The sequence below is a fragment of the Colias croceus genome, chromosome 19, assembly GCF_905220415.1.
Source record: "Colias croceus chromosome 19, ilColCroc2.1".
Classification (NCBI taxonomy): Eukaryota; Metazoa; Arthropoda; class Insecta; order Lepidoptera; family Pieridae; genus Colias; species Colias croceus.
Window position 1 is genome coordinate 2,795,396 of NC_059555.1, and position 121,896 is coordinate 2,917,291.

The 121,896-nt window shown below is 33.7% G+C and overlaps 9 protein-coding genes across 13 annotated transcripts in view; 4 read left to right on the forward strand and 5 right to left on the reverse strand.

Moving 5' to 3' along the window:
- LOC123700352 (solute carrier family 35 member G1) overlaps positions 1-3,385 on the reverse strand; it is a 3,514-nt gene extending 129 nt beyond the window's left edge. The window contains exons 1-2 of one of the 2 annotated variants that reach the window (XM_045647544.1): positions 3,245-3,385; positions 1-3,172 (exon numbers count right to left, since the gene is read on the reverse strand). The exon at positions 1-3,172 is cut by the window's left edge and continues 129 nt beyond it. In XM_045647544.1, the coding sequence (XP_045503500.1) occupies positions 2,124-3,161 (1,038 nt within the window). In that variant the 5' untranslated portion in view covers positions 3,162-3,172; positions 3,245-3,385 and the 3' untranslated portion in view covers positions 1-2,123. Of the gene's footprint in view, positions 3,179-3,244 lie in introns of both variants that reach the window. The other variant, XM_045647543.1, reaches the window with a different exon arrangement.
- Positions 3,386-5,958: 2,573 nt separating this feature from the next.
- Positions 5,959-16,658, forward strand: LOC123700312 (zinc finger protein 271-like). Its single transcript, XM_045647493.1, has 14 exons — positions 5,959-6,343; positions 7,542-7,694; positions 7,879-8,058; positions 8,483-8,737; positions 9,421-9,696; positions 11,239-11,428; positions 11,758-11,935; positions 12,661-12,854; positions 13,255-13,559; positions 14,033-14,257; positions 14,611-14,688; positions 15,551-15,616; positions 15,902-15,985; positions 16,511-16,658. Exons 1-14 carry the CDS (start codon positions 6,209-6,211, stop codon positions 16,628-16,630), a joined length of 2,439 nt encoding a protein of 812 aa, XP_045503449.1. The 5' UTR covers positions 5,959-6,208; the 3' UTR covers positions 16,631-16,658.
- A 3,160-nt stretch (positions 16,659-19,818) lies between these two features.
- LOC123700354 (cyclin-dependent kinase 1-like) lies at positions 19,819-24,878 on the reverse strand. 2 transcript variants are annotated; one of them, XM_045647546.1, is made up of 8 exons: positions 24,759-24,878; positions 24,471-24,670; positions 24,064-24,208; positions 23,466-23,600; positions 23,004-23,113; positions 22,500-22,613; positions 21,985-22,087; positions 19,819-21,402 (listed from the first exon to the last, which is right to left on the reverse strand). In XM_045647546.1, the coding sequence occupies exons 2-8, from the start codon at positions 24,617-24,619 to the stop codon at positions 21,214-21,216; spliced, it is 945 nt and encodes a 314-aa protein (XP_045503502.1). In that variant the 5' UTR covers positions 24,620-24,670; positions 24,759-24,878; the 3' UTR covers positions 19,819-21,213. The 2 variants fall into 2 exon arrangements, with proteins under 2 accessions (XP_045503502.1, XP_045503503.1); XM_045647547.1 differs by having other exon boundaries at positions 24,808-24,858.
- Positions 24,879-25,418: 540 nt separating this feature from the next.
- Positions 25,419-32,827, forward strand: LOC123700335 (asparagine--tRNA ligase, cytoplasmic). The gene is made up of 10 exons (XM_045647519.1): positions 25,419-25,577; positions 25,663-26,010; positions 26,331-26,551; positions 27,014-27,132; positions 27,757-27,930; positions 28,799-28,927; positions 29,352-29,496; positions 29,910-30,014; positions 30,629-30,839; positions 32,121-32,827. Exons 1-10 carry the CDS (start codon positions 25,550-25,552, stop codon positions 32,303-32,305), a joined length of 1,665 nt encoding a protein of 554 aa, XP_045503475.1. The 5' UTR covers positions 25,419-25,549; the 3' UTR covers positions 32,306-32,827.
- Positions 32,828-33,586: 759 nt separating this feature from the next.
- Positions 33,587-46,655, forward strand: LOC123700504 (nose resistant to fluoxetine protein 6-like). 2 transcript variants are annotated; one of them, XM_045647738.1, is made up of 13 exons: positions 33,587-33,638; positions 38,290-38,429; positions 39,714-40,038; positions 40,131-40,242; positions 41,036-41,120; positions 41,820-41,986; positions 42,393-42,471; positions 42,559-42,662; positions 43,269-43,439; positions 43,734-43,884; positions 45,336-45,522; positions 45,830-45,969; positions 46,076-46,655. In XM_045647738.1, exons 2-13 carry the CDS (start codon positions 38,307-38,309, stop codon positions 46,256-46,258), a joined length of 1,827 nt encoding a protein of 608 aa, XP_045503694.1. In that variant the 5' UTR covers positions 33,587-33,638; positions 38,290-38,306; the 3' UTR covers positions 46,259-46,655. The 2 variants fall into 2 exon arrangements, with proteins under 2 accessions (XP_045503694.1, XP_045503693.1); XM_045647737.1 differs by lacking the exon at positions 33,587-33,638 and adding an exon at positions 36,912-37,041.
- A 2,364-nt stretch (positions 46,656-49,019) lies between these two features.
- On the forward strand, positions 49,020-84,860 carry LOC123700058 (fatty acid synthase-like). Of its 2 annotated transcripts, XM_045647170.1 has the most exons (41): positions 49,020-49,071; positions 52,681-52,835; positions 53,130-53,322; positions 53,779-53,899; positions 54,280-54,483; positions 54,956-55,072; positions 56,185-56,363; positions 56,619-56,761; positions 57,123-57,326; positions 57,922-58,108; positions 58,701-58,863; positions 59,275-59,444; positions 60,196-60,347; positions 60,654-60,837; positions 62,127-62,275; positions 62,872-62,955; positions 63,286-63,386; positions 64,326-64,445; positions 65,311-65,420; positions 67,178-67,368; positions 69,789-69,934; positions 70,295-70,540; positions 70,997-71,111; positions 71,433-71,675; positions 71,932-72,363; positions 72,742-72,891; positions 73,542-73,651; positions 76,145-76,295; positions 76,796-76,967; positions 77,359-77,471; positions 77,770-77,928; positions 78,902-79,074; positions 79,410-79,556; positions 80,168-80,377; positions 80,594-80,690; positions 81,110-81,251; positions 81,473-81,623; positions 82,002-82,149; positions 82,466-82,636; positions 83,479-83,581; positions 84,188-84,860. In XM_045647170.1, exons 2-41 carry the CDS (start codon positions 52,689-52,691, stop codon positions 84,748-84,750), a joined length of 6,861 nt encoding a protein of 2,286 aa, XP_045503126.1. In that variant the 5' UTR covers positions 49,020-49,071; positions 52,681-52,688; the 3' UTR covers positions 84,751-84,860. The 2 variants fall into 2 exon arrangements, with proteins under 2 accessions (XP_045503126.1, XP_045503125.1); XM_045647169.1 differs by lacking the exon at positions 63,286-63,386 and having other exon boundaries at positions 62,872-63,056.
- A 127-nt stretch (positions 84,861-84,987) lies between these two features.
- Positions 84,988-90,763, reverse strand: LOC123700059 (apolipoprotein D-like). The gene is made up of 6 exons (XM_045647171.1): positions 90,596-90,763; positions 87,733-87,887; positions 87,177-87,244; positions 86,596-86,747; positions 85,459-85,636; positions 84,988-85,310 (listed from the first exon to the last, which is right to left on the reverse strand). Exons 1-6 carry the CDS (start codon positions 90,710-90,712, stop codon positions 85,177-85,179), a joined length of 804 nt encoding a protein of 267 aa, XP_045503127.1. The 5' UTR covers positions 90,713-90,763; the 3' UTR covers positions 84,988-85,176.
- A 2,657-nt stretch (positions 90,764-93,420) lies between these two features.
- On the reverse strand, positions 93,421-102,088 carry LOC123700522 (lysosomal acid glucosylceramidase-like). Its single transcript, XM_045647759.1, has 12 exons — positions 101,896-102,088; positions 100,842-100,972; positions 98,767-98,926; positions 98,395-98,542; positions 97,916-98,072; positions 97,448-97,608; positions 96,656-96,779; positions 96,124-96,237; positions 95,469-95,616; positions 94,719-94,795; positions 94,038-94,327; positions 93,421-93,618 (listed from the first exon to the last, which is right to left on the reverse strand). Exons 1-12 carry the CDS (start codon positions 101,957-101,959, stop codon positions 93,465-93,467), a joined length of 1,728 nt encoding a protein of 575 aa, XP_045503715.1. The 5' UTR covers positions 101,960-102,088; the 3' UTR covers positions 93,421-93,464.
- An 11,773-nt stretch (positions 102,089-113,861) lies between these two features.
- On the reverse strand, positions 113,862-121,128 carry LOC123700399 (luciferin 4-monooxygenase-like). Its single transcript, XM_045647609.1, has 10 exons — positions 121,042-121,128; positions 120,027-120,234; positions 119,725-119,917; positions 118,414-118,564; positions 117,891-118,025; positions 117,284-117,418; positions 115,482-115,562; positions 115,055-115,201; positions 114,213-114,378; positions 113,862-113,989 (listed from the first exon to the last, which is right to left on the reverse strand). Exons 1-10 carry the CDS (start codon positions 121,126-121,128, stop codon positions 113,862-113,864), a joined length of 1,431 nt encoding a protein of 476 aa, XP_045503565.1.
- Positions 121,129-121,896: the final 768 nt, after the last annotated feature.

The following is a 121,896-nucleotide window of genomic DNA, read 5'->3' on the forward strand; positions in this document are numbered from 1 at the left end:
TGCAAAACATAGTGAAGAAAACAATGTGTATGTAACAGAATTATAAATTTTGTATATAAAATCATACATAATACATAAGTAGGTACGGTCTACTATTATTTGCAAATTATTACTTACTTAGTGTGGTAGTAATAAAATGAATTATTACAGAAAGATGAAAATGAATAGCAGCAATACATTACAATTTAGGATTACATTGATGTTTTAGATAGGTAAATATATTTTTTTTTGTAATAAAAAAACACATATTTACTATTAATAATGCAGTTTAAAATCTTAATTATTATTTGTGTTTGGTTTCTAGAACAAGAAGCATTATGTTCATATAAATGAAAATATAATAAATAGTTATTTGGTAGCTATTGCTATTTTTGCACTTAATATATCCTTATGTATGCAAAAGTAATAATTCAATGATTTTATTAATACATAAGTAGGTAAAATGACTAGAATTAAATATTATAACAACAGCAGACCCGAAATTAAAAAATACATTAAATCAGATCGAAACATAATACAATACACATCACATAGATGTATCAAGTATGTACATACAATAGTGATAAAGAGCTAAGGAGAATAATTATCTACTCATTTCTAAACTTGATAATCATACAGACAAAATAATGTCAACACCGAAGGTAGAACTAATATTAGGTAGTTTCCAATTCAAATATTCATACCTAATTTCTTATTAAATGAAAATGAAAACAAGACCCTATATTATACAATGCTTAATTTTGTGAATAACTATTGGCAACCAATAACATTTTAAATTTTTTAACATGATTAAATACAATTTTATCTTATACTAATGACAAGCAAAACCTACTGTTTATTATTGCAATCACATTAATAAACCTCTGAGGTCTGTAAGGAACACAAAATGGCAAATATCGACAATAATTATTCAAAATTATCGATACTATGTGCTGTGCTACTCAAACATTCATAAAATTAGGCGAACTGGATAAAACATCATTTTGAAGTGAAACTTCTTTAGGTGCGTTGAGAGTAAAATTAAAGTCATGGCAATACCGTCATGTCATGGAGGAAGGCGACGATTTTGGTATCTTTCAATCTTGCCAAAGAAGTTTCATTTCTGACACTTGTGCTCAGCACAAACGCAGTTTTTTTCATAGAACATATGCTAGACCAAGTACATACCTACAATTATTGTAATATAAAATTATTGCTTTTCTTCACAAGCTGATTCAATTAAATATTGCTGATAGCACTTTACCTAATACAATAATATTTTAATATAATAATAAATATATCTCAAGTTTCTTTGGATATCTCATTTGTATTGAAATAAATAGAACTAAATTATTATAATATCTAAAAATTAAAATAAATATTTCTTATATACATTATAATGTAAAATTTGTGACTAGTTAAATTAGGATAAAGTACACAACACAATTTCGACCTTCAGTACAGTCTTTTAGTTATTAACATAGGGTTTTGGTATTTGAAATAGCTAAGATATTAAATAATATGTCACATGTTCATCTTGAAAGCACTCAAAATGTAATGCTAAAAAATATGGAATAGGTACTATAACAAGTCAAACTGCATTTTAATTGTGCAAATTTCCCCTTTGATTTCTGCTAGTCTTATTTAAGAAATTTAAATAAACTTTTTTAATATTTAGTTTAAATTAGCTTATGTTTGTGTTGAATGAACAAAAACATCACACAGACAAATGATTGAATATTTCTTTAACCCATTGAGCCCCAAGCCGCCCGATCGGTCCACAACACAATAGATTTTCTATTGTTTCTGTGATTCCGGGGCCTGAGTTACTAACTGTAATATTTTACAGAAATAGCTAAGTTATGCTAAGCTGAGTACAATATAATCTTTATTAAACATCTTTTATCTGATGTGCTTCAATATAAGAAAGCATGATTATATGTTCAATACTCAGTCTTTATATTTATTTACAAAGGATTAAATGATCTAAATGTTATCAAATATCAATTATAATAATACTGATTGGTGAGTACTAAAATTTTATTGTATTTTCTTCTTCATGACTGAGAGTGATTCCCCTACCTAAGTTACAACAAGCTTATTGCTACATATTTTCTGTGTATGAAAAATAGCTTATATTCTATTTATTGTGCAAAAACACCTAACATTTTTCTTAAATTTGATTCGGCTGGGAGTGCAAGAGCCCATTTACGTATGCCCACTAATAAAACCGAACTTAATACTAACACAGCCCCACATACAGAGTACTTGCTTGGAATTTCATCAAAGAACATCACTTGCCAGAGGAAAGCAAAAACTATATCAGCCGATCGAGCAATAGCCACAGGACCTGCCTGTTCCATTTGCAGTGACATAGTGAGCAGAATTTGTCCTAAATAACTAAATAAAGCTAGACATACAACCAAAAATCTCTCTGTTCCACAATTTGGCATACAAAGGATGCCAAAAATAAATGTATAAAATAAAGTCTGAAGTATTGCTATAGCACCAAAATTTGTCATTATTACAGAAAAATGTAAACCTTTAAGTACCCTTAATAGTACATAAGCATTAGCTCCAAATATTGTTGAAACAAATGCAGCCACAGCACCTCTCAAACTATTATAATTTGGGTTTGTTTCTACTTGGTCACTTCCAAACAGGAAGGGTGGATGAGTAATCAATATAACACCCAACAAAGTAAGAATTATGGAAATAGTATTCCATATACCACATGGCTCTTTTAGGAATACTCTAGCAAATAGTGCTACAAACACAGGTACAGAGAATACAATCACTGAGGCATCAGCCAGTGGCATATTTCGAAATGCGTAGAAACTTAACATTAGTCCCACTGTGCCAACAACTGATCGAAGTATAAGGAGAATTCTCTTACCTTCAGGAAATATAGGTTGTTCTGTATAAATTACTATTGGTATTGTCGGGAGTAAGACGCCAATAAATCGAAACATTGCGAGCTGCATTGGGTCGATGTTAACTAGACTTTTCACAATAACAGAACACAGCGAAAAGAATAGCGATGATAAGGTAGCAAGCAATAATCCCAGATACGGGCATCTTTTGATCAGCGGTCTTTTGTTTTCCAATAGATTGGGCAGAGTTTCATCACCACTTCCCGTCGATAGGTCCACGAGATGTTGCAGTTCCACATGCTCGGTCATAATTGCGATACCTGAAGCTGAGAGGATATAACATTTACATTCTTATTAAAATATATAATTCATCGTAGAGGACCGATACGTACAGTTATAATATTTTTTTATACCAGAAATATACTATTTCATATCTTCGTCATGATATTCTTATGTTATCGAACAGTACAAATTGAAATTGACTAAAAGTAAAAATACAATTCTAATTGCTTTTTGCAATATATTGATATTCACAACAGTGAACTGGACCATAGATAATAACTGGACCACCTGGCACTTGGCAGTCGGGACCACCGACCAGTGTGGACACTGGACACTCCACAGCTTAGGTATAATCTAAGCTCCACAGAATAGACAGCCGAGTGCCGACAGACAACCAATTACCAATAGAGAATTCGCCACTTATCAAGTCCCACGGCAAAACTAAGAACTAAATTTTACAGATAAAAAAAATATAATTGTTAGTAAAAAAGATCACGAGTTGCCACGCATGCAATATGATTTGAACCCTGCATAAAAAACATTATGTTCTCATCCTTGAATATAATTATTAATGTGTGTATGTCTACATGCACACACGTAAATTACCAATTGTATGTAATAATGGGCGCACTTTACTTATAAAGTAACTGATAAGAAACCATTATAGATAATAATAATATCGTAATTACCTATTGATCTCCATCTCATCATCCATCCATCATCTACGATACCCTTGCGTAAAATTAAGAAATAAGTATTCATACTGATACCATCTGATACCCAGCACGAACAATTAAGCAGAGTTTTCCGTATGTAACTTTTTTCACATCTATTTCCCGAACTCTGGGGACATTGAAAATAAATAATATTGGTAACATTATTTTGAGCGCCAGCAGCGCCCCGTCTTAAGGGACTCCTTTTGTGGCGCGTTTTTAGCATAGTTCCATAGAATACACGACATTTTAAAATAATCGTTGTTTTATTTCTTTGTGATGATGAAACAATAGAAACTTGTGCAAAAGCTATACACGTCGACATAGATATTACATCCAAGACCTATTTAAAAACTTCGAGTGCCTTGTAAGACTCGAGAACAGCTGAGCTGTTTGTAATGATTTTGGTCTTGTCATGATTGTCGTAGTCGGAAGCTTTAAATTGTAAGAAACTTATCTTAACCCACAACTTATAAGATAAGTAACGGGGGACACTTTCACCGGGTCGTCCAGTAACAAATAATAAAAAAAAATGAGGTAAAGCAACGGTTGGAATGGTCAAAAATTGGATGACCTTTTTTTTTGCAGTTGCTTTCTAGGAGTCCACCGATTTTAGTACTATTTTTTGTTTTTATTTTTTACTGGACAAAACTTTCATTTCTCACAGCCCTTAGGGAAGGAGCCGTGGGTACCTGCACTTACCTATTCATAATATCTATTATAATTTCTAAAACAGGCAGGCAGGCAGATACTTATATTATATTTTAAAGAAATAATGTAGCGCAACCTGACCTAGAAATGAATGTTTCTTTACCTATTGAATAAAAATCTTAGATAAAAAAGAAGGAAATTCATATTATAATAAATGAAGTCGGTTAATTAAAGTAGTAGAATAACATTTTACATGTCTGAAATTAAAGACTAGATACCTATAGGTACTATAACAATAATTATTATTGTTGGGCTTTTTCTTTAAAAGGTTTTTAGCTAAGGTTTTTAGATTCAAAAGAAGAAACAGCGTAAAATAATTCGAAATACAAAGAGGTTAAATGGGTTAAAAAGATTAATATATATAAATATTAAATACACACCTTGATCCTAATTATTAACAGGTATTACAAACGCGAAAGTTTGTGACGATAGGTACCTAGTTGGATGTTTGTTATTCTTTTACGTAAAACCTAGGTACTGAACCGATTACAATGAAATTTAGTAGTAGGTAGCTGAAGACCCAGAATAAGATATACTTAGGCTACTTTTTACCCGGAAATCCTAGAGGATCAGTATGTAGACTAGGCTAGGTATGCGGGTTTTTCTTTGAAAACGCAGACGAAGCCGCGGGCGGAAATCTAGTCTAGTCTAGAATAGTGCCTAAATCTAATATACAACTACAAGTTAAGTAAGTAGTTACCTACCTACCTACCTAACTAGATTAGGTTTCATGTTGTGCGTAGTTCTTGCATGAAAATAAATTGGCTTTTTTTTATCCATACTAAACTAAATGGTAACGATGAAACATACTTACCTTGAAAAAAATATAATTCTAAAAAATACTTGGATTAAGGATTGGAGACCAATCCTTAATCTAAGCTTGGGATACTTATGTTAACTCGGATAGCAAAGTATAAAAAAATAAAGATGAAAAATTAAAAATTGTACCTAACTATCATTTTCTACGGCCTATGTAGGTATTGCGTCTGGAAACTATTTTATTTATTGAAAGAATAAAATGTTTAAAACTTGTATTTATTTATTCAGACGAAATAATATAAATTACATAATAAATTATTTGCTACTATTTACATGAACATTAATAATTATTTCGAATCTTTTTATCACCGTTCTAACTAAAATAAGAACGTATGTTTATCTCTCTTGCACATTGTGTTAAAAATATTCGATCATTCAAAATGTTTATAAATATATATTTTTACGTTTATTTACGGTCTTTTTCATTTAATAAATTTTATATATTTAAATAACATATTATTTTGGCTATAAATATATAAATTCAATTTATAATTGCGTAATCCCACCGTAATCCATATAAAGAGAACAAGACGAATATAGGACGATAGCGATATACCGGTCTCTTTCACGCCAAGGTATTGATGCACAAATTGCTCAGTTCCCTACTCGTTTAGAATGCTTCGTACATGTCTATGTCTGTCTTTCTTGCGTACGTATAATTTTCGGAATATTCAGTAATATGTGAAAGTGATAATTACTTTACTCATTTTACTGTGGATGTGAAAAAGCAAACAATCAAATTGTGAAAGTAGTGAAGTTGTGTTTACTAGTGATATTTTTATAAAGACCTTGATAAAATAAGGACAATCGCAGTTGGTACAATCGCGCAATATGGCTGCCGAGAAGAAAGTGCAGAAATATAATTTCGATAAAATATGTCGCGCTTGTTTACAAGTGAAAAAGGATATGAGACCATTATTTGAACAGCTGACTGCAACGATGCTGATGGGGATATCAAAAGTGCAGGTGAGATGACGAATTGATAGGCATTTTGGGGCATATTGTTGTCTCTTTCGTACTCGTTGAAAAGTGTATCTTGCGCGACTGTATCACGCGTCGAGTCATCTTTGTTTAGAAATCATGGATAGCGTCATTTCAAGTTTCCCCAGTCCCCTTTGTGCATAATGTTCTAGGAATTCGATTGAGAAATATGCGTCTGTCCTTGTCTGATAAACGATATTGCGTAAGGCTTGAGTGAGATGCACAAAAAGGATTTTTATTATGTAGTCGACAGGTAGCAATGATGGGCGTTGTTAAAAGTCTGAAAATTCTAAATAAAAGTTTTAAAACCTAGGCACTAGAGTAAAGTTAACTTTCTCGTAGGTAGTTAGGTATTTTTTATTTATTAAAATGATTGATAAGTTTTTTGTGGTTTTTTTATATTAGGTATTATAATAGTAACTATTTACCTACGAAACAATGAATATTATTAAAAATGCATAATTAATTAATTATTATGTAATTTCACGTTATTTCTTAATTATTGAATACACGGTTTAACACGATTGACCAAGTTAAAATAAACTTAGTTACACTTATCAAAAAAAATTACTATACTTACAAGTAAACAAACTCAAGCAGAGTTTGTGAATATGGATGGATGTATGCATGTATGTTTGTTACTCTATCACGCGAAAATCGCTGAACGGATTGTAGGTATTGATACAACTTGCCAGTGATAAAGCATAGGTATGTACCTTATACCAGAATAACATAATATATGAGGAATATAAATTTTAGGTAGGTACTTACATGCATTTGCCATCGGATTCTTGAAACCACGCGGCGTAAACTCAAACTGAAACTAGGTAATTGTAGAATCCAAACTATAAACAATATATTATTTTGCAATAATATTCTTCATTGCCTACTTATGGTAAAAATACGTAAGTAAATAGGAACCTTGTTACCACTGCTCGAACGATGAAGGAAAACATCACGAGGAAACCGACATGTCGAAGTACCTATCAAAAAGTTCGACGCCATGTGACATCCGCCAACCCGCACTTGGCCAGCGTGGTGGATTATGGATTATGGCTTGTACCCAGGAGGCCCGTGTCCCAGCAGCGGGAACGTGTATGGGCCGATGATGATGATGATGATGAAGTAGGAACCTTATATACTTTTTGTTAAAATTACAATATAATTTAATCGTTAACATCAGGTTGCCATTGGAGACGGTCTACCTCACCAGCTATGCTTGCAATGCGTGCACCAAATATCAAGATGCCATGCCTTCAAGGAGCTGGTGGAAAGAAATGATGGGATACTGCGCGAACAGAAGCTGAAGGATGATGAGGAGCTGCAGAAGAATGAGGTTTGATGCTTGGAATTTTTTCTGGTAATGTAGAGCATTTGCTAAATTAGCACCAACAGTAGTCAATGTAACTTAAGATAATGCATAATTCAGGTACAGGTATAAAAAATAAAAATTTACAGATTGATTTTTTAATAATATAGCCAAGGGTTCAATACCTAAGGAAGCTTTGATGTGATTGCAGGCAGAGAAATCCCTAACAATATCCTGTTCAGAAACGGCGCCATACATCGAGTTTATTGAAGTCCAAAATCTGAATAGCAATCAGATACTAGAGGGCTTCTTTTCGGACACGTCGAGTCAAAACACTGTAGCTAACGTTACCCAAGAGATACTGCCGAAAGAAGACTTTGATATCGATAAGGTAATGTGGATTAAAAATTATAAAAATATTATGTTCCCGTAATTAGTGTCTGGCCATGATATTTAAAAGTTCCTTATATTTCTATAATCATATACTTACTGTTATTATTATTCACTAGACTTTTCATTTAATATTTTTCCGATATAGCGGGTTTTCATCCTAACTTACCGTACCTATCATGCTAATTTTATCACGCAGGATGCGGAAAATTGTTTTTGTTGTTATCCAGAATTTTGCCTCGCGTCCATCCGTGTGCCTTAAATAACAACGTATTACAATAAATACTAGCATTAAAAGGGCTCTGGCCAATAATTCGATATTTGTTTCGAAATCCGTAGAATATTTAAAACACCCTTAAGTAACTTCCACTGGTATGTTATCACATTTCGAATTATAAAACCCTATATTTTCCAACAAATTCTAGCTTCAACCACCGGCTCCAGTACCAACCGATACAAAAGAAGACAAAGGCTTCAATTCCGACGAAGAGAACTACCTCCAAATGGTGGTATTCCAAACCACGTGTGCGGTTGGTCCAGGGAGACATGTGTGCAACCTTTGTCACAAGGAGTTCAAACATGCGAGATGGTGGAAGCAGCATATGAGATCGCATACTAATTGGATTAAAGCGAATTGCAAGAAGCCGCCCAGTTGCCCGATTTGTGAGAGGACTTTTAAGGTTAGTTGGGAATTGGGATGTGCGATGAATTGATTCATTATATGAATGACTAGCTGCGCTCCGCGGTTTCACCCGCGTGGCTCCGCTTCTGTTGGTCTTAGCGTGATGATATATAGCCTATAGCCTTCCTCGATAAATGGGCTATCTGACACCGAAAGAATTTTTCAAATCGGACCAGTATAGTTTCTGAGATTAGCGTGTTCAAACAAACAAACAAACAATCAAACAAACTCTTCAGCTTTATAAAATTAGTATAGATTTATGGATAATAATAGAAATGAATACTGGAACTATTAATGAAATTGAATATCTTTTGATTGTACTTAAAGTTTTTTTAAGAATGTGTATGGAAAGTATAAGTTAACTTGGGTACAAAAATGCTTCATTTTGTTATTTATTTATTAGAAAACCAAATTTTGCGATGGGAAACCTTACGAGGTTTGTAGCAACGCTCACAGTCGCTTATACACCGTTTGTTATTCGCAAAGAGTTGTTGTTAGAGTCGACCTCTAAAAGCTCACTCGTGAAATAATTAGATCATTCGTAGTTTTACTATGCTACAGCAATGCTTAGTTACTGTCGTTATCTGATAGGAAGTAGTTTCAAATACCCACTCATCTCCTACATTCCTTTCTTATGAAATATTAATGATAGAACTCTACAATTTTATCGATAATTTACAGGGCCCAGGCATGTTAAAGATGCACATGCGCACCCACGAGCAACGACCGCCCAAACAGCCCACGTGTTCCGTCTGCCAACGGACCTTCCCCACCAAAACACTCCTCTATCGACACAGACAGACACACTTCGAGCAGAAAACCCACCAGTGTACGGTGTGCGAGAAACGCTTCTTTAGTGGCTACGCTTTAAGGTCGCATATGGCCCGGCACAGGGGAGAGAGACCGTATATATGCGCCGTGTGCTCGAAGACGTTCTATAATCCGACGGATTTGAAGGTAAGTTTGCGTAATGCCTTGCCATTTACTAAATTTGTCCTATTATTTTCCCACATTTTATATAGTAATTATTTATGGTGAAGTTATGATAACAGAGACTTAAGAAATCCGTGGGTAGAATTTAAATATATTCATTTAATGCACAATACAAATTACAAACGCTAATAAATAGAAGAAGTGGACAGTGTACCACATTTTAATTTACTAAACCGTTTGTCTTCTTCGTCTTTAATCCTGAAAGCTTCTTCGAATGCCTTTTTCGTCCGTTTCGATAAATAATCTGGAAACTCGATCTGAAAACGGATAATTAAATTCCCCTTTGCCTTATTCGGACACACGGGAACAGGTAGACCTTCATCTTCAATAATTTTCTCATAAGTGGGAGTTATAACATCTGTTATTTTGATGCGAAGTGTTCTATCATCCAATGTTTTGACTGTGATCATCAATCCACATAAAGCTTCTTGTAATGTGACTTTACGGATCATCAAAAGATCACTTAAACCTGATCTGACGAAATTTTCATGAGGTCTGTCTTCTGTTATAAATATAACGTCAGCTGGAATCCTAGTTGGGCCTTGATCGCCTTCCTCCTTGAAGCGAACTTCTGTATTTGGATATATTCCAGGTTTTATTGGAATCGACAATACCTTCTCTCTCAATTTTAACTCTGAACATGTTTCATCAGTGAAAACCAGTCTCTGTATCTTCATCTTTTTTAAACCACCTCTATAAATTTCTTCTAAAGACAATGCCAAAGGTCGAACTATGGTAGGGTCTTTCTCTTTGTAACCTTTACCAAGAGGGGAATCAAACATAGGTGGTGGGTCTTCATAGTAATCTAACAAGTTTGCGTAAGGATTGGTTGTTCCAAAGAACTCTTCGAATGTTCGTATCGGTTCTCCGTGATACGAATAAGGCTGTATATATTCATCAGGCCCAGGGACACCTTTTTTCAAACCTTCTTCTCCATACTGATCATATACCGCTCGATGTCTGTGATTAACCAGTACTTCGTATGCTTCAGCGATTAATGCGAAGATTCGTCTCATGTTTTCATCATTGTCGTATCTCTCTGGGTTATATTTTAACGCTAGTCGGCGATACGCCTTTTTGATTTCTAATTGATTGCAAGATCTCTTCACTCCAAGAATGCCATAGTAATCGAAGCCCATTTTGTGTATATTTTTCTGTAACAAAAATAAAACGTTTAATAAAATATCAGTCAATTTTTATTTGATTTTGACTTAAATTCGATTAATATGTCATGTGGGCATTACATTTCAAAAATTATTAATAATTACGTAAATAGGTTTCGTTTACCGATTAAAAACTTCTTGGGTTGTATTATAATCTTTAATATTTCTACTAAAAATATTTTTCGATTCACTTCTGTAGTTCGATCTTTCTTTGTTTCATTATTTCACTCTCACGTATAGGTACGCCTTATTACCAAAGTAAATTCTTATTGCTCATGCCTCTTGGTCAAAGGGTCATAACTTTCATATTACTATCATTATGTACATCATTATCATATTTCAGGTACATTTCCGTCTGCACACTGGTGAGAAACCATTAAAATGCTCAGAATGTAACAAAGCCTTCCGAAGACATTCAACACTGTGCCAACATATGAAGAAGCACAAAGGTATACGGAACCACGTGTGCAATATTTGCAATAAGGCTTTCTATGAAGTGTCGAAGCTGAACGCTCACATGCGGGTGCATACAGGTGAATATTGCTAAACTAGTGTCAATGCTAATTATTTTATTAGATTTAGTGTCGTAATTAGGATGAATATAATTTTTTTGGTAAAAATGGCCTACGTTCTGATGTTATATTATTGAAAGTTTGTTGAAAATTAGTTTTGTAGTTTTTGAGTTGTGCACTTTCGTGATAATGGTGTTCCGGTAAAATAATTTACTGAGTGAACTGAGTATCTATATATTTTCTATGTCATAAAATACAGCTTTAAAAAAAAAATCGTTCCATTGCCCGCTCAAGTAAAAATTGTTTATCGAGTAAAAATTGCCACTCAAGTAATTTTTTTTAAACCCTAGGCGAACGTCCCTTCGAATGTCAGTTCTGCGAGCGTCGTTTCGCTCAACAATCAGCGCTCATCTACCACAGACGCACGCATACAGGCGAGAAGCCGTACAATTGCAAGCTGTGCTCTGCCAAGTTTACAACTTCCTCGGCAAGGAATAACCACCTAATGACGCATACGGGGTTGAAGAAGTAAGTTATTTTTTCTTTTTTAGCTTTTGCATAGCTTCTATCGCGGGCCTTGAGCGCGGGGACCGAATCGAGACATTCCGTAACGAAGAAACCTCACACTCCCCACTCCGACGGGCGGAGGTGTGGCTTGAAGGCATAGCATGCAATAGCTTTACCGCGGCAGTCCCCGAGTGACACATGTCGTTTTTTTTGGGTATTGGCAATTTTTCTTAGGTGCCAGGATAATTGTGTCACTAATACCATAGAGCAAGTAATATAGTACTAATACTTAAGTGAGTCGTGGTCGCACGCACGACGGCCGTACAGCTTCTTTTGCATTGTTTTTTTTTTTTGGAAATTGAAAGGTCATTTTAGTCGGCATTAAATTTTTAGTCTGTAACTAATTTATTGAAGTGAAACTTCTTTATCGGGGTGGGAAAAAAAATAATGTAACATTTTTTCGTTACGCGTGACATTTTTCCGTCGTTACGCGCCATTTTTTCTTATACCTACCACGCGTGATTCGACGTATTTCTGTAAAGTTGCTTAAAGAAAATTATTTTTTGAAAAATAAGGTCATAAAGAAGTTTCACTTCTTACGTGTGTATACTAGTACACGCACACATTTTTTATTTATGTTTATTTATCTGTCCTGTTTTATTAATCTTACCTGTTTCAAACCACGAGTTAAGATATTCTTAATTAAGTTTTCTCAAAAAATAACATTTTTCGTATCTTTGTCACAGATTCGTGTGCCCAGTATGTCTCAAAGGCTGCTCTTCCCGTACGGAACTACGGGTACACTCAAGCAAGCACACGGGCGAGAAGCTGTTCGGCTGCGGGATCTGTTCGCAGCGGTTCAGCTCAGCGTCCTACCTCGCTGTGCACAAGCGGTACCATACCGCTGAGAAGAAGTACCAGTGCAATGTTTGCGGGAAAGGTAGGAAAAAGGCGGTTTTTTAACTCGGAATTAAAGGTCGAACAACCTATATATTTTTAATAGATTGATTGAAACTAAAATCGTGAAATCGTAAGGAGATAAATCGTGAACATAAAAGATTAACGAGAATGGATTGATGTAAGTCAGAATAAAAAATCAAAGTATTTTGTTGAACATAAGCAAAAAGATGGCAACATTCTACAGACCTACAGGCTATACTCCAAAATATATTATTAGAAATTTTGCCATAATAATGAAACAGTTTTATCCTTTCAAATACACTTGACGAATAACTTTACGAAATTATAAAAAAAAATCTCACACTCAAGCTCCTTTTTGCGGAGCACGCGTATAAAACCACAAGCTATATTCAAAACTAAATTAACATTATTGTCCACAGCATACATGGAGTCCAGTTCCTACAAAAAACACTTAAAAACGCACGAAACGGTGAAACAAGACGCGGAGAGTTCCACAGACAGTACACCCGTAGAGAAAAAAGAGGAGGATGAAGAAGAACAAAAACCACAAGAAACGGAACAGACTCAAGAAGTCACGGTGACTGAGAATGGCCAGAAGCGATATAAGTGTGGGTTGTGTGTGAAGAGCTATATGTATCTGCACAGCTTGAGGAAACACATGCTAACTCATGTGCAAATGTGCGTGTTCAACCCGGACGGCTCGGAGAAACTGTATGCTTTTAGGGTGAGTTTTTTTCGCCCAAAAATCATGAACTAATTTTATTGCGAGAGAGGTGCCAGAATAATTAATAAGTCCCAATGATGCATAGACAGAAATGTTTTCTGAATATTATTTATACCTACTCTTAAGCTTAATTAGTTGATTTTTAACGTGACAACGTCTTATAATTCGATAAAGCCGGCTGCACGCACGAAAAAACATGACTCATGCGGCGTTACCTCACTCTGACTCATCTGAGGCGTTCCATGTAAGGCTTGAAGTGCGAGCGAGAGCGCAGAACGAGCGACAAAGAAGCACAATCGGACGTTGTCACGTTCAACTATCGTCAGTAAACCGACTTTACAGACAACCAATGTTTTTTATTTCTACCAGCTCTATTGCATAATTTTTTATCGGTATCATGTGTTTATACAGTTCTCTCAAGTCTCATATATTGTGAATGAGTTAATCATATAAATCTTATAATTCTCATCCAGAATCAACAGCAGCAAATTGTCCAAAACGTCCAAGACCAACAACAACAGCAGCAACAGCAACAACAACAGCAGCAACAACAGCAACAACAGCAGCAGCAACAGCAACAACACCACCAACTACAAGTGCAGTTACAGCCGCAGCAACAAGTGCAACAGTTGCAGCAACAAGTTGTACAAGTGGGCAGTGTGCAACAACTCGCCGTGCCTATACATCAACATGTGCAGGTAATTAACAACAACCGCAACACAACCAGTTAAAATAAGTGCAGTTACAGCCGCAGCAACAAGTGCAACAGTTGCAGCAACAAGTTGTACAAGTGGGCAACGTGCAACAACTCACTGTGTGCAAGTAATTATGAATGTGTTAAATATTTTAGTAGGGAATAAGATTTTATTGGTTAAAAGCAATGTAGTCCAAATTACTATTGATTTTAAAAAGCGATGACTATGGAATAAATATTTGGTAATTGTTATTATATACTTAAACATTTAATTATGTCTTAAAATTTATGAGTTAATAATGTCTATTATTTATTCCAATAAAAATTCTAATTACTTACTTATATTTTTAATTGCAGAACGTCCAACAACAATATCCTGTGATATCTTCAGTACAATCTTTACAATTACAACAAACACATCAACATATTAACTCTGTAAGTATATTATGTTATGAAACATATTATATTTTATAATTTACTAGCTGTTCCCGCGGTTTCACCCGCATTTCTCAGCTCCCGTTGGTCTTAGCGTGATGATATATAGCCTATAAGCCTTCCTCGATAAATGGGCTATCTAACACCGAAAGAATTTTTCAAATCTTACTGGTCAGGTTCCCGAGATTAGCGCGTTCAAACTAACTCTTCAGCTTTAAAATATTAGTATAGACATGTATAGATAAGGAACATAGAATGTGTAGTGTTTAATACTTTGTGTTCTTATGCTTGTATAAAAAAAAGACGTGTTGCACTCGGGGACTGCCGCGGTAAAGCTATTGCATGCTATGCCTTCAAGCCACACCTCCGTCCGTCGGAGTGGGGAGCGTGAGGTTTTTTCGTTACGGAATTTCTCGATTCGGTCCCCGCGCTCAAGGCCCGCGATGCTATATGCAAGAGCTATGCAATAGCTTAAAAATACTTGCTGACAATTTGTATGAATAATGTCAATGACCTATTATACTAGTAGACGCGGCATACGCCAACATCATTGCACTAAAAAACAGCGTAATTAATACATACCTACTTACTAACGCATTATCACCAATACAGTTTTTCTCTCTTTCACTCTCACGCACGAGACATAATACATGTCTCACTCATGTACTTCGTAATAACAACTGCCGATTAAAATACAAAAAGAACGTCCAGCCACGACGCTGAATGGTGCGTGACTAAGTGAAACTCGGGCACTTAGCTGAGTTTTTTCTTGCCAAAATAGAGAGCGGGTAACGTATCTAGCTCTTTTATATAATATCATAGAATAATGTATGATTTTTTGTAAATATATCTTTTGTTACAGCAGCCCCAACAACTTCAAGTACAAACAATACAAATACATCCGCAGCAACAGCCTATACAAATCCATGTAAGTATATTTTGTATTCATAATTTATTTTATAAAATATGTATTGTATTCTGTATTTTTATATGTGTGTATTAAAGAAAATAACAATAAAGTCTAACTTGCAATCTATTTAAACCGGTTCATAGACCTATAGTTTTATAGTCTTACTTAATGAATAGACATTTGCCGAATACTATTTTATTTCTAATAATTTTGCATTTCATATTAAGGCTCAGTCAACTGTTTTTTTAAACTACAACATAAATAATTAAAGAGGTATTTTTAATTCTTTCTTTTTTATTTCAGGCTGTTGGTGTACAACAGGTGCAACAAGAACAATTACATGTTGCTACTTCTACTTGCCAGACCATGTTGCCCAATATCTTACAGGTAAATAAAAATATGTAGAAATAATTTAACCACATACAAAGTTAAGTATTTCTTTGTCTAGTACTTATTATTTAAACAAAAAATGTAGCAAGTAATCTATACTAATATTATAAAGCTGAAGAGTTTGGTTGTTCGTTTGTTTGTTTGAACGCGCTAATTTTGGGAACTACTGGTCCGATTTGAAAAAATTTTTCGGTGTTAGATAGCCCATTTATCAAGGAAGGCTATATAGCATCACGCTAAGACCATCAGGAGCGGAGCAATGCGGGTGAAACCGCGGGGAACAACTATTTTTAAATAAAAGAATAGACTTTTTTTGTTACCAATTTCTTGAAATCTAAATAACGTTAAATTCTGATTATGAAATTATGATTTAAACTTTACTAGAATTACGAATCTATACCATTAATTATTATTCTATACATTTTTCCTTTACTTCGTCCTCCCTTACAAAATGCAATTTTAATTTTAACACAAGCTCCGAGAAATCTTTCTTTACTATTATTAATTATTCAATTATTTTAGCTCCAGCCAGCAACAGTAGTATCAGGTTTGGGTCAACAAGACCTGTCTAGCGTGGCTCATAGAATTATACTGCAACAACCTACAGGAACACATCCAGCCGTTTATACCATACATCACTAATGCCTTTTAATAAATTTGTATTCTAGTATCTTGGTGTTTTATTAAATCCTCTGCTTTGAAAAATGGTCACAGTACCTACAGTCATACAGTGTTACAAAGTTACAGGCAAGGTTACGGCAAAAATAGGTTGGAAACCCGCCTTTAGATTTTTTCTATATTAAAAATTAAATAGGTATTTTAATGCTATAAATATGTAAACACTATCAGTGCTATCAAATTACTTTACTATACATAAAATGTTCATTAAGTCTTATGTGATACTAGCTTCCGCCCGCGACTCCGTCCGCGCGGATGTCGGTCTTCGCGTGGATGGTTTATTTTTCCATTTTGAGTAACTCTGACAATGACATCTTATAAATATCTATTGGACCCAATACGGCTAGGCCTATAATAATACGCAACGTGTGTTCGCGGTTCTACAGAACAACGTCTATGGATCCGAAACATGAAGATTATTTTTTTTCTACGTATTTTTCCAGGATAAAAAGTATCCTATTTTACGCCCAGGATAAAAAGGTATAATTATTATACCAAGTTTCATCGAAATCGAACTGTTAGTTTTCACGTGATGTCTTCACATACAGACAGACAGACAGACAAAAATTTTTTTAATCACATATTTGGGTTTGGTATCGATCCAGTAACACCCCCTGCTATTTATTTTTTTAATATTTTCAATGTACAGAATTGGGTCTACAGATTTATTATATGTATAGATTTTAATCTCTATCACCTATGAAGGATAAGTACCTATCAATAATTTAGTTTCATCAAATGACATTCAGTAGATTTTGCGATAGAGTAACCTTCCATCACTACAAACTTTCGCAATGATAAAAATAGGAAGCAAGATTAGGCTGTGTACAAGTCATACTACATACTTGACCATGCCTACATAATTATGAAATAATATAAATGTATATGATATGAACACTAATTAGATGATAGTACATAACTTTGTTACATATAACATAATATACCTACTCGGTAGGTAATAGGTATACATTCAAACTCAAACTCAAACATTCATTTATTCAATTAGACTACTATTTAGTAGCACTTTCGAATCGTCATTACATAGGTAAGTATTTTTAACATTTACCACCGATTCGGAAAGCAGTATCTATGGAGAAGAATCGGCAAGAAACTCCATAGTTGCTCTTTTAACATCATGTAAATATTACAATATATGAAACTTATATCTAACTACATAATATATCATAATATGCCAATGAACTGTCTTGTGGTTTTTACGCGACAACCCTCCATGGGTTTTTATAGTCCATAATATACCTATTCCTGAATACTGTAGTACGCTCTCTGAACTAATACATTTTTTATATAAGTTTTAAATTTAGAACTAAGTACTAAACTCTTTAATATTGTGAGGAATTCTATTGTAAAAGCGTATACCTTGACCCATAAATGAATTTTTAACTTTAGCTAATCGGAAAAATGGCATTTCAATTCTATTCCTGTTCCTTGTGCCATATTAATCGTGTCTATCTCCTACTCTTGTGTGTAAGTCGGAGCTTTTGTGTACATGCAAAATATTATTAAATATATACTGTGATGGTACAGTAAGGATACCAGTATTCTTAAAATGATCTCTTAGTGAATCCCGAGCACGTAAATTATATATAGAGCGAATGGCTCTTTTCTGTAAGATAAATATAGTTTCTATATCTGCAGCCCTGCCCCACAGTAGAATTCCATAGGACATAATGCTATGAAAGTAGCTGAAATAAACCAATCTAGCCGTATCTTCATCGGTGAGTTGCCTTATTTTTCGGACTGCATATGCAGCTGAACTGAGCTTACCTGCAGCGGTGTTGACATGGGCTCCCCACTGTAGTTTCTCGTCCAATGTTAACCCTAGAAATACAGTAGACTCAGTAGGATGCAATACCTCCCCGTTCAAGGTAATATCTCTGTTCAACTTTTTTACGTTAGGAAGTAAAAATTCAACACAAGTGGTTTTTTTGGCATTTAATAATAAATTATTGGCAGTAAACCATTCAGATATGTGTAAAAGAGCACTGTTCACTTCGTCAACATTTGGGTCATGCCTATCCACATTAAAAATTCGAAATATTTTTGCACATAGAAGCTTAGATTTCAAAATAGGTAAGTGGAAGAAGTCAGTAGCCGCGAGGCATCCGCGACTTCGAATGTTATAATCAGTTCAAGAAAATCAATTTTTAAAAATGTAAATAAATGACCGATTAATATATCCCATTAAATAAACGTTTTTTTAGTGCCTAACTTTGCATATTTTTAAATTATTTTAAGATCATTGAATAAATGGTTTATAATTTATATTATGCTTAAACTTCATGCAAAGTTCATCGCAGTAGTTTAGAGGCTACATCCTACCTACTAATATTATAAATGTAAAAGTTTGTGAGGATGTGTGTGTGTTTGTTACTCTTTCACGTAAATACTACTCAACCAATTGCAATGAAATTTAGTACACATATAGATGGTAACTTGTATTAACACGTAGGATAGGTTTCATCCAGGAAATCCCACCGGAACGGGAACTATGCGGGTTTTTCTTTTAAAACGCAGGCGAAGCTGGGGGCGGAAAACTAGTGTATTATAATAGCGAAGCGCAGCAATATCCCCTTATCGCCGCCTAGCGAACGCACTGCAACTTTAAATGCACTTAAAAATAAATTTAAAGTATGCGGATTCAAAGTTTATTACATTATTCAGTCATTAATTTATTTAAAAATTGCTTTCTTAATTACATTTGAAATTGCAGATGCCTCGCACTTACTGACATCTTCAAAGACCTGTATTATGAAAACTAAGCTTCTAAATGCAAAAATATTTCGTATAGGTACATACCGAGGATATGTACAAGTGTAACATACTATATATAACCGAAATCTGAAACCTGACCCGGAAATCTGTGTCCGCTTCGCGTGATTACCCACAGTCATACCTACACAACTTTTTATGGTTGCTTGTGTGTGTAAGGCATTTCCCTGATCAACAGATTTTACGAGTACTCTATCTACCTCAAACTCTACTTAACTGAGATTTATGTTTATCTGGGATAATAAGTCACGAGAACTAAGTAACATTGTTATCCCATCTAAATGCTTACTTCCCTCTTGTTATAATATTATAACCATGTATTTAGGTAATGTGGTGCGGAAAAGGAAATAAAACACAGTAGGTAGGCACTTAAAATTTAATTTATTTACTATTATTAAGTGTCAATAATTAAAACACAATTGTTGTTTTTGTGCCCTTACCTTAATCTTAAAAACACCTACATTGGCACTATTATCATTGTAAAATTAAAATTATCAATTATCTCCATACCAAATCAAATAAAAATAGTGGTCCAGCACATAAACAATTAAATATTTTTTATATAAAGTATCAAAAAAATAATCAGTTGAATTAATTGGAAATTCATACAAGATTCAAGAATTCAAGTTTTTTTATGTATAAATTAATAAGTTTAATGTTGTATCTTATAACTTTTTGTTTATAAAAGCACAAGTACAAACCCTTTTATAATGCAGCACGTCAAATGTATTTAATAACAATATATATTTTGTTGAGAGCTTATGTGTTGTCGCAGAGAAACCAGAATAATACTTATAATATTTACGAGACAAACCAAATTTAATATGTAGTATTTTAAGAGCCCATTTTAAAAACCAACATCACAATTCACTTGATTAACCAAAACTATTATTTTAAAATATCATCATAATTTGTGAGATACTCAATCGGAAATTATAAAATGCAAAGGCACCACAGTGTTTTGATAAACTACATAATATTAACTATAAATACATAATAAAACATTGTATTAATCTTATTTTAAGGTAATCATCAGATAATTACATTTTGTTGGTTATTATAAATGAGCAGTTACCTTTTGAAGCAAACTGTAAAAACCCTTGTCCATAATTTATTTGTCTCATAAAAAATATAAATAACAATCCAGTGAGATTATACATGAAAATATATTGACAAAATTGTTTCAGTGTCATAATAAATGGAGATTTTTAGTTGCATCTCTTATGAAGTTAGAAATCCCATCAAAAAAGCTATAAAACTCCTCAAACAATGACACTAGTTCAGACAGACATAATTACGACAATATCCAGACAAATAATTAAATTTGCCAATGTCATAAACAAGTCCTATCAAATTAAGATACTTCAACTAACTATGATACCTAGTCCAATTTCAATTAACCATATGCATTCACAATCACTCACGATACATTATCGCATTCCCCGTTTCACTATTCCACTAAAATAAGTTTGCAAACTGAAAAGAATTTCCTACATTACCAGTCTAACCTATCCTTGCGGAGATAATTTAGGTCATTTGAACTTAACCTAGACTTTACTGTCGCTTGCTTGTTGACATGTATTGCATATAAATGATATTATATACCATATTTATGTAAGCCTGAGCGTCAAGGATAGTTTAAACCAGACTGACCATATTTTTACACAGGAGCAACAGAGATAGTTACACCAGATTAACATAAAAAATTCTTCACAGTCACACTTCACACAGGCACTACACTTCACTTTAACACTACATCACACAGTGGCAACTGGTTCAGCGCCCGCTTGCTTCACATAAGCCTCGGTCACTGTGAGGCCGGGGGGCAGAGTCACGTCTCTGAAGTAGCGGTGTCGCTTCGCGTCTCGCGCTGTGATGCGCCTGCACGGGTCGTAGACGAGCATCTTTTGGAGCAGATCCATGCCCACTTCGTCGAGGTTTTGTACCTGAAAGAGGAGAATAAGAATTAGTAATCTATACTCATATTATGAAGCTGAAGCTGTTATTTGTTTGTTTGAACACACTAATCTAAGGAACTACTGGTCCGATTTGAAAATTCTTTCAGTGTTGGATAGCCCATTTATTTAGGAAGGTTGTAAGGCTATATCATCACGCTAAGACCAACAGGAGCGGAGCAATTTGGGTGAAACCGCGGGGCACAGCTAGTAATAACATAAATGCAAACGTTTGCTAGGATGGATGGATGTTTGTTACTCCTACATGAAAAAACTGCATTTCAACAAAATTTTACACTACACATGAGTCATAGAAATACTTCAGGTGAACCGCAGGGCACTTGTGATTAATAAATACTACCTCTTGCTATTATGATAATAAGTTAAAGATTTCATTTCTCAGTTAAAAACTTTTGTTCCCAATCAAATCATATCTATGTCCTTAGCTCCTACAAACATCAGTAATTGAAAACATTCCATTTTCAGAGACACCCTGTGCTACATACACACCTAGTAAATAATAACCACTACTGCTAAAAGTAGAATATATTTTATAAAATAAATGAAACATACATGATTATGAAGATTGAATGTTGTCCAGTTGGGGAAAGTGGGCTTGTAATCAGGCAGAGATGAAACTCCCGGCCAAATTTCTTCTGTCGGAGTCCTTAGCATTCTGTTATAAGAAATAATAAACACTTTAGAACCTTTCACTGAAATAAATATAAAATTATACCATTAAAATAAAAAAAGTGTGCGTGTACACACATAAGAAGTGAAACTTCTTTGACCTTATTTTTCAAAAAATAATTTACTATATGCAACTTTACAGAAATACGTCGAATCACGCGTGGTAGGAATAAGAAAAAGATGGCGCGCAACGGAAGAATGTCACGCGTAACGAAAAAATGTTACACAACATTTTTTTCCAACCCCGATAAAGAAGTTTCACTTCATTAAAATTTGTACCCTTTAATTTTTCATGTTAATCTTAAATTAGAGCTATCTATTGAATTATATAGACTACCATCACGTACGTCGTTACGTCAGATGTCGTGTTAAAGAAGTTACATTTCAATCGATTTAACCTGAAAATACGGAAGAGTTGATCAATCTCCGAGTCACCCTGGAACAGTGGTTTCTTGGAGGACATCTCTGAGAAGATACACCCAATGGACCACATGTCAATGGGACAGGAATATCTGAAAGTGAATAAAAATATATACTTACATTATTTATTTGGTAGTAAAACAAACAAAAATCAATGTCTTGTGTTTTTGTTTATCCATACTTAATATGTATAATAAATGCGAAAGTAACTCTGTCTGTATGTCTGTTACTCAATCACGCCTTAACTACAGAACCAATTTTCATGAAATTTGTTATGGAGTTATTTTGATACCCGAGAAAGAACATAGGCTACTTTGTATCCCGGGAAAATGACGCGATTCCGGAAATCTTTAATGTAACAAGAACAATTATTATTAGTTTTAAAAGTTTAAAAAATCATATTACAACTTGGGATAAATACTTACATCCTCAACAGCTGTTGGTTACTTTTATCAAGATCTACACTACAAATTAATAATTACCTCTGTCCCCCGAGCAGCACTTCGGGAGCTCTGTACCACAGCGTGACTACTTCGTGCGTGTACACTCGCACCGGCACGCCGAATGTACGCCCCAGACCAAAGTCCGCTACCTGAAATAGTAAAAAATGAAATTATATTAAACTAGCACCCCTGCTTCGCCAGCGTTATCATATAAAAACCCGCATAGTTCCCGTTCCCGTGGGATTTCCGGGATAAAACCTATCCTATGTGTTAATCCAAGTTACCCTCTATTAATGTGTGTGCTAAATTTCATTGTAATTGGTTCAGTAGTATTTGCGTTTTGTTATGTAAAAGTAAGTAATATACACAAAATAAGGAAAATCAAATACATTTTAGTGATTTTACTTTACATTATTTTTTGGATACCGTACAGCCGTGTGTAAGCGAGAGGGAATGATAAGCGCCGCCATTTAAGATTATACAAATAGAATTCTATTTTACCTTAATAATACCAGTCTTGTCAATGAGCAAGTTTTGTGGCTTGAGATCACGATGCAGGATGCGACGTTGATGGCAGTACAGGATAGCACTGTTTATCTGGTATAAGTAGCTCTTCACGGTCAATGGGTCCATGAACTGGATAACATTATAAATATAATTGTTTTTATCAAGCTATTCCTCTGTATGTGTCATGACTTTGACTAAAGATGTTGGAAATTTTATTTAAATTATGCAGTACTACAGTTAACCTTATAGCTTTAAAATCTATATGTCAAAAGAAACACACTTTGACTTGTAGACACCATTGCAGGGGTAACAGTTAAACTAAACAAAAAAGGCTTACTAGCCTAATAATTTATAATGTACTCATCATAAATTATTAAAATAGAAGTGACATGAATTTTCCCCAAAGTAATAGAAGATTTAACTTTATCAATTATTTTAAACCTAGCACCAAATATGTGTGGTGGGCGGTGGCTTAAATATAACAACCACATTGCACTCATATTACAATAGTAAGATGACATAAGAAGCAGAAGCAATTATACAATACACTTTTTGTTTATAATATGTAAAATACCTACTAAAATGTTCATACTTTGCCTGATCCCAATGAATCCATGTATTTTTTGAGATCCATGGAAAGAAACTCAAAAATTAAATACAGCTTATTCTCTTCCATGAGAACATCTTCTAATTTCACAATATTTGGGTGGTTCAATTCTTTGAGCAAAGAAATTTCTCTGTAAAAGAGGTTATGTATCAAACATAAAAGGGAAAATAAATAATTAAATAAGCACTAACTATAATTCTAAATTAAATTTATGATAGATTCATTTAACACAATATATAAATCATTCAATTAATTTATGGTAGGTAGTTGCAAGTTCAAAACTTTCAATCAATTTCATTATGTATATTAATCAATTTATCATTAGATTATTTAAAAAGAAAGTAAATTATTTCTATACAATTTAACAATTCTACAAAACCTATTAAATTTACCTTATAGCTGTAGAAGGTACACCTTCGTCTTCCGATTCCAATCGTATTTTCTTCATAGCCACATACTGTCCTGTTATTTTGTTTTTACCTTTGTACACAACACCGTAAGTACCTTCACCGATCTTTTCTATTTTCATGAAATCATCCATTTTAATGTTTGAATTTTGTTACAATCTCAAATAACAATGTGAAGGCAATTTCTGCAAAAGACGACAGCGTGTTAGTCAATTCATTGAGCGTGTTTGTTTGTGAATTCATTTGATTCGGCTTATTATTACGTTTACTTACACTAATAATGAGGTTATTTGAGAAAAACTAGAGAAAAAACATCAATTACCAGTGTTTTGTAATTAAAAAAAAAATGAAAGTAAGGTACGCGTTTACGGTTTGTTTCTAACGAATAACGAATTTTAAACGTTAAGTTTTCAAAATTCTGACATATTTGATGACAACAGTTTTTTTTTTAATAATTTATTCATAACCATGGATACAAGTCCTTCAGTCGCAATCTTAAAGTAATATACCTGATGACAACAGTCAATTTTTAATATTGCCATGATTCTACATTTGATAGGTAATTGAAAAATTTTGGCACAATTTTAATCTAATTAAAACAAATTATTCAAAAAAGATGATATTTATAGGAAACATATTTTTGTATTAGTCACTTAAAAAGCTTTATATTGTACATAGCTGTGATCGGTCACGTCCATTTGAATTATTACGTCAGTTTTTCTTAAACAAACAAGCAAACAAACTAAATAATTATGTGAAAGTCTTTTAGAATTTTCCACACTCGCATAAATTCACCCAAAATCACCTCATGATTCACGATTATTGTTGTAAAAAAAGAAAAAATAATAATAATTTATTCTCTGTGCACAACAATAAAAAAATGTCATGTGTCATAATTTGACATGTTATGTCAATTGTCAAAAAATTGTCATATGTGGAGGTGCGGCGATATGCTACGTTGAACTGTGTGGCGATCATATTCATTGAATATATTTTAATTTTTGTTAATAAGAACAAAGTATAATTAGGCTTGTGTTTAAATTGTTCTTGTTAACAATTTCATAATGCCGGATTTAGAAAAATTGTCTCTAGGCAAGTAAATTTTATTTCACGTTAACCTATTTTTGCAAATTTAACCATACTGCGGTATATTATATGCATTCTATTGAATTTTTAGAGGCCATATACACATCGGAGAAAAGGGGAAACGACGAGACTGGCGATGGATCTGAAGAAAGTCCATATAAAACAATATTGCAGGCAATGCGCCACGCCGGAAAAGAGCCTTTTCCTACGATTTATGTAGATTCAAAAGATGAAGGTAAAACGTATGACGTTGCTGCTAAGTCACAATTAAAGAAGGTACAGAAAATTTGGGTGAGAGAGAACTACAAAGCAGCTGATAAAGCAAAGGCTGAAGAGGAAAGCAGTGACAAAAGGCAACAAAACCTTGATGAAGCTAAAAAAATTGTCATTCAACAAGATCCAAGCCTTCCTGAAGCTGTTTCAGTTAGAATAAATACAAGTTAGTATATTTATTTCATCAATTTTAACATCTGTCTAAAAAAAATTAAACTATATGAAAATAGCATCTCAAATAAATCTATTAGTGATGTCATAGCTTTAATTCTTGCATCATTATCAATGTCAACAAATTGCACTATTGCAGTTATTGTTATCAATACATAATAGTTATAGCTATAATGTATTCAATACTATTTTGAAGTGTAATTGGGTAAATCTTAAGTAACTTTAAATAAACGAAAGGCTACTGCTCTAATTAAAAAAAAAACATACCACACTTTCTAGTCTCATATTGGGTACTAATATAAATAAATTTTGCAGCAAAAGATTACCGCGGCAAGAGAATATGCGTCAAAGGCTGGGTGCATAGACTGAGGAGGCAAGGCAAGTCGCTCACCTTCCTAACCCTGCGTGATGGTACCGGCTATTTGCAGTGTGTGCTGCATGGCCTACTCTGCCAGACTTATAATGCCCTGGTACTTTCAACTGAGTCTTCTGTTGTTTTGTATGGGTCATTGGAAGCGGTGCCTGAGGGCAAAACTGTAAGTATCTTCTGTATAATATTTGGTTAGGAATAATAGGTTGTTTCAATGTTGATTTTTTTAGTTATTATTTTCTCTGCCACTTCTATGAAAGTCAAAGTTCCAAATTATAAAATTCAGTCAATGTTTGTCCCTTTTGACTTTTAACAGGAAAACAATAAAATTATATTATTCATTTTTTAACTTTAATTTGTAAGATTTTGATAGTTATAGGTGTCCAATTGCATTTAATACGGGACTAGCGAAACTTAAGCGTCTGTGTAATGGCCATTTCACAGTACCTTGCGAAACAATACTGACAAGGACGCAACTATTCCATCTATCTATGTGCTAGAGTGAGATATATCATATGCGAAAACCTGCCATACTACTGACAGTTTTTTCGTTGTTTCGCTGCCGCACGCGAATGCGTCGGTGTACTAAGGGTGTTAAGCCTGAAATTCAAATTATTAATCATTCAAGGCACCAGGAGGTCATGAATTGACAGTAGACTACTGGGAGTTGATTGGTCTTGCACCCCCCGGTGGAGCTGATGCTATCCTCAATGAGGAGGCGCATCCTGATGTTCAGCTGGATAACAGGTGACTTAATTTGACTTATATTCCGTGCTGATAATTTTTAACTGTGGCATTTATTTATTTGTGTTTAATTTTAGGAACAAATAAAGATGCATATTATATCGACTAAGATAAATTAATAGCCACAATTATATTTCTCTTCAGATCATTTAATTTTACTTCTTTTCCCCATTGAAGGTCATTTATGAACAGTTGTTTAAATACAATACCAACACTTTATTTATCTTCTTCATTGTTAAGGTACCTAATACTTGAATGAATGTATATGTGAAAAAAACTATGAAATTAAGTACAATTTTAATTATCAACACAATCTTTTGGCCTAATCTAACGAATTATATCCTAGTTTTGTATTTAAACATCTTTTGTGTAATATGGCAGTTGTAACCAATGTATCAATAATCAAATGCTGTTAGATGCATTATAAAATTCGTAGTGCAATATGTAATTCGTAACCAATCTCAAAAGAAAAATTAAGAAGGTTAGGTGAAATGCATTTAACCTTTTAGCGTATTATGTCGTTCTCATCCAGCATGATGAAAGTTTTGCTAGGTAAATTTTGAATTGTTTTGTGTAATGTCTTGGCGATAATTTACCGGCTTTTAAAACATTTTAATTTTCGTGTAGGCACATAATGATCCGTGGGGAGAACACGTCGAAAGTGCTACGTGCTCGCGCCGCGGTGACTCGTGCGTTCCGCGAGCACTTCGCTGCGCGCGGCTACACCGAGGTGACGCCGCCCACGCTCGTGCAGACGCAGTGCGAGGGCGGCAGCACGCTCTTCAAGTTCAGCTACTTCGGGTGAGTGGGGGGGGGGGGTGTAGTTATACAGTGACGTCACACCGCGCGGCTACACCGAGGTGACGCCGCCCCCGCTCGTGCAGACGCAGTGCGAGGGCGGCAGCACGCTCTTCAAGTTCAGCTACTTCGGGTGAGTGGGGGGGGGGGGGGTAGTTATACAGTGACGTCACACCGCGCGGCTACACCGAGGTGACGCCGCCCACGCTCGTGCAGACGCAGTGCGAGGGCGGCAGCACGCTCTTCAAGTTCAGCTACTTCGGGTGAGTGGGGGGGGGGGGGGGTAGTTATACAGTGACGTCACACCGCGCGGCTACACCGAGGTGACGCCGCCCACGCTCGTGCAGACGCAGTGCGAGGGCGGCAGCACGCTCTTCAAGTTCAGCTACTTCGGGTGAGTGGGGGGGGGGGGTGTAGTTATACAGTGACGTCACACCGCGCGGCTACACCGAGGTGACGCCGCCCACGCTCGTGCAGACGCAGTGCGAGGGCGGCAGCACGCTCTTCAAGTTCAGCTACTTCGGGTGAGTGGGCGGGGGGGGGGGGGGACGGGGACGTCACACCGCGCGGCTAAACCGAGGTGCCGCTGCTTTATATTTACCGAAATGTCAAAATAAAACTAATTTATAACTTACATACATCATGCAGATATTTTGCATAAATTCAAAAGAATTCTATCCTATCTCTTCTATCTTTCGGGATTTATTGATAGAAGCTAAAAAGTAGTAAGTAACAAAAATTTAAAAAACCCAAAAATTAAACACATCTTACAACAACAATTCAATGAAATTATTTCTCAATTTCATTATTTTTATTTAAATGTATAAATCCAAATATTATGTCAAATCTAATAAATTGTTTTCCCTTCCAGCGAGCAAGCGTACCTGACGCAAAGTTCGCAGCTCTATCTGGAGACGTGTCTGGCGACGCTCGGCGACGTGTACTGCATCGCGCAGTCGTACCGCGCGGAACAGTCGCGCACCAGGCGACATCTTGCTGAGTGTGTATACATTTTATACTAAAATTGTATAATAAAGGGAAATGAATTTGTTTCAAAGATGAAAGAAAGGAAGAAAAAACATTTAATTTGGTTTGGTTGTTTGTTACAGTTTAACTCAAAAATTATTTGACAGGTTAACTAAAAAAATATGCATTGGGAAGACCTTATTGAGTGTATCTTTGTTTAGTTTGTTTGAAGCCGGTACGATCTAGAAAAGTAACATTCTTTTGGAATGATTAATAAGATGGACAGATAATAAATTATGTGCAGTGTTCACAACTGAAGTAAAGTTTACAATAAGCAAATACTAAAATATAGAAAAAGATTGCATTTAGTATGATGCGAAAACCGATGTAGTTAAGGTACCAACAATGTCACCTAGTGTTACTAAATAACTAAAAAAAACTCTTCTGCCGATCTTCAGGTACAGTCACGTGGAAGCCGAGTTCCCGTTCATCACGTTCGAAGATCTGCTGAACAGGATCGAGGATCTGGTGGTGGATGTGGTGGACCGAGTGTTGGCTTCGCCTGAAGGTCAGCTGGTGTACGAGCTGAATCCGGACTTTAAGGTGAGATTCTATTTCTTTATCCGTCAATTACTTTCAGTTTAATACCCTAATTAAAATGATGGTAATCAATTTTGATTTTTTATATAATAAATAAGTAATAATACATTTCAATATAAAAATATTACCTATTTAACCCATTGAGCCCCGAGCGGCCCGATCTCACCACGACACAATAGATTTTCTATTGTGTCTGTGATTCCGGGGGATTATTAATAATAAATTATATTTTTATTTTTCATGTAAGGATAAATTTCCAACTTTCGTGTGAACGAAGATTTGGAGACATACAAAATTTTTAATTGCAGTGAAATTACATGTGTGTTTTTCATATAATACATATTATTGTAATATATGTAAATGGTGCAGATTTAATAGAATATGGTGCAAAGTTAATAACATGACATGTTTTCCAGAAACCAACTAAGCCGTTCAAGCGCATGGCGTACACGGAAGCTTTGGAGTATCTTAAAGAGAACAACATCACTAAGGAAGATGGATCCTTCTACGAGTTTGGAGATGTATGTCACTTTACCTTATAGTAATACTAGCGGTCCGCCCCGGCTTCGCCCGTGGTACATATTAACGTTTTCTCTACATAAGAACCATCCTCGTACTTCAAGGAATATAATAAAAAAAGAATTATCGAAATCGGTTCAGCCGTTCTCGAGTTATGGAATTACAACGAAAAGTGGCATTGATTTTTATATAGTAATATAATTATAATTGTCCAATATATTAGGAGAAAGAAAAAAACAAGCTGGGCTTTATTTTAGTAATAGAAGCAAAAAGATTATTAAATATTCTTGTCTGTCTTTTTCAATATTTGTAAGTACACTAAAAATGTGCATGAATTGAAGAAGTTAGATGGCTCATTTTGCAAATTGGATTGGACGTTTTATTTATCTATTATTTCAAACAAGCAGATCTTGTATTAATTTATATAATAATTCGAATCTTACAAAACAGCTCAAATGCTAATTATATCAATTATTTAGTATTCAAATGGACCAATAAATTGATCTAACTAGGATTCATTTTTAGAAAATGTCAAAAAATACAGAGAAAAGTGAAGAGATTAATACCATTATCTGTAGTACATTATCATGTAATTCAACCATAACTACTTATCCAGGACATACCCGAAATGCCGGAACGCAAAATGACGGACGCGATCGGCGAACCCATTCTCTTATGCAAGTTCCCCGCTGAAATCAAATCGTTCTACATGCCACGGTGTGAAGATGACAAGCGTTTGACGGAGTCTGTGGATGTCCTGATGCCGGGAGTGGGGGAGATTGTGGGGGGATCTATGAGGATATGGGACTATGATCAGCTTATGGAAGGTGGGTAGTTTGTGGGCTATGTAACACGCTTATATTACCGACTGTAACTGCCTCCTTTAAAATTGAATTAGACTCACTTTTAATGGACATATTTGAACTATATTTAACACTAGCTTTTTCATAAAAATTAAGAAAATGTAAGTACTCTACATATTTTTTTACGTATTTTTCTGGGATAAAAAGTATCCTATTTTATGCCCAGGATAATAAGGTATAATTATACCACAGAATACATAATAGTAGCTAAACGCTACAGAAAGGACACTCTCCGCCTCCCGCCAAAATTAAACACTTACCTCACCCCGCACGATCAGCCTAAAAATGGTCCGTATTTTCCTGCAACGAAGATTGACAACATTAATCAAATTGACATATAGTAATTTTATTATTTTGGATTTGTGATTATCGTTTTTCGAAGAAAATGGTTAGATATTGTGCTGTTTACGGATGTATTTCACCAGAAAAACGCGAATTTTTTTTTACGCTAGTCACAAATGTGCCAAACATAAAGCGTTAACACACACATTTGCAGTTTTTACAGTGTGACTGTCAAAACGATAATTTTGTATGGAGTGTCCGGGGTGTGATTATACCAAGTTTCATCGAAATCGAATCGTTAGTTTTCATGTGATGCCTTCACATACAGACAGACAGACAGGCCGATATCACATATTTGGGTTTGGTATCGATCCAGTAACACCCCCTGCTATTTATGTTTTCAATATTTTCAATATACAGAATTGACCCTTCTACAGATTTATTATATGTATAGATTATTTCATGATCATATTATATTATGGGGGTGTTAACTGCGTATATTGTGGTTAAAGATTTCATCAATTGACATAACAAGTGCTGCTATAAAAATGGAAATAAGGAAATTCTGGTTTCTTTAATAAAAAAGAGGACAGATATGGATAGCCAATTTTCAGAGAAATTGCATGAAGCAGTTCTATTTCTATGAAATATAAAAGAATTTGGTATTTCTATACAAACCGATGCAATATTATAATCTACTAGTTGTCCGCCCCGGCTTCCCCCGTGGTACATATTTCGCAATAAAAGGTAGCCTATGTCCTTTCTCGGGTATCAAAATATCTCCATACCAAATTTCATGCAAATTGGTTCAGTAGTTTTAGGCGTGATTGAGTAACTGACAGACTGACAGAGTTACTTTCGCATTTATAATATTTGTATGTATTCTGATGATTCAAAATGACTAGTTGAATGAATTAATATTTGAAATAGAGTTTAAATTTCTAAAACTAAATGTATTTTCAGGCTACAAACGCGAAGGCATCGACCCGGCGCCCTACTACTGGTACACGGACCAGCGTCGCTTCGGCGCAGTCCCCCACGGCGGGTACGGGCTCGGCCTCGAACGATTCCTGTGCTGGTTGCTCAACAGATACCACATCCGTGACGTGTGCCTGTACCCACGCTTCTTGGAGCGGTGCACGCCTTAAAAAAAAAAAAATAAATAAAAATAAACGAATCAAAATTGTCTATGCGTATTACTTGTCAAGCTATCAATAAAAAAGTTAAAAATAAATAAACCAAAATTGTCTATGCTTACTACTTTTGTCATCGTTAGTCTATTATTGGGAATTTTGTTTGGAGTTTATTTTTATCATGTAAGCTTCTTGATTTTTATCAGATCTTCATTGATCGTGTATACGCAGCATTATTTAACTGTCAGCTGTAAAGCGGGAAAATTTTTATGTTATGTAGACAGAACATTACATTTCTGTATCGCTTTATGCTTTATTTGCATTGCTTTTGAGAATTCCCGTGTTAAAAAGATCACATACATAGACACGAACAATACCTAAGCATATTATGTAATGTTGAATTTTTCCATAATTTAGAAAAATATGCATTACTTCATGCATTTATTTATCATTTATTGAAAATAAAAAGAATTGTGTATGATTTAGCTACAGGAAAGAAGTGCTCTTTGAAGTGTTTTTAATAAATAATTTGTTTTATATTGTGTTTTATTTACTCTTACCCATTGCTTGTGGCTTTTACCCAATGATTTTACCCATCTTTATGCAAAGAATAGACAATAGCAAGTACATTATAACTAAAGAGATATTATAATAGAGTTAAGTATATTAAAAATTAAAATCTATGATTAAAATCATTCAGTATAACATGTCATTATGTAAATATATAAAAACAAATACCTAACCTGTTTGGGCAACAAGGTTAAGGTCGATGCTATAAAAAATAATAATTAGATGCAGCATTCATACACGTCAATTAAATTTTAATAGGCATTGAAGTTTGAACAGCAAGTCATAAAGTCCATTTTGTCTATTATACAGGGTGGAAATTTACAATAGACTTTTGCTTTCTCCAGTATTTCCTCCAGTAATGTAGACCGTAATGAATTTTATAATAAAAAAAAGACGTGTGGCACTCGGGGACTGCCGCGATAAAGCTATTGCATAGCATGCCTTCAAGCCACACCTCCGCCCGTCGGAGTGGGGAGCGTGAGGTTTTTTCGTTACGGAATTTCTCGATTTGTCCCCGCGCTCAAGGCCCGCGACACAGCCCGCGATAGAAGCTATGCAATAGCTTAAAAATGATTATTTCTCATTGTGTTTTAATATTGTGCTTATTTCGTAACGCACGTAGTAGGTATTCGCAAGTGCCTTTAGTCAAACAAGTAGGTATTTATTGTAATGCCACAGAATAGTACTAACGTAGTAACACAGTAATGCGTGGAGAACAAACGCAGGCTGATATTGCCGGCCTAGCGACCTGCGCGACATTGCTAATAATATAAGCCATGTATGTGTCGTGGTCATATCGTAGATTTGATCATTTCATGATATGAGTGGCCATTTCACGAAATGGTCGCATATCGTGAAATGGCCAACATAGTTTGATCAGATCGTTAAATCGTCAACGTTTCACGATTTGGTCATCCACATTTGGCCAGATCGTATAAAATATAAAGAGTCCATAAAATATTGAAAAATTTCAGAATAACTAGGGTCAATGTACCACTAGCTGACCAAGCACCAATACATGACCAAAATTCAAATATACGCGCCAATTAAGAAAATACGGCAGCCCCGGATGATAGTTTATTGTTTTTTCTATAAAGCAACATCATCTATAAAATAAAAACAAACCTTGGTGCCATTGGTCAGAAATATTGACATTTTTTCAACACGAAGATGTTATTAAGTAGGTGCCCCGTATGTAATCACATTTTTTACTAAGAGTTTTTTATCGGGAGTTGATTGGGAAATCTTAATTTATCTTGAATGCAATCGATTACTCTTTATATGTCTTGTTATAGGCATAATGTTGAACCATTCTGTTATAGACTTTCGGCTTCATTTTTGGCATGAACAGTTTTTCATGATTTTTGGCGGCCTTTTGGAGCAACGAAACCAATTTTTCGCCTATTGTTGACCAGTATGGTCAGCTCTTGGTTCTTTATATTTTGCTAAGAAAGATTTGCTTTGTTTTGTGCTTATACCTAATTTAACAAACCATATAAGCCGTCTAGGTCCTATTCCAACACCAACAATGCATCTCGAATCAACATCAACTTCAGTCAGCCATTTCCTTGAACCTCCTTCGCCCAAATTAGTAGATTTAATAACTAAAAAGCAACAGCAAATAAGCCCAGCTTTTGGCAAACATTTAATATGGCCTTCTGATTCTCCGTTAAAAAAGAAGACTGAACGCTTGCCCTTTGCTACAACTTCCAAGAAATGGCAAGACTACTGGGTGTCGAAGGAAAAAGAGAAAGAAGAAAAGATTGTATGGTACGTTGGTATAGTCATTAAGGATTAATAACAGTATTGTAAGAATGATTTATAACATTTAATAAAAAAAACTTCAATTTAAATACAGACTTTTTTTATTTATTAAACAAAACTAATGTTCGAAGAAGGACATTTTGTCCATTTTGAAAATGGTCAACTTTTAGAGCAATGATGGTCAGATATTGGTGATCAGTGGTCAGGTAATGGTATTTTTAGCAGAAGTAACTTTCAGAGTAGTTTTCATAAAACCTTTAAAGGTTATCAAATTGATACTAAGAACAATAGTTGCAGTGACTATTCAATTATCTGTGTCCCAAAAATAACATTGAACGTAAAACAAATAACCCGTTTTTTATATATAGCTAAAGATAAAACCGCTTAAATGGTCAACTAGTGGTACATCAACCCTATATTCTAAAAACTTGTTTAATGTCATTTAAGTTAGTGCCGCGGCAGCGGCCGGCGAGTGCCAGAAGCGGATCGCTTTTTAAAAAACAAACAATTACAATAATAATATAGTAGTAGTTTCTTAAATTATTTTATTTAAGTCGCATTTTTTCTTAAATACATATAAGATATCCACATTTTCCATAGTACTCGTACCTCTTCGTCGTAAATTCTTTGCTATGACTTTCTTCATAATATTGTTATTAAACGAATTATGAAGTTTTTAACTGCGAATAATTTAATTTTCGCCAGCGGCCGTCATCTTATCACATAAACACAGAGCTTGCAGCGCCTCTTCCAACGATTAATGTAACTATTTTACGATATGATCAAATAATTTTGATCATTTCATGAAAAAACCGTGCGTTAATTGGTCATATCGTGAAACGATTTCTTATCATTGATCTGCCCAAACCACATCATGATGTGGCCAAACTAAATTGGCCATTTCACGATATGCGACCATTTCGTGAAATGGCCACTCATATCATGAAATGATCAAATCTACGATATGACCACGACATGTGTATTTGGATATTATAGTTCATTTAATTTTACATTTAAGACGCAGAATTGCCACTATCAAAATTAAAATATTTAATATTTAGAAAAATAAAAAACCATTAACTACTAAGTATAGTTATTATTACATATATTGCATGTTAACTAATTTTTGCAATTTTTGAGAGGGTCGAGAACATTTTGTGCATGGCGAAAATGGCACGCATGCTAGACCGGTTCCAATAAAAAATAAGTAACAATTTTCCGCACTCGGGACAATCCGGTGCCTGATAAAATCCTCACGATATTAAAAAATAAACACCCAAAAAATAAATTATATGTAATTATTTCACGACGAATAATAATTTATTTAAACAATTTTAATTTTAAATACTGTTATTGTCTTAGATCATTATGTTATTGTAGGAAATGCATTAACTGTTACATAATTATTCATTTGTATTAACTATTAAGTACATACATATTTTTACTAATCAGTAACTACAATAGAAAAATAAACCTTTTTCATCGCGTAGTTTTCCTTTATGACGAATTAAGTGATTTGTTTTGTTTGCTATCTTACTGTCTTGTAATTTGTACCTTCAATAATTAACATATTATAATGTATTATTAATTTATTAGTGTATATTTTAAATATAAAAAAATACATGTAGGTACTTAGGTAGTGATTGGTCGTGGACGATTTCCAAGAGTACCTACTCGCGGCCTTGGCTTAAACTGCGCGGTTCGACGGAACACAGTGGGGTTTTAACTTTTAGTCGTGAATCCGACATAACCCTCGGCTCCTTCCCCGGGGGCCGTGGGTATCTTTGGAAAATTTCCCGACTATAAAAAAAAAGTAACTAGGTAGTGATTAAAAGGGTATTAAACTTGCGTTAGGTACTACCTGCCACCGATAATAATCTATAACTACACTAGACTTGGGTACATGTGAAAAGAATTAATATGGGAACGAGATTTTTCACCGCGTTAAAAAGTAGTCTATATGACTCTAGCCTTCTCACTATCGGACACAAAAATCATATTGCTCAAACAAACCATAGCATATTTTGTAATATTGGTATGGAACTAAGGATAGGTACGGAACTACTAAGTACAGATTATCGATTCTTGAACCGTCCTCATACCGTCGTCCTTCGGCATTGACTTGAGAAAAAAAAAAAATATCTGAAATATGATGTTAAGTATGTAAAGTGTAATATCTAAAAAAATATACATATAATTATAACAATTTTTTAAGTCTTTGGCAATGAACTTAATATGTCTCGTAATATAACGAGAAACCCACTTTTAGTTGATAGCAGACCTTGCAGGCGGATACAAGTTGTAAATTGTAGTATTTTTAAGGCTTTAGTGAATTTTATTTAGTGCCATGAAGGTAGTGATTATAATATTAATTGGAATTTTGCATAGCAGCTATGCTGTTATCTATAGGTTAAATCGTGAGTATTGGATTATAAAATTTAAAAAAGAAAAACAAACAATAAACAATAACTTATAGCAGGCCGTACCTTATTAGTCCATTGCAATGTTAAATTTTTTAGGCCTAACCTTGCGTTTTTTAGTGGACTCAATTTTATTTTTTTGATGTGTAGGGGGGGGGGGGTCAGAGTTAAGCTAACACCAAGTTTGTGGGGTCGCAACACTTGTCCCACGGCCGCCATCTTGAAAATAGCGGTTGAAATGGTTTTTACGATAAAAATATCTCTTAAACTATTTATCTGATAAAAAATGTTAACATTATTTGTTGCAAATTAACTTCTCTTGGTCAGCAGCAACAAATTTTGTCGTAGAACTACTTATACATAAAAAAGTTATAAGCGAAAATGTTCAAAAATTAGAGCTAAGTATTTTATATATTTTCAATACTTTTTTATCATTTTACGAAGAAATGATACCAGACCATTTTTGTAGATTGTTTTTCGAGGAAAACTTTTTATATACAACATTTTTTCATTACGTCGATAGCTAAGGTTTTACACGCTCTGAAGTGAGTACTATTATACTCATAAGAATTTTTCAAATCGGCCCAGTGGTTCCTGAGATTAGCGCGTTCAAAACACAAACAAACAAGCTTTATAATATTAGTATAGATTTAATACGTAACTGTTTGTATACAGAGAACTATAATTATGTTTTATTGCTCAATAGCTACCTACCTACTATACCTAATTATGCTTAGGTACCTTGTAAGAGTCAAGGATAGTAGGTAATCAAGTGTTGTATCTTATCTTAATCAAAATAATTCCATTACTTACTATTCTAAATATTAGTTACTTTTATTAAACAAAAAAAAAACGATTTAGGAAATGATTGGAGAATATTTATAAAAGTTTATGTGAATAAAAAAGTTTTTGAGTGTGAGTTTGAGTTTGGAAAATAAATTCAGCAACTATTTCTTTATTTTTATTATTTATGTATGATTTGACCATAATACTATGAACAAAGGTAAAAGTGTATATTAATATGTACCTATTAAATTTAGAAAACCTAGAAATTTTATATTACCAATAAATAATTTCGTCTTGTCTGTCAGCTCCTTCTCGTTAGCCACCAAAATTGAACATTTTATAAGAGAGAAAGTTGGACGCTTCTTCAAAAGCTACCTACTAACGTAAAATTAGCATTGCAGTAGAAAATCCCAAAAGGTTTATAAATGTAGGTGTACTACGAGAAAATCTTTCTTTCAGTAACGGAATACAACCGTATGCCACCACAATTTCAATTAGATAATTATGATAAATGTTTAAATGAACCTGATGGTATTTATTGTGCTGTGGAATTCGCTCTAGTGTCTGATGTACCAAGTGACCTTCTGACAATGATTCAGGTGAGAATTTTGTCTTAAGAAACAACCTAAAAAGTAACCGAATACAGATACAAAATAAGGAAAAAAAAAATACAAATCTTAAATACTTAATAATCTTATCCGACGACTACTCTTCTATTCTACTCTATTATTACCGTTCGACTAACGCTCACGCGACTAGTCCCCCGTTACCAGCGTTCTGACCATCATTTTTCTCTTTGTCATTGCCTAAGGTCATTGCGTACGAAGACCCCTGTAGAACCGCCATCCTGTTACAAATGACCCAAAATTTTGTGTCAGTATTTTCCGGCCTATAAACATTCATTAAAAATATTTGCCTTAATAGTAGTAAGAGTATTCGTCTGTCTCATCATCATCATCATCAGCCCATATACGTTCCCACTGCTGGGACACGGGCCTCCTATGAGGGTACAGGCCATAATCCACCACGCTGGCCAAGTGCGGGTTGGCGGATGACACATGTCGTCGAACTTTTTTTTTTTTTAATTCTTCGACATGTCGGTTTCCTCACGATGTTTTCCTTCACCGTTCGAGCAGTGGTGATGTTACAACATGCGCAGATAAATTGAAAAATCAATTTATTTCCTGCGCGCTCGCCTGGTCTCGAACCACGGACTTATCGATTCGAAGTCCGAGGTCTCACCACTGAGCCACCACTGTTTTCCTCTGTATTCGTCTGTCTATTTATTGATATTTCTCATCAGTTAATTCTTACAATTTTATCTATGTATTTGTTATTATTTCAAGCAGGTTCACAATTTTTATTTATTTTTTACCGGAAAGCTATATAACATCTTCCAATTGTATTCATATATCGAAATCAATGCAAAATATGTACACGAAATATTCAAAATAGGTGAATGATTATTTATTTTATGACATAATAATTATTATTATAGATTTATATATTCCTGTATTCGGCCGCCGGGCCGGTATGTCCGAACAAAAATCGCAAGCTTTCTACACGAGTAATATAGATAATTTTCTATCGGCGATAGTATTTTTAAAATTGTTATGTAGTACTAGATAAACTCCCTTTAAACGAAGTTATTAATTTTACTAACATTAATTAATAAAAATACTAAGAACCAAAATTAATTATTCATAAAAATTGTGTAACATTTCATATTAGCATTTCATAATTCATTGATCTGTCATTTCGACGATTAAAATGGTAATAATTCAATGAAACCACGACGTCCATATTTATTTCGGTTACTAACCAGCAAGCGAAATTTAGTCTTACTTGCTTTTTATAATTAATATTTTTATAATGTATTTCAGGAGTACTCAGAAAACAGTGATCGCCATTTCAACCATACAAAACCATATTACGGAATATGTTTAACGCAGTCATGTCGAAGTTATATAAAAGATAAAGCAGTGGGCACAAAGAAGAGCCTTGAGGGATGCCTCAACGAGTCATTATGGAACGAATACAAACTAAAGGCCAAAGTATTTGATAACTTTCAATGCACGAAATCTAACGAAGAAATGGTAATTGACGGTGGAGATATAGCAGTTGTTGTTGTGGTTTTATCGATAATAATGATCAACGTAATAGCAAGCTTTTACGATTTTCTTTATGTAAGGCGTAACGAAAAACATGGTAATTCAATAAATGAATTATTATTTTACTTGGCTTTTAAAAGGTTTGATCGTTTTGAAAAATCATTATAAAATAGAGTTGTTTACTTACAGGTAATAAATATCTTATTAACTTTTCATTAGCAAGAAATTGTTCAAAACTAGTCAATATCCGCGACAGGCCAGACTCTCGGCAGAACAGACTTAGATGTTTGGATGTATTGAAGTAAGTTTTATTTGTCTCTTTAAACACATTTTTTCCAAAACATCATTTATTTTAATTGTTTGAGTTATAACTTTACATGCGGCGAATTTTGTTGTTTATTGTTTAGCTTGCAACTATAATATAAGTTAGTAGTACCTACGTATGATGACCAAATAAGCAGATACATAATTTTATATGCAGAATTATAAATTACATAAATTAACGTAAATATGTATTTATTCATGTAACGCCGTTAGTACACCGACGCATTCGCGTGCGGCAGCGAATCTCTGCGAAACTAGATACTGCGTACCGAAATATCTGCGGTACGTTAGTAAACAGCAATGTTTTCGCAACTTTTTCGCAATGCGTCTGTGTAATGGCCATTTCGCAGTTCCTTGCGAAACAATACTGACAAGGACGCAACGTATTTCATCTATCTATGTGCTAGAGTGAGACATATCATATGCGAAAACCTGCCATACTACTGACAGATTTTTCGTTGTTTCGCTGCCGCTCGCGAATGCGTCGGTGTACTAACGGCGTAAGAACAACGAATGCCATTTTTTTACAAGGTCGAATAATAAGTACTGTAAAAATGTAAATATTTATTAATAATTTGTTTTTCATATATAATTATATTCTGCAGTAGATAATTATAATCAATGTCTCATTTGTGTTTGATAATTTTCTTTTGAATAAGTACAGATTTTCTCAAGTTCTCGTAGAATTATAGATTACTTTTGTAAATATTTTATAATTATTTATTTATTTAAGTACATATTAAATAATATATACACAAATAATTTCACAGAACATTAACAATATCTCTGGTTATTGTTGGACATTCAATATTACCATTGGTGATATTTTGTCAGAATGTACCCTTTTTGGAATTGGTAAGTTAGAGTGGTGCGTTTCTTACTAGATAATATTTGTATTATTATGTTAATTAAATTTTAGTAACAGTCAGCCATCACAAAGTTCTTTAATTTGAAAAGTAAAAGTGCTTTTATTCATTACAACTTGACCACAAATTTTATGGCGACGCGATGTTTTGTTAAGACTTTTTGTTTTATCCTTACTAATATTATAAATGCGATAGTCACTCTGTCTGTCTATCTGTCGATCCGTCTCTTCACGCCGATTTAGATAAAATTTGGTACGATAATAGGCTGAAACTTGAGACAGGACATAGTATAGGTTTTATCCCAGAAATCCTACAGGATCAGGAACTATGCCGGTTTACCCTTGAATAAGTTCTTTTTGCTTGTTTACCTTTTACAGTGGTTGCCTGGAAGAGATCACTATTAAGTGATAAGGCCGCCAAAATAGTTGTACTCTGTTCTATGTTTAAGTAAGTTCTGTTCTATGTTTAAGTTCTAAGGTTTTCCTATCTGTATAACTATTAAAGAGTTAGATAAATAAATAAATAAGCAGGCAAAGCCGCAGGCGGAAAGCTAGTTTGAAATAAAAATGAAAACTTCGTTTGATTGAATCACTAACGAGGTTTTGAACTGCGGTTAGCGGTTTAGTGGTTTAGGTTCAGTTTAGACCTAATTTTGGTTATTAGACTACAAGAAAATTCCCTGTTACAGAGTCATGACAATGTGGCATATCAATTGTTATACAATGGTACGATTATTGTTCAAATATTTTTCGTTATTTCGGGACTATTGCTGGCATACAATCTGCAAATCGCGGCGGAGACCAAAACATTGAACTGGCTTGAAATACCGAAACGAATTGCCTTGCGATGGCTGAGGTAATTTTTTTTATAATTATTTCATAATTATCTAGATATTATGTAATATTCAGAATATTTTTTGGAGTTGATTTAAAATCGTTTCATCCACTAAAATACCTAGGTTTATAGTATCCTAGGTTGCTTCAAACTGAAAATAATATTACTCTGTCTGTTACTCAATCACGCCTAAACCAATTTTCATGAAATTTGGTATGGAGATATTTTGATACCCGAGAAAGGACATAGGCTACTTTTCCCCGGGAAAATGACGCAATCCCGGAAATCCCACGGGAACGGGAAGTATGCGGTTTTTTTTTGACTGCGCGGGCGAAGCCGCGGTCGGAAACCTAGTATAACCTAAAAAACCTAATATACGCTGCATTGTGTATTGCATTTCTTCGAATTTTCCTTTGTTCGTTTCTAGATTGACACCACCATACGCAGTAGTTTTAGCATTTACCTCTACATGGCTTAGATACGCTGGATCGGGTCCTTTTTGGAAGGTACCTAATATTCATACTATGGACATTTTTACTACAAATTTTCTAGTGAATTTCTGTCTAGTTGAAATTAACTATTTTCTTTTTCAGAGAGTAGTGAACGACGCAGTGGACGATTGCCGCCAATCATGGTGGTCCCATCTCGTTTATATAAACAATTACTATAATAACGGCCAGTGCATGCCTCACGCCTGGTTAGTACTAAAAATTTCATGGAATTTTGTTCGCAAGCAATTTTTCATATCACACTTCCTTTTCGCCTATTTCACTCTCACCTAGATTAATTGTTTGATAAAGGTATCTGCTACCTGGGGGTTACCGCGATGTCTGAAAGCATTCCTAATTCCAGTATGAGAAACTGATGGCGCCAGACGACCTCTTTATACAGTTTTATCGTTTTCCTGAGTAGAACTAGAACTGCTCTAAGACGACACGGAACCCTATGATATACCTACCTGAAAAATTTTGTATAATATGTTACATGTTTACCTACTACTAAATTCATTATTTCTGTATTTTTTCTTCGATAAAAAAATTTGACAGACGAAGATAAGAATTAAAATACCTAACGATGTTATGAATTTAGGTTTTTGTTAATTTTTTGAATAACAACGGAGGAATAACAGTTGATAAATATGTTAGCATCTAGACTTGTGTTTTAGAACATTTTTAACGCAATAATATACAATACAATGAGTTTAATGATTTCATAACCTAATTAACACGAAAATAAATTTATAACAATGCGCATGCGATTTTCTGTTTTGCCATTTTTTTATTTCGTTTATACAATATTTCAGGTACTTAGCAGCAGATTTTCAATTACATATATTCGGTTTGATTGTCTGTGTGTTATGTAAAGGATTGATAAGGAGAATAGTTCTGGCTGGCTTGTTAGTGATTGGAGTTATAGCACCAGCTTTTCATACGTACTTCCAAGATCTAAATGGTACACTAGTACTAACGTTTGAGTAAGTAAATCAATGAAGAGTCGAAACAATAATAATTGTACCTATGTATCAAAATATGATTTATAATACTAATGAAACATCTGAGACGGACAAAGGAAAACAAATGATTTCAGTTTAACTATATAGAGATAGAGAGAGATATATATATACTTTTGTATTTTAAACAATCTCCCGCTAACTATCCGCCTCAGCATCAACCTGATCATAAATTTTGTTTTGTTGATATTATTATTTTATCAGTTATCCTAATTCCCTAGAGATAAATCTAACCAACCAAATAAAAATTTATTTCAGAGCAGTAAGAACAATGTTTGTCACTGACCCAACATTTGTGTATGTGTACAAGCCCGCGCACACAAACATATCTAGCTTTGTCATCGGCCTTGCCCTCGGATTAATTATATACCACTTACAAAATAGCAACTTTGATATCAAAAAGTATAAGGTTAGTTCTGTTTAATAATTACGGTCTTAATGTTTGTGATCCAAAGATTTTCGTTAGTTATTTGTTCCCACCGTTATAGCCGCTATCTTCGCAAAATGCCTAAAGTTTTAAATTTGGAAAATAGTTCCTGAAATTAGCGCGTTAAATCAAAGAAACAAACATCTTTGTGTATTATTTAAAGGCGTGCAGATTTTCCCACGTGCTCAAAACAAATTTCGAGGTACGAACTGTCATATCCTATTTTAACTCCTCGGGCGAAGAAATTATCAAAATCCATCTGCGGATTTTTACATGATATGCCTATCAGCTTGATCGGTCCAGTATAGGTCTACCAGAATCTGATGGCATATTTATATTTAAGAAATAAAAGATTTTCATGTGGCAACTTATTTGACAACTATCAAATTGGTTGTCAAATTATTTGTCTTTTTTGCAGTTGATGAATAATTTTTAGGATTTTGTCTAAAAAATCTTCGAAAATGTCGAAAAAGCCGATGCGATCACAAGCAAGAGGTGTTGTTTATAATGTGTATAGAAAAACATTCGATGAAGAAGGGTCAAACACATCACAATTTTCAATTTTGAAGATTTTATTGGTAAATTGGACTTACCCGTTTTGATACTTTAAATTAAAAAATATTATATGTAGGTAACTATAATATTGTTTGTTGATTAGAATATAAATTTATGAAAACTTATTACAGGAGTTTCCAATACGGCTATTCGTCAAGTCCAAGCTGTCCAAGTCAATTTTATAATGTCTGTATCTGTTAATACTTACGAAAATAAACATAGCTTTATTTTATTTTATTTTATAAAAAATTATAAGCAGTTTTGATCTACATTATCATTATATCGATAATTTCACATCGCATACTGATACTGGTAATGAATATACAAATATAGGTAGGTATGTGTAAATAATGATAATATGTATTACCTGTATAAAAGTAATATGTATAATTGTATATTAGGTATACATGTAAGTATGTACCTACATAATATTTACGTATGTACAGTATTGTCCACTTATGTAATGTTCGACTAATGATATTGAGGACAAAATAAAAAATAAGCAGTATCAAGATCGTTCAGTCCATTTTCCCTAGGGTTGCACACTCAAAATTTTGATTTCCCTAATTGCCATCAGATTCTGGTTTACCTATAGTTGGAACTGTGCGTTAATAGATTAGTCAGTCACTTTTGCGTTTTAATTATTATTAGCTAGCTATCTGCCCGCGACTTCGCCAGCTTTGTAGAAAACTTAACAAATTATGTACTAAAACATTTCTCAAGAATCACTCTATCTAATATAAACCTCATAAAAATCAGCTGCGTAGTTTTAATGATATAAGCATAAACGGGAAGGGACAAACAGCGACATTGTTTTATATTTTGTAGTGAAGAAGATTATCTTACCAACAGCGCAGTCAAAGATAATTTATTTTCAGAGGTATCTCTTCCTGTACTACGCAACTATACCAGTGGCCTTTGCCGTCACTCTGGCTGGTATGGTCGCATACAGAGACGGGCCACGTCTCTCTATATACATACGAGTCTTGTATTCTGTACTGCTGAAGCCGTTGTTTGGGTTGTGCTTCGCGGTCCTGATACTTGGATGCGTGTTCAGATTTGAAGGTGAGTTTTATTTTTAGGATCTATTTATTGCTCTATTTTACGAGGATATTGTTCAGAATTATGTGCGCACCATAAATGTAATATTATGATAATCGTTGAGTAGGTATCTATAGAAGTAGAAAATCTGGGACAATTAAATCCCAATTACCTACATCAGATCAATATCTTTCTTTTTATGTGAATCAAGCATTATTTGGGACTTATTTAAACTTCTTTTTTTTCAATTACCTTACAAATATATTATGGTGGGTACTGATTTAGACGTAGACCCTGTTAATCATTAAAAATGAATACTTACTATTTTCAGGTACTCTCCGCGGATTCTTGGAGGCACGAGTTTGGACGGTATTATGCAGAGTTTCCTATTGCGCTTATCTCTGTCACGAAGCCTTTTTCAGAGCGATATCTGGTTCCAGTCTCATGATACGGACCAACATTATACATTTAGTAAGTAATTTTTCTCTTCAAATATTAATAAAAAAACCTTATTATAGGGCGTCAACTAGATAAAGTATTTAAATATGTATTTTTATAATTATATTAATTGTTTCAGTTCGATATAACCCTTGGCAATGTTTTCATCTCTTTTTTAACGGCAATTGTTTTATACATTTTCGTTGAGGCGCCATTCTTGGGAATCATAGATACGATTAGAGCGAGAGACACAAGTCATCGGAAAATAAGCAAGAGCAGTTTAAAGGACAAAAACGTTTTGGAAGCGAACACTTTGATATAGTGTTAAGAATATTAAACTGTATATTAAGTAGTGAAGTGAATGTAATTTAATAAATAAAAAAAATGTCTGATGTGTCATATGTGGAACACATTGGAACGAAGTTTCTATCGTTTTGAAATAAGTATTATAGAAGGTATAATTAAATTATTTAACAACATTGGGATAAGGAACTTCGTTCCAAAACAGTACTAGCGTTTAGCTACTAGGTATTATGTATTCTGTGACAGTGCTATAAATATGAGATCTGTTTTGTTCCATTCATGATAGTCAAATGAATGATATAAAAAGCATGGAAGTAATAATATCAAGAAGCTTATATCTAATACACTGGAGATTGCACTATGAACGTTGACTTGTCACGGGAAGGTATGACCTTGAATGACGACTGGTTGTTCCTTCATCCCTTTCACACCAACTTGCCAAGTTAGGTCTTGCCAAAAAAACAACCAGGCGTCATTCAAGGTCAAACCTTCCCGTGACAAGTCAACGTTCATGGTGCAATCTCCAGTGTATTAGATATAAGCTTCTTGAATAATATAACAGGATTGTACACTGTCAATGTATCCGATTCTATTGATGTGGTATAATTTTTGTAAATTGATTCATTATTTTCAAATAACCTATGTATAATTATGAATTATTTAATAAATTACGGCAGAATAAGACGGAGATGTTACTATGTCAAAGGAAACTGTAATTATTGTGTGAATTTATTGAATAAGAAATGGATTTAATAATACAAATGATATATAATGTATCACTAATTTTAATATTGTTTTTTTTTCTGTTTCCTATTCGTAACAATTTTTAGGTACCTACCTACCATAGAAATCTAATTAACAAGACAGTACCTACAACATACTGGTAACATTCCATCATAGTATTTTTGCAATTATTCCTGTTATAGGTACTACCTATTCTACTTAGTACTTACCTTTATGTTGTATTCATATTTTCAATTAACACGCTAATTAGCTTCACCTGTATATTTTGTATATAATCGACTCATTAAGAGTTGATTAATATCACGATTAGGACACTTCCAACGGACAGATTAAACCAAACTGTGACAATACAATAATTTCATAAGTTTTTCTTAGTAAAGTGTGTTTTTTTAGTTTTGATTAATTGTGTATTGTAACATTTCGTTAATTTTGTAATGTAACATTTCTATGCAATTTCATAATGTAATAAATGGTAATAAGTTATAAGGTTGTAAATGTATGATTTTAATATCATCAGTTCATCACTAAATAGGTAGTATAAAACAAAGTCGCTTTTTCTGTCCCTATGTCCCTTTATATGCTTAAATCTTAAAAACTATGCAACGGATTTTTATGCGGTTTTTTTTATAGATAGAGTGATTCAAGAGGAAGGGGTTAATATATAATTTATTGGTTTTAGACAAAGCGGGCGAAGCCGCGGGCGGTAAGCTAGTTATTCAATATATCGAACGGCAGAAGCGGAAAATGAGAAAAAAATTTTTTTAGAGCAGACGACGAGCAGATGGTATGTATGTTTACTAGCTGGTATACTGTATATAAAAAGGAAAATTGATACAAAAGGATAAGAAACAGTAGTATAGTGTGCAGGTAGGCAGTGCGGCAGTAAAAGCGTAGGTAGTAGTTTTTTTTAGAAATATCATTCAATTTACAACTACGAATAAAAAAAGTCAACAATCACAAAATAACAATTATTAATTATTCACACAAACGTACACGCGGGTAGAAAGCTAGTTAAATAATATATATTTAAATAAAACTGGAACCATAGTTTTCAAATTTATAATTAAGTCAAGTAATAAACTTTAGTCCAGGATCCGACGGCTTAATTTGATGTAAATTGAGACATCTATAGGCGCGTTGAAAATAAAATTTTAAGGTCGAATCTTTGAGTCTTGACAAAGAAGCTTCTTATTATATTTATCAAGTCTACTGTCCCGTGAAACTGTGAAAAATAATATATTCAAGCTCAAACCTTAGGCAGTTTCAAAAACCTCCTCAAGGCACACTATCTATCACTTTCTTAATCCTCACTCCATTTCATTGCTATTGTCCTTTTCTTTTCTCCTCTACGCTATATCAGGTTATTCGTATAATTATTTATTTTTGGTATATAATATGTATTATCTGGTTTATTATATTGTTACTTTATATAATTTATGCTATAAATATATGTAATAATGTTTTTTTTTTCCAACGCAATAATTTTTGCTCACCCACCTCCTTTAAATGTGTTTTCCTTATTCAAATTAATGGTAGTCTGGAAGAGATCACTGCCTAGCGATAAGGCCGCCATTTGTACATACTTGCATCTGTTTGTTATTTTTCTGTGTTTTATGTAAATCTTGTGTGTGTGCAATAAAGTATTATCTATCTATCTATCTATATTAAAAATCCTAAAATCGTCATATCCTTACTTCTTCTGTTAGCTACCACAATTGAGAAAATTTCAATTTCTGCAGGAAATAGCTTGTCTCATCATTATTAAGCTACTCACGGAAAATTAGCTTGATAGTAAATAGAAATCAAGTGCAAAAAATGTACCATTGGTCATGGACTATACCCCTTTCTCAAAATATATTTTCTTTATGCATCAATTTGGAAACTAGCGTACATATTAACGTTCAACAATACTTAATTATTTATAAAATTCATTTCAAATTCCATTTAGTCACCCCACACCTATTCGTAATTATTTAGATTTAATTAAGGTATATAAATGGTAACTGCAATTATTTTTTTCCCAGTCTAGTTGTTGTGTTCGGGAGTGCTCCACATTTTTTTGTATTAGGAGTATCCGTTCAAGTGTTGGTAAGATATAAGTATAGCCAGTTTCACTTGTTCTTAGCTTATCTATACAAAAAAATAAATAACGCATATTATAACCCATTGAAAAGTTACATTTGGGGTTGCGTTTTTAGAGCACGCCATTTTATTTTTTTGATGTGTAGGGGTGAGGGGGTCAGTGTGAAGCTAAAAGAGAGATTGTGGGGTCGCCACCCTTGTACCACGGCCGCCGTCTTGAAAATAGCGGTTGAAATGGTTTTATCTCTTAAAATATTTATCTGATAAAAAAACTTAAACTTATTTGTTGCAAATTAAATTTTCTACAACTTTGGTCCAGTAATTTTTTGTCGTAGTCGTAAAAAAGTTATACTTAAGTGAAAATGTTCAGAAATTAGAGATATTTAAATAAAACTTTTTCTTATCACTTTTGATGTCTGACGGCATCCGTTTTTGCGTGTCGACGGCCGCGGCAGCCGTCGACATATTGACTGCTGCCGTCGACGTGCCGACGACTGCCGTAGACATGCCGGCTGAAGTAGCCTCTGCCGTTCACAACTTGCCGTTCGTCTGTTAGAACTCTTATGGAGAATTCCATCAATTTTCAGTTAGATTTTATACTTTCGAATGTTCAATTTGGCCTTCGCGTTTGACCGTATTAGTTGGATAGTTGTAGACAAATAGATGACAAGCGTTTTGTCTTTCATTATCTTCCAAGTTTCAAATCTTTTTTTTTGATCTTTTGCTTTTAAGGTTGGTGCAATTTTTCAAAATTTTTGAAAGTTGGATTGGAGAAATATTGTGTTCCTGTTTAGGTAATAATCAACGAGCCATTTATGGCTCCTTTAGGAGCTTTTAGAATTCTATTTATTGGCTTAAAACTCTCCTCAATACAGTGTTTATTATATTTAGGTTTATTCTTTCTAATATTTAATGCGAAAATGTATTTGTTAATTGTTTGTCTTTATTTCACGTCACCACTTTGGGATTTTAGGACTTGGTTTTTTGTATGAGATTACAAAGTTAGAGAGTGACATAAAAAAATTAAAAAGAAAATGTATTTTCTTGATTTTTATCGAAACGTTGTTGTCATGATAATATGTAAAACGATCTTTTTTGACCTTTGATTCCGCATTTGTTTTCCGAGTAGCTGGAACGACGGAAAATTTTCAGCTAGATGGGAAATTGTGTACTTGGAATACCTGACTGGACTCAGTCGTATAGAAAACGAATAGATAAGACCGCGTTTTGCTGTTTGTCTATGCCTACTTGTAGACAATAGTATTGACCCCCTAAAACTCTAGAAACGACGGAGCTTTAAATTTAGAAATATATTTTTTTTCATGTCGCATTAATAAAGTTAGTACAGTCGTTAACTTTTCTTAGATTTTCTTATAGTTCGTTCAACTTCCTTTATCTTTCTCAATTTCACTCTGTGAGCCAAATTACTCAATCTGTGCGTTCTGCGTGCGTTATGCGTTTGACCATGCTCTGAAGTATAATGTTGGGAAATCACAAGTGATGGTTTTTAAGGCAGGTCGCGGGCCGGATATTGTTCCTAATGTATACTTGAATAGTACACGCGTTTAATGTGTGCGGTGGTTCAAGTACTTGGGACACTTTCACACACAAAATCTAAATGATGATGATATTGAAGATGAGCGTCGAGCGCTTGCCGTCAGATGCAACATGCTAGCACGCAGATTTTCTATGTAATGAAGAAGTTAAATCGATTCTATTCAAAACATAATATTATCAACATGTGTAAATTATGGTCAAATTTTACTAAAAAAGCTTTTGGCACCATTGAGGTGCAGTATAATGATGCATATCGCATCCTAATGAAATTGCCTAGGCACTGCAGTGCGTCTAGCATGTTTGCAGATGGCGGCAGCAATGACTTCTTCGCAATTATTAGATTGCGAATAGCATCTTTTTGGTCGCGTCCTCTAATAACAAAATTTTATAGGTACGCTGTCCGAGTACTTAAACAGTCCCATTCTTAAGTATTGGTTATGTGTTCATCTGAATTTTAAGGTTTTTTTTAAATGAAATAGTTAATTATTGTCCCAAATACATATTATATGCAAAAATGTAAATGTAATTGTAATTGTATAAATATGGATTATTGGTATCTGAAATATAATAAGCGCATTGCTCCGCTCCTGTTGGTTTTAGCGTGATGATATAAATGGGCTATCTAACATAGAAAGAATTTTTCAAATCGGACCAATAGTTCCCGAGATTAGCGCGTTCAAACAAACAAACTTTTCAGCTCTACAATAGTATAGATTAGGTTCATATACACACAATCTAACAATATGAATATATAAATACATTGATATTCGAATAGCTAAATAATTAACATATTAAAATATAGGTAGTAAATTATTCGAAATGCAAGCATTGTTAATGTGCAGCAAAATGTATATATTATGTAATTTTATAAACTAAGTTTAGAAAATTCCCTCAACATTTATGAAAATATCAGTTCTTTTATGCACCTCATTCACAACTGTAAGTAGAGGTCATGATAGAGATGCTAGAGGCAGTTATAATTTGGTTTATAACTCCATAGAGCATCAATTGTCGCAAAACTTTTGAATTGTTAGATTCCATTAAGCAGAGTGAGATGTGAGATGTGTGATGACTGTCCAGGGGGGACACTCGCCTACATTGGCCTCGAAAAAGATCTTTGACCAAAATTCAATAATCAGGAAGAGATTTTGGTGACTTAAAGGCATATTAACTGCTGAACTCATTCCTCTATTCTGCACCAGGATATGATTTGTTTGTGTCAGGGATGGGAATGATAGGTGAAGAATGTGAAAGGTACCTAGAACGAAGGACATAGTGATAAGTTTAGAATTAAGTTTTTTATAGAGGTATGGTTTGGCGTATGCCGTAAAAAAAAAAAAAAAAATATTCATTCCAGTGTGGATAATGATGGCGCTAGATGTGATAACCAAAGTAGGGCTTAAAAATAAGTCAGTTTAACATAGTATGGATTCCAATAATTTATTCTAATATTGTGAGTTGTAAATTCAAACAAAAGAATTGAAGCAGCAATTTATTTACTTAAGTACGTGTTCTGAATTACGCATTACATTTATTAACATACTCGACAAATCTAAACAAATAACCAAAAGAATTAATGAATATTTGAACATAACGATGACTGACTATTACCACAGTATTACAATAAAATAAATATCTACTGTTAGGTAATGTGCTATTACCGCAAAAACGACGCACGTGACATAGCACAATCTATTGTCAATTTGCAATTTTAATTTGTATAAAACATTTTATACGTGTTTATTAACAAAATAAATCCTTACTTAATTTGAAATATTATTCACACCCGTTTACAATGGGTGATACTTGTAACAAAAATGTTAATGTTGTATTTATAATTACCTTCTTGAATTTGAAGAAAATCGAAAAATACCTTCCAGGAAATTTATAGGTACAGCCAGTTTGAGATACTTATTTTCAATTTTTAACGATAAGTCGATCCTAGGTTTGAATGTAACTAGTGCAAAAGAATAGGTTTTTTCTAGAAGAAACAAACATGATATACTGTCCGTCTTCAGTAGCATTTATAAAGAGACTGACTTATAATTATTTCTTTAGACCTCATCATGGCGCCAAAACCGCAAGAGTTTCCACAAAAAGAGGAGGAGGCTGTCGGTCGAGCGGCGGGCGACAGGATCGTCATTTCTGGCATGTCTGGTCTATATCCTGAGTCACACAATATTAAGGAACTTTCTGATATCCTTTACAATAAGGTATTGTTATTATTTATCTTCTTTCTTTCATTTTACAGTGTAAGGTACTTTTGTAAGAATGGAAAGACCCACTGATAACAAAGATAGATATGCTGGTTATAATCTGAAAAGTGATGATTACCTACTTCGTTTTGATCATATTAGGTAATATAATAAAATTAACATAACATTTTCAGTAAAGATAATAACATCTACAATATTGCGGAACAAAGAAAGAATATTCATACACAAAAAAGTATTATCTTGATATTTACTATCAATTACGACGTAATTTCTCAAATATATCCTCTATAGGTGAACCCAGTGACAGCTGAAAACCTCCGGTGGCAGTACAACCACCCCGAAGTATCCGATTTCACAGGAAAAGTGCCCGACTTGGAATTGTTCGACGCTCAGTTCTTCAAGGTGCACTATCGCTTGGCAATGTCTATGGACTCCATGTCGAGGAAGGTTCTGGAACAATCCTACCAGGCTATTTATGACGCAGGTATAGTGTTAGAATATGTTAAACTTGGGTGGTATTTACCAGATATTAGCTATCCATACAATATGACTATGATTTGATATAAGGCTGGTTGCAGAGCTTGACCGACCATCAGTGCGTACGTAAGTCGCGCTTGTCATAATATGTATGGAAATTCATAAAACCGTTCATAGCTAGACCATGAGACATGTCATGCGTATTCTTTTCAAAACCTTTGATATAGCTTTTATTGCATAATTTAGTTATTGAAATAATCAAGCATTATTCTTAGGTACTCCATGTTTGCATTATGTTTGTCATTCATTGTAATATCTTTCGTATTTGGATATTTAGATTGTATGTACGTAATTACTATAATTCGTTTAAAAAACATTTATTTTTATTACATTAAATTTGCAATAAAACGTAGGCACTAAAATATTTTGTATATTAATTTCTAATTGTTTATAAATGTTTTAGGTGTAAATCCTGAGGATTTATCTGGCAAGAAAGTCGGAGTTTATCTGGGATGCTGTTTTTCGGAAACCGAGAAAGCTTGTGTTTACGTCACCCATATTGTCGCTGGTTTCGGTATCGCAGGGTAAGTAATTATTCGTTCATTTCCATTTATATTTCCATTGCGAAAATGTTGGGTTTAATGCGGATATATTTTTGTAAAAAAAAAATACGCAATGTATGGGTTCTACGTTTAATTATAAAACCATGATGCTAAATAATTAAAAATGTCACTTTCAACTGGTTAAAGCTAATATTTTGAAGAAAAAAATATCACACATAAAAAAATAATACTACTCTACTAGTGAAATATCGTTAAGAATTTGAAATGAGCTTATTCCATTTCTCGCAGTATACCTACACATTATTTGACATTCTGCATTTATAAAGATAACCTACAAACCTCATCTCCCAATCATACGTAATACAACGTAATACCAATATGACTTTAATTTAATGCAACAGATGCAGTAGAGCCATGTTCGCCAACCGTATTTCCTACTGGTTGAACTCGAAGGGACCCTCGATGGTGGTGGACCAGGCCTGCTGCAGCTCCACCGTGGCTTTGGAGCTGGCCTTCCAAGCTATCAACCGTGGTGATTGTGACGCAGCGCTGGTAGGCGGGTCTTCTCTATGCCTGCATCCACACTCGTCTATTCATTATGGAAGGTATAAATTGTGCTACAATAAAAACTTAAAAAAAATCATTTTTGATTAAAATTACTACCTACACTTTTAAAAATTTATTTCAATTAATGGAAATTTAAACAAATTTTAACAACGACGTCATAAAATTGTAAGCTACAATTTGACACTGCAATGAAAAACAGACTGATGTATTGCACAAATAACAAAAACGAACTTACCCTCAATCATAATTACATATTATTATATCCTAAGATTATATCACAGAAATAATTTATTCTGTAAGTATAAATTTATTTTGTTTAGTGCATATAAAACCTCTTTTATCACTATTCGTAAACCTGGCCATTCACAAAATTTAAATTTAGAATATCTTCCATACTGCTTTCTTTTTTTCTTTTTCAATTCCTATGGCGGGAACAAGGCGGGAATTTGCACAAAATATAAAAATAAATAAACAAAAATTGAGTGACATGAAATTATCTTAATTTTTTAGGATCATGACATTTAGTATGGATGGAAAAACGCAGTCCTTTGACCAAAATGGATGTGGATGTGCCAAGTCTGATACTATTAATGTTCTCTTCCTACAAAAGGCTAAAGAGGCAGTGCGGTAAGAAATTACGGAATATTGTCTAGTCTTAGTGTAGTTTTAACATAATATACATTATATTTATCTATATACAACGGTTAATTAACTGGATTAACCGTTGATACTATTAAACCACTGAAATTATTAAAGGTAGCTAGTTTATTAATGTTCATTTGTTATTTTCTCAAGAAATTACGTATTTATACATATTATGTTTGATTTTGTGTTTGATTGGACCTATAGACGTTAAGTAATCTATACATATAATAAATCTGTAGAAGGGTCAATTCTGTACATTGAAAATATTGAAGAAATAAATAGCAGGGGGTGTTACTGGATCGATACCAAACCCAAATATGTGATTAAAAAAATTTTTGTCTGTCTGTCTGTCTGTCTGTATGTTCAGTCATCACGTGAAAACTAACGGTTTGATTTCGATGAAACTTGGTATAATTATACTTTATAGGATACTTTTTGTCCCGGTAAAATACGTAGAAAAAAATAAATCTTAATTTTTCCGCGCGGACGGAGTCGCGGGCGGAAGCAAGTTCATAATATTATAATGAATAGAGTGATTGGCTAAGAAAAAATAATAATAATATACTTTTCGTTACTGTGGAAAATAAATTTTCACACCCGAATTCATTATAACGCCGAAATTTTTTTTTGCTTTGAAAAATTCTTTTAACAACAAAAGCTACAGTTTTCTTGTGTATTCGGATTTGAGTTATCATATCGATACAATATCCATATATAATTTTTAAATATAATATCTAATATAATTAATCAAAATTCATTATTTTTTATGTTTATATACAATTAATTTTAACGTCACGAATGTAATCGATGTTTGCAAATAATAAAGCGCGTAAAATAATCCATACTAATATTATAAATGCGAAAGTAACTCTGTCTGTCTGTCTGTTACTCAATCACGCCTAAACTACTGAACCAATTTGCATGAAATTTGGTATGGAGATATTTTGATACCCGAGAAAGGACCATAGGCTACTTTTTATTGCGAAATATGTAACAGCGAAGCCGGGGCGGACCGCTAGTGACAAATAATTTACAAATACTTTTGAAGAAAAAACTCCTCATAAATTACATAGAAGCAATAATTTATATTTCAGTGTATACGCAGAAATAGTTCACGCAAAGTGTGAATTCACATCATTTGTGGAAGGTGAAGATGGACCGAGGTATGGTTTCTATCGCAATCCGTCTGACGTGGTTGGTTTTATGAAAGAATTCTATTCTGAAGCTAATGTGTCCCCTCAAGCTGTGGAGTATGTTGAAGCTTTTGGTTCTGGTAGGTTCCATTTATATGAAGCAAGTATTATTATGTATTGTCGTGTATTGTACTGGGATACCTATTGGCAGTAGGTTATCTCATCTTTAGATTTTCGGTTTCGAAAAGGTTTTTAGGCGATGGCAGGAAGAATGAGTGAGGCTAGTATAAATTCGAAGTAAAATCTCGAATTTTTAAGCCTTTCCGACTCAGATAATAAAAACTTTGTATAGGTACAGTATGAAGCAGAAGATTTACCAACAAAAATATTTTTAGGTGTACCTGAAGCTGATAAAGCTGAGTTGGAAGCAATTGATGAAGTTTTTTGCTCTGGTCGTACCGAGCCTCTGCCCATTGGTAGTGTTATGTCTAACATCGGATATTCTGAGGCGGCTACTGGCGTATCTTCTATCACGAAGGTATCGATGTGTTCATTAAAATAAGTTGTCTATTTTATCACACTATCATTTATGAAAATCAACAACTCTTAGCTTTCTGATAAGTCAATATAAAAGAATATACTATAAAATATTAAAAAATAACTTTAAAAGTTTTATTTATTCATGTAAACTTGACTTCTTAAAGAAGAATATGTCTCTTTATTTATATTAAAGGTATTCTGGAAGAGATCGCTACCTAGCGATAAGACTGCCATATTTTGTACATACTTGTCTCTTTTTGTCTTCTATCAGGGTTTTATGTTTACTATGCGTGTACAATAAAGAATTATCTATCTATCAACATAGTAAATGTTTACCACCTGTCTATCCATCCATTTAGGTGTTACTCGGTTTCGAAAGAGGCGAATTCGCAGCCAACCTAAACTATGATACCCCACACCAAGACGTAGCCGCGATACGGTCGGGCCGAATCCGCGTGATTTCAGACCACACTCCCACACAACATGGCTACGTGGCCGTGAACAGCTTCTCCGTCACTGGAGTCAATGCACATGTACTGCTCAAGGGACATTTTAAACCCAAGGTATGTTATATTCAGGACCAGGAGTGCTTTCCAAATAGGTATTGCTCTAATAACTATGAAACCCCATATTTCCTCACAACATGGCTACGTGGCCGTGAACAGCTTCTCCGTCACTGGAGTCAATGCACATGTACTGCTCAAGGGACATTATAAACCGAAGGTAAAGGAGAAGTCATACTGAAGTGAATTTTTCAAATCATCGTAACTCGTAATAATTCTTAAGTTGTTTCCTCCTAATTACTGCATACCATACTAAAGTTTAGACACCACCAAATATTTAATATCAATTTTATCTTTCCAACGAATAGTAGAAATTCATTGATTAAATTATGTTCTTTTTAATCTCAAAGCCTAGTTTAAATATTACCTGTATCTACATATACTAATATTATAAAGCTGAAGAATTTGTTTGTTTGTTTGAACGCGCTAATCTCGGGAACTACTGGTCCGATTTGAAAAATTCTTTCGGTGTTAGAAAGCCTATCTAGGAAGGCTATATATCGTCACGCTAAGACCAAAAGGAGCGGAGCACTGCGGGTGAAACCACGGGGAACAGCTATCATAAATATTACTCCAGTTTTATTAACATTGTCAGGATCTGAACCGCTACAAATCCAACATCCCTCGCTTGGTAACGATCTCAGCGAGACAAGACACGTCGATACCAAAAATATTCGCTGACCTCAAGAGTCGCTCCATCGACCCGGAGGAGTTGGCGCTCTTCCACAATATCCATAAAACTAATATACCTGGACATCTTGGACGTGGATATATTATTCTTGGTAAGACTTTTGCTTCTTAAAAGGATTTTATTACTATTGTGTTTTCTATAACTTTACTGAAATTGATGTATTTGGAAATTTATTGTGTGGTCAGATAAAAAATAATTTGTTCTATTTTGATATATAAAAGTTCCAGAAAAGTTTAGCTAATTGTTATAGTTAAATTATATACCTAATCTGTAAAATTCAACACAATTTTAATTTGAAAAATACATATTAGTTGTTTTTCTATTATTACACTATTAACGCCGCGTCCGTTTTCTCTACTTGCTGATAATTTTCCTGATTTTACACATTTTGATGTAAATTATCATATATTTTCATTTATACTAACATTTTAACTAAACCTTCATGCTATACTACAAACACACCTAGACTAACCATAAGGCTGGTTGCAGAGCTTGACCGACCATCAGTGCGTACGTCAGTCGCGCTTGTCATATGTATGGAAATTCATAAAACCATTCATAGCTAGACCGACCATACGCACGCGTATTTCCATACATATGACAAGCGAGACTGACGTACACACTGATGGTCGGTGAAGCTCTGCAACCGGCCTAAATACTCATTCCTTATTTCCCTACACTAGATACAAACGAAGCAAACGAAACAGTGTCTCTAGTAGAGAAGTCAGACTATTGTGACATCACATCCCGTCCGCTGTGGTTCGTGTACAGCGGGATGGGCTCGCAGTGGCCCGGGATGGGGAAGCAGCTCATGCGCATACCCGTGTTTGCTGCAGCTATTGAGAAGTAGGTTTGGTTTGGGATTGATATTATTGGAATACAACAAGGGTTGGGATTTTTTTGGAAATTGGAATCCTAATTCCCTATTTTTACTTCTAAAACAGATATTTGTTACGATGCCTTATAATCGCAACGGATGATGGACTTGTATTTGTTGTTACATGTTTTGTGATTTCGATTGTAACATTTTTTGTACCTTTGAATTCTGTTTAAATATTAATATAGGTACTTAGATACAGTTAGTAAATTGTTTTAATTTCTTTAATTAAAACGATTCCAAGACCAAAGTTAACATTTAGATGACCTAACATAACCATTTTGGAAATGAGCCTTTAACAATTACTATCTTCACCAAGATCAAATTCTCATTATAAATTATATGTTCATTACTCAACTAAATATTATCATCATCACCAGATGCCAGCGAGCTCTAGAACCAAAAGGGATAGATCTGATCAACATCATCACATCACCAGACAAGAAGATGTTCGACAACATTTTGCACTCTTTCGTTGGTATTGCCGCAGTACAAATTGGTCTTACTGATGTTCTTTTTTCTCTTGGTATAGTGCCTGATAAAATTATTGGTGAGTTATGTGATTTCTTTGAATTAACTTATGTTTATTTTTTTTGTGTTATAATTTCTTCATTTTTAAAAGAAAAGTTTTACTTTTGTCCTTCTCCTTCTTCAACGTATTGTCTTTAAGCAAAATTTGTTCAATCATTAATTTACATTTAAAAGTTGAATGATAATTATTGCTTTCAATAGCTTTGAATTGATTGGGCGTTTTTCCATTACCCGGCCCGGCACCGGCACCGGCACCGGCGCCGGCGCCGTGCCGTTGCCGGGGAAGCAAAAATGTATGAAAATGTATGGCTCGCTTTTTCACTTACCGGCGCCGGCGCCGGCACGGCATTGAGTCCTGCCGACGCCGTCGCCGTCGCCGGGGTAGCAAGCTTCCCACATGTGCCGGCCCGGCAAAATTGCATATGTATTGCATATTTATATGAATTGTCATATCAGTACTGTACCACTCACCGGGCGTAAACCGGCATCGACACCGGCGCAATGGAAAAACGAAGTCCCGGTGCCGGTACCGGTCCCCGACCATGCCGTTGCCGTGCCGGAGCCGGGCCGGGTAATGGAAAAACACCCAATTATGTTTATAAATCACTGTTTAAAGAACTAAAAACAATTTCATCACTACTTTCTCTAACTTTTTCTATTCTTTATAAATTTATAAATTTCATCACTAACTAATATATGAACCAATGAATATTTCTAATTCAAAAAATTAATTCATTAATTATATTTGTTGTTTGTTTTGTTATAACTAGGTCACAGTGTAGGCGAGTTAGGCTGTGCGTACGCAGATGGTTGTCTCACAGCAGAAGAGATGATTCTCTCCGCGTACAGCCGCGGGCTCGTGTCTGTACAGACACCGTTCATTAAGGGATCTATGGCCGCTGTTGGAATAGGATATGCTGAGGTATCGAAAAATAAATGTGTATTTTGTAAATGCTACTAAGAATAAGAAAAGTCTTTTCTTTTTTTTGTTATGTTGTTTTTTACGAAAATATCATATCTATACTCAACAATTTTCTCAACTGCCAACAGATCTACCGTCTAAAAATTTGTAAAATCCAACAATTATTGTTTATCACACAATAACTTTTCTGCTGTGTTAAAAAAAATTAAAATTCATTCACCCCTCCCAGGTATAAGACGTAGGTGTTATTTAAACAAATATTAAAAAATCCTATACACTTATAATAAAATAATAAATTTTTCCCAGATCGTAAAGCTCCTTCCCCCAGACATAGAAGTAGCGTGTCGCAACTCGCGCGAGTCGTGCACTATCTCGGGACCGGCGGAGAGTATGAGCCAGTTCGTGGGCGAGTTGAGTGCTAAGGGTGTGTTCGCTAGAGAAGTGCCCTGTTCCAATATAGCGTACCATTCGAGATATATTGCGGATGCTGGTGAGTTTTAGTGTTTGTCTTTACTAGCTCGTTCAGGTATATTTTTATTTCTCAGGTATCTTAAAAAAATTTGAAAATGTGGCCTATTGGCTCAAAGTCTTTGTATTACGAAATGTTTTAGTTATGTAAAAATATAACGTCGACAGAATAGTAGATTTTTTGATAAAAATAAATTATAATTAATAGTTTCCCATGAATATAATATTAACTGGTGGCTTTAGTCGCGTTGTATCCGCGTTGTTTTCACATGAAAAAGTAGCATAAATTATAGGTCTACCAGAATCTGATGGCATATTTATATTTAAGAAATAAAAGATTTTCATGTGGCAACTTATTTGACAACTATCAAATTGGTTGTCAAATTATTTGTCTTTTTTGCAGTTGATGAATAATTTTTAGGATTTTGCCTAAAAATTCTTCGAAAATGTCGAAAAAGCCGCTGCGATCACAAGCAAGAGGTGTTGTTTATAATGTGTATAGAAAAAAATTCGATGAAGAAGGGTCAAACACATCACAATTTTCAATTTTGAAGATTTTATTGGTAAATTGGACTTACCCGTTTTGATACTTTAAATTAAAAAAAAGATTATAATATTTAGGTAACTATAATATTGTTTGTTGATTAGAATATAATTTTATGAAAACTTATTAAAGGAGTTTCCAATACGGCTATTCGTCAAGTCCAAGCTGTCCAAGTCAATTTTATAATGTGTGTATAAGTTAATACTTACGAAAATAAACATAGTTTTATTTTATTTTTATTTTATTTTATAAAAAATTATAAGCAGTTTTGATCTACATTAACATTATATCGATATTTTCACATGGCATACTGGTAATGAATATACAAATATAGGTATGTGTAAATAATAATATGTATTACCTGTTTAAAAGTAATGAGTATAATTGTATATTATACATGTAAGTATGTACCTATATAATATTAAGTGGATATCTCATTATTAAGTACAGTATTGTCCACTTATGTAATGTGACTAATGATATTGAGGACAAAATAAAAAATAAGCAGTATCAAGATCGTTCAGTCCTTTTTCCCCAGGGTTGCACACTCAAAATTTTGATTTCCCTAATTGCCATCAGATTCTGGTTTACCTATATATGCTTATGCTGTCAATCCAGCTAATACATCTTTTTTCAATAGTTTCGTAAAAAATAACAAAAACGAATCCACTCATTCATTCTTGAAGAATATTTTCAATCGAAAGATTAAAAATAATCGAAATAATTGATACCACAAAAAAGAAGATATAATTGAATCAATTTCCCAGGTCCCGGTCTCCTCAAATACTTGAGCGAAGTGATACCGAACCCCAAAGCTCGCAGCGAGCGCTGGATCTCGTCCTCGGTACCGGAGAGTAGATGGAACGAGCCACTTGCTCAATACTCTTCTGCTGAATACCATACTAATAATTTATTGGTGAGTAACGATATATAGAGAAATGAAGGTTACGTTTTTTCTGTACATGGTGTCCCACTATTGGTATACAAAGCGCGAAGGGTTTTGTAGTTTTGCATACACTGATCACGTAAAATACTTAAACAACAAAATTACGTCAAAAAATTTTTGCTAAATTTTTCTCTAGCTTTAATCTAGCTTCGCGCAGCCGGCACCGCTTCACTAATGTGAGCATTTTGTCTATAAAAAAATAATCTTAAACGATAGCTCATGTGCTTACGTTTTATTTTTAAAAAGTTATTGTCATTTTACTCATTAGGTAAAGGGCTTTCGATATCAGTTTAAAGTATTTTGATATCTGCAATAGTTACGGAATAATTGCCTGTGCACACTTAACGATTACACCCTGTATCCATACTAATATTATAAATGCGAAAGTAACTCTGTCTGTCTGTCTGTTACTCAATCACGCCTGAACCACTGAACCAATTTGCATGAAATTTGGTATGGAGATATTTTGATACCCGAGAAAGGACATAGGCTACCTTTTATTGCGAAATATGTACCACGGGTGAAGCCAGGGCGGACTAGTATTAATAAATTGACTTGTACTCCAGAACCCAGTGCTATTTGAAGAAGCCTCAGCCCACATCCCAGCAGACGCAGTGCTGGTGGAGCTGGCCCCGCACGGGCTGCTGCAGGCGATCCTCAAGCGAGCCTTGCCCGATACTTGCGCTAACATTCCGCTCACAAGACGGGGACATGATGATAACGCACGGTTCCTGCTCGAGGCTGTGGGACAGTGAGTCAGTTGTATTAGTTTACAGGAAAATGGACAGTAGTATTGTAGGTGGATAAGGTGGCCAATTTGATCCAACTATAGAAATCCCTATCTCCACTAGGTGGAGATGTGCCTTCTACTAGCTTTACATATAAGGCGAACATTCTTATTTGATCAGGTAAAATATCATAACTAATTAGTTTGATAAAACATACTTTTAATGAAGGTGGTATCGCACGGACTGCTGCAGGCGATCCTCAAGCGAGCCTTGCCCGATACTTGCACTAACATTCCTCTCACAAGAAGGGGACATGATGATAACGCACGGTTCCTGCTCGAGGCTGTGGGACAGTGAGTCAGTTGTATTCGTTTATAGGAGAGGCCATGATGATAACGTACAGTTCCTGCTCGAGGCTGTGGGACAGTGAGTCAGTTGTTTTAGTTTATAGGAAAATGGACAGTATTGTAGATGGACAAGAAAGATGATGATTACGCCAGATTCCTGCTCGAGCCTGTGGGACAGTGAGTATTATATTACGTTCGTTTATGGGAAATAGAAGACAATATTGTAGGTGGATCAGGTGGCCAATATGATCCAGCTATAGAAATCACTAGGTGGAAATGTATCATAATATTGTAGTTGGAATAAGGTGGACAGTATTATGATTCAGGTATACCTAGATATCACTAAAGGGAGATATGTCTTCAACTAATCTTATATTGAAAGTGAGATTTATACTATGTGTAGATATTGATATAGAATTATGTAGTTGAATATGGCGGTAAGTATGCTTATTAGATGCAGATTTGATGATTTGTATTGGATATTAGAGAAATAGAAAAACTTGTTAGAAATGACGATTCTATAGCAAATGTGTCAGAAGTGAAACTTCTTTGGCAAGATTTAAAGATTAGTATCTTAAATTGTCGCCTTACTCCGGACGGACGTGACATTTATGATGCGACCTTGAAATTTTACTCGCGCCTAAAGAAGTTTCACTTCAAAAAAATTGGTTGTCTGTAAAGTCGGTTTACTGACGATAGTTGAACGTGACAACGTCCGATTGTGCTTCTTTGTCGCTCGTTCCGCGCTCTCGCTCGCACTTCAAGCCTTACATGGAACGCCTCAGATGAGTCAGAGTGAGGTAACGCCGCATGAGTCATGTTTTTTCGTGCGTGCAGCCGGCTCTATCGAATTATAAGACGTTGTCACGTCAAAAATATTTTTAAGTGAATTTTTGAAGTTTAGAAGTGAAGCAATGAGAAAATTAAAAGGATAATCTTGCACAGGCTGTACATGGAAGGCTTCACGCCTCGTGTGTCGGCGCTGTACGGGGCGGTGCAGTTCCCGGTGTCGAGCGGCACGCCCATGCTCGCACACCACGTGCAGTGGGCGCACCACGAGACTTGGTGAGCGGACATATTTATTTATTTATTACTAGATTTCCGCCCGCGTTTGCAAAGGAAAACCCGCATAGTTCCCGTTCCCGTGGAATTTCCGGGATAAAAACTATCCTATGTGTTAATACAAGTTACCCTCTATATGTGTGCTAAATTTCATTGTAATCGGTTCAGTAGTTTTTACGTGAAAGAGTAACAAACATCCATACATCCATACAAACTTCGCCTTTATAATATTATATTAGATATTAGATTCTTTATTGTACATTAGGTTTAATCTTATTTTATAATATCTTAATGGATTTAAATGTACAAAAGGCGGACTTATAGCTCTAAGCCATCTCTGCCAGGCAACCTTAGGTAAAGGACAGAGCATAATATGCCAAAGGCTAGGAAGCCAAATAACTAATAAATTTAAAAAAAATAATTCGAAGAAAAAAAAAAATACATACACCTTAATAAATTTTTTATATTCCGCAAAAAAAAGCCAAGTGTTTTATCGTGATAAATCCAAAGCTAAAAGTAATTACACAAAATGCCTAGACAAAGCCCTCCCAAATGTTTTAACTTTTAATATTATTGTTCATGAAAAAAATCATAATAGGTATTAATTGGATATTATTAGCATGCCAAGTAGAAATTGTATAAGTGTGAAAATTAGAGGTAACTTCGTGATTTTTTTATCGAATCAATTATAATATTTTATGTTTTTGATCAAAGAGAACTTCTCTAGATGATTGGTACTTTTGCTTTAGACCCACTATTCAAGTATCAAATACTTTAAATGTCAAATGGAAAAAGTTGATTTCAATTTAAATTTGTAAATTTTGTAATACCCTCATTACATAAAGATTTTTTTATTTTTATTTATTAGGCCTCTACCGCTCTTCGCAACGGAAAACCGAAAAACAGCAGCATCCTGCAAGTTTGTGGTGTCAATTCATGATGATGAACACAGTTATTTACAAGGACACGTTATCAAAGGTAACAATTTGTCAAAGTAAGATGTCTAATAGAAGTTGTCACTGATATAACTTTATTTAGCATACATACCATTAATAGTTCATTGAAATGTTACATTTTTTTGGCTTATCCTTGCATTTTTTAGAGGACGCAATTTTATTTTTTGGATGTGTAGGGGGGTTCAATGTGAAGCTAAAACCAAGTTTGTGGGGTCGCCACCCTTGTCCCACGGCCGCCATCTTGAAAATAGTGGTTGAAATGGTTTTTACGATATATCTCTTAAACTATTTATCTGATAAAAAAAGTTTGTCGACATTATTTGTTGCAAATTAAAATTTCTACAGTTTTGATCCAGTAACTTTTTGTCGTAGAACTATAAATAAAAAATTTATAAGCGAAAATGTTCAGAAATTAGAGCTATTTAAATGTTTCGATAAAATTGTTTTTTATCATTTTACGAAGAAATGATATCAGACCATTTTTGTAGATTGTTTTTCGAGGAACAACTTTTACATACAACATTTTTTCATTACGTCAATAGCTAAGGTTTTACAGCGCTCTGAAGTGAGTACTATTTTTATGTACTCTTAACAGCTATACATATATTGGCTATTGGCTCTTTTCCCATGCAGCACTGCAAGAACAGAACATTTCAGCCCTGCTTTTCAACGTAAAAAAACGTGCTTCCAGACTCTACCTCCTGGATGGTGGGGAAAAGAGTCAATAATTAATTATTAATAATATTGCAAAATTAATTATTAAAAATATTATAATAACAAAAAAAAAAACAATTACTGATGACAAATAATTATTAGTACACACATAATATATGTATAACGTATAGCTAAGAGTACTGAAAAATAGTACTAATTTCGGAGCGCTTTAAAACCTTAACTATTAGTATATTGTATCTAAAAGTTGTTCCTCGAAAAACAATCTACAAAAATGGTCTGATATCATTTCTTCGTAAAATGATAAAAAAAAGTTTTATTGAAAAATATAAATATCTCTATTATCTGAACATTTTCACTTATAACTTTTTATTTATAGTTCTACGACAAAAAGTTGCTGGACCAAAATTGTAGAAAATTTAATTTGCAACAAATAATGTCAACAATTTTTTTTATCAGATAAACAGTTTAAGAGATATATCGTATAAACCATATCTTCCACTATTTTCAAGATGGCGGCCGTGGGACAAGGGTGGCGACCCCACAAACTTGGTGATAGCTTCACACTAACCCCCTCTACACATCAAAAAAATAAAATTGTGTCCTCTAAGAAATGCAACCCCAAATGTAACTTTTCAATGGACTATAATATTTTGAAAGCTGAATGGATCTTATTCTATATAACAGAACTTGATAGTCTTTGCATCCACTTTCTTAAGGAATGCCGCAAACATTTAACGTAAACCTTGTCTACAAAACGTGTGAAAATTAAAAATTGCGACAAATTTAATTAAAAATCTCGGTTAAATAACGGTTGGCATGGTCATATGTTACGATTTTTATCTTATTAGAACGCGTTGTTTACTGAATTTTTTTATGGTGCCTCGCATGCTTTCACTTCTGAACTCAATCCTCAATTCTGCACCAATTAATGATTTGTTTGTGTCAGGGATGGGAATGATTGGTGAAGAATGTAAGAGGTACCTAGAACTAAGGACGTAGTGATAAGTTTAGAATTAAGTTTTATATGTATGGTTTGGCGTATGCCGTAAATAAATAAATAAATAAATAAATAAATAGATATAATTTTTTTATTCATCAACACAGATCGCACCACCTACCCATACGCAGCAGCGCTAGTATCAGTGTGGGACACACTAGCTATGACGCTCGGCTGCACTCGCCGCGCGATCTCAGTACAATTCCACGACGTGCGTTTCACCGCACAGCCGCGTTTGCACGCACAGCGAGCGTTGCGTATGCATATTACGTTACAACGTGGGACTGGACGTTTTGAGGTGAGAATAAACACTACAAAAACTCAATACCTCTGAGAATCTTCTTGCCGATAAATTATCTATACCAAATTTTACAAAATCTTTTTTCATAACACCGACCGACGAACTCGAAATTGCCAATTTAATTAGTAGCCTCAAACCCTCTGCCAGCTGTGGATGGGATAACATTCCTAGTAAAATGATTATAATGTCAAAAACCTGCCTTGCTGCCCCGATTACTTACTTATGTAATCTCAGTATTACTACGGGTACATTCCCAGATGACTGGAAAATTGCAAATGTCATCCCAATTCATAAATCTGGTTGCAAATTAATGTTCTCTAATTATCGACCCATATCTCTTCTGCCGACGCTATCCAAAATTTTGGAAAAAGTCATTAACAAAAGACTTCTTTCCTATCTGGAAAAAGAATCGCTACTTGCTTGCAACCAATTTGGCTTTCGCCAGAACAGGTCTACTGATGGTGCGGTTTCCTCCCTTGTTGATTGCATTAGCAACAAATTAGACTCGGGACAGAAATGCATCGCGGTATTCCTGGATCTGGCGAAAGCTTTCGATACTGTCTCGCGGCCCATTCTTTTACGTAAGATGGAACTGTACGGAGTTCGAGGCATCGCTCTGCAATGGTTCACTTCTTACCTTACTGATCGTCGTCAAAGAGTATGCATAAATAATCAACATAGCACTCTAATGAACATCCCATATGGCTTACCTCAAGGCAGCGTGCTCGCTCCTACATTATTTTTAATGTACATGAACGATCTTTGCTCCATTTCCCTTCTTTATACTAATTTATTCTCTTTTGCAGATGACACAGCTCTCGTATTTTATTCTGACTCTTGGAATGAAGTAAAAGCTGTAGCACAAAATGGTCTTTTCACTGTCGCTTCTTGGTTACAGGACAACCTTTTAACCTTGAATATTGACAAAACTAAATTCATTAGCTTCAGTATAACGAGTCGCTCTGTCCCACCTTCGCCGCTAGATCTTCGAATCCATTCGTGTACAAACTCTTCTTCTTGTGTATGTCCATCAATTGTAGAAGTTAACGAAATCAAATATTTAGGAGTCATTATTGATTCCAAACTTTCCTGGGAACCTCAGATAAACACACTGTCCTCCAGGATTAGAAAGCTTATACACATATTTAAAAAATTACGTTCAGTTGCCGATGCCCATACAATAAAACTAGTTTACAAAGCACTCTGCGAATCCATTATTTCTTATTGCATTTCAGTCTGGGGAGGCGGTGGTCTCACCCTGATGCTTAAAATTGAGCGCGCTCAACGGGCAATACTCAAAGTTGCTTACAAGAAACCTTTTCGGTACGCTACTACTGCACTATACACCGACGCAAAAGTCCTGTCAGTCCGTCAACTTTACATCTTGGCTACCGCTCAAAAGTTTCACAAAATGTCAAAGCAAACCTTTACACCAATATCAAGAGCCCCAAGACGAGTCAATTTCACGCTTCCGAAATGTAATACCCATTTTGTCAAACGTTTTTATAGTTATAGGGGCCCTTTCCTCTACAATAAGTTTATTAAAAGATTAAATGTAAATATCATAAATTCATCAATATATATTTTTAAAAAGAAATTAGAGCAACTTTTACTCAACTTAAATTATACTGAAACTGAAGCTTTGCTTGTTAGTGAAAAGTAAAACACACACACACACACACACACACACACACACACACACACACACACACACACACACACACACATACACTGGAGTTTGTTAAGTATTTTATTTTTTGTTTCTTTGTACTTCTTACACTGCAATAAATAATAGTCTTAATTTTGTAAAATCAAAATATATTCATGTAACATCGGAAGAGACTAGTTTCCCACAACACAGGGTATCCTAGTGTGGGGACTAGGGTATCTTTATTACGTGCCCATTATTTTTATACGCAATTCTTACTGTAATCAATTTTATTGTACTACACTTTGATAAAACAAATAAATGATTTATTTATTATTTATTATTATTATTAATATGTGATGGGGGAAGAATGTTAATACAGGGTGGGGGAGGTTTTAGTTGTATATGGGACACGCCTGGTAAAACACTTGGTTGTATTCGTCGCATGATGTCAGTACAATTCCACGACGTGCGTTTCACCGCACAGCCGCGTTTGCACGCACAGCGAGCGTTGCGTTTTGAGGCTACATTAATATGCAAATCAGCAATTTCGGATCCTAGATATTTAAGACTTAAAACTGACAATCAAAGATGGAAAGTGAAATTCGTATGGAGGTAAATATACTTTTCGACCACGATGCATTGCGTACAAATTTTTCGCTCAAAGTTCAAATTTCGATTTTTGTCTTTACATATACATGCATAGTTCATATAAATATCCAATCTGATTAATATAAAACCATATCTAACTTCTGTGTATTTTCCTAAGGTTTTATCAGAGAACACAGAAATCGCTACTGGTTTCATCGAACAAAACAACGAACCGCAACCACCCATGGAAGTAGAGAATGAAGCATTTGATCTCACTTCTGAGGATATTTACAAGCTATTGTCTACCAAGGACTGTGCTTACACGTAAGAATTATTTAAAAATACTTATAATATTTGAGATTTCTAAATTCCAATTTATTTCATGTTCTGAATAAGAAATATCTTATTTGAGACAGCAAATACAGAACAAATAAAAGTAACTTAAAATAACAGAATTAAATAAAAAAGAGCGTGAGTGCCGAACACACGTGTCAGAAGTGAAACTTCTTTGGCAATATTCAAAGATATCAATATCGTCCTAACTCAATGACGTGCGGTATTGGCATGACGCGACCTTGAATTTTTACCCTCAATGCACAAAAAGAAGTTTCACATCAAAAACAAACAAAAAAACATCAAAAAGTGAATCCATAATACTTACAAAGAAAATAAAATTATTTGCAGCGGTGAGTTCCAAAGTATCAAAAATGCCAACATTGACATATCCCACGCTAAAATATATTGGAGAAATAACTGGGTGACTCTCATCGATAGTCTCATACAAATGAATATTCTCAAACAAAATGGAAGATGTGAACTTGAATTTATTAGAGAAATTAATGTTAATGTTGGTGAAATTAAAGCTGTTAAAGTAGATGATAGTGAAGAAATTGTTGATGCTACTGTTTCGGATGTGTATCAAACTTCCAGGTATGCTATTTTTAAAATCAGTTAATCAAATTCGATAATTTTACAGATTTGTCAAATCGTGCTGATATAGGCAGAGGAAAAGAAAGAAAAGGAAAATTACGAGAATTTTTTTCTTAACAAAATATAAAACAAGTGATAACTGCGTTAAAAACAACCGACTTCAAACTTGCACTTGCAAAATTTACAAATACCTACAGACAAAAATGCTCATAAAATAAAAACTACTGGGCCTATCCGAATAAAATTCGACACCATCCCGCATCGAACAAAAAAAGAATCACGTAAATCGGTTCAGAAACCTCGGAGTAATCGGTGTACATACATAAAAAAAAAAATATACCGGCCGAATTGATAACCTCCTCCTTTTTTTTGAAGTCGGTTAAAAAAACGTGTGACACTAACAAAAATTGTGCCTTTATTACTAAATCAACATAATAATACTGATTGTGATTTTAGATGTCCTGGAGTAATAATGAAGAACATAAGGTTCCGTAGTTTACCTCTGAGTAAAGATCCAATTGCATTGAAGGAGCATAAATTCGTTCCACATTTCCCGAAAGAAACTTATAGTGTAAGTATTATAATACTTTTTACTATACTAATTTTTTAAACTATATTTTTAAATGCTCAAAATATTTTCTGTTTAATGGCTGATTGAGTACCCAAAAACAAAAAACGAAGTGAAGCACTCGGGGACTGCCGCGGTAAAGCTATTGCATGCTATGCCTTCAAGCCACACCTCCGCCCGTCGGAGTGGGGAGTGTGAGGTTTTTTCGTTACGGAATTTCTCGATTTGGTCCCCGCGCTCAAGGCCCGCGATAGAAGCTATGCAATAGCTTAAAAATGTATTTCATGACAATAAATACTTTCATAGCATTATAATTTTTAACAGGAGGCTTCTGCGATCACAGTTTTCTTGCAAATAGTAGCTGAAAACTTGAATAAGGATACCATCAACGTTCTAGTTGTGAAAGATGGAACTATTTTCAATGATTTGAAGAACATTGTAAAAGATATTCCAGGATTGGAAGTGAATTTGTCAAGCATTCATAAGAACCAAATTCTACAGCGAAAGGATACTATTGAAAATCAAGCAGATGTGTTGCTTCTGGAAAACTTGTCATTGGATGAAAATGTAAGCTTCATTTTCTATTCTTAAAAAAGAGCGTGTGTGCCGAGCACACGTGTTAGAAGTGAAACCATGACGTGACGGGACGCCATGACGGGACGCCATGACGCAACCTAGTAATTTTACTATCATTGCGCCTAAAAAGATTGTTAAAAAAAATAGTTTAAGCTTTTTTCTTAATACAAGTAAAACATTTTTTTCAGTCATCTTTTTGAAAAAGCAGTTTAAATTTCTTGTTACAAAATGACACTACCTTTTTCAGCTCTGCCAACTTTTCCACCAAATCCTACCTCGCGATTATTTCATAATCAACAAAGAGCAGCAATCGAAACAGCGTCCATTAACTCTATATACACCAGTTTCTGCGCAGAACATTCCAGAAGCCAGAATAGAACTAGTTCGTTGGAGACCAACTCCTAGTGGAAAAATATCTAGTGCTGTTACTGTCCATTCTTCTGAAGACCTATCGTTACTTGCATCTACTTTAGCCTTATTATCTCCTGGACAGAATTTATTAATAATTTCAACTTTCCCGAAAGTTACGGGTTTGGTAGAATTGGTTAAAGAATGGAGGAAGGAAACTAGGAGTCAAGATAAGAAGATATTCTTGGTTGAATTTAACCATAAGGTGTCAAACGACCAGTGCTTGAATGGATTGCCCGAGTTGAATCTTATGTTCAATGTTTATAATCATGTACGTAGTATTGTTTTTATAAAAAGTGTATCGCTTTTAATCATTCGATATGGACGTAATGTAGAAAAGGAAGTATAAAATGTGCAATTCGTTTATTTAGGGCGGTCTTTAACATAGCATAACATAAAAAAAATAGTTTATTTCGTTTCTAAATTTTACACAATATGAAGAAGTAGGGCCCTCCTAGTAAGTTATAAAACCTGTGTCGGGAGGACCCGCTCCTCCTTAACTTCATAGCATCACAGGAATTAACATATTATTACATTATGTATTTAATATAGACAAATACATCATTCCTAAATCATTGGCTTCATAATTAAAAATTTTAGTACTGATCTCATCTTTTTTCCTTTTTTAAGACTTAATTTAATTTAACAGGGTATTTGGGGCGGCAAATATTATCTACCAATAGAAAAGTACTCTCAATCAACAAAGGATGTGATGTTAACAACTACTCGCGTTGGAGATATTAATGCATTATCTTGGGTAGAAGCGCCTGAATTGTATGGACCTGGTATGGATGTAAAGGTTAGCTCTTTTTGTATTATTTCTAGCTACATATTTAATTGTAAGGCGTGGTTTATTTTCAGCAAAAGGTATTTTAAGGAGTCCAATAATTTTTGCATTTTGAATCATTGAGTTACTATGTACCTACTACGTAATAGAGAGCACATCGCTACTTGTACACTATTTGTAACACGAGTTAGAGTCAATCGTCTCAAACCATTTTTTTTGTTACATTGATTGGTTTTAATTTTTATAAGTAACTAGCTGCTCCGCGCGGTTTAACGCCCGTGGCTCCACTCCTGTTGGTCATAGTGTGATGATATATTATAGCCTATAACCTTCCTCGATTAATGGGCTATCTAACACCGAAAGAATTTTTCAAATCGCAGATTTTTTTCCCGAGATTAGCGCGTTCAAACAAACAAACAAAATCTTCAGCTTTATAATATTAGTATAGATTAGTATAGATAAGAGGCAGAATTTCTACAAAGTGTATGGCGCCGCGCTTGTCGCATAGATTTTGTTCGTGGTGTCCTCTCTATACGTAGTAATAACTTAATGTTTTGAATAGGGTCAATTTATTCATTTCTGTATTTTGTATAATATTTTGTTGTACTTTATATTTTGTTACATTTACGTTCCTCCATTATCTACAAATTATTATTTTCTAGGTACATTACGCTACACTGAATACCCTTGATGCTAAAAGGTGTACTGGTGTCGTACCAATCAATTCAGATGTTCTCAGCTTTGGTATGGATTTCAGTGGTGTTACTGACAGGTATTTATTTTGTATATATATTGATTATTTTAATACTGTCTGAAATTCCGATTTCCTTTTTTTTAATATAATGGAAATAGAAAATATATTTATTTTGGAAAACGGCAAAGACTATAAATTCATTTTAAATTTTTAATGCACTTCTTTTTTGCGCGTGTAGTGTTTGTATGGTATCTGATTTGGTCAAAGGCTGAAAACGCTTACTGAGCAAAAAAAGCTAACAACGCTAAAAATATCTAAATCGCGAAATTCGTGACGTCACTATAAATTAATAAAATGCTTGCTATTATAAATTCATGCTAATCATGATACTTAAAAAAATATATTCTTGTTAAAACACTCGATATGACAAATGAACATAATGATCATGTAGTAAATCCATACAAACAATTTAATTTTACGTTTCACACAAGTGCATCCGGGTAGTTTCTTAGTGTCGATTTAAATCAAAACATCAGATACCAGGCGAGCAGACGTTACAGGGAGATTGTTATTTCACTATGAACTTGTGCGCAATTCAGTTTACAGTTTACACACTGATGCAATTTAATTTCATTGATATGGAGGCTTTGCACGCGGCTTTCCATATCGATTTTGTCTCTTAACGATTGATATTTTGTAAATCTTTATCAAATTTAGGGATACGTGAAAATATATTGTTTTAATGCTAATTAAAGACGAGAAATCCATAGCAAAATGACAAGGTAAGTTTTTGAAGTGAAACTTCTTTATCGGGGTTGGAAAAAAAATTAGTGTAACATTTTTTCGTTACGCGTGACATTTTTCCGTTACGCGCCATTTTTTTCTTATTCCTACCACGCGTGACTCGACGTATTTCTGTAAAGTTGCGTAGAGTTAATTATTTTTTTTTAAATATAAGGTCATAAAGAAGTTTCACTTCTTACGTGTGTACACTTGTGACTAGTACACGCCACATTATTTCTTGTATGAAGATATACAATGCTATTTGAATTAATTATCAGCTGAGTTTGAAAATTTTGACTACAATTGAAACATAAAATAACTCTAATATAATATATCAATGGTGGACTAAGGAAATTAACTCGTATTACATGAATTCCAAATTAGGTAATTAATAAATAAACTAGGACATTACAAATTATTTTTATATAGATAAAAATGAACGAGATAGCATACCTTAGGCACGCCCCTTGTTTACAAAAGTGTCCCGTAGGCCGTAACTCATAACATTGTACCAGGATGCTATGGGTGGAAAGAGGTTTAGCGAAGCTTGTTCAATATTGCATACATACAGTTAGGAAATTGGAAACATTCATTAAAATAAGTATTTAAACTTAATAATTAAGACGTTCTCTTAAAATTTGGTATTGCCTGAAAATAAAGTGTGAATCTAGTGTTTGAAAGTACCTACGTCGATAGTTAATAATTAATATGGGTATAGGAAATACTATGCAGGTACTTCGATAAGAAAATATATTGTTTGTGATTGCTTGTTGGAAAAATGGTGAAATCTTGTCGTAAATGATTAAACACGAGTATTGTGTATCTCGAAAATAGGTAATACTTTCTATACCAAAATTGCATTAATTCAGTAATCTTGGGAGTTCCGATTTACACTATTTGGATACAAATGTTAAACTTTAAAAATCCATGAGACAACAAGTTTCGTGAGCTCCTCATCCACTAGGTACTTCCATTCTCTGGAGAAAGTCATAACAATATACCAGGTTGTCATAAAATAAAAGAGTTAACTGGGTAAAGAAAATCAATATACGGGAGAGCGTTTGTTTACATTACTTGCCTGTAAATCATAACAATGTACTCGGATTGCATCATTACATAGGAATAAATTTATTAATTTTTAACTTTTGTTTTATTTAATGATTTGGTTGCCATTTATAATTTTTCATAAAATATAACTATAATATCTATTGCTAAGATCTATTGTTAACTATCATTTTTAAAATATACCGAAGAAACTAAGTAACAAAAATGCCGCAGCATGTTAACAAAAATGCCGCAGCGCTTAGAAGGTTTTTCTTTATATAAATAATCATTTTTTATAATACCTAATGAAGAAAAGAGTGTGTACTTATGTACACGCGTTAGAAGTTATACTTCTTTGGCGTATGGAAAAAAAAAACTAGAATATACAACTTGAACATAGTTATCAATTTTCATACCACCTAGAACTAACTTCATGCTGTTAAATTTAGGTGTCGGTGTGCGCATCGTAAAAATTCACTCTCATCATTTTTCTCCATCGCGCCAATAGAAGTATAACTTCAAAAGTGTTTTTATTGTGTAACTAAAGTTTTCACTGAAAACGAGTTAATGCGGGTCAACGTGTTAACTAATTCCGGTGATGGCGCTATAGCTTCGTTATTTCCCATCTCGTCTTAAAGCAGTATTAATTCCACACATTATTACGTAATATTGCGTACCTATTAAGGAATTAATACTGCCTTAAGACGTTATGGTACAATGACGTATAACTTTAAAACATCATAGCGGTGTCCGCGTGATGGGTCTGGTATCAGGCGGGTCAGCTCGAAGCCGCGTGCGCGCGCCCCGCAAGCAGGTGTGGCCGGTGCCAGCGCACTGGACGCTGGAGGACGCCGCCACCGTGCCGCTCGCGTATACCCTCGCCTTCTATTGTTTGGTGAGTTATGATATCTAAATCTACCGGTAGTAGTTAGCTCATGTATTTGTATTGCCTTAGTTGCGCAATTCAGAACGCATTGTTAGATATCATTTTTAAGACATTCTTTGGGCCTAAGTTTTTCAACGCTATTCATTTGCTCCCATACCCATGCATATTTAGATTCTTACGCCATTTAGTTCTGGCAGTTAGCTTAGCATGATTTGGTTAGTAATTACGACGTTGAATTATTTAGTTCGATTTTTTCTACTCTTAAATCAATCGGCTGTATGAATATTTTCATTAGTTATTTTTTTCCTTGTGTGTTATTATGTGTTCTTAAAACAGCTATAGTTGCGCAGAACTTTTCTATTTGTCTGCATAAACAACATTTTCAAACCCTACAACAAAAGTTTTCACTCATTTATCTACAAACACACTGCTTCTTCAAAGACTTTGCTAGAAGGTCATTATTCACATTAATCAACTAGCACCTCACTAAAACTATTACAAACACACAGACAAACAAAGTACAACTGCGCCGCGGTATGCGCATCCTAGTACACGGTGGTACAGGCGCGCTGGCACAGGCGGCCATCTCCATCGCGCTTGCTTGCGACTGTGAAGTGTTCACCACTGTCAGCGATGTGAAGAAGAAGCAGTTTGTTAGGAAACTGTTTCCGCAGTTGCCAGGTAGGTTAAGGGAGAATTTTTTTTATGTAAATTTTGTTCTTATTGTTGAGAGTAAAATTTCAGGGTTGCGTCACGTCATGGAATAAGGCGATGATTTTGGTATCTTTGAATCTTGCCAAAGAAGTTTCACTTCTGAAATGTTCTTTTTTTCAATATTGTGATCGACTATAGTAATGAGATGGAAATAGTTTTGTCAAAATTTAATAAATTGTTTAAACAAATTGTACCTGATATTCAAATTCATTGAGATTTTCAACACTCAGCTAATTCCAGGCAGATAATCTCCACAGTTTAATTCTTATTATTCATCGATAAATAATTGCTCTAAGAATTATCTTTCTGTGGATTTAAAAAATATCCATCACAATTCACACTATGATGTCTATTTCAGAGGACCACATCGGCAACTCGCGTGATCACACCTTCGCCGACATGGTGCTGTCTCTCACTAACGGAAAGGGCTGCGATATCGTCATCAGTGGTCTCTCTAATGAATTCAAAAATGTAATTTCGACTAATTTATTCCATAATTATCTAAACTAATATTATCAGAGAGAAGAATTGTAGTTTTTAAATCAAATTGTAATAAATGAATTACAATTTCTAATGGTGATTTGAAATAATTCACCATTCAACTACTACATCAAATTATTCCTGGCTTTCACACTTATTATTTATATTTTATTTAACCATCTTCACTTCCTCCAATAAATACCTACTTAACTCCCTCCACTTAATTTACGATCTGTTTTGTCCTTTATTGCAATATTAATTTATTTTAATTTACTATTCCTCCAACCAGACGTCAATCAGATGCCTCGGCGAGTACGGCATCATGTACGACACAAGTCTCTTACACGACCGTGATAATTTCATCCTCGGGATGAACAGCTTCACAAAGTGCAGGTCCTTCGCTACGTTGGACCTGGCTGGTGTGCTGGCTGATGAACATGAGATGAAGGTAGGATTTTTTTATATTATGTAGGTAGTTTTATAAAATTCTATGGTTATGATGATTTTTGACAATTGATGAAGTAGGTAGGTGGGAAAAAGTATTTTTATTAAGTTATTATACTTTAAAAAGTATTTTCAAAGTATACCTAGTTGATTTTGATTTTGTTTTTGATCAAATGACCAAATTTACACCGGCAATTGTCGGACAATAAAAATAAATTCTGACTGAGTGGAACTATTTTTATATTATAGATTACCCGTGTATTATTATTTATAGAATTTTCGTACGCGTTTACGTTTAACTCAGGGTGCTATTGCCTCCCGAATGCGTTTTGATGGAAGCCGTTTTGGCGAACACTATAGTTCTTTATCTATACATATAATAAATCTGTAGAAGGGTTGATTCTGTATATTGAAAATATTGAAAAAATAAATAGCAGGGGATGTTACTGGATCGATACCAAAGCCAAATATATTTTGATTATAAAAATTTTTGTCTGTCTGTTTGTATATATTCAAACATCACGTGAAAACTAACGATTCTATTTCGATGAAATATGTAAACCAATTTACGATGATAACTAAAACTACGTACCTACATACTATAATATTTACAAAATTATTTACAAATAACTGATTGGAAGTTTTACAAATGATGAATATGAATAGATTTCTGTTGACTTACGACATGACACTGCGATTTATTTTACGTATCAAATATTGCATCGGCGTTGTCAAACAACAACATACTTGAAAAAAATGTTTTTAAAGAGCTAGCGCGCACGCAACTTTTTTCTCCGCAACTATTTTGTCTCTCCAGTCTCCACCCATGGGCTAGTATGAAAGTGCGCGCACGTAGCGACGCAACTCCCCATACAATTGATGGGAGAGTTTATATCTGACGGACAATTTAACATTTTAAAACAGTCAACAACATTCAATTTGTAATGAAATGCTACAATAGAGCGCGTTATGAACAGAGGCTGCAAGTGCTAGTGAGCGAGGGCATAGCGCGCGGCTACGTGCGGCCGCTGTCCCGCGTGGTGGTGGGCGGCAGTGAAGCAGCCCGCGCGCTGCGCCTGCTCGCCGCCGCCCGCCAGCGCGGCCGCGTGCTGCTCGACCTGCAGCCGCCGCTGCTGCACGTGCACACCAGGTGAGCGCACACTGCGGGGAGACAGGTCACAGCAGCGGGCAGGAAGCTTTCAATTAGTTTATTTATTAATTTTCTTATTCTATACTTTAACATGTTTATTCATTCATCAGTCAACAATTTTTAAAGTTATTCTGTATATTTTTTATTAATAAGCTAAATTCAAATTCATAGAATTTGAATTTAGCATGTTTATTCATTCACTCAATCAAACCATTCTTTAACGTATTCTGTATAAATTGACAAGAAATACAAAAACAAACACACACCCACACACACTTTTATATATTTGTAAAATTCGTAAGGATTTATTAACAGTCAAAATAACTAATAACCAGGGTCCAATACTCTGCCGAGAGCAGTCACATAATCCTCTCAGACGATGCAACATGCGCGATCCAGCTCGCCGACCGGCTCGCGGAGCGCGGCGCGAGGAACCTGTACATACAGACTGAAGCTTCTCGAATGTTCCACGTTAAACAGAGGTATTGTTCTAGCTGGGTACAATTTTGTAGACGTTTGAATAGATTTGATTCGTTCCGTACTACGTAGAATTGTAAGGTAGTATTGTTCTAGCTGGGTAAAATTTTGTTGACGTTGGAATAGATTTGATTCGTTTCGTACTACGTAGAATTGTAAGGTAGGTACTACGTATAATTGTGAAATTGTAAAAAAAGACGTGTGTCACTCGGGGACTGCCGCGGTAAAGCTATTGCATGCTATGCCTCCAAGCCCCGCCCGTCGGAGTGGGGAGCGTGAGGTTTTTTCGTTACGGAATTTCTGGATTCGGTCCCCGCGCTCAAGGCCCGCGATAGAAGCTATGCAATAGCTTAAAACTACGTAAGAATGTAAACTAGTGAATACTTACATATACTATTAACTTGTAGAAACTGCGTCAAAATGTAAACTTTTGCAAACTTGTAGAATTACAAACTTGTAGAAACTGCGTAAACTTGTGAACTTGTAAAATCTAGTAGATATTAGGTAAGAGTACGAACTTGTAAAAGCTTTTTGATAATGAACTCAAAATTACTACGTACAATTGCAAATTTGTAGAAACTTAATTTCTAAAAAAACAATTATTATTATTTTCCAGAATCTGGAAAGAAATGGGAATCCAAACGGTATACGATACAAATGGACTCTGGAACAAGAACTACATTGACACCATCATCAACAAGAGTGTAGTGTTAGGTTCCATAGAGAACATCTATGTGATTGTGACAAAGGAACAAACGAACGCAGATTTTACTACTTATATGGATAAGTTGGACGTTATTGTGAAGAAACATGGTCTGTCTGTTAAGTGAGTATATGTAAATAAATAATTAACTTTCAAATTAGTACGAGATGAATTACTCCTTCTAAGCTCTGTTGGGGATCAAGAAATTTTTAATTATTCAAGGGTAGTATTTAATGATCATAATTTTATTCAGACATTAATATTACGATTATTTGACGAATTGGTCATCATCATAATCAGTTTATCTGTACATGTACTAATTGTTTGGAAATTTTCCAGGAACGTAGTGGTGCTAGATGTCAATGGTAGCTTCGGTGACGATGCATTCACAAGCGGTTCCAATATTACCGTCATCAAGATGGCAGGAAACAACCAGGTTGGTGAAAATTCAAAGAAAATTTTTTTCGGAAAAATTAAGAAAATGTATTGCTAAGATTGTCATAAATAGCATTTGAAATTTAGATGGAATTGCTTTTTTTATAATAGCATCAAGCAACTAGTAAAGAGAGCTCAGCGTACACGTTTTCTTGCTGGTTACCAAACTTTTTTAGAGTTTCTGAAAGTTGGAGAGCAGTTTCTACCAGAGAAAACCCGGCAAAAAACGACGTGTGGCACTCGGGGACTGCCGCGGTAAAGCTATTGCATGCTATGCCTTCAAGCCACACCTCCGCCCGTCGGAGTGGGGAGCGTGAGGTTTCTTCGTTACGGAATTTCTCGATTAAGACCCCGCGCTTAAGGCCCGCGATAGAAGCTATGCAATAGCTTAAAAACCGTAATTTGTGAATTATATTCCAGAATGAGAACCGAGTATCATTCCTTACGGGACTATCTGCTCTAGATGGGCTCCCAGGGTCCATAAAGGCTTCAGGAGCCAGAAATTTGGAGGTACATCGAGTAAAGCCACGGTCAATGTTACAAGAGATCGCTAATATTGCAAGTAAGTGCATACCTTAATTTTAAATCAAACGCAAACAATTCGACTTCCTGTAAAAGGCACTTTTGAATGAAAATACCCTAATGCAATACTTACCATAATTGAATATTTAGCAAAGAAGTTAGAAAAAAGAAGAAAAAAGTACAAATTCCGAGAAACCATCTGTATTTTCGAGGAAAATAACGTTTTAATTTATTGCTATTAAAAAATTCCACAATTTGCAGATATCGAGCTTCCAAAAAATGTTATGAACACTGCGACATTAAAAGATCTCAGTGTGGACACAGTTAAACTTCTGCCAGTAAGAGCTTTCCTTCGAGATGAATATCATATCTTTTTGGAAGAGAACGAGATTTCGGAATTAACTGTTAAGAGGTTCGTGTATTTTAATTTAAATTTTAGAATATGCGATAATTAATATACTTACTTGTGTCGTTCAATAAATTATTTGGCTTCCTCACAAAGATCATTTGATTAATTAGGTTTTTGTGATTGATTATGTATACCTTTTTTTTGAGTTAAATTCATTTTAAATATCCTCTAACATTTATTTTAATAAAAAAATGTGTAAAACTTTACAAATCACTACAGAAATGAAAAAAAGTGTTTCCAAGATTTTGAAATACGCCTTTAATTTTAAAATCTTGGAACAACATACCTATGAACTAACATACTTAAACAAATAGACAACATTTTACAACAAAAATCAATCCCAATATGAAAAAAACGATAAATAAAACACAAAATTGACAGAATAAAAGAGATAGAAGAATCAGTATCGGACGTAACATTCAAAGAGTTGCGCGGTTTCGCCAACTTCTACTCGTACGTGGACACTGACGAGCTGCGCGGTACTACGGAGATGGCTTTCCTTTCCACATTAATTAAACCTGTCACTATGGTGAGTATAAACCAACATGTTATCTACACTAATATTGTAAAGTAAAAAAACTAATATTCTAAAAAAAACTTTTTTTGTTTGTTTGTTTGTTTGATTGTAATGAATAGGCTCATAAACTACTGGCCCGATTTGGATGAAATTTGGCACAGACAATCTTTAGACCCTGAGAAAGATAGGCTACTTTTTATTGCGAAATATGTACCACGGGCGAAACCGCTAGTAATAAATAAATTAATAATTTCGCGTGATTTGTTAATTTTAGATTGTTATGTTTTATTAGTGTCGATTTTGCATTATTTTGTTATTTTTGAAACAGGAGGACGACGAATTCGACGTGAACCAAAAGTTCATATGCGTAGTACCGGGAGTGGAAGGACATCATTCACGGTTTACTACAGCGTGTGAACGACTCAAGTTACCTGCACTTGCACTACAACCTGGCTTACAGTGGGATACAATAGAGGATATGGCCGCTAGGTTTGCTAAGGTATTTTATTTTATTTATTTATTTTATTTAAATTCTTTATTTAACACACACAAAAAAGAATAAACACAAAAATAAAAACAAAACAAAAAGAAAATCATAACATGTTAAATAGGCGGCCTTATTGCTAAGCGATCTCTGCCAGGCAACCTTTGGATAGGATTTGTCATACGAATTAAAATTAGATGGGTGGTGTTAGGTAATGAGTTTGTTAAACTAGATTTATAATAGATGACTTATGATCGAGGCATTCGATCGCTGTGAGGTTTGCTAAGGTAATATAAAAGAAATTGAGATATGAAGATGTAATGGACGAAAACGCGTAAATGGAGTGCTAGGTTAGTTAAGTTCATATGCGTAGTCCGGTGTATAGGATTCGCGCTTTACGACAGCATGTGAACGACTCAAGTTACCTGCACTTGCACTACAACCTGGCTTATAGCGGGATACAATAGAGGATATGCCCGCTAGGTTTGCTAAGGTAATACGATTGTTAGATTTATAATAGGTAACTTATGATCGAGGCATTGAAAGAGATCGCTGTGAGGTTTGGTAAGGTAATGTGAAAAGATTTTGATAGGTCAGTTTTTAGTTAGACCAGACGCAGGAGGTGGATGCTAAGTTTCTTAAGTTACACACTAGTTAGTTTTGTGATGAAATGGCTTGTTGGTAATAAATTCAAGGTTTTCTACGATAAAATAGTTTTAAAATCGTGTCTGGTGTTAAAGAACACACAGGATAAGACATTTCAGTATGTGAAAAGATGGATTTGAAGAGTTCGTTTTACGCCAAAATGGGAAACATGGGAATCATTTATTTAATAGAATATTTATTATTTTTTACAGGTTTTATTGAAAAGAACAGGCCTGAAAGGTAACTTCTACCTTATGGGCTACGAAAGTGGCGTTATAGTCGCGTTGGAAATGGCAAGAATCTTAGAAGAACATGGTATGTACTATATAGGTTCTATCATCTATAATATTAAATTAATTAAAACTGTATTCATATTTTTATTATTTGTTGAGATAAAGGAAATGAAAAAAAAGAGTGTGTGTACACGCTGTATTCATAATTCATATTTTTATTATTTAGAAATTAAAGACTTTTTAACGGATTTTAAACGCGATTTATTCATTATATTATTTTCCCGACTTTTCGAACAATTTACAGCGAGCGTGGTCTCCCCGTGACCGTTTAAAATCCGTTAAAAAGTCTTTAATTTCTAAATGTAATACTCGCGTAAAACCAAACCCCAGAAAATACTATATTTTTATTATTTGTTGAGTTAAAGGAAATGAAAAAAAAAATTAGTGTGTGTACTTGTGTACACGCGTTAGAAGTTATATTTCTTTGGCGTATGGAAAAATACTAGAATATACAACTTGAACATAGTTATCAATTTTCATACCACCTAGAACTAACTTCATGCTGTTAAATTTAAGTGTCGGTGTGCGCGCGCATCGTAAAAATTCACTCTCATTATTTTTCTCCATCGCGCCAAAAGAAGTATAACTTCAAAAATTGAATACAAAAAATACTTTATTTCATTAACAGGTTTAACGGGCACAGTATTCTGCGTGGGTGGAACACCAAAAGAGATAGTAGCTGAAGTGAAAGAAAAGTTAAAACACTTCAAGAGCGACGAAGAGTTACAAGATAACGTCGCCTTGCACATGACCAAATTGATACTTGGAGACAAATTTGACGGTCACTTAGATTTCATTAACAACACAAGTACTTGGGAAGAGAAACTAGATGGCTACGTCAGATACCTCTCTGGTCTAGTTCCTTTATCAACACAATATATTAGAGGAATAATACACGGAGCATATTCCCGTGTTAAGCAAATCCAAGATATTCAGATACAACCACATGCACTTAAATCCCAAGTGATTTTCCTTCGCGCTAAACTGTCTGCTAATATCAACGATTTGCCTCAAGACTATTCTCAAGTTCCTGTGGTTTTGTACGAGCTTAGTGCTCCATTAGCAGATGCTGCTAGGGACCTTAGATGTTCCGCCATTGTTAATAGACATCTTGATGAAGAAACTCTTAAAGCATTTGAAGATACAAACATTTGTGAAACGTACTCCTTGAACGTCTATGAATTGATTTGATGATATGTGTTTGATTTTTAATAAATAAAACAAATGAAGTATACAACAAACTTCGTTTATACCTTCTTAAGGGAACTCCTGATAAAGAACAATATATTTTTCTAAAGAAATTAGATTTTTTATTTTCCCTCACAACATAAGTAAAATAAGTATTTAAATGAACTGAACATGTTTTTGAATAAAGTTTATCACAAGGATGCTATTGCAGGCAGAGTTGAAAAATAAAAGAAAACCAAATATATCAGTACAGTTTATTATTTAAATTATTACATGAGTATTGCTTTGGATATCTGTCATGTCCTTTCTTTACTTCAGTAGATTCTCAACGTATACATTTCTGGATCAATGACAACTTCATATTCATTTTCTTTATTTTATCTTAAATTAAATAAACCTATAGTATAAAATATTATGAATATTTAGTTTCTAAGGCAACCATTCGGCATCTGCATTCATAGCACGATTGTAGTTTGCTGGTGGTTCTGTAAGATCCTCTTTGCTGCTTGCTACTTTATGATATACCTTCTTACCCGCATCTACTACATATTCAACACCGTCAGCTGAAATAAATTAAAATTTATTGTTTTTACTCACACAAACAATTGCTCTTTAGTACTTGAATACCCGAATTTAGCGGGATATTAGCGATTACTACTCACTTAAATATAGCATTTGGTTTTAGTGTTAGTATAATGTGTAAAAGCTTACCTATTACACCTCCTGTTTTCCTCACAGCCTCTCCAATATTGTGTGAAGAGAATGTTTCAGGATCGATGTTAATTTTAACTCCTTCGACTGTACCATTGGGGTGTTTTGGGCATTCAGTTTGGGATATGATGGATAAGTCATATGGGTCTACACCGTATGAAGCTAATTTGGTACGCATCTGTAACGATATAAATTTTGGTTACATTAATTTTCTCCATACACGATTATTATAAATAGACAGTTTCTTAATTTCTTACAAAATTTGACCAGGAAATAAAAATTTGTAAGGTAGGTAAATTCTAGGGTTTGATTTTACGCGAGTATTATACATTTAGAAATTAAAGACTTTTTAACGGATTTTAAACGCGATTTATTCATTCTATTATTTTCCCGACGTTTCGAACACTTTACAGCGAGCGTGGTCACGGGGAGACTGAGATGTTGTACGTCTTGATGGTCATTCAAAAATTGTTATTTGTGAACTACCTCCACCTATTCCTCCGTAGTTGGTATCTGGAGTATTTTTCCGGATGTTGGCAGTATTGGCTGATCGTGTCTTCTAGTCTTTTGGTACGTTTGACATGGGATTTTAAATTCGGGAAACGTCGGGAAAATAATAGAATGAATAAATCGCGTTTAAAATCCGTTAAAAAGTCTTTAATTTCTAAAGGTAGGTAAAGTTAATTTTATATTGTGCAACCGTACAAAGCGCATCATCATCATTTTTTGTATCACAGCATTTTCATTTACATACAGCATTATATAGTTCACGTTAAAACGTCGCGAGCCGCGTACGTGTGTAACTCTTAGCACAACAGCATAGCATCATAAAAGCATATAATCTTAGCAGCTTAGTTTTAATTATTCTCAGCAGCAGCATCCCCAGGTGTACGAACCGTACATCTTTATGGTCCTTCGAGCCGGATTTGAATCAGCGACCCAGGTGTACGAACCGTACAGGACACTTAATATAAATTTTTCTCGTTTGTGTTGTTAGTAGAATTGTCTTTACGCATATCACCTCAATATCATAAGCGAAAATGCATTATTTACAGTTTTAAGTACTTATGTAATATTTCGTATCATAAAGTTGATAAATTGATTCGTCCCTATGCAATCTACATTATTTAAACTCACTTTGTCAATAAACATCTTGTCTAATTCCTTAGTCCTTGAGAGAATGGTAGCCGATTGACGATGGGCGAACGCGAGTTTCTGGCACGTGAAAATAGCCGCATACTTATTGTAGTCTGTAGATATGACTGTATATGTTGCAGATCCAGCCACACCTGTAAAATGGGAGTTTCCTCTTACTTGGGTATTCTTACATATTCAAGAGTTTTAAGAAATGTGTGTAATGAATAAAGCAAACCTTTGAAATCTTATGAATCATTAGCCAGTTTTTGAAAACGTTTTGTTATGAACGTGTGAACGTTTGTATGTTTATACCTGTATTGAATATGATGTTTTATTGGTCTCTTTTAATAACAATATACTGAAGTATGAAACAAATAGCATGCCTTCAAGCCACGCCTCTGTGCCCGTCGGAGTGGGGAGCGTGAGGTTTTTTCGTTACGGAATTTCTCGATTCGGTCCCCGCGCTCAAGGCCCGCGATAGAAGCTATGCAATAGCTTAATAAGATCATTTACAAAAGTCACTGAACTTTAAACTCTCGAAATGATACATTAATAATTATAACATTAATAGTAACACTTACTTAAAGGAAATCTGACTTTCATTCGTGCAGGAACCGCAATATCAGGGATGGATAGTACCCCAGTATACCTATTAAATTAAATTTAGATCAAAATTTGTATGACGTATGCTATGTAGTTGAAGTGTATGAATCCTCTATTATTCTATTACGAGCTAAAAGACCAAAGGTCAGATCAATGAGACAAATAAACAGAGAGACTTTTATCTGTTCAATACTTATGAAGATATTATAGAGTTGCAGCTAAATATATAAAACTCAGAACTATTTCATAGATAAGAGAATAGTCGTGTTCTTTGAATTCAATTGTAATAATTAATTTTAAATAGTATGGCATTGTACGATCTTCAACAGAGAATAATTACTTTGTATATGAAAGACGAAATCATTGTCTCTTCAGATATTTATCTTTGTTCGTGAGTGTTTATATTTGTTATCAATAATAAAAATGTTTTAATAACATCTCAATCGAATTCATTATTCACATATTTCATTGTTTAAAATGTTTAAAGTTTACCCAGCAATGCTATTCTGGACATAGACCTTTCAAAAATCTCACCTATAATCATGTTTCAAGGGTGTCAATCCCAAAATGAAATGCTGCGAATCCTGTTGAAGCTGGTAAGTTCCTGGTTCATCAGTTCTGGTGAAGTTGTATGTGATGCAATGTGACGCGGTAGATGTTTTCTGGATCACGTACCATACTCCGAGCATCTGAAATTAATTGTAGATTGATATTTCGGATTTTTTTTCTATGTAAAACGTCGGCTAGAACGAAGTTAGTGAGAGATTAATATGATAAGAATTTATAATATTCGATTAGAGTTTACTCATAACAAAGAATTCTCATGTCTTCAACGAGAGACATTTGTAAACTTCATTGTTTAAAAATGTAACTATTACTTATACCCGGCGCGGCCTAAGATGATCCCTATGACAGTTCGTCTTAGTGATTGCTCGTATGATGGATCGTGTCGATACTTTACTATTTTGCAAAGGCATGGTTTGCATTCAGCCACGTCAGTAAAAATTTTTTTTTTTTTTTTTTAATCATATATTTCTGGGCTTTTGAACAAATGTTCATGGCAGCCCCATTGCAACAAACAACTTACAAACTAGACACATAACAATTAACATTTCTAAATATAACAATGAGAACTCCTAGGAGCTTGCGCTATAAGTTGCAAGAAAATCTCCCACCATGCCATACACCAACCCTGCCTCCTCCGAGGAAGGGTTGGATAAAAAACCACAGAAAATTCCCATATTGGCCTGCGAAGTCAGTAAAAATGTTTTTACAAATATTATAAAATGAATTTTTAACGTCTATTATGTAAACGAAACGGTAAGTAAAACGAAAGTTTTCCAAAACATAAAAATGCACCTTATCATTTTCTCGTAATTTTTAACCCGTTTAACACAGTGTATATTATTTTATCATGAAAATGGAATCCCCCATTTAATTTTTCTAAAAAACTTATATTATCATAGGTAAGTAAATTAACGCGAACGGTCATTATTAATTAATTATGCTGCGATCTTCTGTTCCATTCAATAGTGAAGAACTATAGCTTAAAGCATGGAAAAAATGTGAACTCGTTTCCATTATCGAAATTTGTTTATCGATACTTTCCGCACTAGTCGATAAATGCCAACGATGTAAGTTTTGAAGAACGTAGACGTAAAGTAAGATTGATATAATTTCTCGTAAATGTTAAGAATTGTTATAATTCCAACGGAATATCATTGTAATGGCATAAAGCTACGTAAAAATTAATAAATGCCATTTTTAGACGCCTCCAATACGTTTCTAATTTAATGGTGACGCCATTACAAGTTTGTCTCTTGAGAATAAATGTCAGTGTCATAGGGATCATCTTACGCCGCGCCGGGTATAATAGAAACTCGGAAATTGAAATAATTGGTATCCAATTTAAAAACATGAACGACTTGTCTGCGTGTTTTTGAACGTAAAAGCTTTCGAAAAGTAAATGGAAAATTAATTTGAACGGAAGCTAATTGTTTGCAAGCCATCTGTTTTTTTGCTATTTAAATTTCTTTGGTAGATAGGTACCTATATTGAAGACTGCCGATACACTTTCACTTTTTATAATCCAAATTAAGAATCATACACAAATTATATCATACATTAAGTGAATAGGGGAGCATTTATTGGTTTTGTAATTGGATAATAAGCTGAAACGTAAAAAAATACTATTGAAATTTTATATAGATACGATTATGAGTGTGAAAACAAAATATTTGACGTCATACTAGAAGCTGTAGTAAACAATCATGAAATTTGATATAATAGCAGTTTATAGGAAATAATTATAAAAGACGTTTCCTTAAACATAAAATGATCGCAAGTTGACTCAAATCACAATGTGAATGAGTCACATTCACGCATTGCTTATCAATACAGGGGTCAAGTTCCTTTTGTTTATATTCTTCTGTACATAAGATAACGGTTTCAACTTGCGGGAAATATAAATTACAAGTAATATGAATAACTAGCTAACTAATAACTGGGAGGAAAAGGAAAATATAGCCTTTGTGAAAGAGGAATATTGTGGTCAGACATATTCGGAAAGGGTTAAGCAGTTTTTGAATTTAAGGATTGTAAACCACGATACGACGAACGACGGATAGGAAACGACGTAGGATTTAAGTAAGACACTTACATCGCATTAATAAATTAATATTATATATACGAAGGCAAGTTTTAGTTTTTGTTTGTCTATCAAAATTCAATCGTCAGGAGTTACAATTGGTCAGGAGAACTTAATAATTTAAATTTTATGGCTATATACATAGCATAATATGGTTTTCATAGGCAACTGCAATCGTGTGAAGCCAGGCGAATAAACAATTAAACAGTATAAATTATACCTTTAAAAGTAAAACATCCTACTATTGTATTAGTAACGTTCTTAATTGTTAAGGCATTTTTAATTTTACTTCTTTAGTCACCTTTGTTTTTATTTATGTGTCCATCACATTACACAACTCTACATTGACTTGATTTTTAGTCGAACATTCATAAAATTAATCTTATTTGAATTTGTTGACGAACGTTTAACGTTAACGTTTTGTTCACGAATGACGAATTATCTTTTCTTTACAGTATCGTATTTCGTGAGTCTTTGGCTTCTTTCTTGACATCTTTGTTAGGTCGAACTACTCTAAGGTCGGTTTAGATATTTTAAGGTCAAGTCTGTTTATTTGTTTTCTAATAATAAGGTTTCTTCAAATCAGTGATCCATTATAAAATATACAAAAGACACGCAAAGAAGTAAGAGTAGTTTTAGTGCAACATAATATAAACAAAGTATTACAGAATACAAAACACGATTTCAAGCATCATAAAATTTTTATCTCAACATAAAACCAAACAAAAAAACCGGTATAACAACAAATACCTGATTCATATCAAAACCCGGCATCGGCTCGACCACAGGACATGCTCCCAAGTGATAAGTATGGGAAAAAGCCCCGCCACATAGTGACAACACTCCCAAAACAATAATTCGATACATTTTCACAAAACAACCTCTCTCGTCGAAAGATCAAACACAACTGATTCTGTATGACGTATCCGACAATATAAATAACTAGAATGGACTTCTAGGAATTACGACTGAGCCGCTTTTAAAGGAAACTAAAGAGATTTGGTATAATGACCTGATAGGCACTGTTATTCAATTTTCTAGTAACTGTTTATTATTGGCTTTGGTTATATAGAAATTTGTTAAGTGTTAGCGCTATGTAACTATTCTACCTTTCCAAGTATGAAGGACACATTATACCTAGGTACCAACTCAATTTTTATTTGCAAAAGGAGTTTAGGTAGCAGAAAAAGCAATCAAGCTATAGAACAAAAGGTTTTGGGTATTGTTTAAATTTCAAATAAATCCTATTTTTAGTTTAGTGCCTTAAATTGTGTAGGTAATTGGAAACGTACCTACTTCAGATACTTATCCATTATTAGGTATGTAATCATAAAAAAATGCATTATCTCACTTCCTTCATTCATTCCTAGCCTTGATTTTTATTATATTATGTACTTACTATTTATAAAGCTTTAACAAACGCTAGTCAACAACAACAAAATTAAGTCTAAACGTCTACTCGAGTTTCCAATATCATGTCAGCTGAAGTGTTTATTAAAAAATCCCCAACTTTATTTAGAACTAGCTTCCGCCCGCGACTCCGTCCGCGCGGAAAAATTAAGATTTACTTTTTTTCTACGTATTTTTCCGGGATAAAAAGTATCCTATTTTATGCCCAGGATAATAAGGTATAATTATACCAAGTTTCATCGAAATCGAACCGTTAGTTTTCACGTGATGCCTGAACATACAGACAGACAGACAGACAGACATTAATTTTTTTAATCACATATTTGGGTTTGGTATCGATCCAGTAACACCCCCTGCTATTTATTTTTTCAATATTTGCAATGTACAGAATTGACACTTCTACAGATTTATTATATGTTTAACAGATTTCTCGATAATCATTGTTAACAAAAAGATCGCCGGTAGAAAGATTGAATTTAATATCCTTTTGTTGGATGTCTGTAAGTATAATTTTCGCGGAAAATTGCCTCCTGTTGTAAAGGTAATGTTGCTGAATGCTAATGTTCTTTCATCAAAACTCATATTTATTCAAACGAAATAAACTTTAGGATACATATCGTCAAATATTCCTCATGAACTAACGGGTTAAGAATTTTATTAAAAATACTTTTTACAACTTTGTTCTAAGACATTTAAAGCCTCCTGAAGCCAATCTGTCTAACGTTTTATCCATCCTTAGCTGTAGGCATGTTATTATGCGTAGTCTCTTTTGTTGGTTACTCAGAGGCTATTAAACTATTGTCCAATTGTAGCCCTGACACACTCTTCCGGTTTGCTTTAATAGATCGTGCATTACTTGAGACAGACTCCTTTATCTTATTGAAGAACTGTCGTTATTAACCGTGCGTTATGAACGTTAAGATTGAATAGGCTGATGTAGGTACATCAATTTTTTTTAAGTAGTGACTTAGTACAAAACAAAGTCGCTTTCTCTGTTTTATTATTGAATAATTTATTTTACAATTTAATATTTTGATGAATAAAAAGTAGTATAAAATATAAATATAATTTAATATTTGTTAATTTTATCGAGGGATATATCCATATATAATTTATATGATATGTTAATATCAAATAGATTTTAATGAAATTTTCTCCATTTCTTTTTTTAAGATAAAAATAATTCGGCGAATGCTCTACTTATATAAGTAACCGAAACTTATTCATTCACAAAATATACTCAAAATGAGTCACAATATGCAAATTGTGGTTGTGGAACTGTTCATAAGAAACTAAAGTACTAATCACTACTTAATCACAAACCGTGACATGTGAGTCACTGTGAAATAGAGAGCACTGATTCATGAATTAAATATTATTCAACTATACGTTCTAATGCTTAAAGATTAAGACACATATTTGCTTGTGTTATTAAATGATAAGGATTGTGTTACATGTAAACAATTGTTTCCTTGTTGTCTGTACTAGAAATGATGAGTAGCATTCACATGAAACATATAAAAGTGTCTGTTTGTTTGTTTTGTTTTTCTATCGGGTCTTTCTTTAGGGATGATTGATGAAGTAAGGGATTATGAACGTGTGTTGTTTGTGGTTGTATGCCATAGTCCTATTAGCTTGAGAAAACATTAAAATTATAGGAACAATTGCAAATATTTTTTCCACATATTATGTATATACAAATCATTTAGGTGGCCTTTACTTCATGGGCGGAATTTAAAAAATTAAAAACACTTACAATAAACAACAAAACTTTATTTATCGTAGTAAATTATTATCATTACAGGCGTAACGATAGGTAACCATAATAATTTATGATACCGAATTAAAAAGCATTCTAGGTATTACTACTACCTTAACTACTACTAATTAACTTAATCTGGATTAACTTTAAATTGGTAAGGTGTCGTGGAATTTTTTTTAAAGTGAAACTTTTATTACATCGTCTCAAAACTTTTTGGTCTGTGTAGCGCATGTCGCGTGACGGACGATACGTACGATAATTATCGTACAAATACGATAATTTTTAGTGTGAAAAAAAGTTTCACTTTTACCGTGGTTTCATAAAACCACACAACATTTTATTAATATATTTTTTTATGATAAAACTAAATATTAACAAACAAAAAACTTAAAAATCTTAAAACTCTAATATTATTGTGTGGACGATAGGTACTATAATAACAGATCTTCAAAAATCGGGTATAAAATCTGATATATCTAAAGAGCTATTTTCATTGGATCCTTTCTTCGTGACAAATTCGATTGAAGTAATAGAATGTTCATTCATATGTACAAACATTGTATCTCCTTGACATGTGACCTTTACAGATCTCGCGTTACCTCTGAAATAGGAAAAAAGTTTTTAGAGTTATTTATTTAGTCTGAATTTAGTTTATTTAGGGCTGATTTTTCAATCCTTGGTTAAAACTTATTCATCGAATAACGTATTAGACTACCATATTTTCAAAAATATATTCTAATTGTCCGTATTTTGACAGTTTATAGGTCTAAGTTTATAGGTGACATTTTAAAATGTTCGTGTAATACTTTATTGGACGGATATAAACAAGGATTGAAAAATCGGCGCTAAGTCTGAAATTGTAATGCAAGGCCATTTTTGTTGGTGGTAAAAAATAGAGAAAAAATGAAAAAAAGTTAACATGACCATTAACAATTTTCAAGTGCATTTAGGTATGCTAAAATAACAGAAATAGCAAATAATATGAATATTACATAAGTTTGAAAATGGTATAATACTAACCTGTTAGCAAGAACCACCACAGTCGTATTCCTAGGAGTCAAAAACGCAACATGTTGGATAGGTTTTCTACAACTAGACTTATTTTTTGTAACTTCAATTCTAATGGAGCCTCTGGGAATGAATTTGGAGAAATGTCCCATAGCGTAGAACATCGGTTGTTTATAGAACTCCTGTTTATCGTCGCTTATGATGATGGGGGAGTCGACGAAATTGGACACCCAATTTGGACCTCCTTGCGTGTTTAAACACATGTTCCAATCTATCCAGCCTACGACGTGATGATTCAGATCCTGGAATAAAAAATTTAAGGGGATCATTAGATAATTTTGTTTTAATCTTTGATGATCGACTTATACAGGGTGTGACAGATGAGGTTTACTATAATCATAGTACTTTAAATTGTTATTGATCAATAACAATTTAAAATGTATTCCAATATTATTATGTTATCACAATTTACAATTTGTTACAATTTCTTGTTATGTAAAAAAAATAGACTTCATATAACAATCCATCCAATGTTTCCATAGATAGTTTTCCCGTTAAATGTAACGTATGTACAGTATACATCTTCAGATGCTGAGTAAAAAATTCGGGACATTCTATAAAATAAAAGTTGAAGGTTTTATTACGGACTATTTATTTAATTGTAGATATAAATATAACTTAGTTAAAAAGTACCTCCATTATATCAGTTATATAGCCATTTGCTCTGCCCCATGATCCAAGGTCGACATCTTCTTCCCAAGGCATTGACCCTGAAAAACCAAGTTCAGTAAAAAATAGGTACTTAAACAATAATATGTTATAGAATAAACTTTGCATCAGTAGAAGTTCATTAAATATCCATTATTCTTATCACTTTATTCGGTAACTTAACATTTATGGAATAAGCAAAATAATTCATATTTTTTACTATCAATATAGTTAGCAAAAAATTACATAACATTTTACAAGTTCCTAAAATTGAAAAAAATGCGCATATTCTTTTCCAGATTGAGGGTTATTATTAATTTAAAATAAAAATGGATATTTGGAAAAGACAAGAGAATTGCGTTCGATTTTTTGTAATAACTTTTAAGTATTTACTTAAATTTCTTAAAGGTACAAGTCCGAGACGGGCCGCAGACCGCAAACTGCAACCGCAAACTGCAAGCGACAGCACTTGTTTCTATGAACATCTATGAAATTGATTCTAAGCGCGGCGACACTGCTGCCTGCAGACGCAACGCGCAGCGATTCATAGATGTTCATAGAAACAAGTGGTGTCGCTTGCAGTTTGCTGTTGCAGTTTGCGGTCTGCGGCCCGTCTCGGACTTGTACCTTAAGTCAGTAATCAAATAAGATTTTACCCGCATTATATCTCCGCTATTATTGGACTTAGCAAAATAAAATATTTCGGTCTGGCAGGACACAGAAGGCTGACCTTACCTTCACAGGCTTCAGTGGCTAGAATGAATTTATCCGGATGATTCCTTGTAGCGATATCCAATACAGACGCTGGTATTATCTTATCTCCATAGTAATGTACTGCGATCCCATCTATGTAGTTTATTGCTTCTGGGTATTCTTTTATTAGCTGAAAATAATAATGAGATGTTGTTGGCATCCGATTGCGCGGAAAATTACTGTTTTATTATTTGGCAAATATTTATGTGCTTTTCCGATGTAGATTCTTTGAACATTTTCTTTAATTTACAAAAATAGGATTGGTTTTTTTATGTCAGAGCAAGCAAATGGGCAGGTGGGCCACCTGATATTAAGTGGTCATCACTGCCCTTAAATACGTGAACAAGGCTTATTAAAAAGCTCATCTATACAATCTATAGGTACTAATATTATAAAGAGGAAAGGTTTGTAATCATGTATGTATGGTTTTCAGGCATAAACTACTGGACCGATTTTTATGAAATTCGGCACAGACAATCTTTAGACCCTGAGAAAGAACATAGGCTACCTTTTATTGCGAATTATGTACCACGGGCGAAGCCGGGGCGGACCGCTAGTGTTAAGATAATAACAATAAATTCATTAGAAAAAGTACATTAAATAAAACCATCAACATTATACGAGTAGGTAAACTTACTATATTAAAGAAGAACGGAATGGAGTAGCGCTGGTCGTCGCATGTTAAAATTTTAACTTTGTTGAACGTCGAGTTACGCAATGTTGGTCCTAAATAGTTAAGTATCCAATTTCCCTGTAAATATTTACAAATAAAATTAGACCCACGATTAAAATATGTTAAAAAAATATAATTCAGACGCTTTTTAATTTTTCTGTAAGTTATTGTCAGAACAAGGCAGGTATATAAAATAAACCAAAAAATAGAACAGAAAATTTCATTTCTCAAATTTGTAGGCTAATAAAATATTACAATTACTGTTATATACATAGCATCACCACTGCTCAAACGGTGGGGGAAAACATCATGAGGAAACCGACATGTCGAAGAATCAAAAGTTCGATGACATGTGACATCCGCCAACCCGCTTGGCCATCGTGGTGGATTATGGCCTGTACCCTCATAGGAGGCCCGTGTCCCAGCAGTGGGAACGTATATTGGCTGATGATGATGATGATACAATATAAAATAAATAGAATAAGAAGCTACTGACCAATTCGCCAGCAGTCCAGCCGAGTGTATTAAATGTGGCTAAATTAAATACTCCATTAACAGGCTCATTTGTGGTTGTTATTGCCCATATAGGAATATTCTCAGCTTCATATTTTTCTATGAATCTGAAAATTAGAAAAAAACTTTAAGGAAATCAATATTAATGTTAAATGTTTAAGTTAAAATTTCAAGATGTCCTTAATTTTATTATTCTAGAAACAGGTAACTACCGCTAATATGTATACGTAACATTTTTTAAACATTTCAAATTAAAAATAAAGTAAAATTACAAAATTCTAACAAGCCAGTCTTAATTAAAAAGGCAGCAGAACACGAGTACAAGTACACGAGGCAACCTTATCATTTAATTTTTTAATACAAAAGTTGTATAAAATCATCATCACATAATATATCTACAGCCCATGCCATAAAATAATGGATCATAATATGAACCACCAGGTGACGTATAAAAGATGATGAGCCTAAAATAACAAGATTTAGCATTATGCCATCACCTGTAAGGTGTCCAACTGAGTGCAGAAGGAAAAAACGTGGGTTGCAACACCCTCTCTTTCCGTGGTTCCCTTTAATTTTTTCCCCTTCTCGCATTATTTTTGTATGGCGTTGAGGAATAATGGATTAGAAGCTGAAGAATGTCAACATGGCGATTCAACTTTTTAGTGATTTTTTTTACCGATTTCTTCCGTCTGTTTTCCCAATTTAAACATTTATATATTTCACTATGACCTACTTTTACTTTTTTACTAAATTCTAAAATATTTTTAAATCTTACTTCATGTGATATTCCGCATAGGTTTGATAGTATTCCCTTTTCAAGCGACTAAACCCCGTATAGGCATCGTTCGTCTTCATCCAGGGTGGCGGAGACCAGACTGTACCAACTATGTGAACTGCATCTGCTGATAGGTTCAGAATTTGATGCAGCATTGGGATCTAAAATTGATATAACTATATCTTACTATAACATCTAAAAACTAATAGATTCTTGTTAGTTGTGAGTAAAGTTAACGATCGATTTCCTTTCGATGATTGGCTAAATTTTTGGTAAGGATACATGTTGGTTATATTATCTTTGGCACTATAATGTTTCGGTATAAAATATTGTTTTTCATAGATCTACTTTATGATTCAACTATCAGAAAATAAAAATTGTATGGTGTGGAAAAGAAGTAAACTTAGAAAGAAATTAAATTAGAATTTGGTCTTCTCTTCATTTTCAGATTCAGTTCAGAATTTCTACCTTTAATTGGAAGTCCTCTGGTGCTAGAGTGTAGTTAGTAAGGTTAATGTCATCTTCAGGCAGTTCATTGTAAGCGTAGGGGTGTGTCGAGAAGTCAGACCCGCCGATTGGGACCCTCACCATATTGTATTCGAGACCTTCTTCACTAAAATATGACCTGCAAAATAGTTGTAGAGAGATTAGCCACGTGTTTACTTAAAAAGGGCAATAACATGGTTAGTTTTCGGCAATTATAAAATTGAAAATGTTTTAACGTAGAGGTAGTTACGAAAGAAACTTTAAGATCTAAGTAAAGAAAAGAGCTAAGCTTGGGCTCACCAATTTGACCCATTAAATATACTTAGAAAACGAAGGCTTTTTCCCTTTTCTCAATCAAATTTTATGCTAAGACCAAGATTGAAACTTAATTAATAAAATGGTTACGCAAACAACAGCATCTAAACTTCCAATTAACATTAATTTGAGATAAAGCAACCCACTTTATCATTTCATAGCGCAATGCTGGATCAAGGTTTTCCCAATTCATCCCTGCAGCGTCGGTGACAGAACTTCCGAAGCCTTCTACAGTTTGATAGGTTGTACTGGGATCAATTTCTAAATAGTCGTAACAGGTCCCATTTTGTTTATCTGAAATTTTTCAACTTTTCGTGTAGAGATGTAAAAATTAAAATTTTTAAATTTTTCCTATAGAAATGTGAAAATTACAATTTGTTAACTTTTAATATAGTGGTTATGACTGATAAACTAATAAAAGTTTTGGTAAAACGACTGATACTTCCTTTACAAATCTGCATTAATTTAGACCTAATTTCATTTATTTATTAGTAAGCGTGTATAGAAAAATATCTTACGAGTTTTTTTCTTTATTTTTGTAGTTTGATTTTTATTGGGAGGCATAACTTTTATAAATATATGACGTAAGGACTTGTACATTTGTGATAAAGTATTACGAAAAATGGACTTGCCGTCATTTTGAAAATTTCGTACTTCTTTTTTGAAGCGCATTCCATCCTGTAAAATAAAATATTTAATTAACTCTGGTTATTTTAAAATTAATACTTATAATTTACTAGCTTACCGCCCGCGGCTACGCCCACTTGGTCTATAACCTAATAAATTATATACTAAAACCTTCCTCTTAAATCACTCTATCTTTTAAAAAACCCCATCAAAATCCGTTGCGTAGTTTTAAAGATTTAAGCATACAAAGGGACATAGGGACAGAGAAAGCGACTTCGTTTTGTATGTAGTGATAGTGATGTTCATCATATTTATTTCTGCGATAAAAATAAGAAAACGTCCCAAAGTTAATCTCTTCATAGAAAAATAACTTATATACATGGATTTACAATAAATCAATATTATTGCCTAAAATTAAATTCATCAACATTATTTTAAAAATATATTAAATACTAGTTTTCCGCCCGCGGCTTCGCCCGCGCAGTTAAAGAAAACCCCACATAGTTCCCGTTCCCGTGGGATTTCCGGGATTGCGTCATTTTCCCGGGATAAAAAGTAGCTTATGTCCTTTTTCAGGTATCAAAATATCTTCACACCAAATTTCATGAAAACTGGTTCAGTAGTTTAGGCGTGATTGAGTAACAGACAGACAGACAGAGTTACTTTCGCATTCATAATATTAGTATGGATTTGACATTAAAAGGTTAATGATTAAAACAAAAACTAAATACTTCAGTTCATTGTTACAATAAATACCTAGGTAGGTACTTTTATTTCAATGAAAGTAAACATTTGAACAGCTGTGGAATTAAACTGGCAATAGAGTTGTACAAATTGTTTTAAGCTATTGCATAGCTTCTATCGCGGGCCTTGAGCGCGGGGACCGAATCCAGAAATTGCGTAACGAAAAACCTCACGCTCCCCACTCCGACAGGAACGGAGGTGTGGCTTGAAGGCATAGCATGCAATAGCTTTACCGTGGCAGTCCCCGAGTGCCACACGTATTTTTTTAAATGTTTTTTGAGTTCAAACTTTTACGTTTAATGAATCGTAATAAAATTTAGTTTATCCTAGTAATACGATAATTAAGTAGTCGGGTATCTTATTTATTTATTTACTAGCTGTGCCACGCGGTTTCACTTCACGAACCCGAGTATTTCAAAAAATAATTAACGAAAGGAAATCAAGTATTTCCATAGGTCTATTATGATATACATTGTACAAGTTATTATCACTTACTTTCATCTAAATAAGTTTAGTAGTTTTTTCGAGAAATATTAACAAACATACATACCATCCATATTCACAAATTTTTGCTTCACTCCATATACCTATAATTTATTAGGTTTTATAATTTATTAATTACTAGCTTCCGCCCGCGACTCCGTCCGCGCGGATGTCGGTCTTCGCGTGGATGGTTTATTTCTTCATTTTGAGTAACTCTGACAATGATATCTTATAAATATATATTGGACCCAAATACGGCTAGGCCTATAATAATACGCAACGTGTGTTCGCGGTACCTACTACAGAACAACGTCTATGGATAACTGAAAAATTGAGATTAATTTTTTTCTACGTATTTTACCAGGATAAAAAGTATCCTATTTAACGCCCAGGATAATAAGGTATAATTATACCAAGTTTCATCGAAATCGAACCGGTAGTTTTCACGTGATGTCTTCACATACAGACAGACAGACAGACAGACAGACAGACAGACAGACAAAAATTTTTTTAATCACATATTTGGGTTTGGTATCGATCCAGTAACACCCCCTGCTAGTTATTTTTTCAATATTTTCAATGTACAGAATTGACCCTTCTACAGATTTATTATATGTATAGATAATATAATTTATTAATATATAATTTATATATTTTATAATTTATTGGGGAAGCCGCGGGCGGTAAGCTAGTTTATAATATTCGTAGAAAGTAGGATTAGTGATTAACCATTTATTACCTTTGAAGATGTATAAGTAACGTAGGATCCTTCCTCAGGAGCCTGCCTGATGAAATCGTCACAATATGTTGCATTACATACACACACTATGGACTCCTTTTGTGGAAACTGCTTTGGTGCACACGGTTTGTCTATGAAAAGGCAATAAGGCGGATAGAAAAAAAAAAAAACGCGTGTGTGCCGAGCACACGTGTTAGAAGTGAAACTTCTTCGGCAATATTGTATTGCCATGACACTAGTTTGAAATTTTACTGTACTAAAGAGCTTTCACTTCAAAACAATTAAATTCAATATCTTTTAATAATATATACCTATATAAATCTCGTGTCACAATGTTTGTCCTCAATGGACTCCTAAACAACTTAACTGATTATAATAAAATTCGCACATCATGTGCAGTTCGATCCAACTTGAGAGATAGGATAGTTTTTATGAAAAAAAAAAAAACGTAAACATGTAGTGATGTAGGTACCACGGGCGAAGCCGGTGCGAACTGCTAGTATTATGCAAATATTATGAAAATGAATTTAAATTTTTAACTGACAACAAAAGGCGGAAATCGGAATTACAATCCGAATAATTATGCGACAAATTTGAGTATTCTTACAAATAGATTTAAGATAATATAAGGTAACTATGTGGTTCTTGAGTATCGTAATTACAAAATTCCTGACTATTTTTAACACGCTTTTTTACTTTTATTGATTAAACAACAGCCTATAATATTAAAGTTACCATTTTATTTTGTCTAATATGTATTCAAAACATGGTCGATAAAATAATCAATAACATTGGCATAAAAAAACAAATAAACACAACACATACTTTTTATAATTACATTACCTATAATACGAGAAAATGTTTTCATCTATTACGGCATAAGTCCGGGCTATTTTTCTTGTGATAATCGGTTTTCTTATCAATTTCTCTCTTAGATAATACCTATTGCTTTGTTTTTTTTTTAATTTATTCATTTGAATATGATACTACATCATAAATAATAAAGGAGATTTAAAAATGAAGCCTAATTTCAATAAGAAAACTACAGCCTTACCTGTGTTTATATAAACTACACATGACAATAAAGTCAGCGCGAATAATTTTGAAATAACTTCCATTTTATTCAATTATTTCTGTGTACGTCTTTTCATATTGAAGCAGTGTATAATACTGCAACCAATCCAACTAATAATCTAATATATGAGGATGAAAGATATCACCTATCTCATTCTGGTATAAGTAATCGGAGAAGGACAGGGAATGATATCTGAAAGTCAGAGGTTATGTAGCGCGTAAACATTTCAATTTAAAATTAACTCCCAAAACATGAAAATAAATATTAAAATCAATAAATGATTAGTTTTTAGTTATAAGAAAAAAGTAAGTTTGGTTCTTAGTTGTAAATAATGTCTTTGATGACTTCAATTAAAATTTCAAGGTAAGAAACAACGTAAGTACTAGAAATTGGTTTGAGACATGTAAGAGAAAAAAAAACTGTTGAATTTTTAAATTAGGTACCATGTGATGGTTTTTTGTTAATAGAAATAGCCCCGCCTCGTGATCGATATTTTTCTATTCTTTATAAATTTAAATATGAAATAGAATAGGTAATTAAAAATTCACACGCTTTTATAATTTTTTCAAATCCACAGAAGATTAAAAAAAAAAATTCTTTAATTATAACTGCTGATAAAACGATAATAAAACAACAATTTTCCAATAGCATTTTAATTATAAGTAGCTTAGAGCTTAAATTTTCACCATATTTTTAAGCGAAAAACAAACGAAGAATGCAAGAATATTTTAGACATTTTAGATAAGCTTTTAAAATTACGATGCGACTGATTCTGGAGAAACCGTCGTATTAACGTCATTAAATAAAATAAAAAAAAATAATAATTGCCCTCAATTAATTTAAAAGTATAAAAAAAAAAATTCAGAGATATTTTCTATTTATAAAATAATTTATGATATCTACCCAGTTTTAAAAATAAAATTACTCCGTCACATAGACATTTTGTATTTCGTAATGTATTTGTTAATACGTCATTGGCACATTTGTTTAAATATAAACAACTTTATTTATTTGCGAATGAAATAATATGATACATAATTCTATTATTTTTAAATTAAATAATGTGATACACAATTATTTTTTTTTCAAAAGAATGTCTTTGCCTTGTCTTTGCTATGTTAACATAATAACAACGTGTTTTAATATTAATTATTATTATATGCCATGAAGTATTAATGGCGCCTCCTTGGTACAATGGTTGACGCGTGAGCGTAGATCCGAGGGGACCTGGGTTTGATTCCCGGTGGAGACCAAAGAAAAAAGATGTCTCGGTCTGGCAGGACACAGAAGGCTTATCACTTACATGTGCCTAAAGAATGAAAATGAAATGAATCGATCAGTGAAACAGATATAATATGCATAATGCAACTGCCCCTAACCCCACTAGGGGACACGGAACTTCACTATGAAGTATGAAGTATTATTAGGTATTTTTTAACCGACTTCAAAAAAGGAGAAGGTGATTCATTTCGGTCGGTATGTTTTTTTTTATGTATGTACACCGATTACTCCGAGGTTTCTGAACCGATTTACGTGATTCTTTTTTTGTTCGATGCGGGATGGTGTCAAATTGATCCCATAAAAATTTTATTCGGATAGGCCAAGTAGTTTTTATTTTATGAGCATTTTTGTCTGTATTTGTAAATGTTGCAAGTGCAAGTTTGAAGTCGGTTGTTTTTAACGCAGTTATTACTTGTTAATATTCAGTAAGTATGGCCTTCCCAGCCCCTCAAACTTCATGATAACCACGACCGCTCTGACAAGAGTGTTTCGAAGAAAAATAATGGCCTGAATTTTCTTTCTTTAAAAGTAAATGATAAGATATACATTTGTTACACAATATACTTTTTACAATAAAAGCATGTAGATTTTAAGCTAACCTTGATTAGATAAATTTCATCACGGCTTTTTTTTCCTATTAAGATAGACGACAAAATTACTTACTTGTAAGTATTTTTTTAAATTATAAACATATTAATGTGCTTATTGTTCTATTTTACTTGAATTTTAATCTATATCTTATTAAAACTTCTTCAGATTTTATTTAATGCAAGAACTAATAAGAAAAATAGATCTTGAGGTTTGCGTGAACAGATTGACATACACAGCGGTTATAAAATCGATGTTCGCATCGTAGAATAAATCTATAGGTACTATAATATTTTAAAGTCGAAGAGTTTGTTTGTTTGAACGCGATTATCTCAAGAACTACTGGTCTGATTTGAAAAAGTATTTCAGTGTTGAATAGCCCATTTATCGAAGAAGCCTATAGGTTATAATTATACATATATTATCACGCTAAGACCAACAGAAGCGGACCCACGCGGGTGAAACCGCGGAGCGCAGCTAGTACATCTTAAGCAAACAGATTGCATGCAATTAAACCAAACAACAACCTAGTATTATATTATCTACTAGCTTCCGCCCGCGACTCCGTCCGCGCGGATGTCGGTCTTCGCGTGGATGGTTTATTTCTCCATTTTAAGTAGGTACCTCTGACAATAAAATCTTATAAATATCTATTGGACCCAATTCCCAAATACGGCTAGGCCTATAATAATACGCAACGTGTGTTCGCGGTTCTACGGAACAACGTCTATGGATAAAACTGAAAAATTAAGATTAATTTTTTTCTACGTATTTTTTCAGGATAAAAAGTATCCTATTTTACGCCCAGGATAATAAGGTATAATTATACCAAGTTTCATCGAAATCGAACCGCTAGTTTTCACGTGATGCCTTCACATACAGACAGACAGACAGACAGACAAAAATTTTTTTAATCACATATTTGGGTTTGGTATCGATCCAGTAACACCCCCTGCTATTTATTTTTTCAATATTTTCAATGTACAGAATTGACCCTTCTACAGATTTATTATATGTATAGATGAAACATAATTCTTTGGTCTATATTTGTTTTTAGATCATTATTCTTCGATAAGACGCATAGTACAACGATCATAGATTATTCGGTATTTTTTTATTTTGCGGACCCTATCAGTATGTTTTACAGAGCTAGGTATATATGGCATTTAAAATAAAATATTATTGAAAATATCTTGCTCCAATAGGTAGTGTCTTCTTTTGAATTACTATTGCGAAAAAAATATTCTGATAGATTGGAAAAATAAAGAATTTTATTTGGTAAGTACAATTATTAACGTTCTTAACTAATTATTGTTCTTAACCTTGATTAACAAACAGGGTGTTCCCGTAATAAATAATCCCGTAATAATTCTCGTTATAAAGCAGTATAATTTCCAACATGGATAAATGATGGCACTAGCCTATATATCGCGATCACATTAATTTGACGCTTGGCGTTTGCGTATTTATTCTCTCAGGTATGATTTGTAAAAAAGACATCGCTCATTCAAACTGCTAATTACATTTTTGGGCGTGGATTTTATAAGCCAATCTTGCAATGCATTGCAAACCTACTTTATTGACGTGACAACGTCTTATAATTCGATAGAGCCGCCTGCACGCACGAAAAAACATGACTCATGCGGCGTTACCTCGCTCTGAGGCGTTCCATGTAAGGCTTGAAAAGTTGAAGTGCGAGCGAGAGCGCGGAACGAACGACGAAGAAGCACAATCGGACGTTGTCACGTTCAACTATCGTCCAAGAAGCTTATATCTAATACACTGGAGATTGCACTATGAACGTTGACTTGTCACGGGAAGGTATGACCTTGAATGACGCCTGGTTGTTTTTTGTCCCTTTCACACCTAACTTGGCAAGTTGGTGTGAAAGGGATAGATTGTATTAGAGTATGTATTAGATATAAGCTTCTTGCTATCGTCAGTAAACCGACTTTACAGACAACCAAATTTTATCAATATCTATCGGGACGCTCGTATACTATGTGCTAGAGATGCGTCAAGTTAATTTGACCGCGTTTATACTTAGCGCTGTCATTTTTTGACAATGGAAATAATACTGCTTTAAGACATAGTAAACTCAAACTCAAACATTTATTTCTTCAAGAAGCATTTTTGAATCGTCATAACATATTTTTAACATTTACCGCTGATTCGGAAAGCAGTATCTATTGAGAAGAACCAGCAAGAAACTCCATAACCACCACAATAGTAACCCCCCCGATCTAAATTGACCAATTTTGTTAAAATTCATTAAAAAATCTTGTATTTCAGTAATTACAATAATGGATGTGTTTAGAAAAGCGCTCCTCGTCTCGAGATGGTTTTGCGTAGCGCCTATAAGTTCTGCACCAGGTGTTACTTACTCACGCTCTTTTTATATATACAGCATATGTATACTTTTGTCTTTGGGTATGTGTACAACTAAACTGTATTAAGCTCTTTAATCTTCGTGTATGAAAAGATAGTTTTATATATCATATGATTCTTACTATTCAAATAAATGCAAAATAATAAATGCAATGTGTTTGCTTGATTCTTGTTCTTTTCTTTCGAGTCACTTTGGAAGGGACTCCATTTATGTCTGGAGATAGTTAGGTTGTAATATAGGTTACTATTAAAGTAATAGGTTACTATTGACGAAAATATCGAGAAGCAATCCGACTGAAGCATAGGACTGATTAATTATTATAGGACAAAAATAACTAATAAATGTTTACTATACATATAATTATACAGGGTGTCTCAAAAGAAAGTTTATATTTTGTGGATGAATAAAAAAAAAAGTAAGCGGTGTATTGAAAAAATCTTTATTAATTATTAAAGTGCATAATATGGGAATTTATTTCTTAAAAATAATATCGTCCAAATGCAGTCCATTGCGTTCACGGCACTCATTTAATCGAACAGTAAAATTACAGTATTTATGACAGCTCGGCAGATAGACACAGTGATGGCTGCCATTTCGTGCTGGATATTTTCTTTTAAATGCTCTGGAGAAGTTGGTTTGTTGGCATACACTTTAGATTTAAGATACCCCCATAAGAAATTATCAAGAATAGAAATTAGCGAGGAATTTTTGGCCCTTACTTTTTCGAAGATGAAAGGGGGCGTGCAGTTACAGTAAATTCAGAGCGATGGTAGACGAGTTTTTAGTGCCTGCAAAACTTTCCTGGCTATAACCAGAGAACATCGTTGCAGCAAGACGGAGCTACATCACACACATCCAATATGTCTTTACCTCGAATTCATGAAATTTTTCCGAGAAAATTGATCTCTAGGAGAGGTGATATAAATTGGCCTCCACGCACCCTGATTTAACTCCCATGGACTTTTTCTTGTCTCTTAGATGTAAAGTGTATGCCAAAAAACCAACTTCTCTAGTGCATTTGAAAGAAACCTGCCGAGCTGTCATAAATAATTTTAGTGTTCGATTAAATGAGTGCCGTGAACGCAGTGGACTGCATTTGGACGATATTATTTTTAAGAAATAAATTCCCATATTATGCACTTTAATAATTAATAAACATTTTTTCAATACACCGCTTACTTTTTTTTTATTCATCCACAAAATATAAACTTTCTTTTGAGACACCCTGTATAAATGTGAAAGAAACAAATTAATTATATTTACATTAACTCTTCTCCCCGTGATAAAAAGTTTATTTTGTAGATATTTTTCAATTGGTGAATTCAGTTTCCAACTGTATCTATTTTTATACAAGCAGAATAACATTAAATGATATAAGCCGGAACTCTTACGTGATATGATGGCTACTCGATTGCTCCATGCTAATATTCGTGAATTATGAAGTATTTTCAACGTCAAGCCGCATAAAGCGTTGGATTAAATGTTTGAATTCATTACATAAGGTATTGTTTCTACTAATTTTAACACAACAGGGATATTTTGGAACGGGAAAACCTCTGATGCTTTTGTCATATTACTTTTATAGATTTCCGCCAGCGGCTTCATCCGTGTTTTCAAAGAAAAACCCGCATAGTTCCCGTTCCTGTGGTATTTCCGGGATATAAAGTAGCTTATGTCTTATTCTGGGTCTTCAGCTACCTACATACCAAATTTCATTGTAATCAGTTCAGTAGTATTTGCGTGAAAGAGTAACAAACATCCATCGCCATCTACATAGATATCCATCCTCACAAACTTTCGCATTTGTATTTCTACTAGTAGGACTTTGTGTCATAGTTCTAAGATTTCCGGTTTGTACAACTTTATTAAAGTGTTAAACAAATAAATACAAATATATTTTTCAGATACTACCAAAAGAAGCATTGAAACAGAAAATGCTGAATATCATTTGGATCTGTTTGATTTCAGTATTTATATTTTATATTTGGACATTGATGGAGTCTGTTGTGAAAAAACGAACAGAAAATGATCCCAATATAGGTATGTTAGGTTTATTAGGAGTTAATCTAAATGTTATAGTCCAATCCCGAAGCACAATCTCTTCGCGGAAGGACTGGTTTATCTTAGATTTGGCAAAAACCATCGGGTAATCTTCGAAATACATTTGAATTTCACCCTTTGACTGAAGTCAGCAGCAGTCTCAGGGGCCTTAGACAAAGTAACAATTACAAAACGATAACGAAGTTAGAAATCGCAAAAATGTATGGGATTGACATTAGATAGACCACGTGATCTAACGCGGCGTATGTCAATCCCATACATTTTTGCGATTTCTAACTTCGTTATCGTTTTGTAATTGTTACTTTGTCTAAGGCCCCAGGCGTTATAGGTGATCACACGCGCATATGACGCCTCAGCTAGACAATGACTGACGAAAATTGTCTAGTAAAAGGCCGAAATATTACATTTATTCGGGCTTTGACTGAGTTATTATGCCAAGGCTGAGGCTTGACCAGTCAAACCTAAGAGTGCCCGAGCCTTGGGGTTTGACTATAACATAAATACAAAATGATTAAATGATATTATTTTCTTTTTTTTCCAGTGTGGTTCAGCTCTATCATCTTTGCACACTGTTTCATGGTTGTTGTTATAACGTTTGCCAGCGTTCTTTATTCCTCAATTATTTTATTGATAAATGGTGCACTTGTTTCCTTGAATGATGGACTTAGTGAATTATACCAAGGTTTCAGTATATTATTAATTAATCGATTTTATAGAATTAAAAAAAAAAATAGAATAAAAATATGTTAAAAATTTTATTTTCAGATGACGAAAATTACGGTGCTGTACTATACGATGACAATATGAAAAATATCGGTTTCCCTCAAGATCTTTTCAAGCAAAAACTTAAAAGAAAAGGTATATTGGGTATTAAAAAAAAAACTTTGATTGAAAATTTTAATCAATTTTTAAGTCATTAAAATTAACATGGGAGCAGTTACGTTTCTATATTTATTTTATTTTTAAATGGAGAGCAATTACAAAAAACCACAACTCACGAGGCAGATTTTTACCTCTTTAGGGTGCTTTTCCACCAATAATGTGCGAGAAAGTGTACCTAATTGTGCGTTTCAAGCGTTTAGCGTTTGAACCGATACTATTGGTTATTTACAAACACATTCCTCACAACACATCCTCACACATTTTTGGTGGAAAAACACCATAAATATCAATTTTTTTCAACAGAACAAGACGATAGAAGGAACCTAGAAGTTGATATGCGGATTAATTCCTACACCAAATCCTATTTGACCATTTGTGATGCTGTCAAAATTATTAAAAAATATGATGGTGTTTCAATTTTGTCTCTGATTGCCTTGGCCACTGTGTCTTTTATATGTGCTGGTTATATAGAAATATTGATTTTGAAAACGTGTAAGTTTGGTTAAAGTCACACCATAACCTAAATATACATAGGTAGGCTTTGTAATATTTTTAAACATAACACTGCTACTGTGTCATGTTTTAAAATGTGACCAAATCTCACCCGCATAAAAGTCTGAGTCGTAATTATTAAAAGTATATACTCGTAACCAACCTCTAATTATTATTATAAATGTAAAAAAGGACATAGTATAAAATATTTTATTACGGAAATATCATGGGAATGCGAGATATACGCTTTCCCTTTGACTACGCGGGCGTAGCCGCTGGCGGAAATCTAGTATTCAAATACAATGACTTCATCATTGTCCAAAACCATGTTACAACTTAGTTTTAAAAGTTATACACAATTTTTAACACTTTCCACACACATGTTCGTTTAAATGTACTATTTTATAAAATACTGGTTTTAGTTACGGAAAATATCAACATTGGTATCGCTTTATCTCAAGTTACATGGAGTTTCCTGCACATTTGCAGGGTGGTTATATTGATAGACCCTTGTCATCGAACTCATCACCAGGTAAAGTATCCTTGAACTAGACGTCTTAAATAATAATAATAATCGTAGGGATGTGACGACCCCATCGCCCACGGCTGGAATATCTATTGTCTACGTCACAATAGATATGCTAGATATATAATAACAGCGCTATATAGGTTATCTAGCGCTATCGCCTTCTTACTCTGGAATAAATACTACTCATGGTAACAGTCCCAAAATACTTTTATAAAATGGGTTAGTGAGAGAATGATGAATATGGTGAATGAGTTAGTCATTATTGGTGAGACAAAAGCTGCCCGCCTTCGATGGATCGGTCACCTAGAAAGGATGCCAAACGATCGCGCTGCGAAGAGGGTGTACATGTCAAGCCGATCGGTAGGCGCCCCGTCGGCCGACCTCGTCACCGTTGGAGAGACGAAGTCCAAAAAGATCTGGACATCCTTCAAGTAGAAGACCTCAACACCAGGGCGCTAAAGCGCGAAACTGGGGAACTTTTGGTGTCGGAGGCCAAGATCCTCTTTAGGTCGTTGCGCCGTTGAAGGAAAGAAGAATGGGTTAGTAAAATGCGAGCTAATCGAGCGGTCTTGTTCACGAGTTGGAATCAGTCAAAGCTCTTTTAAACATTATTGGAACGAAGTTCCTTATGGCGCGTTGTGAAAGGGGGCTAGACGAAAAAAATTCTTACGAATAGTTGTCACGACACTTTTTGCTAGAGTTGTAAGCCGTGCGGCGTGCGCGTGGTCTGTCTGTCTCTCTCTAACTTAACACTTCCTTCCATCCGGATGTCTCTTGACATCGCTCAAGCTTTTTTATGAGCTATACTTGTATGTTTGTATGTAACCGACTATTTTATTCAGTTATGACCCATTTTAAACGGAAAGATATAATTCAAACTTTGTACAATTATCAAGGATCGGTTTTTAAAACGATATTTATTATTATTTGTCTTAAAGATATTTAATTTTTTATTTTTCCCATTAGTTTCACAGAACTGGAGAAATAATAGATCGTATCAGGCTTCGATGGAGTGATTACGATTCAGTTATACACGAGCTGGAGCTTTTCAAATTGGTAGTCAAACTTAATAGAGTTATGTATTCACCAATTAACTTATTCATTCTAAATAGGCTTCTTATATTCAAGGTACGTAAATAAATTATTTTGTAGTCATTTACTCGCTGACCCGGCAAGCTTAGTTCTGCCAGGATAATTTTATTACTTAGCATATAAAAACAAAATTGTTTGCGAGATATGCTCACTGCTCAGCCATTATTACAAAGTACAAAGACGTTTAGACTTCGATCTTTGAAACTACGCAGTCGATTTTGATGAGGTTTTTTCAATGGATAAAATGATTCAAAATCAAGGTTTTATGGTTCTTTTGCATTTAGTAGATATGTCTATAAGAATCTTCAAAAAGTTTACTTTCTGGTATTAGTAGGTTCTTAAAAATATAAATACGTTACATATCCGCAGTTTAAATTCAACCTAAAATTTTAAAGTAATTCAGGAGATAGTCAGCCAATTTATGATGTCGTTGCAGTCAATATTACAACATAAAGACTCCAGGAAATGGACTAGAATTTGATAACAAGTTCAAAAAACACGTATTGAGAATTTTTTACTTCTTTCAATTAAAAAAGTTTTTTTTTGCGATTGATGATAATACTAACCTACAGATTGTCATTTGAGTATAATAATAATGTAATTTTTTTAGGTTTTAGGGTGCTCTTTAACCTATTTAATTACAATTATTCAATTCCATCAATTATAATTGCGATTCCTGAATTGAAAATTGAATTGAATATCGTGTAAGAAGAGTGACTGCATATTTGGATCAAATTTGTAAAAGAAGAAATGAGATACCTAATATTTATCGCACGATACATCAAATTATAATTCTGATTTGGACTTTGAAAAGTAGGATTAGCACATTAAAACAAGAATTACCAGAAAACCTTCCTATAGAATTATTGTACTAACTGCTTATACAAATTGATGTTTTATGTGAGCTTTAACATTTTCTCTGTAATATTGATCGTTGTTTTGTGTGAAAAAAGCAAATAAAATAATGTTGTGTGTGTGCGGTTTTTTTTATTTAACCTATAATATCTACCTAGAATACAGATAGAATATAGATAGAATATAATATAGAATATAATATTTATCACCATAAAATAATTTTTAGATAATAACAATTATACACTCAAGCCGCTATTGAACATTTAGGCTGAATTATTTTTGATTACCTTGAAACTATTAATAATGATTGTTATAAAATAAATAAAATATCCTTTATTGAATTATTATGTACCGTTAGGCAAAAATAAAAAATACAAGAGTTACATTACATTACACAGTTATTGAAATAATGCAAAAAAGTATCAATTTAGAAATCATAAATATTAACGCAGAAGCCCGGGCATAAAATGCCAAGATGCTGCTACCAAAGTTCGTTTATAATCGAGTTACTAGAAGTTAAAAGAATAGTATTCCTAAATCTAGCAATGCCTGATCAATGCATCGAGAACCGGCACGCAATGTGCGCGTGTTATACATATAAACAGTTGCATTTAATTTATCATTATACATTCTTCAGATTCACAGACACATTGGAGAGGAGAAAATATTTAATTCTGAGGAATTAACAAATGTACTATTATAATGTATCGCATTCAGTGCTGGATACAATATAATAATAAACTCGAGAAGATAATTTTTAAATCAATTATTGTAACGTCCATTTACGTTACTAAAATTTAACCCATTGAGCCCCAAGCGGCCCGATCGGTCCACTACACAATAGATTTTCTATTGTGTCTGTGATTCCGGGGCCTGAGTACTTTTTTGTGCTATATAAGGTCTTTTATGTTATGAACCAATTGAAATATGAAAAGTATTAATAAAAAATAAAAATATATTTGTACGCCTGTGAAAAAAATAATATTGATTTTTCATGAAAAAATTTTGCTTGCGCCCTTGTCTGCGTCACATAATAATTGTAGGAATATATTTTCACAGGCCTCATCATTTTAGATATTTGTACAGAAATTCACAGGAGGTCAATGTTTTATATGTATACTAGCTTCCGCCCGCGACTCCGTCCGCACGGATATCCGTCTTCGCGTGGATGGTTTATTTCTCCATTTTGAGTAACTCTGACAATGACATCTTATTAAAAAAAAAGAATCCACTGCGGGTAACGCAACGTGTGTTCGCGGTTCTACAGAACAACGTCTATGGATAAAACAGAAACATTAAGATTTTTTTTTCCACGTATTTTTTCCAGGATAAAAAGTATCCTATTTTATGCCTAGGATAATAAGGTATCATTATACCAAGTTTCATCGAAATCGAACCGTTACTTTTCACGTGATGTCAGCATATACAGACAGACAGAAAGACAGACAAAATTTTTTTTTAATCACATGTAATGTAGGTATGGTATCGATCCAGTACCACCCCCTGCTATTTATTTTTCAATATTTTCAATGTACAGAATTGACCCTTCTACAGATTTATTATAGATTTAATACATAACATGATTTCCAAAATATGGATCTTCTTTTTTATTATCTAGGTACTGCTCTTCGCCACAAATACTCGACACTTGTATCGAAAGTAATGAAACTGTGATCCATGCATGTATAGTTTTATTTAATTTAATAATTGTAAGGTTAAATAAAATAATTGTTGTTAAATAAAATAAATATCCCTAAATAAAACATGTTTTCTATCTTATTCTCTCGTAGTATTTGAGACAATATCTACAAGAGTTTTTCTTGCTATTTTCCCTGTAGCAGTCATTGGAAATTCCTTGAAAAACGCAACACCTCCGCGCAGTTCCTTGTTCACTGATAATTTTTCTGTAAATTAAAATAAAATGATGTTGTGATCAAATTTTTTTCAATGTGGGATGAAGAACTAGAATAAAAGTACCCAACTTAAGAAACAAAAAGATTTTTGCAGAACTCATAATTCTCTCGTTCTAGAATCTGGATGAGCATTGAGCATCTATATTTTTATATAATCTGGATATGGATGGCAGGATTGTGAAAAGCGATCAGAAAAAATATAATACATGCGTACCAATAACAAGATCTTTGATTTCCTGTGCAGTTACACATGACAGTTCTTCTCGTATAACACACGCTGTTGGTCTTTCTCCATCTTCTGGATGAGCAATACCAACCACACAAACGTCTTTAACACCTTCATGAGTACGTATTACATCCTCTATTTGTCCAGGAAATACCTATATAGGTACAAATTATTCCATTAATTTTATATTATTTTATGTTTTTGTAAATGTCTATTTACTTTATTACAACAATATTGAATTTTAACTTTCCTATATTTCTGAACAAGTTCAATTTTTTATAATTAGTTATACAGAAGCAGAAGACATTTTAAAAACATGTAAATAGAAGGGAGTAAAATGAAGATGTTAAATAAAATAAAAAAATCACATTTCTTTAATTCTTGTACATTACACAAACAATAACATGCGAACACACATACACCCACACACACTCACACACACACACACACACACACACACACACACGCACACGCACACATACACACACACACACACACACACACACACATACACACACACACACACACAAATCCATTCTACCAATTTTTAGAGTATTTTTATTTTTATGTATTACCTTATTTTTTAAGCTTTCTTTTAATTGTTAATGCCTAGTAATTGTTATGGAAGAGAAGCGCCTTCTAACACAAGTGAAATTTATCACTATGAAGGCACTTACCTCCAACCCGAGATGAAAACTTGTTTAAAAGAAATAAACAATTTTATTTATTTATTTATAATTCAATGGGGATCATTAAATATCTATTTCTGATATTTTGGCAATGTTGGACCTGAAACTTACTTAACCTATTTTGTGTAAAATGTAACTTACTGAACAACCTTTCCATTTAATTATTGTTTTAATTCTATTGCCGAAATAATAAAAGCCATTTTCATCTCTGTAGTACAGATCACCTGTTTTGAAATACCCATCTTCAGAAAAAACTTTCTGCGTTTCTTCGGGATCATTGTAGTATTCCTGTAATTATAAATATCTATTTTTTAAATTTAACTATGAAAATTATCCTCATAATAGGCTTGTGTCTCAGCAGTGAGATCGTATATGGGCTGATAATGATGAATTTAACTATGGACAATAAATTACAGTAATATTTTTGGTATTGTATTATTTTGATGATTTTGACAGCGATATAATTAATCCATTGAGCCCTGAGCGGCCCGATCGGTCCACGACACAATAGATTTTCTATTGTGTCTGTGATTCCGAGGGCTGAGTTACTAAAATAGCTTCATAAGACCTTGAGGCATGGTCCTTTAATCCACATTTCTCCAAGTACGTTGGGTTCCGTTACTTCATTCCCCGATTCGGGATCTACTAGCTAAAAACAAAGGAATGACTCATATTAAAAAAAGTAAAAAAAAGTCATCACTCGATGCTTGCCACACAAAAATATTTTACATTCTTTATTTATTCACAAATTTAAGTCTGAACCAGAATATACATTTCTATGGTAGGTATGTATATAAATTTTATTGGTAAGTCACATAATCGTTAAATCGTTAATTATTTTTTGAAAGAAATAAAGACATGATTAAAATTAAATTAAATCTTTGGCATATTATGATTATAATGTACATATAATGTATTTTGTAAAATTAAATTGTAGAACTGACATGATTAAAAAGAGCAACTATGGAGTTTTTTGCCGATTCTTCTCCATAGATACTGCTTTCCGAATCGGTGGTAAATGTTAAAATATGTAATGACGTTTCAAAAGTGCTTCTAAAAGAAGTCTAATTGAATAAATAAATGTTTGAGTTTGAATTATCTAACTAACTCTTATGTTAAAGGTATCTCTTCATTGTGTAAAGGTAAATCATTCAAAACCAAATCAAAAACTATATACTCATGTCTTAGATTACAAAATAAAGTACAGATGGAGCATGACAACCACCCGTCGCCCTTGTCAAAGAAAATACGAAATCAAAAACAAATACGTCGCTGCACCAGTGCTATAGCGCATAAAGTGTCATGCAATACGTCAAAAAGGGTTTGCAATTTTAGTAAATAAATGCCGTCTTGTGATAATAAAACGCTGTAAAATTTGTTCCCGAAAACAAAAAAAAGATAAAACTTCGTTTCACAGGTTTCTGTAGATTATTTGGCTGATTTATTTCTTTAATACGAATAATAATTTTACAGATATGAAGGAATACAAAACTTCAACGTATGTTGCCAGTATTTTGAAAATGAATTTGCCATTTTTATTGGTAAAACGGTAAAACGGTTAAAAGATCTTCAGGGTAATGCTGTTGTATTTTTCGATCGTGAATGTGATTATTTGTATAGTGCACCTTGAACCTGTAGTTCATGATCATTATTAGATTATTTTAATAAGCATAATACATTATTTTGTTACTTTTATAAAGCTTAAAAAAGTCATAGTCGTTTTCGCTAGCGATTTAATTTATGTGAACTCCATGATGGATATGATGAAAATAAAATGTCCCGTATTCTCGACTAAAAACTACCGCTATTCGTATTAATATATTATGAAAAATAAAAAATAATATAATTATTATAGTTAATATTGAAACTTTTTTTATGTAATTTATTTAATAAAAAATGGAATACAATTATTTTGTCCATATATAACTTTAGTAGGCAGGTACTTTATGTAATAAAAGAATTTAAATAAAAATTAAAACTTGACTTCTCATTTATGTATATAGCCTACGTCACTACCGCCACTAACATAATAATTCAGATCATTGCAATGAAACCTCACAACTCAAAATCGGTCCAACGGTTTATACTGCAGGGCGTGTCAAAGAAATATTATACATACATCCATAAACTCGAAAAACATAACCCTCTTTTTTCCGTAGTCGGGGAAAAATTTGGGAAATTTTTCAATATCTGGCAACATTACACGCACACAGAAGCACCGTGTACGTACGGTGCAGCGGCGAAATGACAGCACACATAGCTTTATTGAAAATGACGATAAATTATTCGGTTTAGTTCGGCAACGCTCCATCTGTCTTTTATTTTGTAATCTAAGACTCATGTATTCAATATCAAAATAATAAATCATACCTTATGACTAAAACATGGTAGTAAGGATTTTCCACAGCTACCAAGTGGACACCCCTCAGTATAGTTAAAGATATGTCCAACGGTTTCCGTTTGCCCTACATTTTCAAATAGCCTTGAATCTTCCCTCATACAATTCTAAAAAGATAACAAAAATTGTATAGTGTTTGTTTGTAATCACTATCTCATCTTTTGACAATCATCATGAGTACAAAATACATTTCCAATACAGTTTATTGTTTATAATTATTATTCAACATTAAGATTGCACTTCTGAATAATATACGGTGAAGATTATTAAAAAAAAATCTATCTCTATATATAGATATAAAACTCAAAGGTGACTGATATAGTGATCTATCAACGCACAGCCCAAACCACTGGACGTATCGGGCTGTTGGCATGCAGGTAGATGTCATAACGTTGGCGTCCCCTAAGAAAGGATTTCCCGAAATTCTTGCGGAAACGGGGATGCACGAACAAAGTCGTGGACGGAAGCCAGTATCTATATTATTGGAAAAAAACCTATTCCCTCTTTTTCTTATCAAAGTTTAATATGATCGGTAAAAAAATAGGATTTATTTATATTTAGAATTAGTCTTAAACATACCTTTACTTCCAAAAATAATTGATCATTAATTTTTTCCCCAACTCCTGCGATTACACCGAAACAAGTGAGATCAACTTGGTCTTTCCTTTTGATAACCTCTGCCAATATGTGGGGATTTAGATAAGTAGATATCGGCTGAAATTAAAATAATTATATAGTTCATATTTTAATACATCGACAGCAACATCTCTTAGGTATGTACTAAATTTATTTTTGAATTCAAAAATTGCTAGGAGTTCGAAAATTTCCTGAAAAATACGTGATGAAAATATAGTTATCTACACTAATATTATAAAGAGGAAAACTTTGTTTGTTTGTTTGATTGTAATGAAAAGGCTCATAAACTACTGGACCGATTTTAAAAATTCTTTCACCATTCGAAAGCTACATTATCCACGAGTAATATAGGCTATATCTTATCACGCTAAGACCAACAGGAGCGGAGCCACGCGGGTGAAACCGCGCGGCACAGCTAGTCTTTAATAAAGAAAAAATATAAAAGATATATGTACAATGTACATACCTTATATTTATTGATCATGTTAATAATAATATCTATATTATTGAGAATGGAACTTTGAAGTTTGCACTGTCCCAGAAGAGGTAATGAAATTAATGCAACGTAATTCCCTATTGCATTTACTGGTGATAATTGTAACGAATTTGTTCCCCTTCTAAAAGAAAAGCATATTAATATAAACTACATATACCAAGTTCTTAGAAAATGTATTGTTAGATGTATCTTGGTATTTATATAAAAGAGCGGTCCGCCTCGTTTCGCCCGTGGTAAGTTTACGTTTTCAATACAATACAATACAAAATTCTTTATTTAACACACACAGGTAAAGAAGATAAGAAAAAGAAAAGTGAAAAACATAATATAATATATATAAGACACAATATGTTAAATAGGCGGCCTTATCGCTTTCAAGCGATCTCTGCCAGACAACCTTTGGATAGGATTAGTTTTATGCAATAGAATGAGATAGGTGGTGTTTAAATTAAATAACATTAAAAAAGACAACAGACAAAAAAAAGATATATTAGTTAGGTAGAAATAATTAGAACCTTTCTCTTACTTAGGAATATTATAAAAAAAAATAATTAACGAAAATCGGTCCAGCCGTTCTCGAGTTTATCGCTTAGCACTACATTTACTAAATTGGCTGATAATAATTTTAAACGTTCGGAAAGCAGTTCAACGTGTCAACGGTAAACTGCTTTCTGAACCGTTTGTAAACGGTTAAAAAAAGAAATGTTGGAATTTGCTTTTAAAAAATAAATAAAACCTTATCCTCCCTTTTACTCACATGATGTCCATTATATCAAAATATTTTCTAATATCATGTATACATTTCGTATATATTGGCGTTTGGGTGAAAGCAACAGCCTTTGTTTTACCCGTGCTTCCACTTGTACATATAAGAAATTGGCAAGTGTTGTCTGGATCGATTTCTGCAATCCTATAAATTGAGGAACCAAAATGGAAAAAGGTAAAGAAGATAAAGGTAACAGTAGTAAAGTAACAGTACAGTAAGTAAGTACCCGAAATTTTGTGTCAGTGTTTCGGGTCATTTGTAACAGGATGGCGGTTCTACAGGGGTCTTAGTAGGTACGCAATGACAAAAAGAAAAATGATGGTCAGAACGCTGATACCGGATACCTTAAGATACTGTAATATTTTATAGAAGAGAATCTTAACATAAAATATTATAGTATCTTCACCGTGTGTTTTAAACAAGGTTTATCCGATTAAGACCACCAAGTAACAGCAGTTACGAGATATCTAACAGTTTTTGTAATATTGCTTTGCCAAAGTGATAAAATGTCTTACTTAAATTTTCCCTCTGCTTTGTCGTCGTCATATTTTTTAATGAATTCTGACCATGCTTTGTATCCATGTCCAAATGCAACAATTTTTGTGTTCAATTTCAAGTCTTGTTCCACTTTCTTATACGTTTCAAAGAAGTTTCTTTCACAAAACGCTATTTTTGGTTTTGTTATAGCGAAAAGATCTTTAATCTCATCTGTAAATATAAAATACGCCCGATATAAATACTGAATCAAATTCACAAACCTCCTATCTCACATTTACCATTTACTAAAAAAATAGAGTTGTCCTAATAATGTACTTACGATATTTATAATAAGGAGAAACACCAAAACTAATCATGCCATTAAAAATGGCGCTATACATGGGTATACTCATATCCAAGTGATTCCATCCACCAACTGCTACCACGTCACCAACCTTTAGACCAAAGTTACGAAGGCATTTGGCCAATTTAATAGAACGGCTTAGAACCGAGCCAAATGTCTCTGCTTCTCCTGTTGCTCCATCAATCTAGAATATATTATAATTTTTTGGAAACAGAAATAATGTAATTGGTATTATTGAAGGAAGGAAGGAAGTTTATATAATGTAATAGTGAAAGGGAGTGAAAACGTGGAAAATTTCATAAAAATATCCGTATTTAATGAATTGTGTATAAGACCAGGCACTCTAAAATAATTTCTGGCACTGAGAGACCGATTAGACCGCCTAGCCGTAATGAAGTTGAATATCGCGTGCGCTCTTTGATCGCGTTCGAGCTCGAAACTAAATCTCGTAAGTCTCAATTCTTATTTCGTTTATATAACGAAAGTAATAATTAACCTAGAGAAAAAATAATCAATACCATAAAATATCTTGGGATTGGATGGTAAACTATATTTTCTTACTATTAACATTTATTTTAGACATAAAGTTCAAGTAAATCATAAAAAAATGTAATAATTCTTAAAAAGGCATAATTTTTGAATAAAAAATGAATCGCGCGAAAATGTAACAATTACGTAACTATCTTGTACATGACCCAATAAGTCATATACATATATGTGAATATTTCAGAATATTTATGCAAATTTACATTAAAAGGGAGCCTCCTCTTAAAGTAACAGTAGTAGCAGTTGTTATTGTAGATAATAATTCATAATTCAATATTAAAAATTCGTTCTAATGAAGCTGAATGGGTCGGATCTAGTGAATAACTTTGTATAATTATGATCACATCAAGATATTATATCAATATAACAATAATCCTATTATAAAAAAAAAACCCTAAAACACGAATTAAAATAATTGATAAGTTGATCTATAAAATGTACTTACCTGACAAAGCAGATCAGAATGTTGTTGCATATTTTTCATCAAAACATGGCCGAGGTGAAAATCTGATCTCAGAGCGTTTTCAAACATTTTGAAATTGAAGAACTTTCTTTATTAAACCGTGTCTATGATTAACTGACACTTGAATAATGAGTAACTAATTGGGTTCTATTATAGTAATTTAAGGGTCATTTAGATAAAATAAACAGTAAAGTGAATAATAAAGAAAAATTATTACGTACTTAGTTTTAAATAATTTATAGATTTAGGTTGGAATTAACTATTAAGATAAAATGTTTTAAGAATTATGAACTTACTTTACGGGTTTTCTTGCTTTATTAGAGTTTTCCGTTATCCTGCCAAGGTACATTCATTGAACCGACCGAAGTTTTTAACCGACTTAAAAAAAGGAGTTGGTTATCAATTCGGCTGGTATACATATATTTTTTTTATGTAAGTACACCGATTACGCAGAGGTTTCTGAACCGATTTACATGATCTTTTTTTTGTTTGTTTTTTATGGGTTTATGGGAAAATAACAACAGATTAACTTGATATCAATTCATTTGTTTTATTGGAAACAGATATATTGGAGGTTAATAGTACAATTTTGGCTTTAAAAAACACTTATGCTTCAGGATATGATGGCATATCATCTATTTTCTTAAAGAAAAATCTTGCTATATTTGGCCAACCGATCACGCAATTATGCAATATATGCTTATCATCGGGTGTGTTTCCTGATCGTTTAAAGCAATCTCAAGTTGTGCCGATCTACAAGTCGGGAGACAGAGACAGTATAACCAACTATCGCCCCATCTCACTTTTGCCAACCATATCAAAGGTTCTGGAGAAGCT

What these genes read in the sequence shown, in the direction of transcription:
- LOC123700504 (XM_045647737.1), top strand. Translation starts at nt 36,972, where the DNA reads ATGAAGGTAGTGATTATAATATTAATTGGAATTTTGCATAGCAGCTAT. An exon ending in GATCGGGTCCTTTTTGGAAG is followed by an intron (nt 42,472 to 42,558) that starts GTACCTAATATT and finishes TTTCTTTTTCAG; the next exon opens with AGAGTAGTGAACGACGCAGT. An exon ending in TTGATATCAAAAAGTATAAG is followed by an intron (nt 43,885 to 45,335) that starts GTTAGTTCTGTT and finishes ATTTATTTTCAG; the next exon opens with AGGTATCTCTTCCTGTACTA.
- LOC123700522 (XM_045647759.1), bottom strand. Translation starts at nt 101,959, where the DNA reads ATGGAAGTTATTTCAAAATTATTCGCGCTGACTTTATTGTCATGTGTA. An exon ending in TTGCGCTATGAAATGATAAA is followed by an intron (nt 98,073 to 98,394) that starts GTGGGTTGCTTT and finishes ACTATTTTGCAG; the next exon opens with GTCATATTTTAGTGAAGAAG. An exon ending in GCTGGACTGCTGGCGAATTG is followed by an intron (nt 96,238 to 96,655) that starts GTCAGTAGCTTC and finishes AAATATTTACAG; the next exon opens with GGAAATTGGATACTTAACTA.
- LOC123700399 (XM_045647609.1), bottom strand. Translation starts at nt 121,128, where the DNA reads ATGTTTGAAAACGCTCTGAGATCAGATTTTCACCTCGGCCATGTTTTG. An exon ending in ACATGATCAATAAATATAAG is followed by an intron (nt 118,026 to 118,413) that starts GTATGTACATTG and finishes TTTTAATTTCAG; the next exon opens with CCGATATCTACTTATCTAAA. An exon ending in AATCAAAGATCTTGTTATTG is followed by an intron (nt 113,990 to 114,212) that starts GTACGCATGTAT and finishes TTTAATTTACAG; the next exon opens with AAAAATTATCAGTGAACAAG.
- LOC123700354 (XM_045647546.1), bottom strand. Translation starts at nt 24,619, where the DNA reads ATGGATGATTTCATGAAAATAGAAAAGATCGGTGAAGGTACTTACGGT. An exon ending in GTGCTGCTCGGGGGACAGAG is followed by an intron (nt 22,614 to 23,003) that starts GTAATTATTAAT and finishes ATTCACTTTCAG; the next exon opens with ATATTCCTGTCCCATTGACA. An exon ending in CATTCAATCTTCATAATCAT is followed by an intron (nt 21,403 to 21,984) that starts GTATGTTTCATT and finishes CTCCTCTTTCAG; the next exon opens with GTACAAAACCTCGACGAAGT.
- LOC123700059 (XM_045647171.1), bottom strand. Translation starts at nt 90,712, where the DNA reads ATGTATCGAATTATTGTTTTGGGAGTGTTGTCACTATGTGGCGGGGCT. An exon ending in GAAAGTCAGATTTCCTTTAA is followed by an intron (nt 86,748 to 87,176) that starts GTAAGTGTTACT and finishes CCCATTTTACAG; the next exon opens with GTGTGGCTGGATCTGCAACA. An exon ending in GAAAACAGGAGGTGTAATAG is followed by an intron (nt 85,311 to 85,458) that starts GTAAGCTTTTAC and finishes AATTTATTTCAG; the next exon opens with CTGACGGTGTTGAATATGTA.
- LOC123700312 (XM_045647493.1), top strand. Translation starts at nt 6,209, where the DNA reads ATGGCTGCCGAGAAGAAAGTGCAGAAATATAATTTCGATAAAATATGT. An exon ending in TGGGGATATCAAAAGTGCAG is followed by an intron (nt 6,344 to 7,541) that starts GTGAGATGACGA and finishes CGTTAACATCAG; the next exon opens with GTTGCCATTGGAGACGGTCT. An exon ending in AGAAACTGTATGCTTTTAGG is followed by an intron (nt 13,560 to 14,032) that starts GTGAGTTTTTTT and finishes ATTCTCATCCAG; the next exon opens with AATCAACAGCAGCAAATTGT.
- LOC123700335 (XM_045647519.1), top strand. Translation starts at nt 25,550, where the DNA reads ATGCCGGATTTAGAAAAATTGTCTCTAG. An exon ending in TTCAAGTTCAGCTACTTCGG is followed by an intron (nt 27,931 to 28,798) that starts GTGAGTGGGGGG and finishes TTTCCCTTCCAG; the next exon opens with CGAGCAAGCGTACCTGACGC. An exon ending in AGCTGAATCCGGACTTTAAG is followed by an intron (nt 29,497 to 29,909) that starts GTGAGATTCTAT and finishes CATGTTTTCCAG; the next exon opens with AAACCAACTAAGCCGTTCAA.
- LOC123700058 (XM_045647169.1), top strand. Translation starts at nt 52,689, where the DNA reads ATGGCGCCAAAACCGCAAGAGTTTCCACAAAAAGAGGAGGAGGCTGTC. An exon ending in CCCTCGCCTTCTATTGTTTG is followed by an intron (nt 76,296 to 76,795) that starts GTGAGTTATGAT and finishes ACAAACACACAG; the next exon opens with ACAAACAAAGTACAACTGCG. An exon ending in TCGGAATTAACTGTTAAGAG is followed by an intron (nt 81,624 to 82,001) that starts GTTCGTGTATTT and finishes CAAAATTGACAG; the next exon opens with AATAAAAGAGATAGAAGAAT.